At 33.4% G+C, this 126,230-nt stretch overlaps 3 protein-coding genes across 14 annotated transcripts; 2 read left to right on the plus strand and 1 right to left on the minus strand.

The window, feature by feature from the left end:
- Positions 1-43,219: 43,219 nt before the first annotated feature.
- On the plus strand, positions 43,220-47,679 carry LOC101897280 (zinc finger protein 271). Of its 2 annotated transcripts, none has more exons than XM_005180663.4 (2): positions 43,220-43,550; positions 45,712-47,679. In XM_005180663.4, exons 1-2 carry the CDS (start codon positions 43,308-43,310, stop codon positions 47,488-47,490), a joined length of 2,022 nt encoding a protein of 673 aa, XP_005180720.1. In that variant the 5' UTR covers positions 43,220-43,307; the 3' UTR covers positions 47,491-47,679. The 2 variants fall into 2 exon arrangements, with proteins under 2 accessions (XP_005180720.1, XP_011291335.1); XM_011293033.3 differs by having other exon boundaries at positions 43,355-43,497.
- LOC105261644 (gustatory receptor 8a-like) lies at positions 47,671-60,896 on the minus strand. Of its 8 annotated transcripts, none has more exons than XR_009343357.1 (6): positions 60,013-60,896; positions 49,231-49,313; positions 48,500-48,568; positions 48,038-48,094; positions 47,889-47,978; positions 47,671-47,825 (listed from the first exon to the last, which is right to left on the minus strand). XR_009343357.1 is itself a non-coding variant. In XM_020035756.2 (6 exons), exons 1-6 carry the CDS (start codon positions 55,498-55,500, stop codon positions 47,764-47,766), a joined length of 585 nt encoding a protein of 194 aa, XP_019891315.1. In that variant the 5' UTR covers positions 55,501-55,791; the 3' UTR covers positions 47,671-47,763. The 8 variants fall into 8 exon arrangements, 7 of the variants coding, with proteins under 7 accessions (XP_019891315.1, XP_058984082.1, XP_058984081.1 ...); XM_020035756.2 differs by lacking the exons at positions 48,038-48,094; positions 60,013-60,896 and adding exons at positions 55,148-55,418; positions 55,498-55,791 and having other exon boundaries at positions 47,671-47,832; XM_059128099.1 differs by lacking the exon at positions 48,038-48,094 and having other exon boundaries at positions 60,013-60,893.
- A 4,510-nt stretch (positions 60,897-65,406) lies between these two features.
- Positions 65,407-119,703, plus strand: LOC101896987 (1-acyl-sn-glycerol-3-phosphate acyltransferase alpha). Of its 4 annotated transcripts, none has more exons than XM_020035757.1 (4): positions 65,407-65,703; positions 118,367-118,558; positions 118,625-118,758; positions 118,820-119,703. In XM_020035757.1, exons 1-4 carry the CDS (start codon positions 65,642-65,644, stop codon positions 119,323-119,325), a joined length of 894 nt encoding a protein of 297 aa, XP_019891316.1. In that variant the 5' UTR covers positions 65,407-65,641; the 3' UTR covers positions 119,326-119,703. The 4 variants fall into 4 exon arrangements, with proteins under 4 accessions (XP_019891316.1, XP_011291334.1, XP_005180719.1 ...); XM_011293032.3 differs by lacking the exon at positions 65,407-65,703 and adding an exon at positions 65,710-66,179; XM_005180662.4 differs by lacking the exon at positions 65,407-65,703 and adding an exon at positions 84,311-84,468.
- Positions 119,704-126,230: the final 6,527 nt, after the last annotated feature.

Below are 126,230 nucleotides of genomic sequence, written 5' to 3' on the forward strand. Positions count from 1 at the left end.
CGAATATCGGGAGTACCGTTATATGCGGGCTATACGAAGACGTGGACCTGCACAGACAATTTTCAGTCATAGGCTGTGATATTCATTACGAACTTCAAATGCGAAATTTGAAACAATTCCGGTAAATAATGTCGCTAAAATCATGAAAATACCGAATATCGGGGGGTACCGTTATATGGGGGCTATACGAAGGCGTGGACCTGCACAGACAATTTTCTGTCATGGCTACCCCATAAGATTGGTTTGAACAGCTGTTTTATAGGGTTATGGTTATTGCATATCCAATTGAACCTTAAGCAAAGCAAATTATGTTGTTGGCCCTTGTAAGCCTTTGCGCATCTGTTTCGTGCACGAAGCTTTCTCTCACTCACCTACCGTCTTAGGCGTGAATTCCTATTTTCGCGTTTTCTTTTATTTTTCTCATTTTATACCCCCCGCCATATGGGGCTATATACCATCGACCAAAACGTGCTCATCGTGGATAAAATCCATTTAAAGGCATTTGGAGTCGATCTAGGGAAGTCCTTCCGTGTAAGCACGATAACTCTGGAAGGGACTATCCGATTTGGTTCAAACTTGGTACATCCGTATAATATTATCAATCTCTTGGTGAGTTCGACGATGAGCAATATTGGCCCACTCCTTCTAGTACCTCCAACACAAAAGGTCAAAATTATAACAGAATATAATAAACCTCATAGAAGAAGAATAAAGGATCATCCAACTTTCTGCAAACTTTGTAAATCCTAATATTTTTATCAGGCTAAGTCAGATAACCCCCACAAAGGGTCAAAACGTGCAACAAAATATCTTTAATTTCGGACATCTCAATATTTCTGCCAACTAGAGAGCTGGTAAGAATATAGAATCGAATATAAATAGAACACTCTTTCTGGTAAATCCCCATAACAAGACAAAATTTAAAATTGTCTCATAGAATGCAATGCATTCGATTCGTTTAAAACTCCGCAGATCGAAATATGACCCCTATAACTTCTAAAACATATCAGAAATTCTCTTTAAACATAGTTTATCTCAATGTTTCACTCTACCAGAGATCTGATGTGAATATGATCCTCTTCTTCTGGTACCACCCCCAGAACGAGTCAAAATGTTGAAAAGTCATAGATTTTGTGGCATGTGAAACAAGACATCGATCTCCTTCAAATTTAGAGTATCTCAATATTTTTATCAATCTATGAGCTATTATAAATATGGGTTATGGCGGTAAACTCCTTCTGGTACCTCCCCCTCAAAATATAAAAATTTTCATTTACAATTTATATCTATAAAAGAGGAAACTGTTTGTACGTTTGATTGTTTCTTTGTAATTTATGGACTCGAAAAGCGCTGAACAGATTTTCCTGAAAATTTTCAAGTATACTACAACATCGCCTGAAAGTGACATATGCAATATTAATCTTTGAAATTCCACTTGGAACTGGAGATATAGCATCAGAATCGGAGATACCTCCTAAAAATTTAAATTTTATATGCATACATCTATTGATAGATTACCGATACAGCCTCTAAATTTGGAATGTGTGACGGAATTTGCTACGAACATACATTTTCCAAATTATATTGATATCGGTTCAGATTTGGATACAGCCCTCATGTCTATTTTTGGCTGATTTCATGTATTTGATGCACCAAACACGCTATGTATCTCCAATTTCAATGACGTTTGGAATGTGTGATGGAATTTGTCTAAAAAATGTAGCTCCCATATATATGTTCGGCTGATTTACGCTCCTAAAGCAAAAAATATTGTATTTCCTAAAGAATTACAACAAATACGTTTTTTTTAATTCTGGAATTTGTTTTATTTTTATTTAAAAACCACAAAATATTTGTATATAACATTTTGAATGCATATAAAAGCAAAAGGGGTAGCGAGACACACGGGGTTCAGCTAGTAAATGATATAATAGTTGATAGTTGTTTGTTTGTAATTTATGGACTCAAAAACCGCTAAACAGATTTTCCTGCCCATTTCCAAATATAATACAGCATCGCCTGGAAGTGTAATAGGCCATATACATTTTTGAAACTCCACTTGGAACTGTATACAGAGTGAGATAAAAAAACTGCAACAAAGACAAACAACACAATTTTTACATGTTTTTTTTTTAATTTAATTGAATGAAAGCAAAAATGTCGGAAATAGCATCAAATTTTATAATAAGTTTGGTTTTGTGGGAATTTGTCAACTTTGGCACGAATGGCCTTCAAACGGCCAATGAAACCGTTACACGCTGCCCGAATGTTGCTCTGCGGTATTTTGGCCCATTCCCGGCGAAGCGCTTGCTTGAGATGATCGACACTTTGGTATTTTTTAGTGGCAACCTTGCTTTCCGAAATACTCCAGGCACAATAGTCCAACGGGTTGGTATCCGGTGATTTTGGTGGCCATTGTGCTGAATGGAATGGAATAATTTTAAAAGCTGTCGGACGAGTGGCTTAGAAATGACAGCAGTCAAAATTGGTTGCAGTTTTTTCAAATCATCCGTATATAGCTTCAGAATCGGAGGTACCTCCAAACAAATTATACACATATATATAGTATACACATATATATTGACCGGTTACAGATGCAATCTTCAAATTCGGAATGTGTAACGGAATTTGATATAAAATAAATTTGTTAAATTATATTGAAATCGGTTCAGATTTGGATACAGCTACTATATCCATTTTTGGACCGATTTCGTGTATTTGATGCAACAAACACGGATTTGTTTAAGCGCATTTCTATAGAGACGAACCCGTTTTAATTGACACATTGTAAGACAAAATTCAAGCATTTTTTCGAGAGATATCCGTCTAAATATTGGAAAGAGTATGCCAAAATTGGACTAGGGGAATAATCCAGTCGTGGTTAAAATTTGCAGGAAATAATCTTCCAACATTAAAGAGCTAATTAATTTTCTAAATTGTATGTGTTTTTTTAACTTTCCTATAATATTTATGACCCTTTATGTCATCCGCAAGAGCCAGAAGTAGATGCCCTTCGAGTGCATGTGGCACCGTCACTATTAAATATATTAAATAGGACGAGAGGCCCTTGTTGCGCCCTTTCTAACGAAAACTTTTACACCCTTTTACCAACAATACAATATTTCGGAATTCCGGGAATATTTTCTACAAATCGTATTTTTATCATTTTTATAGTTTTGATATTAAGATCTCATTTCTGATTTTTCTTTATTTATTTTTTATGCAATCATCATAGAATAGACTATTTGTTTACATTAACTTTATTGCTGTTGAAATATATAAAGGAAAGCAAAAACTAGATTTGTCACTGGAAAGAAGACATGATGCTGGCCTTACTTTGTTGTCTCCACCATGTCTGCAGCCGGGAACTAAATCCTCTTCCACGTAATATTAATAATAAAGCCTGACAATTGTCAATATACATAATGCATGAGTTGGTGAAGCAAAAACAAAAATATTTCTACACGTCCACGTGAATTTACTTTGTCTTGTAGAATGTTCATTGAAAGCTTCCTGCAACCTTGGATGAACGTTGCATGCTAGCAACGCCAAACGCATCAACATAACAATCTTGTCTGATATTTGGTTCATGTATTGAAATGGCTTGACACTTTATCGCTAACAATGACAAAACAGAAGTCACTGTTTATATTCCTTATACCCTACATCACAATGAGGAGAGGGGGTTTCATGCATGCATACATCCCCTGCACACCCTTGGATCCCTATTGCATCAGATAAGTCTTCTGCGATCCTTTGCAACGATCATTTGATATATTTGATTCGTACAAAAATCTAAGATTGTGGCTTTTTCATGAAAAATTACATTTGACGTTAATGACAAATTTCTTTGATAGCCGAAATTAAAAGCATATGATAGTATAGACATATAGACTATCGTCGGTTATTATATCTCTCGGATAAATCGGTAAAGAAAATGCATATAACAATCTTTCCGAAGTTTATTATTATGTAATAACACTGACAAAAAGTAGAAATAATAGGTAAATTTTAACATAACATAACATAATATATGTGTTCCATAACTGTAAGAATGCATAAGTTTTTACTACGATAACCGATTTTTATACCCTACACCACATAGTGGTAGGAATATTATAACTTTTTGCATTTGTTTGTAACAAGGAGATTTGAGATTGAGATGAAATTTTCCTCACAATATATATATACTAGCTGGCCCGGTCCGCGTTGCCGGCCCGTAGTTTTTGTTTATTATGCATATTTTTAAAAGCATAATTATTCACAGATATGACTGATATAAGTGTTCACGTACTGGTCGATTAAAAGTGTTTTAAAATATCTGTACCCATTTATAAGCCGTGGACTTCAATATTTAAACCGTGTGCTTCGAATGTGTGGATGTGCTATACAAATCTATTAAAAAGTGTATATGAATCTTATCCCCATGTAAGGGATCAAATTAATTTTTAGTATGGTAAAAATCGTAGCAAAATTTTACAGTCAAATGAGAAGCAATTTGGAATTTGCTGTATTTTGTACACCTCATAATTGAGGGCTGAATGATTTAAGAATAGGCAAAGTAAATTACTTTTTTAACCCCATTAGCACCTTGGATTGTGCATTAGAGTCCTCATAAGTCCCCCTAACCATGTCGGTCTGTTTGTCCGCCAAAAGGTGGACTTGAGGGGATACTATTGCATGGAGAAAATTATAATATTTGTGAATATGTTGACATTTTTGTGTAAGATTTTCACCCCCCGAATACACATTTTTAGCCAAATCCTTTGAAATATGGTAAAATCAGGAGGTACCTTTATATGGGCCATACTCCGAAACATCGACCTACATTGAAAACTTTCTTCTACCCGTTAAAATCCAATATGACAAATAGAGGCCAAATCAAAATTATAGGTATTTCACACCCATTACCGTAAGATGGGAATTTATTTTATTTTCCATTTAAATTGTAAATTGTAGACCCCATAAAGTCCATATTTTTCATCATAGTATAATTCAATGTCGATTCAACAAATATTCGGTCCCGTACTACTTTCTTATATTTGTAATTAGTTCATGTTCCCACAATTTATTTTATATAGATGTACATTCCAAATCTACGTTCCCAACCAATATTCTCTTGGGAGTTGCAAATTCAATAGAATACAAAATTTTCTTTTCTGACCACACATTAGGTGTGAAAGTGGACTTGGGGATACTCCAATGTGGAGACTTTACTTAAATAATTCCTATGTGGCAATTATCTGTATGATGGTTCCCTTCCCCAGGGTAGCATAACAAAATTTTTTAGCCAAATCAATTGATGAATGGGTTCAAGACCAATATGGGCCCTACTCTGAAAATTTCAAATTTTATGCGAAGAGGTTCTGCACCCTCTTAGACACAAAGATGCCTAATAAGGGCCAAAAAATAAAAAGGGACTAAGACCACAAAAATAGCTTGAATCATATGATGGTTATATAAATATAAAATCGGGTTGTACCCTTATCCGTGAGTTATGATCTATATCATGACCTGCAAAAGCGATTTAAGGTATCTTGAATGTTTGGGAAGAATTTCTGGGAGGATAGAAATCCTTTTCTTAATAAAAGTCCCATTCGCTCTACTATTTTGCACCTTTTATATTTGGTATTTGCCTGATTGTACTCCCAAAGAATTTAGCATTTTGAGCTCTCATTGGACGGATTATTGTCACATAAAAAAGGTATGTTCACGCTTTGAGATGAGGCCCATTAGGCTTTTCCGGTCATTTTTGATTATTTAAATGTGTTCGCATCTTCCAGCTGAATCACGATATAGGCCCTGGAGTTGAAAGGTAGATGTCAGTTTACATTCTATTTCGCACTTATTTTGGTGAAAAATTGTATAGTGAAAAATTATTCTTCATTTTGTTCACAAAAAATCAACTGAATTCAATATGATATTACAAATTGAAAAAAAAAATTGACAAAAAAAGAATAACAAATTGTAAAAATATTCAACTTGTTAGCCGATTTTTTACAGCAAATGTTTAAAGGTCCTTACAAAGTTTGTCAATAGAATGTACTATTATTTTAAAAATCGATTCCATTGAAAAAAAAAATGTTTTTCGATTTTTTCCCGATTTCAGAATTTGTGCAATGAGATCTCTTTTTCGTGAGTTTTAAGCGATTTTGAAAAAGTAATTATCTTTTAACTTTGGTGTGACCGCGTTTAATTATTTCGATATCCTCTATTCCGTTTCGCCACCGTATAATTCGGTACTACACTTCCATGTAACCCGCCATCAATTTCAGTTCTCAAGAAATCAAGTCAATTAAATAAATTGGTATTAATATTCGAATTCAAAAATAAAATATAAAAAACACTACAAATGTACTTTAGAAAAAAGTAATTCAAAATGGAAAAAAATCATGCAAAATAAAACATTACTATTGTACAATTCAAAAGTCAAAATGAAAATGTTAATATATCACATTTTTACGCGATTTTTTTGGATATTATCCTTTTCGGAAAAGAGACAATTCCGAATTTGTTTGAATCGTTAAAATCTGTCCAGCGGTTCTTAAGTTATAAGCGTAGTAACTAACACAACTTCCTTTTATATATATAGATATATATATATATATATATCTTCAACCGATTTCGGGTTAATTATGCTCCAAATGGCCAATATCAGCCCAAATTGCCTGAATTTTCCAACCATATTCAGTCTAGAAGCAAGTATATCAAATTTGTTGAACATCGATTCAGATATAGCTATAGCTTCCACATATATGTTTCACATTATTTGGGGTTTTAAGTCCCTGGTAAAAATCGGTTCAGATATAGCTAAAGCTCTCATATATATTTTTCATCCGATTTGGTTATAAAGTCGCTCACATGCGCAACAAGGATATTTGATACCAGACATCAGGTGCAGCTCGAAAATATCTCTGCTCAATTTTCGGATCGGTTCAGATTGTTATGTACCTTCGATATACATCTTCTACCGATTTTACGGTTATTGTTCACCATATCTGTAATATCAGCCCACAGTAGAAACGTTTTTTTCATATTCAACCGAATTTTTCAATATGGTGAAATCTATCTATTGCTCCAATAAATATTTTTTAATATAATTATGCACTATACAGCAATGTTATTTGGTACTAGAGGTACAAAAGCATCCATCAAATTTGTTGAAAATGGATTCAGAGTTGGACATAGTTCTAAAATTGTGACTACTCTAAAACCATGACACGTATTCAATGGATCTTCTTCACATAAATTCCCTATATAAACTTTTTTGTTAATGGAGCTCTGCAAAATATGCATAGTGTTGTAGGGTATCATATAGTCGGCCCTGTCCGACTTTTGACCTTTCCTTACTGGTTTATTTATGATACCGAAAATAATTGCAAAATTAATAGATTCTTGCAGGTTCTGGAACAGAACAATAATGGATATAGAAGTCTCTTGGAGAAGAACAAATCAAACATCCAGCAATGTTTATTTCCACTAGTAAAAGTGTTTTAAACGAGTAACAAGTAAAAAAGAAGCTAACGTAATACCCTCCAACATTTGGAAGGAACAGGAAAAAATCGAAGAAAAAAAGTCGTTAAAATCGTTTCGAATATGCATTGACCTAAGCATTTCATTGCAGAAATTTTAAGAAAAGAAATTATCATCGAAAAATGCGATTTTAAAGGATAAAATATGTTTTGGCCTATGTCTCAGAATCAAAAAAAGGATACGCGTATATGGAAGGTATCGTTAGAAAGGTTATTCCTTCTACTTTCCGAATATGCATTGGCCTAAGTATTTCATTGTAGAAATTTTGAGAAAAAAAATTATCGTAAAATACGATTCGATGAAAATTTTTTTCTTAAAATTTATACAACTGAAAACGTTTTTATCTACACGCACATAAAAATTGCGAAAGCCATCAGAATGCAGAATGTAGGGTGGTTCCGTTATATGAGAAATATACCTCATTATAATACATATATTAAATTTTTCGTTATACGTAGCTTGTTGGTTTCTTCGGAAGATATAGTGATTACAACAGAAGGACGACCAGGACTAAATCGGATTAGAATTTTACGTTGGTTATGAATATATTTCTTGTTGTTGCAAAATGGTCTGGCTTTATCCCTTTATTGTTGTTTTTATAAAAACAACGTTTGTTTATTAGTGGAGAACGATGGTAATGTTTACCAGGGGGTAAGGCTAAAATGATCACTTCGATGAGTTACAAACAGAATGACCAACTTAATATATATCTATATATAATGTAGATTTTATATACCAAGAGTCAAGTCAGACAGCATACTATTCGATCAAAGGATGGTAAGCAATATATGCTTTTCTAAGATATTATTTAAAATAATAAGTATTCTTTGTATAAAACCATTTGACCAACCAACTCCTGTTGTCGATGTACAATCGCTAAAATAACTTGTGGTTATAGAATTTTCGGGTTCCTATATAACAATACCAATTATTTCTAGGTTTTAGTTACACAATGGAACCAATTTGACTGTGATTGGTACATGGATTATCGTTCTACTCCTGCAAAAAAAAATTCGACATATGGTAAATGTTGTACCATTCTAATACAATATTACACTGAAGTATCTGAAAAGACTCAACATAATTTGTCATTTATCGACCGAAACTACAATTTTACACACATTGAGCTTTAAGAATGTTGAATCGTCTTTCGACATATCTTCACTATATTTCATGTCGGAGGGTGTTTAAAGTGCAGCATAGCCAAACTTATTATATTTTCATATTTTTGTCTCTCTTACGACATCTCCATACCCAGACCGTTCGGGTGTTTACATAGTATTTGGTTGGCTAATAACTGAAACGAACAATCATGTCACAATACCCAGTTGCATTTAAGTTGTGTAGAGACTGTGGGATGCCGACGTCCACATATTTGTTACTTAAATGTTGCATGTAGCCTAGATATCTTTATATTTGCCACAATATAAATGGCGTCTTTATCGACTAATTCCCAACAATAAAGGAAGATAGGTGGCGGGCATTTTGCGTTACAAGCAACTTGCTGGGTGAAATCTACAGTTGGACTTGGTTAAAGTGTCATCGTATCTTATCGTTTTTGTTTTACACAAATTTAGCAGGTGATTTAAAGTTAAGGCGAGAGGAATATTCGAAGTGAGTATTCAATTCGAACTTACGCCGTCGAATTGTAATATTACTATTAAATATAAATTAAATTTTAAGATAGGCAATATTAGCCCACTCCACAGCAACCGTCAAAATTTTGACAAAAATCACATTTCTCACAGAAGGTGAAGGGAGCATCGAATTTGGTGTATTAGCTTAGACTGCTTCGGCACCTCCGAACAAAGTATACAAATTTGGAATGATCAAAACCTTAATCAAATTTTAAATGAGTCCCAGATTTTATATACAATTTTTTAATATATCTGTCAAAGTTTAATAAATAGACAACTAAAAAAACTGTATGTTCGGCCTCGCCGAACTTTGAATACCCTCTACCATTTGGAACAAATTCGACAATTTTCAAAAAAATAAAATCCGTTAAAAATTATGTTAAAATCTTAAAAATGCCAACTGTAGCCGTCATATTATGGTCTAAACGACGAAGTGGGGTCATAAGCCATTACAATGTTCAAATGTGAAACTTGAAAAAAATCGGTGAATAATGTAGCTAAAATCATCAATATAGGGAGGTACTATTATAATTGGGCCATACCAAAATGTAGACCAGCACAGACCATTTTCTGTCATAAGCTGTAGTATCCATTACGAACTTCAAATACCAAATTTGAAACAATTCCGGTAAATAATGTCGCTAAAATCATCAAAATACCGAATATCGGGAGGTACCGTTATATGGGGGCTATACAAATACGTTGAAATGCACAGACAGTGTTCTGTCATAGGCTGTAGTATTTGTTACGAACTACCCAATACCCAATTTGAAACTATTCCGGTGAATGATGTCGCTAAAATCATCAATATACCGAATATCGGGAGATATCGTTATATGGGGGTTATACCAAAAAGTAGACCTACATGGCGGACATCGCCCTTTACGCTGATCAAGAATTTATACAAGAATATTCTTTAAGTTGTATTCTCAGGGAGTAATGAAGCGACTCATTAGATTTTAAATCATAGGAGCTTAAGAAATTTCATAAACCTAAATAAGCTCCCTCGAATTCAGCACTTCCTGGCCACTTTAAAAACTCTTCATATTACTGTAACAATATGTTCTGTGCACTGAATATTAGTACGTATTCAGTGCAGTGTTTCAGTGTTTATTACGTAAAAATTCTATTTCTCTTTGTTGAATAACAAATAAAGGAAAGGAAATACTAATAGATCAATGTCACAATGATCATGACGATATTGATGATTTGTTGACAACATAAAGAGACGAGATTTATTTTACGAGATATGTTTATTATTGCGAAGCAGATGAAGCCAACTGGAATACATATGTACACACGGATGTTCTTTGAGTTACTTATTATATTGAATTGTATGCCCTAAACACAGTGTCTAGCAGAGCATTATTACCAAGTCTGTCAATTTTTGGTGAAAATCCGACAGCTGTTAAAATTATTCCAATGACAGCTCATTATATTGTTTACAAGCATCTTGGTGAGAATTTAACAAAAAAAAGTTATTCGTGATGGTATTCAAGCGTGATAGTGTGATTTCTTTATATTTGGCTGTGGCTAGCGTTAGCAGCATTTAAATGTGAATAAATCTTTTGTGTCTCGTACCAATGCTCGTTACCGTGATACAGTAAGCGTAGCCCGATGTCGAAGAAGTGGATGGAAGAAAACAGCAACATCAGCAGAAATGGTTCGAAAAGTAAGGAACCCGCGTTGCAGTGGCCGAAAAATGGCTCGTGAGCTGAACATATCGCAGCATTCAATTCAGCAAATATTGTAAAATGAGCTCGGGGTAAAGCCATTGAAATTTCAAAAAGTGCAAAACCTTAAACCCTAACAGAAAGAACATAGACACAAATGAGCTAAAGATTTGCTTCGCTTGGCCGAAAGTGGTGAAATGACGAATTTTGTTTTCTCCGATGAAAAAAACATTCGTTGTCTAGCAGTTTGTAAACAAACAAAATGATCGTGTTTACATGCCAAAGAGGTCAGCTGAAAATGTCCACCTTCGGTTAGCCACCAGAACTCAAGCGCCGGCCATGGTGATGGTGTGAGCGTGGCATCAGAATAAATACAGAATATTATCGCGAAAATATTCTGGAGGGTGTATTAAAGCTTTGGGCACGCATACATTTTGGACGCAGACCTTGGACATTCCAACAGGACTCAGCACGCGCCACCCAAGAATGGTTACAAAATGGGGTTCCTCGCTTCATTTCCAGAGCACAATGACCACCAAAATCTCCGGATACCAATCCGTTGGACTATTGTGTTTGGAGTATTTTGGAAAACAAGAAATACCAAAGTGTTGATCACCTCAAGCAAGCGCTTCGCCAGAAATGGGCCAAAATACCGCAGAGCAACATTTGGTCAGCGTGAGACGGTTTCATATGGCGTTTGACTTTGTTGCAGTTTTTTTAATCTCACCCTGTAATAAATACTATTCCTGCAAATGTGTGTCTTAAAGAGATTTTAATGTTTCATATAATTATTATTGCATTCGAACGGGATCCGTTTAATATCGCAACCTCCAATGAAATCGCTATACAAAAATTGTGTCCCTACAGTTTCCAAATTGTCTGGCAAAAAAGGTTTGGTCGAAAAGCTTCAAAATACCGAATATCGGACAAAGTCTTTATGTGAGGGATGTACTAAGAACTAGATGTATGTACATCTGAAAATGTTTTTCAGAAGGTTTCCTTTTCGCAAAAAAAAAACCAAAAATGCCAAATTACAGCCAATTTGAAACAAACATGATCTGACAGAATTTCTTATATTGCATATCTTAAAATTTAACCTGCTCATTGTCCATTCTTACTATGGCGGAGGGTATGAAAATAAACAGTTTAATACAGCCAAGGGATACATCAACCATGAGAAAGGCATAAAACCACCAAAGCATACAAATTAGTGAACGGTCGGGCATCGCCCATAATTTAGAAACAAACATGCATGGTGCAATAAGGAGGTAGAACAGCTTCATAAAACTACAGAAGTACAGATCTGAGACTATGCCCGCTAAACAGTTAAAATGAATTAAATGCCTGGATTTTCTTTCAAACATATGATCTAAACTGTTCAATATTTCAATTCCATGGCAAAACTAGCGAATAATGCGCGTCTCGCAATTTACGCGTCTTCCAATCATTGATTTTAAAAATATTCTGTTTATAATTATAATTTCTAAAACAAAAAATACATAAACAAAATTGAAGAAGTGGGGCACTCTTAGAAAAAAATAGTTGTCAGCTAGTAGATCTACCTTACCTTTTTATTGTACCATGGTATGGCATGTGTTCCCTTCAAGATCTTTTTTTTTTTTTCAAAGTGTCAGCAGTTCTTGTGAAAAGTGACATTTCTTATCAAGATTTCACCAGGACAAGTCTTTGCTTCTGGCCCTTTAAGACACTTCGGTTTAGCATATCACAATACATACATTTCAGTCTCGGCAGGTATGCATTGAAGACACACAATTTAAGAATATTTATAACCATGCATGCGCACATACATGTTTGCATACAATATACAGATTTTAAATATGGTTGTTTAACTACTAAACATTTTTAATCAGTCAACAGATTGTTAACAATTGCATATAATAACCTAACTTTAATATAATATCCTAATCAATGCGACCTGAAATTTGTTTGCAAAAATACATGAAGAGACAAGCATAAATCGATTCAGATTGCGAATCTACAAAATCATTAAAATAGGCTATGGATCTATCTCGTCTACTTCTGTAGCAATTGCAAAGATACATAATACCCTGTAACACAGTGTGCAGAATGTAGGGTATAAAAATATAATTATGACAGGATCATCATAGAATTACCCTTACCAAATTTACCAAAAATCTTCCAAATGTAACTTTTTCCAATGTTAACGATTTTCTTTTTTTTTTACAAAAGCTACAGAAATTAGTACAATATGCACATATCTTGTTATTTGTAAAAAATTGAAAATAAAAATCATATGAAATAAGGTTTTAAAAGTAATGTTTTATAACATTTTACAGCCTTGAAAACACTTTTCCTTTTTTCAAATTTGCTGTCACTTATTGTAGTCCAAATTGTATCTTTGAATGAAAACTTCGGTATCCCAAATAATAAACTCCAACAATGCTCTACACCTTAATACACCAAAATACGTTTGAATGTCCATACACATGCATGTTCAAATAATAACCAGTAAAGAAAGTCCTAAAGTCGGGCGGGCCGATTTTATGATACCCTACACCACTTTATAATTTAGTTGAGCTCCACATAACAATTAAAAGTTTTTATGGGAGAATTCAATCATACACCCTATGATTATAATTATAATTTAAAATTCAAAGGACTAAATACGCCGAAGCATTTGTATCTTTTAAATTCGGACTTGTATTGCCCATTTGGTGCAAGATTAATTTGAAATCAGATAAAGATATATATAGGAGCTATAACCAAATCTGAACCGATTTCGATAAAATTTAAAACAGCTATTCCTGTGCTCCATCTAATACCTGGTACCAAATATCACGGTTGTGGAGTGAATAATGTAAGGGACTAAAACACTAAATCGGATGAAACATATATATGGTTGCTATATCTATATCTGAACCGATTTTCACTAAATTTGATATACTTGCTTCTAGGCCGAACTCGGTTGTGTGTGCCAAAATTCAGGTAATTTGGACTGATAGTGGACATTTGGTGCACATTTAACCCGAAATCGGATGAAGATATATATGGGAGCTATATCCAAATCTGAACCGATTTCGATAAAATTTAAAACAGCTATTTCTGTGCTCCATCTAATACCTGGTACCAAATATCACGGTTGTGGAGTGCATAGTAGGAATGTGAGGGACTTAAAGATCAAATCGGATGAAAGATATATATGGAAGCCATAGCTATATCTGAACCGATTTTCTCCAAATTTGATATACTTGCTTCTAGGCCGAACTCGGTTGTGTGTGCCAAAATTCAGGTAATTTGGACTGATAGTGGACATTTGGTGCACATTTAACCCGAAATCGGATGAAGATAGATATGGGAGCTATATCTAAATTTGATCCGATTCTCACAAATTTCAATAGGGTTCGTGCTTGGGCTAAAAAAATATTGTTTGGAAAATTTCATCTCAATCGGATAATAAATGCGACCTGCATTTTGTTCACAATAATACATGGACAGACGGACGGACAGACGGACTGACATGCATAAATCGACTCAGAAAGTGATTCTATGAAGGTTCTCAAAAGTAACTATGATTCTATCTCGTTTCCTTCTCCATGTTACAAACAAATGCACAAAGACATAATACCCTTACCACTATGTGGTGTAGGGTATAAAAACCAGGAATATCTGTTAATTCAATTTTTTATTCATTCGTTTCCTTCGTAAAATGTAAAGGGAAACTTCTCACGACTGAGCAATTTGTTCATGGGAGGATTTCATTGATTTGGCAACGTCTGTTGTTATTGATGTGACGGCAAACGTTGATGTAATTTTGTAACATTACGAAAATTACATGATTGCCCATTGAATGTTTAATATCTATCTTCAGGCATTTGCAAAAGCAAAACTAAAAAGAAAAGTAAAAGATTTAATCTTTCGATGGCCCCTCACACATTCGCCTCACTACGGCTATACAAATAATCACAATTCTCTACTGCAAATGATCTATGGGAATTTTGTACAAACATTCAATAAGTCTTATGCAATTTTTGATTTGGATGTGTTTAATACGTTCAAAGATTTTTTTAAACTTGAATGGCTAGACCGATCAGCCAATATTATCTATAAATATATCAATATATACTATGATCCCAACCATGTTGCAATATGTAAGATGTATTTGTAATGTAACCCATGTGAAATGACATAGAGAAACGTTGACATATATAGAATTTGTTTTGCGTCAGTTGTATAACCCTAACGAAATCAAAAACCGAATTTTAAAAAATTCCGTAAGAAAATATGTCCAAAATTATGGATCCATATGGACAATGCCCTACCACAGCAGTTAGAACCCATTATGAACTCTAAATACCGAAATTTAAACTATTACTAAAAACTTTCCAATGCAGAATATTGTATGGGGAAAACGTGGACCATCTTTATATATAATATTCTGTCACACAGGTGAATCCCAAACAGCGAATTTAAAGGTATTACTCACTGTTGTAAAATGTTTTATACGTCCGTACAAAAAAGGTCTATATCTTAAAATCTACCAACTAATTACGTTGTAAAAATTAATCATTTTCTCAGTATGAATTGCAATTGCGTCCCCAACCAATATTCCCTTGGGGGTTATAAATTCAATAAAATGCAAAAAAAAATTTTTTTCTGACCACACATTAGTTAGGAAGGTGGACTTTCGGGGGCTATACGATATCGTGGATCTATATAGATAATTTTCAGCCGAGGGATAAAGTACTCACAAAGATCTCCTTGTGTTGATTTCTTTACAATTCCATTGAAGAATGTGGCTAAAATCATCAAAATACCGGATATCGTGGGTACCCTTATATGGGGGCTGTACGATATCGTGGACCTATATAGCCCATCTTCGAACTTGACCTGCCTGCAGACAAAAGAGAGATTTGGGCAAAATTTTAGCTTTCTATCTTTATTCATTTAGCCTGTAGCGTGATTACAATAGACGGACGGACGGGGCTAAATCGTCTTAGAATTTTACGCTAATCAAGAATATATATACTTTGTTGGGTCTAAAATGATTATTTCGATTGAGTTGCAAACGGAATGACGAAGTTAATATACCCTCCATACTATGTATGGTGGAGGGTATAAAAATATGATTAAAATGTAAAATATACTTGAAACCGTGGTGTACCCTTATCTGGGGGTTATGACCCATATCATGACCTGCAAAAGCGATTAAAGGTATCTTGAAAAATTAGAAAGAATTTCTGGAAGGATAGAAATCCTTTTCTTACTAAATGTCCAATTCTCTCTACTATTTTGCGCCCTTTATTTTCGGTATTTCACTGATTGCAGTCCCAATGAATTTTGCATTTTGAGTTCCTTTTGGATTATTGTCATATGAATGAAGTAGGTTCAAGTTTTGTCCAAATGAGCCCCATAACGCTTTGTTGGTCATTTTTGATTGTTATGGTGTTCGCATCTTCAAGCTGAAGCACGATGTAATTCCTGGAGTTAAAAGCTAGATGCCAGTTTTATACAGGAAAGATCGCCATTTGAATTCGTATTGCGCACTCATTTTAATATTATTCATTCAAAAATTTTTAAACAATAAAACATGTACACTTTAATATAGTATTTTAAATTGAAAAGATTTTTTCATTCACTTTTATATTGGTATATTTTTACACTAATACTTTGCCAAGATACCATTCCGAAATTGTAAGAATTGTTAAAATCCTTCAAGTAGTTCTTGAGTTATAAGCGTAGTAACATACATAACTTTCTTTTATATGATGAAAATAATTCTTTATTTTGTTCACAAAAAGAAAAAAAAAAAAAACGATCGAATTCAATACGATAAGCGAAATTAAAAAAAAAGTACATAAAATTGACAAAAAAATAGAAAACAAATTGATAAAAGAAAAAAATCTTCATCTTGTTCGCTGATTTTTTACAGCAAATGTTTAAAGGTCCTTGCGAAGTTTGTCAATAGAATGTACTTTTATTTTAAAATTCCATTCCATTGAAAATGTTTTCTCGATTTTTCCCGATTTTGAAATTTTTGATTTTAAAAAAGTAATTATCCTTTAAGTTTGGTGTGACCGCGTTAAATTATTTCGACATCAATGTAACCCGCCTGCAATTTCAGTTTTCAAGAAATCGAGTTAAGTAAATTAAGTTAATCAAATTGAAAAACCGTAACTGTCAAATATTGTTTTTTTTTTTTTTTTTTTTTTTGTTCATAGCTTATGATCTTCTGAAATTATATTATTCGTATAGTTCCACTTACCCAATAAATACATTATATCTATAAATAACAGTTTTGTCCGTTGTAGCTTTATACTCCCCAAAAAAATTTGCACATCATATTAGCAAAAAAATTGATGAATAATGAAGCTAAAATCATCAAAATACCGAATATAGGGAGGTACCATTATATGGGGGATATACCAAAACGTAGACCTGCACAGACTATTTTCTGTCTTAGGCTGTAATATCCATTAAGAACTTCAAATACCAAATTTGAAACAATGTCTCTAAAATCATCAAAATACCGAATATTGGAAAGTACCTTTTTATGGGGCCTATACCAAAATGTAGACCTACATGGACCATTTTCAGTACCAAAAGTCCTGCAGACATAATATACATTTGAGTAAATATTTTTAACCAACTTCATTTCGTTCGGAAGCTAGAGTAATTTCCACAGACGGAGAGAGGCATAGATGGGCAGGCGAACGGACATCGCTAAATCGACATAGAATTTTACGCTGATCAGGAATATATGTAATTTGTGGGGTCTAAAATGTATGTTTCGAGGTGCGCCATACAAACAGAATGACAAGGTTAATATACCATCAATACTACGGTGAAGGGTATAAAAAATCACTACAAATGTGCATTCGAAAATATGAGATCAAAATGGAAAAAATCATGCAATATAAAACATTACTCTTGTACATTTCAAAAGTCAAAATTAAGAAAAAGGGATTTCATCCCTTTATGTTAAGAGACAATTCCGAATTTGTTAAAATCGGATCAGCGGTTCTTGAGTTATAAGCGTGGTAACTAACACAACTTTCCTTTATATATATAGATTACTAGCTGGCACGGTCCGCGTTGCTGACCGGCAGTTTTGAAATTTAAACTTAAATAACTAAGAATAGAATTGACAAAATAATGAAATAATTGCAAAAAAAACGTCAAAAGTGTTCTCTGCCCTCTTTCTGTAAAAAACAATGAGTTCCGATCATTTATTACGAGAGAATAACGGCTTTCGTCAGTGAGTGTCTTCCAACGCGTGTGATAGTGCTAGTTTATAAAGAAAAAATTAGTGGTGGCGGTAACTTAATAATCGATTTAAGTAAATTAAATTTAATACTTTTGGAATCAGAAATATCTTATAATAGTAAATAGCAGTCTAAAAACTGCTCAAATAAAAAAATAGTTTTGAGTCGGCAGTTGCTTTTATTTGTGCTTTTTGACCAACTTTTCTAAATTAAGTAGGGTTTTCAAACAGCTATTTGAAGTTTTAGATAGCGGTGGCATTAAAAAAAATTGTTGGCTATCTTAAGGAAAAAGATCAATTCACAAATTCCAAATATAAGACAGGTACTTTTTTTCTTTTTTTAATCTCATTTTTATTTTAATTGAAAATCCATACGTTACTGAAGGTAACCATACCATACGTTACTGAAGGTAACTTGATTTTCTACCTATATTTGGTTTAGATTGATAATTAAATAAAACACTATTTAAAAACGAAATTAATTTCAAATTCTGGATTAAACTGTGATTTAGTAAAGTTGTATTGTTTTATACTATATGAAATAAAAAAAATTGCAAACAAATTTTTTTACTGAAATACCATATGCCGACTACTGGCAAATAGACATGCCAAGCATTGGAAAATGGTGCCGACTACTGGCAAAACACTACTATTTTAGTAAAATTGCAAATTTTGCCAATTTAATAAAAACAAATTCAATTTTTGTTTATTATTTCGAAAAGTAAACAAAATTTGGAACCTGAACAACTTTATTTTTCTGTAATTGAAAGATTTCACTCAGAATGGTGAAAGATTGAAAAATCGAAAATCGTAAAAGTGCCGAATACTGGTACACTTACCCTATTTGTCAAAACATAATTATTCACAGATATGACTGACTGTGAACTGGTCTGGTCGATTAAAAGTGTTTTAAAATACCTGCACCCATATTTAAGCCGTGGGCTTCAAATGTGTGGATGTGCTATACAAATCTATTAAAAAGTATATATCAATCTTATCCCCATGTAAGGGATCAAATTAATTGTTAGTATGGTAAAAATCGTAGCAAAATTTTCCAGTCAAATGAGCAGAAATTTAAAATTTACTGTATTTTGCACACGAAATAATTGAGGGCTGAATGATTTAAGAATAGCCAAAGTTAATTACTATTTTAAAGCCATTAGCATCTCAGATTGTGCATTAGAGTCCTCATAAGTCCCCCTAACCATGTCGGTCTCTTTGTCCGCCAAACGGTGGACTTGAGGGGGTACTATTACATGGAGAAAATTCTAACATTAGTAGCCAAATCCTTTGAAATATGGTAAAATCAGGAGGTACCTTTATATAGGCACTACTCCGAAACATCGACCTACATTGAAAACTTTTTCTACCCCTTGTCATCTTGGATTATGACAAATAGTGGTCAAATCAAAAATATAGCAGAACAACAGCATATCAACTGAAAACAATTTCGCGTGATTTAAATAAGTAAAAATAGTTTTATCCACTTCATAGTTGTGGGTCCGTCGAATATGGGCAACCCTGTGCATCCCAAATCTACGTTCCCAACCAATATTCTCTTTGGGGTTACAAATTCAATAGAATATAAAATTTTATTTCCTCACCACACATTAGATGTGAAAGTGGACTTGGGGATACTCTAATGTGGGGAATTTACTTAAATAAATTCCTATGTGGAAATTATTTGTATGATGGTTCCCTACCCCAGGGTAGCATAAATACATTTTTTTAGCCAAATCAATTGATGAATGTGGTCAAGACCAATATGGGCCCTACTCCGAAAATTTCAAATTTTATGCGAAGAGGTTCTCAACCCCCTTAGAAACAAAGATGCCAAATAAGGGCCAAAAAATTAAAAAAATAGCTTAAATCATACGATGGTTATATAAATATGACCATGACCTGCAAAAGCAATTAAAGGTATCTTGAATGTTTGAGAACAATTTCTGGAAGGATAGAAATCCTTTTCTTACTAAGAGTCCCATTCGCTTTACTATTTTGCACCCTTTATATTTGGTATTTTACTGATTGTACTCCCAAAGAATTTTGCATTTTGAGCTCTCATTGGACGGATTATTGTCACATGAAAGAAGTAGGTCCAGGCTTTAAAATGAGCCCCATTAGGCTTTTTCGGTCATTTTTGTTTGTTTAAATGTGTTCGCATCTTCCAGCTGAACCACGATGTAGGCCCTTTAAAATTCGATTCGATTCGATTGCATTTTTTCGATTTTTTCCCGATTTGAGAATTTTTGCAATGAGATCTCTTTTTCCTGATTTTTTAAGCGACATTGAAAAAGTAATTATCTTTTAACTTTGGTGTGACCGCATTAAATTATTTCAATGTCATCTATCCCGTTTCGCCACCACATAATTCGGTACTACACTTCCATGTAACCCGCCACCAATTTAAGTTCTCAAGAAATCAAGTCAATTAATTTAATTGGTATTAATATTTGAATTCAAAAATAAAATATAAAAAAACACTACAAATGTACATTAGAAAAAAGAAAGTTAAAATGGAAACAAATCATCCAAAATAAAACATTACTATTGTACATTTCAAAAGTCAAAATGAAAATGTTAATATATCACATTCTTACGCGATTTTTTTTGGATATTGTCCTTTTCGGACAGGAGACAATTCCGAATTTGTATGAATCGTTAAAATCAGTCCAGCGGTTCTTAAGTTATAAGCGTAGTAACTAACACAACTTTATATACATAGATTTGGCTTTACGTTGTCCGATATAGCTTTGAAGTTGACCTGACAGCAGACAAAATACAACTCTACGCAAAATGTTAACTTCCTATCCTATGCCATTTGGACTCTAGCGTGATTATAAAAGACGGACAGTCGGACGGACATGGCTAAATCGACGTAGAAAATTGAGCTAATTCGAGGTGTTACAAACGGAATTACAAACCTAATATACCCCCCATATTATGGTGGAGGGTATAAAAATAATACTTAAATACATATTAGCCTCATAAGTTATGTAAGGTTTAAGCATAGAATTATTGAATTTTGTTTCAAACTATTATTTTGCGGCGTGTAGGACAAGTATGAAGATCAACAATAACGCGACTTGTTTTGCTATAATACTGGTAGAAGATTGATATCCCGCGTTTGGCCTTAATTTTATTAAAAAAATTTGTCTGGGAAAATGTCATTATATACAGAATCCATATTGCAGGTATTGTGAAGATTTTGCCAACATTTCCAGTCGGTTATTCTGTGGTTTTAATCCTTAAAGACTGACGTTAAATAAAATGTTATTCAAAAACTGCACAAGAACTAACAGCACCAGTAATGTTTCCTTAAAATGAAGGGTTTAGATCACAATATTTATTAGTTTAAGCTTAAAAAAGTCAAATTCGTCTTCCTAAGATATGGAACTCAAAACTGTTTTTATGTAGCTAGAAACGCCGAATTATTTATTATTTTTGTAAACTATCCCACTTGTCATAGGTAAATATTTCTGATATAAAAATAAATTATATTTAAGTAAGTTAAGGCATGTTTACGTTAGAGCTTTTTCCGGGGTTAACCTTCTTTATGAAGATTTATTTGAGGTATAGTCAATGGAATTGACAATTAAAACCGACTGGTTTTTCTAAATCCCTTACAACATAAACGTACTATTTAAACTTATAATACCCTCCAACATTGGGTAAAGAAAACATTTTATATAAAAGTGTCTGATTCAAATGTGTTCCACTTTAAACTACAAATACTAGTAATACCGTTTAAATAAAACTGTTAAACTATTCAAAAAACCATAAACCATAAAAACGGAAACCTCTATAGACAATTTTATACATCAAGGATTGTTATTTACCAAATCTTCTGAAATGCCAAATTTGAAACAATTTCGTCGGCAGATGTGACTAGGGTATCTGTGGGTATTTTTATGTGTGAGCAATAAATATTCAATATGCTCCCACCGGAGCTAGAACACAATATGAACTACAAATACCAATTTTTAGTTAAATCCGTGAAAAAATGTGACAAAATCATCAAAATACCGAATATTGGAGTATCGTTATATAGGGGCTATACAAAAACGTGGACCTATACATACAATGTTTCTCCACCCGAACTAGATCTTATTATGACCAACAAATACCAATTTTTTGACAAATCCGTGAAAAATGTGGCAAAAATTATCAAAATAACTAATATCGGGAGGTACCGTTATATGGCCGCTATACCAAAACGTGAACCGATATATCTCATTTTAAATACCATCCATCCTACCACAATACAAATTGTTCTGTCTTATTTTTTAAAATTTTGAAGCTATGTGTCAAATGATGTAGGCTGTATCGTGATTTCAACAGATAGATAGACGGACATCGTTAAATCGGCTTAGAATTTTATGCTGATCATGAATATATATACATTATTGGGTCTACGACGAATATTTAGGGATTTTACAAACGGAATGACAAAGTTAATACACCCTCCATTTCAAGATGTAGGGTATAAAAATGACATGGTCGAGTACTTCAGAAAAGGATTACCATATTCGGTTTATTGCTTTGCCATAATTGCAATATAAAACTGGCTTAAAATATATCTACCAAATATTAAGAAATTGTTATATTCGGTAACAAAGCCGACGATCGGATCATCTAATGGAAGCTGCGAATGACCACTCTACTTTTAAATTTGTTTCAAAAAGATTTTTTTTATTCGAAGAGCAATGTAGTCTTACGAAGAAAATGTCATGGTTGGGGCCATAGTAGAAGAATACAGGTAGATGCATCAAAGCTTAGGAACATTGATATGTAAAAAATTATTTTTTTGTAAAAACAAGAGGAGGATTTTAATATTGTTTTTTATACGAAGCCAATCAAAGGTTATTATATTATGTATTTCGACAATTTTAGCGAATTTTAATATTTTTCATTCATAATTTTCAATTTCAAAATTGTTTTGACAGTTCATTGTCCTAGCAGCTGTGTCGATGAGACAACCTGTATTCTTCTACCGTGGATTATACTAGTTAAAGCAAGCTAGTCGCATCAGGAATTGGCTATAACAAAAATTATCACCAATTAAATGTCTAAATTTTAACATTTTTTAAACAAGATTTAATACTCATACCATGGTAGAAGAATATAGGTAGGTGCATCAACGCTTGGGAACATTGATACAATGGTGGCCAAAACTAAAGCAACTGAAATTACAAGGAGAATGAATGCCATGTAACTTTTTTTTTAATTAAGAAAATGAGAAAGTTTTTCTAGTTTTAAATCAGACACTTTATTCACCTTTTAAAAACTTAAAACAAAAAAACAAAATTCATTTTTATAGAAAAAATAATGTATGGTAAAGTCAATTAACCCGATTTTGGCTTGGACAAAACAAAAGCAACTCTGTTGTACATTTATATGATCGCTGCAATATCTGTTGTTTTTACAGTTATATTTATCGCTTTTTGCTTCCTTCAATAATTTTGCTTGCAATAAACCAATTTTGAGAAGTATTCTTACAATAGCACGTGTTTGTTTTCGTTTTTTAAGTACTGCCCAAAAAAAGTTTAAAATGGCTAGAAGCAAAAACAGTACATGAATAAAACAGCAAATTATCAGTGACTATGAAAACAGCCTAACGCAGAAAATGATTTCCGAGAAATATTTCATAAATATTTCTGCGATTTCTCATATTCTAAGTTGGTTTTATTAAACTGGATCAGTAGTAACAGTCTATAACGGATGAAGGCCATGAAAAACTTCAGCTTGTAGTGATCAACAAATTGTGACAGAAATTACAAATAACCATTTAATAGTTCAATTGAATTGGTGAGAGAGCTATCATTGGATATAGGCTCGAGATCAGTACGTAGACGGGTAGTGGTGGCTGGTCTGAATACCTGTAAGCCATCAAAAAAGCCATTTATATCGGAAAATATCGGAAAGTCTTTTGAAAACGATAATATTAATTGGAATCCAGCTCAATTTAATATTAAAGGCTCAGACATGAACAATTTTACGGTGAGAAGACCACAAAATGAAAGACTCAAGCCGTAGTGTTGCAAAGTTACAGTAAAACATGAGGGAGGGTCAAAAATGGTGTGGCGCTGTTTTTCTTTCTATGGACTTGGGCCTATCCATAAAATAGAGGAAGTTATGGATCGGTTTGTTTAAAAAGATGTGTTGGACATCACGTTGTTCCTTTTCGCTGAGGAAAATATTCGGCTTATTTGAGTGTTTCAGCATTACAATTATCCAATACATGTATTAAAACGTGTCAAAGATTGGTTGCGGGAGTCAAAAATCGATGTTTTGTCATGGCCGGCACAATCACTGACCTAAACCTCATAGAGAACCTTTGGAGTATCGTAGACAGGAAGATCAAGCGAGATTCGGAAAGAAATAAACACAACATTTTCCAAAAAATTCAGGGTGCCTGGGAAAGCATACCCAAGGATCGAAATGAGCGTGTTATAGATTCAATGCCTCGTAGGTTATGCTATCACTAGCCCAAATTTAATTATTTTAAAATAAAAAATCAAAAAGTGGCTTTAGTTTTGACCAAGCAAAAATTGGGTCATTTTAGTTTTCCATATATTATTTTTCATTCAAAATTATTTTTGTAATTTCATTTTTAGTTTTTTAAAAGTGAATAACGTACCTCATTTAAAACTGGAAAAATAATTACGATTTACAAATTTTAATAATTTTTCATTCAACATTTTCAATTTGAAAGTTCATTGTCCCCAGCAGCTGTGTCGATACGCCTACCTGTATTCTTCTACCATGAGTCATACAAATCTTTTCATTCATAAGGTAGTGGTGTTGTTTCCTTGGCTACAGGGCACACTAATTTTAGAGTAAAATAAATGATTTCCAATTTAAAACGAATGTTGTTTGGCACAATAGTTGTAGCTATTATATGCTCAGTCCAAATCGATTGTTGACTTTTCTCTCCGCTTGAAGTAAGAACGTAATGTCACAATACAATGATACTGCGAAGTGCAATTGAAATGTTCCCATGCATTTTACCTCTAAACACTGCAAAGCAATGAGGAAAAGCTTCTACGCTATTGTTAGAGAAGAGGTAATATTATGCATTTCTTTTTTTTTCTGTTTGTTTGAAAGTCGAAAAAAACAGCTACATACAGCCATAGCTGCATTCCCGGTAGCACTTACATTTTGGAAGACTCATTCTCTCAGACGTTTTAATTAATTACCAGTACCGCAAACAAGCATGCATCGCTTTGTTTCAGCTCTATTAAATGGTATAAGATTTCCGGAAACAAAGGATAGATTATTCGTCACATGTGCCTGTGATGCCATTCATTCTATTTAAAGTCGCAATATACCAAACAACATTGTTACTTTGGTAAATGTTCATTCCCATTCGACATACGAACGTAAGATATAGATGTATACTTCTTATCTCGATGTAGATCATATTGATTAATGCCAAAATACGTCAACATATATCTCAAATTAATTTAAATACATTGTTTAAACGTGTTCTCAGTTATTTATGAAGAAAGTTCAATCGATGATATGGTCAATTTCGGCCTGTTTAAAATTTTTATTTGAGAGACCAATAACTTGTTGTAAAATGTTCCATTCAAAGTTTTTGCTGTTTAATAACTAAACCGTTATTACAAGTTAAGTAAAGGCTTTCTTGTAGTTCATAAATTATATTTTAAACATACAGCGTATTATGTACCTATTATCGATGATAATAGCCAGGGTATAACTATAAAGGCCAACTCAGAGTGAACGCGCAAAGCGTTGACTCAAGTCACGTGTTGCCAAATGGCACACAAAACGTATGATAGTCAAATTTACAAAGTTTGTAATGGTACAAGTTCAAACTTAACAAGTAAAAAAGCTGTAAGTTCGGCCAGGCCGAACTTTTTATACCCTCCACCATTTGGTACAAATTTGGGGATTCCCAAAAAAAATAAAAAAATAAATAAAATCCGTGAAAAATTCTTTTGAAATCTTAAAAATACCGAATGCCTATACGACGACGTGGACCTGCATAGACAACTTTTGTCATAAGTTATTACAATATTTACATGCGAAACTTGAAGAAAAATCTGTTTATGATGTAGCTAAAATCATCAAAATGCCGTATATAGGGGGTACTGTTATGTGGGGGCTATACGAAGACATGGACCTGCACAGACAATTTTCTGGCATGGGCTGAACTATCCATTACGAACTTTACATGCGAAATTTGAAACAATCCCCGTAAATAATTTCGCTCTAATCATCAAAATGCCGAATTTCGGGGGGTACGGTATATGGGGGCTATACGAAGACGTGGACCTACATGGCCCATTTTCTGTTTTATGTTGCAGTATCTATTACGAATTATTATTATCTATTACGAATTATTATTACTATTACAAAATTTCAAATACCAAATTTGGAACGATTCCGTTAAATAATGTCGCTAAAATCATCAAAATACCGAATATCGGGGGGTACCGTTATATGGGGGCTATATGAAGACGTGGACCTACATGACTCATTTTTGACTTAGGATGTAGTATCCATTACGAACTTCAAATACCAAATTTGAAATGATTCCGGTAAATAATGTCGCTAAAATCATCAAAATACCGAATATCGGGGGTACCGTTATATGGGGGCTATACGAAGACGTGTACCTACATGGCCCATTTACTAACTTAACCTGCCTACTGGAAAAATATACATGTGTGCAAAATTTTAGCGTTCTATCTCAATTTGTTCGAAAGATAGCGTGATTACAACAGACAGACAGACAGACAGACGGACATGACTAAATCGTCTTAGAATTTTACGCTGATCAAGAATATATATACTTTGTTGGGTCTGACATGAGTATTTCGAGGAGTTACAAACGGAATGACAAAATTAATATACCCTCCATAGTATGTGGAGGGTATAAAAATTCAACTTGCAGAAGCTTTGGATCTATGGGGTTACTGTTCCTTCTTTCTAAGATAGTAACCTGGCGTGTACACAAGACAAATTGTCTTGAATGAGAATTGAATCTAACTACCACCTACACACAAGTTTGATTCAATTTTCTAGGATAGTAAGAGCTAACAATATTTCATATTACGATCAAATAAAAAAGAAGGACAATTGAAATTGTTCAAAAACAAAACAGAAACAAGTAAAAAACAATTAAGTTCGGCCGGGCCGAACTTTTAATACCCTCCACCTTAGGGTAAAGGAAACATTAGAACCCATTATGACTCACAAATACCAATTTTTAGACATATTCGTGGGAAAATGTGGCAAAAATCATTAAAATACCAAAAATAGGGAGGTACCGTTATATGGATGCTATACCAAAGCGTGGACCCATACATACAATATTTCACCACACGAACTAGGACCCATTATGACCTACAAATACCAATTTTCAGACAAATCTTTGAAAAAATGTTGCAAAAATTATCGAAATACCGAATATCGGGAGGTACCGTTATATGGGAACTATACCAAAATGTGGACCGACATATCTCATTTTCAATACCAACCATCCTAGACCATTACAAATTGTTCTGCTAAATTTTGACGGTCTACGGCAAATAATGTGGGCTGTATCGTGATTTCAACAGACAGACAGGCAGACGGACATCGTTAAATCAACTAAGAATTTCATGCTGATTATGAATATATATACTTTATGGGATCTACGACGTATATTTAGGGATATTACAAACGGAATGACAAAGGTGGAGGGTATAATAAAACCTCATTGATGATTTTGCAATTCTCTGGTCGTCTACGCCACAAAGGCAAATTTTTGTATTTTGAATATTAATATTACATGGTCTCAGTTATCCGGTCTTTTGTAAATCATAATATTTTATTGACATCTACCATTCAAAATTAAAATTTCCTCTTACAGTTTGTGTTCTGTGGAAAAAAATATTATATTTATAACTAGCTGAACCCGGTGCGCTTCGCTACCCCTTTTGATGTGATATGCATTCAAAATTTTATATACAAATATATGCTGATTTTAAAAAAATTCGGCAAAATTTAAATTTTTGAAAAACCTAATTATTATAATACTTTTATACGTAAACAAACAAATAATTTGGTCTACCGACGCATAAACATGCCAGGAACAGCTGACCATGAGAAAAGTAGAAACATGCCAAATTTAGTTCGCATACACGAAGGGCTTGTCCTTCGGATTTATTAATTTCATAGCAAACGCCAAGCGTGCAGGAAAGTGCAATTTCTTTGTGTATTTTTTTACTTCTTAATAAAATCATTTCCCAATCTCAACCGATTTCAATATAATTTGACAAAATTTACATTTACACCAAATTCCGTCACACCTTCCACATTCGTTGAAATTTGAGGTACATGTTGAAATTGATTGATTTGAATATAATTTGACAAATTTATTTTTGTACCATATTTAGTTACTCATGCCGAATTTCATTGGATTCGGACATACATCTGCATCAAATATGCAAAATCGGACGAAAATATATTTGGGAGCTATATCCAAATCTGGACCGATTTTAATATAACTTGACTAATTTATTTTCCCGTCACACATTTCAAATTTCATTGGAATCGAACATCAAATAAACGAAATCGGTCAAAATATATATGGGAGCTATATCCAAATCTGAACCGATTTCAATATAATTTGCAAAATATATTTTCTGATAAAATTCCGAATTTGGAGACTGTATCTCTAATCGATCAATAGATATGTGCATATTAAATTTAAATTTTTGGGAAGTACCTCCGATTCTGATGATATATATCCAGTTCCAAGTGGAATTTCAAAAATTTATATAGCCTATGTTACATTCAGGCGATGTTCTAGTATACATAAATTACAAACAAACATTTTCCTCTTTTATAGATATAGATGCCTCGTCTTGATGCCGATTTTGTAAATGAGATAACCTTGTTAGTTCTGTTATGATGATACCCTAGTAGATCTAATTGTGTCTTATAAAGATTTATATTGGGAATTTATGTAAAGTAGATTATATCAGCTATAATCATTATTGATAACGTGTTACGACTTAAGACTTCAATACCAAACGGATAAGAACTATTTTAGGAACTACAAAAATATATGAACCGATTTTCTCCAAATTTAACGTATTTGCTTTCTGTATAAATTTGGTCGTATGTGCCGAAATAAATCTAATTTAGGCTGATATTACATATTTGATGGACAATAAACGTGAAATCGGATGAAGATATATGGGAGCTATATTTCAATCTACCGACCGATATCGAAAAAATTTGGTGAAGGTATTTCTGAGTTCTATCTAGGGTCTTGTAGCGGAGCGTTAGATTTCAACTAACTTTGGCGTATTTTCTTTGTGGCTCAATTCGGTCGTAAGTGCAGAAATCCATCCAACTTAGACTAATATTACACATTTGTTGCTCAATAAACTTCATATCTAAATTAGATCCAATTATCACCAACTTTAAAAGCATTTGTCCTTGGCTTAAACTTATGATGTGTGTATCTCAATCGAACAATAAATGTACTGAAAATAATGACCTGTACTTTATGTACAATTATAATACTCAAACGGACGGATGGACTTGCATAAATCGACTCATATAGGGATTCCACGAGTCTAAGAGTATACAGAATCTCAAATTAGAGCAACTAGAATTTTATATAATTGTTTATTTGCGCTCAAAACTGTGGAATTTTTAAGATAAAAAAATTTGAAATTGCTGACTACTTGGCCACTTACCCTAACCATATATAATGAAAAGAGAAACAGAGACTAGTTTTCGAAATATTTACCACTAAGTGATTTAAAAGTACTGCAACAATGCATACATAATATAATTGTTTAATGTTATAGAGCATTTATAATATTCTATTTGTATGTAATCTTTAAAAAAAATTAATTTTAAATCATTTCATTCAGTAAGAATATGCACAAATAAATGTAATTGTTGGAACATACTACACACTAAATGCGATGTGACGATGATGTTTAATTTTCGATAAAGATACAAAATTAATATCAGGCTCTTTAACGTAGAATTGGGCACATATAAATGTCACTTCAAAAACATATACAAAGATTGAGTTGAAACGACACTGAGACTTTTCAAATCTTTCAACCTAATTCAATTTTTATTAAATTAGAATAAAACATCAAACACTTTTTTTGAATTTTTATGATCTTTGTTACATTTTTATTAAGCTACATTTATGTACGATTTGTGTTAAATATTTTTGAATTTCGATTAGCTTTTTTCTCCGAATCATTAACTTCAATAGGCATACAAAAATTACATTTTAAATAATTTTCCACATTTAACAACAACATGCAACACTTTCACAGGAATAATTATTTACGCGAAATTAAATGCGAACAATGCAAATCTATGTGCACACCATACGTAACCGTACAAGGAGTTCTCGATGCAAAAGTCTTCTGAAATATGGTTTAGATTTGTAACATTACGCTACCCCATGGATGTGAAGAAGATTTGCTGCAAATGCACATAACACATGTTGCATTCAAAGAACATACTGCAACAAGAGAAGAATTTCTTACAACGCAACATGTTTGATAAACACAAATAAAGAATCAAACCTGGTAGCATCATACTGATCTCAAAGCCGGTGTTGTTAACTTTGTAGTACAAAACAGGAGCAGTGTTGCCAGTATTTTTCTGTCTCTCGTCCCCAAAATCGAAAAACGTTTTTCCCAAATCTCCTCAAATTTGATTCAATTTCCTTAAAAAAAATCCCAAAGCATTTAACAAAAAACGAACAGAGTAAATTTATTTGAAAAAATATTTGTACATAGAATTCAATTCATTGACCAGTTTATCATGCATATTATACATGTAAAAAAAACATAAAAATAGAAAATAAAAAATAAATAGAAAATTTTAATTTCGTTGACTAGAGTTTTAAAAGTTGCAATGCAAACACGTCAAAAACTTCAAATTCCACATCGTCAGCATTTTCAGCAATGTGTATGTCTTATAGGCAAACAAGCAAAATCAAAAGCAAATCCATTTCTTATAGGGTAAGTGTACCAGTAGTCGGCACTTTTAGGATTTTCGATTTTTCAATCTTTCAACATTCTGAGTAAAATCTTTCAATTTCAATTCCAATTTCATTTTCAATTCCAAATTTTGTTCAGTTTTCGAAATAATAACAAAAATTGAATTTGTTTTTATTAAATTGGAAAATTTGCAATCTTACTAAAATAGTAGTTTTTTGCCAGTAGTCGGCACCATTTTCCAATGCCCGGCATGTCTATTTTCCAGTAGTCGGCATATGGTATTTCAGTAAAAAAATATGTTTTTGTATATTTTTATACCCTCCACCTTGGAAAGGTGGGTATATTAACTTTGTCATTCCGTTAGTAACATCCATAAATATTCGTCGTAGACCCCATAAAGTATATATATTCATAATCAGCATAAAATTCTAAGTCGATTTAACGATGTCAGTCTGTCTGTCCGTTGAAATCACGATAGCTCCTTTGGCGAAACATTGCATGTATAGGTCCACGATTTGGTATTGCCTCCATATAACGGTACCTCCCGATATTCGGTATTTTAATGGTTTTTGCAACATTTCTTCGTGAATTTGTCTAGAAATTGGTATTTGTTGGTCTTAATGGGTTCAAGCTCTTTTGGCGAAACACTGTACGTTTAGGTCAACATTTTTGTATAGCCCCATATAGCCGTATTTCCCGATATTCGGTATTTTATTGGCACATTTTCCCACAAATATGTCTAAAAATAGGTATATGTGGGTCATAATGGGCTCTAATGTTTCCTTTACCCTAACGTGGAGGATATTAAAAGTTTGGCCCGGCCGAACTTAATGTTTTTTACTTGTTTTATTTCAAATAGTATAAAACAATGCTACATTACTAATTCACAGTTTAATTCAGAATTTGAAATTAATTTAGTTTTAAAATAGTGTTTTATTTCATTATCATTCTAAACCAAATATAGGTAGAAAATCAAGAATAGTATGGTTGCCTTCAGTAACTTATGGATTTTCAATTAAAATAAAAATGATATTAAATAAAAAAGGAAAAAAGTACATTTCTTATATTTGGAATTTGTAAATTGATCTTTTTCCTTTAGACAGCCAAAAAATTTTTTTTCAAAAATTCCACCGCTATCTAAAAAGTCAAATAGCTGATTTAAAAAAACGTACTTAATTTAGAAAAGTTGGTCAAAAAGCACAAATAAAAGCAACTAACGACTCAAAACTGTTTTTTATTTGAGTTGTTTTTGGGTTATTTTTTAATACTTTTCTCAAGTTTTGGTGAAATTGATCAAAAATGATATTTTTCTAGTAATCGTATTTGCCGACTACTGGCAAATCTCTTTTTTTTTTTTTTGTTCCTAATGCTGGCATTAAATAATATAACAGAAAAATGCTTGCTTTGTATGTTTTTAAGTTATAAAATGATCTTTAGACTGCTATTTACTATTATAAGATATTTCTGATTCCAAAAGTATTAAATTTAATTTACCTTAATCGATTATTAAGTTGACGCCACCACTATTTTTTTCTTTACAAACAAGCACTATCGCACGCGTTGGAAGACGCTCACTGACGAAAACCGTTATTCTCTCGTAATAAATGATCGGAGCTCATTGTTTTTTACAGAAAGAGGGCAGAGAACACTTTTGACGTTTTTTTGCAATTATTTCATTATTTTGTCAATTCTATTCTTAGTTATTTAAGTGTAAATTTCAAAACTGCCCACTACTGGGACATGCCGAAATTAGGCGCACTTACCCTATCTGGTATAAATTATAATAACTTTGTCTGGTTAGTGGGGAACGTATTTTATTGATGCGTTACGCATGTGTAACCTAAATTTAAATATCAAAATAAGAAAGGTTTTAGCCAATTTGAAAAAAATATCCCCTTTTTGGGGAAAATTCCTTAATACTCGCTGGTAAATATGTTCTATGAAAATTTGAAATGAAAAAATATTTTCTTTATACAGTTTTTCATTCGATATATATATAGTCGCATCAACACAGCTGCTGCGACAATGAATTGTCAAACCATTTTTAGAATTGAAATTTTTGAATGAAAAACCAGTAAAGAAAGTCCTAAAATCGGGCGGGCCGACTTTATGATACCCTACACCACTTTGGTAATTTTGTAGAGCTCCACATAACAATTAAAAGATTTTATGGGAGAATTTAATCACACACGCTATGATTATAATTGTAATTTAAAGCGAAGCATTTCTATCTTTTAAATTCGGACTTGTATTGCCCATTTGGTGCAAAATTAATTTGAAATCAGATAAATATATATATGGGAGCTATATCCAAATCTGAACCGATCTCGATAAAATTTGGCAAAGATATTTCTGAGCTGTATTTGATATATATCCCTGTATATCGTTGTTACGGAGTGCATATTACGGCTGTGGGTAACAAATACAACAAATCGAATGAACAATATATATGGGAGCTATAGCTATATCTGAACCGATCTTCACCAAATTTGCCATACTAGCTTCTAGACTTCCAACTGTGATGCCAAATTCCATCCCAGTTGGCAAATATTAGACGTTTGGTGTACAATAAAATGTAAATCGGACGAAGTTATATATGGGAGCTATATCCAAATCTGAACCGATCTCGATAAAATTTAGCAAAGGTATTGCTGAGCTAAATTTGATATATTTTCCCAAATATTGTTGTTACAGAGTGCATATTACGGCTGCGGAGGACGAAAATAACAAATCCGATGAACAATATGTATCGGAGCTATAGCTATATCTGAACCGATTTCGAATTTGGCATACTTATTTTAGGCCTAATTTGGTTGTATGTGCAAAATTCCATACTATTCGAGCTGATATTACACGTGTAGTGCACAATAAAAGGCAAATCGGCCGAAGATATATATGGGAGTTATATCTAAATTTTGACCAATTATCTCCAATTTAGTTAGGGTTCGTTCTTGGGCCAAACAAATGATTTGTGTAAAATTTCATCTGGATAGGGCCATAAATGCGAACTGTACTTTGTTTACAAAAAATACATGGACAGACGGACGGACATGCATAAATCGACTCAGAATGTGATTCTATGCAGATCATCAAAAGGAACAATGGGTCTATCTCGTTTCCTTTTGCCTGTTACAAACAAATGCACAAAGACATAATACCCTGACCACCTTGTGGTGTAGGGTATAATTATTCAAATTTGTAAAGGTTGTTGAAAAAGGCACATCATAACTTCCGATCGATGTGGTATAAGAAAACATATAAAAATCTACTTATATTTGAAAAAACATTTTAAAATTTTCATCTACTTGTATTCTTCCACTTCCTTAAAAATGTTTTCATTTAATATGTGCATAAAACGATAATTGATCCCCTGTAGTGGTATTCTCTAACTCATTTTCTTGTTACCGACAAATATCGGAAGACCAAAACGTAAAATGATGAATGAGAAATCTCCAGTTGACAGCAATGTGACATAGGTAGAACCATGGTAGAATAATATAGGTAGACGCGTCGACACAGCTGCTGGGACAATGAACTGTCAGACCAATTTTGGAATTGAAAATGTTGAATGAAAAATTATTAAAATTTGTAAAAATTGTTGAAAAACGCGAATTATAATAGCTCCCGAATGACGTAGTATAAGAAAACATATAAAAATCTACTTATATTGGAAAAAAACATTTAATTTGTTTTTGACATATCAATGCTCCCAAACGTTGATGCATCTACCTGTATTCTTCTGCCATGGGTAGAACTACTTTATTATACCCTGGAGGGTATATTAAGTTTGTCGTCCCGTTAGGAACACCTCGAAATATACATTTATACATTTTAGAGCCCACCGTATATATATATATATATATATATATATATATATATATATATATATATATATATATATATATATATATATATATATATATATATATATATATATATATATATATATATATATATATATATATATATATATATATATATGATTAAATTTTACTCTAATGTATATTATGTCTGCAGGACTTTTGGTATTGAAAATGGGCCATGCAGTTCCACGTTTTGTGAATGTGAATAAATCTTTTGTGTCTCGTAACATCGCTCGTTACAGTGATACTGGTAGCGTAGACCGACATCAAGGAAGTGGACGGAAGAAAACAGCAACATCAGCAGAAATTGTTCGAAAAGTGGCCGAAAATGGCTCGTGATTCCATTCGGCAAATATTGAAAAAAGAGCTAGGGGTAAAGCTATTGCAAGAACTTGCACCGCAACAGAAAGAAAATGGACTCAAAAGAGCTAAAAAGTTGCTTCGCTTGGCCGGAAGTGATGAACTACCGAATTTGGTTTTCTCCGATGAGAAAACATTCGTTGTCCAGCAGGCTGAAAACAAACTAAATTATCGGAGGTCTGCTAAAAATGTGCACCTTCGGTTGGCTACCAGAACTCAAACGCCAGCCATGGTGATGGTGTGGGCCCCCATAACAGCCGATGGTCGCTTTCCGACCATCAGAATAAATGCCGAATATTATCGCGAAAATACATAGTGGAGGGTGTGCAAACATTTTGACCGCAGAACGACATTCGGGCAGCAGAGCAACATTCATCGGTCATTTGATGGTCATAATTCGTGCCAAAGGTGACCAATTCGAACAAATCTAAACTTATTCTAAAATTTGATGCTATTTCCGACATTTTTTGCTTTCATTCAATAAAATGTAAAAATCTCACCCTGTATTTCCATAATAGATTTGCTTTAAAAATCAAACAAGCTGCGTAGCTGGAATTACTTAGTAAGATTAATAGTTGCACATAACTATTAAACATTATACTAAAGCATTTCTTATATCAGTTCTGTCCACAAAATTTTTAGTAATTAAAGCCAAAATTTATTTAAATGTATCTTAATTGCGTTAACTATCATGAATAAATATTATGAAAATATTTTATATCAAATTAATAAAGAACAATTTGTTATTATTATAGTTGAAAAATTGAAAAAAAAAAATAGATATAGACATTAAATATAAATTACTAAATATATATTTGTAATAATAAGATGATTTAATTTTAAATCTACAGAAAAGAAAAAAAATCATTTCGGTTGCAAAAGGTTTAATTTCCAAAAGGTTTAATTTAATATAAAAATGCTATATAACATTTTATGCTATATAGCATTTTCAAATTAAATGAAAACGTTTGCAACGGAAATGAAATCTTTCGCAACTGCGAATACGATAAGCGATATTTATACCCTCCACCATTCTATGGAGTGTATATTAACTTTGTCTTTATATTATCCACCGGCATCGTTTCAAATTTCGTACTGGAAGATACCAATGGGTACTACAGTATATGGCAAAAAATTTTGTATGCAGGTTCAGATCTTCGTATAGACCCCTATATAACGGTACCTCCCGATATTCGGTATTTTCATGATTTTAGCTACATTATTTACCGGAATTATTTCGAATTTCTTATTTGAAGTTCGAAACGGGTAGTTCAACAAATTTTATATGTAGGTTAACGTCTTCGTATAACCCCCATATAACGGTACCTCCCGATAGTCGATATTTCGACGATTTCAGCAACATAGTTCAAATTTCGTATTGAATGATCTTAATGGGTACTACAACTTATGACAAAAAAATTCGATCTTCGTATAGCCTCCATATGATGTTACCTCCCAATACTCCGTATTTTAATTATTTTTGCGCAATATTCACAAATTTCGAAGATCGTAATGGGCACTACAGCCTATGACAAAAAATTTCGTATGCAGGCCCACGTCTTCGTATAGTCCCCATATAACGGTTTTCATTTATGTGGCAGTTTTCGGATTTTTTATTTTAAAATTTCCTTCGAAATAGCGTAGGGTATTAAAAGTTCGGCCCGGCCGAACTTAGATCCTTTTTTACTTGTTGTTTATTATGATATCGAAAAAAATTGCAAAACTAGTGGATTCTTGCAGGTTTTGGAACAGGCTTATTTTATGAAACAATTTTTCATTTTGTACATACGAATATGTGTATTTAAATAAATAAATTAAAAATGTATCAATAGTGGGATTCTCTTAAGCTATGTTCGCATTGCACTTTTAATCACGTTGGTCTCTCTCAGAATTAGGTACACGAATTAACCCGTTCATACGGCACAATTCGTAATTCATAGTCAAATAATTCCTTTTCTCAAAAATTTTGTTTGTTGATTTTAATGGGAATTTATACGAAAATACATGAAATTCTCACTAATATGAATAGCAGAAATTATTGTTTTTCTACTAAAGATTTATTATATCATTAATTTTACAATTTTCATTTATGTTTTCTACCTATTTTTGTATTTTTTTTTTTATTTTTTAATTCTGGTGGAGAGACATTTGTCAAACTTTCTTTTGCCGATACAAACATTTTGAAAATATTGCCTCTTTTGTTTACAGTTTTCTGAGGAAATTTCAACTCGTGTTCAAAATGCGTACCTCGAATGAGAAAGAAAACAAAATTTACTTTCATTTGAATGTACATACGCCATTCAACATTGTAGTTTTCATTCATAATTTTCAGTCTTCCCAAAAAAAAAATTAAAATTTCATTAAATTTTTCTATTTTGAATTTTTAAATATCATAATTTATTTTTTTCGATAAATGCCTTCATTGGTTAGGCATGGCACACATTTCATCTTAGTTGTAAGAGTGATTTGAATGGAAGAAAGAACAAAAATCTTTGTTCGCTCAGCAAACGTTGTGTTTGGAATTAAGTAGATATTTCTTATGCGGCGTTTCCACTACATTTGATTCGCTCTCTATTCGTTGTTTGACCCTTATGCCATGTTTACGTTAGAACTTTTTGTAGGGTTAACCTACTTTGAGAGGATTTATTTGAAGTAAAAGTAATGGATATGACAATTTAAATCATAGATGCCCAATGTAATAGTATTGGTGAGAGCGACGAAATAACACTGGAAGAAAAGATTTTTCTATTCATTTTATTTAGTCGTCAACGAGATAGCGACGAAAGCACATGTGTGGCGGGTGTCGTCATTTTTTTCTTTTTCTGGGAAATGTAAAATTAATGAATGTACATATTTTAGTAATACTCTTGATAAATGCATTTATTTTAGTAAACTCTTGATGAATTTATATACATTTTAAATTGTTTTTCTTTTTCTTCCCCCTGCAAACAATTCATGTCTTTATGAACAGTTTCAAAATGTTTTTTTAAATTATATTTTTTATTTTTTTAAATGTCTTATAACATATAACACATTTCATATAATCAAAATACTTTTCAAATGACATCATTGACATATCGCAATAATTTTCAGTTTATGTGTTCACTAACAGCAGTCTCGATTACGATTAAATGTAAATGTTACACAGAACTTCTGCCTGTGTAGCTTGTCTCTCCCACTCATATTTCTGCTTTCCTATTGGTTGATTGGCGATCAAACAAAAGAGCGTAAGAATACGTGTGAGTTGAAATTGCTGAAATCAGCCACTACTGGGCATCTATGATTTAAATCCAAATCCAGTGGGTTAACCCTCATATATATAAACGCACTATTAACTAAGAAAAAACTACTTAATTCTTCACACAAAATTTCCTGAGCGAACACTCATGTTTGTACATTGTTCAAATCAAATCACTCTCAGAACAACGAAAAAATATGTCCCATCCCTAACAAATGAGAGCATTTATCGAAAAAATAAATTATGAAATTTTAAAAATTTTTGGGAAGACTGAAAATAATGAATGAAAACTTCAATGTTGAATGGTGTATGTACATTCAAACGAAAGTACATTTTGTTTTCTCTTTCATTCGAGGTACGCATTTTGTCCACTAGTTGAAATTTCCACAAAAACTGCAAACAAAAGAGGCAATATTTTCAAAATGTTTGTATCGGCAGGAAACATTTTTGACAAGTGTCTCTCCAGCAGAATTTAAAAATAGAAAAATACAAAAATATGTTCAAAATGTCAATATTTACACAAAAAGTTGAAAACATGAATGAAAATTGTAAAATTAATGATATAATTATTCTTTGGAAGAAAAAGAATAATTTCTTCTATTCATATTAGTGAGAATTTCATGTATTTTTTATAAATTCCCATTCAAATCAACAAACAAAATTTGTGAAAAAAGGAAGGAAAGGAATTATTTTACTGTGAATTACGAATCGTGCCGTATGAACGGGTTAATTCGTGTGCCTAATTCTGAGAGCGAACAACGTGATTGAAAGTGTAATGAGAACATAGCATTAATTAATCATGGTAGAAGAATACAGGTAGTCGCAACGACGCAGCTGCTGGGGCAATGAACTGTCAAACCGATTTTGGAATTGAAAATGTTGAATGAAAAAATATTGAAATTTGTAAAAATTGTTGAAAAATTTAGATTACAACAACCATCAATTTGGGTCATATAGGAAAATATTTGAAAATATACTTATTTTTGATAAAACATTTTAAAATTTTTGACATATCAATGTTCCCAAACGTTAATGCATCTACCTATATTCTTCTACCATGTTAAATAATGGTCGAACAAGGAATAGAGAGCGAATCACGTGCCAAGTGAACTTATGTGGCGTTTCCACTGCACTTGATTCGCTCTCTATTCGTTGTTTGGCCCTTAACTATGAAAAAACTATCTAATTCTTCACACAAAATTTCCTGAGCGAACACTCATATTTGTACGTTGTTCAAATCAAATCACTCTCAGAACAACGAAAAAATATGTCCCATCCCTAACAAATGAGAGCATTTATCGAAAAAATAAATTATGACATTTAAAAATTAAAAATAGGAAAATTTAATGAAATTTTAAAATTTTTTGGGAAGACTGAAAATTATGAATGAAAACTACAATGTTGAATGGCGTATGTACATTCAAACGAAAGTACATTTTGTTTTCCCTCTCATCCGAGGTGCGCATTTTGTCCACGAGTTGAAATTTCCACAGAAAACTCGAAACAAAAGATGCAATATTTTCAAAATGTTTGTGTCGGCAGAAAAAAAGTATAACAAGTGTCTCTCCAGCAGAATTTGAAAATAGAAAAATACTAAAATATGTCCAAAATGTCAACATTTACACAAAAAGTTAAAAATGAATGAAAATTGTAAAATTAATGATATAATAAATCTTTGGGAGGAAAACAATAATTCTTCTATTCATATTAGTGTGAATTTAATGTATTTTCGTATAAATTCCCCTTTTAAATTAAACAAACAATATTTTTGAAAAAAAGAATTATTTTACTATGAATTACGAATCGTGCCGCATGAACGGGTTAATTCGTGTACGTTATTCTGAGAGCAAACAACGTCATTCAATTTATCGTGTGAACATGCTATTAGCATTACTTCTTTGCTGTTAACCAAAAAATCTGTAACAATGGCAAAACAATAGGGGCGCATGGTAGAAGAATATAGGTAGACGCGTCGACACAGCTGCTGGGACAATGAACTGTCAAATCAATTTTGGAATTGAAAATGTTGAATGAAAAATTATTTAAATTTGTGAAAAATGTTGAAAAACGCGAATTATAATAGCCTCCGAATGACGTAGTATAAGAAAACATATAAAAATCTATTTATATTTGAAAAAAACATTAAATTTTTTTGACATATCAATGCTCCTAAGCGTTGATGCATCTACCTGTATCAGCGTTCGAAAATAAACAGTACACTAACATAGTGTACTGTACCGGAACACAACGATGATCGTAGTGTACCGCAGTCGGAGCGCTAAAAAGTCGTAGTGTACCGCAGTCGGAACACTAAAAATCGTAGTGTACCGGAGTCGGAGCACTAAAAAAACGTAGTGTTCCGCAATCGGTGCATTAAAAAATCGTAGTGTACCGGAGTCGGAGCACTAAAAAAACGTAGTGTTCCGCAATCGGTGCATTAAAAAATCGTAGTGTAGCACATGACCACATTAGAAAATCGAACTGATTTTAAACACTCAGCCATACACTGTAAAATATTTAGTTTTTTACACCAACACTCATTCATTTTTCGGTACCACAAAATAGCAGGTAAATTATTTGCATAATAACCCATTGCAATGCAACCACTAAAATACCCTTTTTCGTGGAAAATTTCAATTTTGAATGGTTAAATACAAATTATTATGACTTCAGATTTGGTCCTTTTTTATTCTTTCTACCTATTCCCATATTTTTCTACTTTCTTCAATCTTGCAACCAATCTAAACATACATGACAAATAAAATAAATCCAGCTTTTATTTTCATAATATTGAATTATGCTAGTAATTTTTGCATTATCAAAATCATAAAACATCTAATTTTTCTCACAAATCGTAATAATGTGGTACACTACCGATACATTATTTTTTTAATGTTCCGCCATGCGGTACACTACGATTTTGTAGTGCTCCGACTGCGGAACACTACGATTTCGTAGTGCTCCGACTGCGGAACACTACGTTTTTTAGTGCTCCGACTGCGGTACAGTACGATTCTTGTTGTGCTCCGGTACAGTATCACTAAAATATTTTTTAATGGTTGTGCTCCGGTACGGTACATTGTCTTAGTGTACCACTCCACCTCGGAACGGTACAGAACACTACGGTACAGTACCATACTGTTTATTTTCGAACGCTGACCTGTATTCTTTTCAAAGACATAGAAGTATAAAGATAGGACAAGACAGAGTAAAATATGACAACCCTGTGAAAAATACCTCTGTTGTTATAGTTACCAATGTTAAGCGATTTAAACCGCTAAGATAGTATGCAATCATTTGGGAAGGTATATGGAATAAAATTTTGAAACCAATATTTTGGATTATCCAAACTTTTATTTGTCATTCTTTCCTATAATTGTGTTCTTTATATTAACATGCCTTTGTCATATGCTGTAATTCAAAGTAGTACAGCCACAAACCATTTGCTCAGAATGCATTTTGTCTAGTCTTTACCATTTTAGGTCTTTGTTCTTTTCAAAGACCTAAAATGGTAAAGACTAGACAAAATGCATTCTGAGCAAATGGTTTGTGGCTATACTACCTTGAATGACAGCTCATGGCATAGGTATGTTAATATAAAAAAACACAATTATAGGAAAGAATGACAAATAAAAGTTTGGATAATCCAAAATATTGGTTTCAAAATTCTATTCCATATACCTTCCCAAATAATTGCATATGGCCTTAGCGGTTGAAATTGCTTAACATTTGTAACTATGTTTTTACGATATCATAACAACAGAGGTCTTTTTCACAGGGTTGCCATATTTTACTCTGTCTTGTCCTATCTTTATACTTCTATGTCTTTGTTCTTTTGCCATGTAGGGGAGGCTACATCAAATATTGGAACCCTTTTCTAAAGTACTCGATTTTGCATTTTTGAAATAAAATTTATTTTCATATTTAACATTTTTACGTGTTACGAGTGGCATATTTTACAAAAATAATAAAAATGTTTCTCTTAAATTGCAATTGGTATGTTGCAGAATTGCAAGAATGTAAAATTTTTTACTATGTTAACCGATTTTCACTTTATAATATAGAAAAAATTAAAAAAATAGTTGATTCTTGCAAGTTCTGGAACAGAAAATATTCTGAAAATGTGTCAAATAAACAAAACAACTTCTAGCATTTGTTTTTAATACATTTGGATTTGCGACTCAAGCTTCGGAGTTGTATTTTTCACATTAAATTAATCTGCCTGTAATTGTGCCATGAGTTCTATTATTTTATGTTAGAATTTGATTTTATATATACTCTGTTCTAGAACCCACTAATAGAATCAACTACCTTTATTTTATTGATATCCTAAAGGAAAAATGTGCTTATCGTAGTACCATTTTTACATTCTTGCAGGTTCTGGAAATGAGCATAGTATTCACAAAACTGGTAATTTCATTTTACAAGCAATATTTTTTTTGAACACAATTTGTGCGTACATTTTCAATTCACGAATAACGAATAGTGCCGTGTGGAAATGTTCGTACTCCTGACAGCGAACAACCTTGTTTGATTACGAGTAGAGACATGACATTATTTAATATCAACAATTTGGGGGTGACTTGGCAACACTGCAAATCGTCGATATCTGATTAACAGCATGTCGAAATCGAGATAAAATTATCGATAGTTTGTTAAAAATCGTTTTTCGATAATAAATAAATAGCTTGTCTTGTCGCCAACACGTCGCACAAAAGTTGTGAATTTTTTCTGGAAATTGTAAAATAATTAAGTAGCAATGGTGGATCTGGATTGTTTGGAATCAGCAAAACCACCTCCGCCTAACGACATGGAGAGTGAAGCTGTCGCAGAGCCATTACTGTCAAACTGCGAAGAGAAAAAACAATTATGTCGCCTTTGTTTACTTGAAAATGATAAAACTGAAAAAGTTATTAACATTTTTGAGGAAGTGCAAATAGATGAGCAAGGTAACAAAACAAAAGGATTGGAAGATGTTCTCTACGATTTATTTCGGATAAAGGTATATCCCATTAGATAATGTATCCTCAATTTTTACTATATATATATATATATATATATATATGTATATAATTGCGTCATCAAAAAGGGGACTCATTCTCTTTGTGGTAGTTTATAAGCAGCTGGGGGAAATGATGGAAGAATACGACAATACAGACTACGTGTATTAAATGTAAAGAAAACCACAGGAATGAAATGTGCGCGCGTAGTTAACAGTATTTATCTTATTAAGTCAAAGAACATGTACGGATTTCCGTACCGGAGTGAATAATCTTTCGAGTCTGCAAAACAGTTTTACTCCAAAAATACCAACAAGAGCTATAAACGATCTGACAAATAATTTTTGAAAATAGAGTGTAGCTTCGTCTGTGTGGCACGTGTTATCCTCCTGTTGAGAATAAATTTTAACAACATCCTCCTCTTCAGATTTTATAAACAAAAAATTACTTCGGCCACGTAACCTATCGTCCACTCCTTGTTTAAAAATTTCCCAATTTTGCCTCTGGATCAAAATCTGCACCAAACAGTGACTTGTTTTTTATGCATTAGCTTTTCAATGTATGCTCCTGTTCCCCAAATGCGGTATTTTGCTTGAATACACATGAAGCTGTGTCAATTTTGCTCGTTTACATACAGCCATTTTCGTTCAGTGGAGGGATAAAACTTCCAATCTTCCTATCTTCAAAATAAGAAATAAGTTAAGTGTTGTCAATCACCAAATAAGTACCAGTTTAAAATACGGAAGAAAATAGTCATCTCTTGTAAAAATGACTATGGCTTGGTACAGAACATTTTGTCTTTTGTGTAGCATGCATCTCTATAGAAGCACAGTCTGAGTTGATATATGCATGTCCGTCCATCTGCCCATAAAATGTTTGTTATAAAAGTACAGGTCGCATTTATTTTCGCATTGGGAAGAAATTTTGAAAAGCTCATTTGTAAAGGACCAACCCCATTTGAATATAGCTCGCATGTATCTTTTCGAGTCTATTTGGCACAAAATATCCGTTTATTGTGCAGCCTAGACGTGTTCCAAATTTGAGTAAAACTGGTTTATCACGATTTCATATATATATATATATATATATATATATATATATATATATATATATATATATATATATATATATATATATATATATATATATATATATATATATATATATATATATATATATATATATATATATATATATATATATATATATATATATATATATATATATGTATATATATATATATATATATATATATATATATATATATATATATATATATATATATATAATCTCTCTCAGCAAAAATGAACCTCCTTCAACATTATTCAGATTGAGATGTAGCACATATGTTATATATAAGTTCCATCCCATTTCAAATTATTAGATCTCTAAAGCCGAAATTCAGTAACGATCATTGTTGGTATTACTTACTCCACACAAAATCCCAATATAAACTTTAACTTGTTATTGATAGATAAGCTAATCCATAGTAGTGTAGTGTACCAAATTGTCCATCCAGTCCGACTTTTGACCTTTCCTTTCTGGGTTTTTCTACCAATGGTGAATTTTGAAATGTTATAACAGATGCAGGATCATCTTTTTTGGTTTTATTATAGCACACTTCTTCTGGAGGCATAAACCTTATGAAGTGCGTTGGTTAGATTTGGCTGGACGGTAAAAAATATAATGTGCAGTATGCGGGTCTGTACTGCATACTGAGCAGAGATTGACTTTTTAATCAAAACTCGCCAAAAAGAATTATAACCATGAAAATCAGGGCAGCCTTAAGCTGCAATAGATTGGTTACATTGTATTAACACTAAGATTTTCTTGATAAACTTCTGGATTAAAGGCTCGCTGATACATCCTCTCGACCATCCTCTCTACATTGCGTTGGCCCTCGCTGGCACTCGTGGTTGGGGTAGTTCTATCTGGCATATAATGATTGTATTAGTTCCACCGTAGCATAACGGCCGGAACAAAAGCAAATCATGACATTGTTCTTTCCGAATAGCTTACTTATGTTTCAGTGGTTTTAATTACACTTTCGTTAGTTTCATAAATATTTTCAATCAACCAATTCTGCCATAATCGGGGCATTGGTAGTGTAAATTAAAAAAAAAAATAACGATATTCCTTAATGAGTATTATCTTTCATTTCAGTATGATCGCTCCTGCAACATTTTGCCACATGTTATTTGCCACCGCTGTTGGGAGATGGTAAATGCCTTTAACAATTTTCGTAAAATTGTACACAAGACTGAAGAAGTTTTACAGAAGAGGCTCGAGCTTATGAAGTCAAATGCATTTCTAGAAGATTTTGAAGACAAAAGACCCGGATTGAATGGAAATCCTGGTTTATTTATTCCCGATGATGATTGTGAAATACAAGAGGTTAACCCTGATGAAGAATGTGAATCGTCAGATGATGATTTTTCTATGGAGTCTGACTCGGATACCGAAGAAATGAATATGCCAGCAAAAGAAATAGACACATTTAATGCGAAGCCTCAGCCAGCTACATTAAATAAAAATGCTGGTGTTCCTAAAACATCAATCGTTAATGAATCGAATCAACCGAAAGATGGATCATCCGTACTAACAGAACATAAGGGTTTAGAGTTTACCATTACCAACACATATCTATGTCAGTATTGTGATATGGCCTTTACAGCACACTCAGAGGCATTGGAGCATGAAACGTTACATGATAGAGCCATGCCTTACATTTGCAATTTCTGTCCCAAAGCTTACAGCAATCGTCAAGCTTTGATACTTCATATCAAAGAATTACATGATCCCGAAAAACCGTACATATGTGCCCTGTGCCGCAAAGGATTCTGTAGAAGATCTGATCTTAAGAAGCATACTATTGTACATACAGGCGTGAGGCCATTTGCTTGCCCTCTTTGCTCGAAAAGCTTTTCCCGCAATACCAATCTCCATAAACATATGCGTATACACAGCAGTATTAAACCGTACGTCTGTCAGCAATGTCCTCGTTCCTTTACTACAGGTACAGAACTTTTGAAACATGCTCGTACACATTCGGAAATCAAGACTTTTAAATGTACAAAATGTCCAGCTACTTACGCTCGCAAGGATAAACTTCAAATACATGAGCAATCTCATCAACGAAAAGAGTTGGAAGCTTTACATAACCAAAGTAAGTCCGCAGCATCTTTTCCAAATATGCAAGCTCAAGATAATTTTGAATTGGCACCTCCATCAAATCCTTACTTGAGTCAAGAGTTAAATCAATTAAATTCAGTCGATGAACAGCAACGTGTGATGATGCAAAATGTAAATTTTGCCCAAAGACCTGTTTTTCCGCAACTACCGGTAACAATACCATCAGTGATTTCTACTCCACAACCACCACCACCGAAGCCGCAAACAACGAAATCATCCCATCCCCGTGTACATCCATGCGATATTTGTGGGAAATCATTTACCCGAGAAAGAGATCTTCATCGACATCAAGCTTTACATTTAGATACTTTGTTTACTTGCAAACAATGCGGACTTGGTTTTAGCCGTCGTGAAAAGCTGGCTCGCCACGAGTTAGAACAACATGGGCCTCAATATCCATGCGATATATGTCGTATAACATTTCATAGAAAGGATGAATTGGATATGCATTTGAAAATGCATGAGCTGCAACAAAATGCTACCAAATCAGCCCAACAAGCAATACTCAATGCAGCTGGCGTTGTACATGCACAATCGATGGAAATGTCTCAAATGCACCATGTCGCTGCTCAACAACCAATGTCAAGTACTGCTGCTACTGTTCCCGTGCCGCCAATACCACCAGCAGTATCTCTACCAGCCCCTGTACGTCCTTCAGCCGCCGACATGTCTTTCTATAGTCAAATGGTGCCAACGATGAATCTCGGATTTTATAGTGAAACACGACCAGAAGATCGCAATGGCATTTAATTAAAGCTGAGTTCTCCCAAACTTAGCAAAATACTTTCGCATACAGAGAAGAAAGAAGCTACCTTACTTCGCTAATGTCAAACTTCAGGTTCAGAATCAAGTATTTAGTTTTATGATTTCTGTATTAATTTGGAATGTACTAATAAAGGCTCATATTGATTTTTGAAGTATTGTATTAAATGCTGTAAATACATGGATTTTATTTATTTCAGAAGCCATTTATTAATTTTGAACACACATAGATCTTTTAAAGAATATTTTGTAAAAAAACAATTACAAATAATTGAATTTCGGCATAAATTGGATATAGAACATCATATAGGTTGCAATAGAACCTAAAATCTTGAGAAAGTAAAAATTATTGTGCTGTTTCTATTTTTTTTTATATTTCTACTTACCCCACTAGCTATGTAACAGTCAATTGTAAAACATCCGAAAGCTTTGAAAATAATTTGCTGATGACATATTTGCAAGGAAAAATGCTGTATCTGTAAAGTTAATAGTTAAAAGAATTTTTGAATGAAGTTTATTGCAAACCATCCGCAACTTCATTTATGATTTTCAATGTACATCGATAGTCCAAAACTTTGTATAATAATTAGATCTGTGGAAATTTGAAATGAAAACTTTTACAAAAGATAGAAATGTCAAATGAAAAATATATTTATATATAAAGGAGATACTTTTCATTTTATATTTTCATAGAACAAGAATCCAATGGTATAATCGCCATATGAAAATAACTCCCGATGTTCAGTATGTCTATGGTTCTTGTAACATTTTTCAACCCAATAGTCCGCAATATTTTGACAAGTTTCACATTTTATATACCTTCCACCATATCATGGAGAAGTCCGCAGATGGACTATATCGGTTCATATTTATGTATAATGAGATTAAACGCCCTACAGACCAATCTCAAAATAAGCGCTTTTATAAATTTGTTATCTATTATAACCTAAATAACGTGTCATTCGATATTTTATGTGGTGTAATTAATATGCATTACCTTACGCGACAAACATAAATTTCCAACACTGTGACGGATACTGTGTAGGGATTGTGGTATCAATTTTGCCTGCAATTAAATAGGATAGTATTATTACAAGTAAAAGTATTAAGCGTTTTAAGTAAGGAACAAATCGATGCATTATCAAATTTATATATAGTTTTTTATAAAGATAGCTGTATACTATTCAGGACTGTAATTACAAACCACAGATTATACAGATTTCGGGGAAATATCATCCAATCAATCAAAAAGCCAAAAGATGCACTGCCAATGTTGAAAAAATGTAATTATTTTTCGTACACAATGCACGTTATGATGACATTTATTAAAATAAACATATTTAACAATTTTTTACAGCTTCTGCGCAGCCCATAGTCTTCATTGAAGCTTCAATTCAAATTTCCATATTAAAATGAATTTCGGAACAAATTCATTGTATAATAAAAACAACGGTTAAAGATGTTCGAAAATGTTAAGGGCTAAGTACATAAGAAGCTTGAAGTCATGGCACGGCCTATTTTGTGACATTTCACAAAGGAATTACAGAGCCGCACAAAAACCCTGCCATGCCCATGCCCTGCCTAGCCATGACTTTAAGCTTTTTATGTATTTGCAGCCTTAATTTGCAGCTATAGTTCCCAAATATACAAAATCTTTATCAATTAATAAAATGACAATAATGATGATTTAGGATTTTTAAAATCATATACACATATGCAGCATCTTACCGTTCGCATGCAGTTTTTTGAAACGACAAGCACTAGAAGTATATTCAATACTGAAGGTAAAAGCAGCGAGCATTCGAATATTTCTAAAAATAAAAATTAGAAAAGTTAATTTGTTTTTAATTATTTTGAGTAACTTGAAAAACATTCTAAATTTTCTTATAACAATTTCATGTCTTTACAAATAATGGAACAAATTAAATAAAGATGTTTTTTTATAACCTCCACCATAGTAGGGAGGGTATATTAAGTTTGTCATTCCTTTTGTAACACCTCGAATAAAATTCTATGTCAATTTAGCGATGTCCGTCCGTCTGTGGAAATCACTCTAGCTTCCGAACGAAATGAAGTAGGTTGATAAAATTGTACTCAAACGTGTTTATGTCTGCAGGACTTTTAGTATTGAAAATGGGTCATGTAGTTCCACGTTTTTGTATAGCTCCCATATAATGGTACCTCCCTTTTTTAAGGTATTTTGGTGAAATTTGGTATTTAAAGTTCGTAATGGATAGTACAGCCTAAGACAGAAAATTGTCTGCGCAGGTCCACGTCTTCGTATGGCCCTCATATAATAGTACCTCTCGATATTCAGTATTTTTATGACTTTAGCGACACTATTCACCGGAATTGTTTCAAATTTGGTGTTTTACGTTCGTAATGAATACTACAGACTGAGACAGAAAATTATCTGTGCAGGTCCACGTTTTGGTGTAGCCCCGACATAACTCCCCCTCCATACTCGGTATTTTGACGATTTTAGCCACCAGTATCATTTATATACCAGTACCGGTATTTTTAAGATTTTAACAGAAAATTCAACGGATTTTATTTTTTTGAAAATTACCAAATTCGTTCCCAATGATGGAGGGTATTCAAAGATCGGCCCGGCCGAACTTACAGCGTTTTTACTTGTTATATTTAACAACTGCCTTAACATTTAATCAGTGATTGCAAAACTTTTCCTCTTAATCAAATATTTTTGTTCTTACCATGTAATTCGAATTTAGCATAAATCACCCAATATGACCAATAACAATCGGATAAAATCTTGACGTAGGTTGCAACAAATATTGCGAGTATAGAAACGGGCATAGATCTTGACACCAAAACAGACGTTTCATATATGTCTTCGTACACTTTTGCCCACTGTGTCAAATCGTTATAAATGAAATTCTCGAAAAACTTAAGCTGGACTTTTTTGGTGCCATTAGCATATTGTTGTATCTTTTGATTTAATTGCAACAATTTCATTCTGATAAGCTCCAGGTACATGACAAGTTGCGGAATACGACAACGACAAACGAAAATGCTCGGCGTATATGAAGAGAAAAACACCAACCAATCGCGTTTTTTGCGAATCTGCACTAAATAATTGATCTCAATTGCAACCGTCAACACAAGAGAAAATCCCAAATAACAAAATAATTTCCAATAGGTTCGCCGTATGGTCTCTAATGGACGGGAAGATTTAAACCACGATTTATTTAGTTTATAGTATAAGTGAAAAAATTCGCAAACATGTTGCCCAGTTATTATGGTCTCCAACAATGTCAATAGATGAACAGCAAATAAGACCACAAACTTCAATATATCGTAAAACTTTCCAAAGTTATCGTGGTACGGTGGATCATATTTATATTGCAAAATCATAATTATTAAAAATGCTATAATCAACAAATGAATCACTAGTAATTTGACAGGCCTAAGTCTTTGCCATTTAGGCGAAACTTTATACGAAATATAAGTTGAAAGTCCCATATAATAGAAGACATGTAGCAGAATTCTCAAAGGATTACACAATATTTTATATTTCATTATTAAATAACAGCGTTTTAATGTGTGCACTTTTAAGGTATTATACGAAACTAAAAGCAGTAGAAGGAAATCATATGTATTTGTATTGCACTAACTTCACAAGAAGCCATCAATTAATCCAGACATGCACAGGGCAAATATTCTTTGTTAGCCAGCGCGTATGTATGAGAGAGAAATTTTACTCTCGCAATAATTATGAAATTAAAAATTAGTATTTCTGATAGTTTTTCTTTAATCATTGTTTTTCATTTAATCATTCAGTACGTTGTAAAACACCTTTAAAACCATAAAATCCCAGATATGAGGCAGTACGAACCAGGATTTTTTTCGATCATTGTATCTGATTTTAGGTATCAATTGCATACGATTAATATTAAGCGATAGCCTTAAAAGTATTTATAATCGAACAGTGCCTTAAAATACTGTTTTTATTGACTAAAAAAGGAATTCGGGCAGAGCCTTTGCTTTGAGGCTATACCAAAACCTGGATCAAACTTGGAAGTTGTATGAACTGAAAAACCCATTAAAATGTAATGAGAACGAACTATCTTCTGCTTGACCCATTTCAAAGTAATGATTAACTTAAGCATAGGGAGTGGGTGTTCGACTACAAGACCGAATTTTACAAATCGGAGACCTGGAGACGGGAAACTAAGAAGAACATTATGATAAAAGACGTAAAACTTGAAACAGCCCTTAATGTTCATAACCGCGGAGCAGTGTGTAGGGTGTTAGACTTAGATCAAAAGATTCAATACGGGCGGAGCAAAAAAGGGCTTTTGGGTAAAATGAGACATTAATTCTTAAAATAAAGCCGGACCGAACATTTAATACCCTCCATCATTAGAAACAAACTAGCAAAATGTTAAAAAAAATCCGTTGAAAAATATCGCTATAATTCTAAAAAATTCCGAATATCAGGTGTTACAGTTATATGTGGTTATACGAAAATGTGGACCTCTACAGCCAATTCTCTGCTGGGCGGCCCCTATTACGAACTTGAAATACCAAGTTTTGAGATGTTGAAAAATGTAGCTAAAATCATCAAAGTACCTAATATTTGAAGGTACAGTTACTTATTTACAGTTGGACCTATATTTACTGGGAAAACGAACTGCCAATTTACAGAACACTCCTTTGAAATTGCGACTAAAAAAACTTTAATCTGCCGCTGTAGTACAGCGCATTTTCAATACCAGAAGGCCTGCAAGCCTGCAAAACACATCTGGGCAAAATTATTGAAACATTTCGTCCGGAAGCTAGAGTGACCTTGTTAAGGGAAGTCCTTAATGGAAGTTTTTGTTGGGTCTATACAATTATATGAGGGCTAAATCCAAAATTCGGCCAGGTTTCAAAATGTATTTTTAAAGTCAACAATATGTGACCCCTTTGTTATGTTCATTCGTTGTGTTGTTAACAATGACTGAATAGAGGAAAGTAAAAATACATGTGAATTGACTTCAACTTTTAGGTAAAGGCGTGTGCAGGAATGCGGTAATCATCATTTAGTCATAAAGAAAGTATTATGAAAATTTTGTAGACAAAGTAAAATGAAATTAAAGGTGCTTTACTTTAATAGGTTAGCGTAAATTTACTTGCATCCACCATTCAGTCGAATATTTGATAAGTTTATATATATATACTTTGTAGGGTCTAAAATGGATGTTTTGAGGTTTTACAAATGAAATGACAAACTTTATATATACTCCTTACTATAATGGAGTGTATAAAAAAGGAAAATATTCGTGATTTCATGAGACAACAAAACAATATTTTTTAATAAAAGTATCACGAAAACGGGGCCATGTGGTACCTAATTCGTAATACAAAAATCGAATTCTAAACAAATCCTTTAGAGGTTGTGGTTAAAATTTCTAGATAGCAATTATCCGAATGCACGGCTATATGAGGAAATATAACAATGTGGACTTATTTAGGGTCTCTGGCGAATGTTTGGAGGTGTTACAAACGGAATAACAAATCTCATATACACTAACGTCCCGACTTGCGTCATTAATGGGTCGAAAAAAGGCGACGCAACTCGAGTCCCATTTTTCCATATTGTGACGTGCCTGGTATGGATTATATCGACCTTTTCCTTCACTTTATATGAAATAGGCGATAATTTTTAAAAAATATTAAAATGTGCCTGAGGTACCAGATATAATCTACCGAAGTATTCCATTTTTATACTTCATCTAATAGAAATAAAAAATATTGGGCAAAATTACAAGAAAAATCCAATTTTATGCGCAATCATAAATTCTGATAAATTTCATATTCATATCAGGCTTCTTGTTCATAGAAATATTTAGTCAAAGCAAATTGTAAAAATTTGAAAATTGTGAGCTTTTGTGGGTGAGGTACCAGAAGGGGTTCGCAGATATATATCAACTTCACAACAGATCTTGTGTTAACAAAAATGTTTGTTTGTATGAAATCTGAAGAGAGTTGGATACTTATTTCGCTTTCGCCCTTGGCGTTTTTCAAAATATTGAACCTCATGTGGGGGAGATATCAGAAGGAATGGGACGATCTCTACCTTCTTTATAACAGATCCGGTGTTGATAGAAATACTCAGACGTGCCAAGTCTAAGTGGAATCGGATGTTAATTTCGCGTCTTATGAGCTTAATGCATATTCGAAATTCCGATATTTTGTGGGGGAGGTATTTGAAGGAGTGGACCGATATACTATATTTTAACACCGGATCTTTGGTTTATAAAAATATTGGGTAGACAATCGGACTCTTACATCACATTTTATAAGAGTTGTAATTATTCAAAATTTTGACCCTTTGTGTGGGAGGTACTTGATGGAGTGGACCGATATTGTCCATTTTCGCACCTGACCTAGCACTAATGCAAATATTAGTATTTGCAAAGTTGAAGCAAAATCGGATTATCGTTTCTCTTTCTGTGCAGAAAATATATATTTTTGAAATTCCGAACTCGATCTAAGTTTGACAAAAATATTAATATGTACCAAGTTTGGACGAAATCGAATATTACCTTCGAAAGTTATCGTGACCTCATCTCACAGTATCTCACGATAAACGGTAGAAAATTGTCTATGCAGATTTACATTTTTAATGTTGTCGATTAATTTTAGCATTGGCCATTTATGTACACCCTTTGTGGTGGAATTACAAGGGAGAATAGAATTATATATATCGCATACTATTCGGAGTTTGATTAACATCGGTCATTGATTTCACATTTTTCGAGAGTTATTATTCAATCTTGACCTTTTGTGGGGAACGAACACTAATGAGTGGGTCAATGTTATTCATTGTCGTACCTGGACTAGGCTTGATTAATTATTAAATCGTGGAAAGTTTGTACTATTTCGGGTATTTTTATTTAGGAAAAATGTTAACCCTTGTGATAACAAACTCCATCAGAATTTAACAACAATATTGCAATGTTCCATATTGTATGCCGGACGGATATTTCTAGATCGACACCAAATATTCTGACATGGACGTTGCCAAAGAGATGTAGAATATAAGACCGCCCATACTATATAGACATTTTTAATGCATTTGAACTCTCGACAATTGCTTTAACATTTAGTATTTTCTACAAATGGTTGTCTGGTTGTTTTGTTATTTGTACGTTTATGTTATTCAAGTCAAAACTAATTGTCAACATAACTTTTTAGTTTCTATAACAACAATGTTGTTATTGTAAAATGTTAGTTGTTGTAGCTGATGCATTTTAAACGTATTTCCAAATTGAGAGAAAGAAGGGAATCGAGAACGACGATAATGGGATTTAACAATTTCACAAAGGCGACGCAACTCAAAAGTCAACGACGCAAGTCGAAACGAAACAAATCAGATCTACGCATGTCGGGCCCAGCATACCATCGTTTGTATGGTGGAGGGTATACAGTTGTGCGTAACTGGAAATATGCAAATATGTCTGCATCACATCCCACATCTGTATATAACAACATCTCATCAAGAAAACATCTGTTATTTGATATATTTATATTTTTACTCTCATCAATAGTTGCCGTTTGAAAGTAGAAATGATAATTTTGTAAATACGGAAAAGTAGAATCAAAATATATTCAAAAATTTTAGATAGCTTTATCTTACCATGTATTTCGAATTTAGCATATATCATCCAATATGACCAATAACAATCGGATAGTATCTTGATGTAGGTTGCAACAAATATTGCTAAAATAGAAAGTGGCATTGATTTTGCCACTAAATGAGTCAGTTCGTGGATATCATCGTATTGTTTCGCCCACTGTGTCAAATCACTACGGATGAACTCCTCGAAGAATACCATTTGAACTTTTTTTGTGCCTTTGGCAGATTGTAATATCTTCAGATTCAGTTGCGACAATTCCACCCGAATAAGCTCCATGTACATGACAAGTTGAAGAATACGACAACGACAAATAAAAATACTTGGCGTATATGAACAGAAAAATACCAACCATTCGGTTTTTTTGCGAATCTGTATTATATAATTCACCTCAATGGAAACGGTCAACACGACAGAAAAACCGAAATAGAAAAATAATTTCCAATACGTTCTTAATCCTGTTTTCCAAAGGACAGATTGCTTAGACCACTTCGTATAGAGTTTATTGTATAGACGAAAAAAATTGTAAACGTTTTCCCCAGTTACTATGGCCTCAAAAACTGTCATCAAATGGACCAGAAAGATAACCACAAACTTTAGAATATCGAAAAATTTGCCAAAGTTATTATGATACTGTGGTTCGAATTTATATCGGAAAATCGTTATCATTATAACACTAATAATTAGCAAGTGCACCAGATACAGTTTGACAAGTTTCAATTTTTGTCAGTTGGGCGGTATTTGATGTGAAACACAAGTTGACAGTCCCATATAATGGAAGATTCGCAAAAGAATCCATAATGGATTTTGGTTTATTCGAAGGTCATTTTTAAAGTTCATAATTAAATATCAGCGAGTTATTGTGTGTACTTCGAAATGCCTATGAGAAAACTAAACTATGGAACTCATGAGTGAGTAATGCATTAAAAAGAACGCATTAATCATGTCCTAAATTAAAAATGAGGTCGAAGTGTCACGAGTGAAATATTATAAAAATATAAAATAGAAATACATCAAACTTTATTAAACAATGTGCAACAAAGGGCAATGTGGAATGCGTCATTTCTTGCTGCACGGCGTATCTAAACAACAACCTCGTCTGATGTCCTATCGCGGAATCGTGACATGAAATAATGCGTTCATTCTGCCTCCATCATCGATTAACAACAAATAACGCTTGATATGAAATTAAGGATAGAGCAATAATTTTGTCATAGCTTTTAAAATATACAGTTTTAAGGTCAGCCTTAAGGTCATAGCTGAACAAACGTGCCACGCGTTATTTCATGTCATGAGTTATCAATAGCAACGCGGAGATGGCTTTACCAACACAAAACTTCTACTTGTTGCTCATTTTTTTATACCATCCACCATACATAGTATGGAGGGTATATTAAGTTCGTCATTCCGTTTGTAACTCATCAAAATAAACCTTTTAGACATAACAAAGTATATATATTCTTGATCAGCGTAAAATTCTAAGACGATTTAGCCCTTTCCCTCCGTCCTAGATTCAAAACGAATAAAGATAGAAATCCAAAATTTTGCACAGATCAGTCTTTTGTGTACAGGGAGGTAAAGTTCGAAGATGGGCTACATCGGTCCACGATATCGTATAGCCCCATATAATCCCCTGATATTCGGTATTTTAATGAATTTAGCCACGGTCTTCAATGCAATTGTCTGAAAATCCACAGAAGGAGTTTTTTCTGAGTACTTTATCCTCTGAAAGAGAATTGTTTATACAGGTCCACGATATCGTATAGCCCCAATACACAATATCGTATAGCCCCCATATTCTGTATTTTGATGATTTTAGCCACATTTCCCAATGGAATTATCTGAAAACCTATACAAGAAGTTACTTCTATGTATTTTACTCTCTGGAAGAGAATTGGATATCGTGGACCTATATACCACGATATCGTATAGCCTCCATACAACGGTAATCCCCCCCTTATATTCGGTATTTTCATGATTTTAGCCACATTTTTCAATGAAATAGTCTGAAAATAAACATTAGGAGTTCCTTTTGAGTACTTTACCCCCTGGGAGAGCATTGTCTATATAACTCCACGATATAGTATAGCCCACATACAACGGTACCCCCGATATACAATATTTTGAGATTTTAGGAACATTTTTCACCGGAGTTGGTTCAAATTTCGTACATAGAATTCGTAATGGGTACTATAGCCTATGATATAAAATTGCGTACGCAGGCCTCAATATAACGGTACATCCCAATATCCGTTATTTTGACGATTTTAGCGACATTTTTTACCGGAGTTGTTTCAAATTTCGTATTTAGAGTTCGTAATGGCAACTACAGTCTATGACAGAAAATTTTCTATGCAGGTTCTTCGTATAGGCCCCATATATCAGTACCGCCCTATATTCGGTACTAGCTAAACCCGGTGCGCTTCGCTACCCCTTTTGATTTTTTATGCATTGTAAATTTTATATACGAATATTTGTTGGTTAAAAAAAAAAACAAATTCAAAAATATATAAAAAACCTAATTATTGTAGTATATTTATGCGTACAAAAACAAATACCTCGGTCTACCAACGCGTGAATATGCTAGGAACAGCTGACCATGATAAAAAAAGAAAGGAACATGCCAAATTTAGTCCGCATACACGAAGGGGTTGTCCTTGGGATTGTTTAATATTATAGCAAATATGTCAAGCGCGCTGGAAACTGCAATCTTTTGAAGTTGAGTGGCATTTCTGTTGCAATTAGAGAATTCGAGGAAGCAACATACATCCCCGTAATAATCCGTTCCTCAATAAGATTGTTGTGTCCTTTTTTACTGTTAGCCTTATACCATTGCAAAGGCTTTGTGGGTCAATGCTTCTTAATAAAATAATATCCCTACTGCACCGATTTCAATACAATTTGAAAAAAATTACTTTTACACCAAATTCCGTCAAACCATCCATATTTCATTGAAATATGGATTTAGTGTTTAGTGCATCAAGCTATATCTAAATCTTAACAGATTTCAAATTAATTTGTCAAATTTATTATTGTAACCAAATTCCGCCACACATACTGAATTTCATTGGAATCGGACATACATATCGTGTTTGGTGCATAACATACATGAAATCATGAAACCTCAACCGATTTCAATATAATTTGGCAATTTTTGTTTGTATCAAATTTCGTCTCTCTGTCCGAATTTCATTGGAATCGGACATATGTATGGTGTTGGTGCATCAAATAGTTGAGATCGGCCGAAAATATATATGGGAGCTATATCCAAATCGGAACCGATTTCAATATAATTTGAAAAATTTATTTTCGGATCAAATCCCATTACGCATTCCAAATTTCATTGGAATCGAACATAAACATCGTGTTTGTTGCATCAAATATGTGAGATCGGCCGAAAATATATATGGGAACTATATCCAAATCTTTACCGATTTCAATATAATTTTGCAAATTTAATTTTGGACCAAATTTAATCACTCAAGTCGAATTTCATTGGAATCGGGCATACATATCGCGTTTGGTGCATCAAATATGTAAAATCGGCCGAAAATGTATATGGGGGATACATCCAAATCTGAACCGATTTCAATATAATTTTACAAATTTATTTTCAGATCAAATCCCGTCACACATTCCAAATTTCATTGGAATCGAACAGACATATCGTGTTTGGCGTATCAAATAAAAGAAATCGGTCGAAAATATATTTGGCAGCTATATCCAAATCTGAACCGATTTCAATATAATTTGGCAAATTTATTTTTGTTCCAAATTCCGTTACGTATTCCAAATTTGGAGACTGTATCTGCAATCGATCAATAGATATGTGCATATAAAATCTAAATTTTTGGGAGGTACCTCCGATTCTGATGCTATATCTACAGTTCCAAGTGGAATTTCAAAAATATATCAGTCTATCAATTACAAACAAACATACAAACATTTTCCTGTTTTATAGATATGGATGATTTTAGTAGCTACATCATTCACCGGATTTTTTTCAAGTTTCGTATTTGAATGTTGTAATGGCAATGGTTGCTTGTGCAGGTCCACGTCCTTGTATAGATTTATATTCGGTATTTTTAAGATTTTAAGGGAATTTATAGCGCACGTTTTATTTATTTATTTATTTATTTTTTTTTTTTTTTTTTGAAAATTTTCAAATTTGTTCCAAATGGTGGAGGGTATTCTAAGTTCGGCCCTGCCGTACTTACTGCTTTTTTACGTGTTTTTTTATCGCCTTTACACTTTTAAGGCAACAACACTTTGCCTTTTCAGATCTTCTCTTTGCCAGTGGCGTATGTACCACGCTAACCTTAGCAGAAACAAACGCACCACACGTTTCGAAACAACGACCACAAAGACAATTTAAAATTTCGCCCAATACCTAATCACCCAAAACCAAATTTAGTACTTTTCGTACAATTATAGTACACATTTCGAAACCACCTCTATATCTGAATTCAAGGTACCAAAAGAGACCTCAATATTAAGTTTGAGGATTCCAGTCCAATCACTTCTCCCAATACCAAATTTATAAGGACAATGGGAAAACGAGAAGTGGTTGGTATCTATTGCGAACATCAAATACCAAAGAGTTTCGTTGAAAAATGTGTCTAAAATCATATTTCACAAGAGGTGAAACCCCTCTAAACGTCGAATTTTAAAGTTTCGTTAGAAAATGACGAAAACGTTGGATCATTTCGATTACTAATCATAAAAGACACTATGAAAACTTTTATAACAAATTCCAAAAAAATATGGGCTGTATCCTTTTCTCAAACGACAGAGATTATTAAATCCACTAGGGCCGCAAACACAACATTTACAATTAAATTCTTTGAAATATTTAAACATATCTTACCATTTATTTTAAATTTTGCATAATTCACCCAATACGCCCAATAGCAGTCTGACAGAATTTTGATATAGGCTGCTATGAACACTACCAACGGAGAGATGGGCATTGATTTCGAGAGCGAATGACTCATTTCAAAAATGTCTTCGTATCGCTTCATCCACTGTGGTAAAACGTTGCAAATAAATTTCTCATAAAATTTCATTTGTACCTTGCCGGTGCCCTTGGCTGATTGTAGAAGTTCACGATTCAGTTGTTCCAGTTCCACCCTAATAAGCTCCAAAGACAATATAAATTGTAATAGACGGCAGCGACATATAAACACACATGGCGTATAAGAAGTAAAATAAACCAACCAATCATCCTTATCGAGAACCTGCATTAAATAGGTTATCTCCACCGATAGAATAAAGGCAATTGAACCTCCTAAATATGAAAATAATTTCCAATATAGCTTCATTTCAGACTTCCAATGATGGTCTGTGGACGATTTTAGATGGATTTTCGAATAAATTTGAAAAAAACCATTCGTATATCCACCGGCTATCACAGATTCACATAGTATCACTAGATGTGCAGCGATGACAACACCCAATTTGAGTTTATCATTAAATTTTCCAAAATTATCACCATACGGCGGATCGTAGTTATATATTGAAATTGCAATTATCACAAAAAATATTATAAATATATTTAAAATACAGAACTTTGCTCTTTTAACTTTTTCAAATGTAGTGCAACAGTGCTGACGTCCGTCAAATATTGATAGACCCATGACGTAAAACATTCGCAGAGGTATTCGTAGGGGAGTTTGTAAATCAAGCTTTTGGAATAACGTTTTGTTGGTTTCCATAATTGGTTTTCTAATTTCAATTTTAAATTAAATAATCGTTAAACACTTCTCGGAGAACACTAAGTAAAAAATTGAGACAGACATCGAAAATAGCTTTGGCCACTATTGTTGCAAATCCTCCCCCAAAGGACCTATAATTAATTGCAGTATATTTATTTTCTATGGGAAAAGATGGCATGTAACGATTACACAGCGAAAACAACACGCGCCACAGCCAATGTAAACTAAAAATTGGTTATTAAAGTTAATGTTTTCTGTTACATATAAATATTGTCAACGATTGGGTTGTTTCGCTATCTTGGGCTTCTAACTTGTGTCAATACTTAAAATAAATGTCTAGGATTATATAAATGCTGTGTTTACACGTACTTTTTCCATGATAACCGATAGGGAAAAGGACCAAATTCGGCCGAAGTCAATTATATGACAACCTACATCACTGCGCAACAAATTACTTAGACATTTTTGCAAAATAAATAATGCCAAATATAATTGTTATTGGATGCGGATTACATATTTAATTTGAAATCGGATGGAATGTGCATAGGAGCTACAGTTATATCTGGAAGAATTGTCACCAAACCTGACACTAATTCGATTCGGTGAGCTAAAATAAATTTTGTTCAGGACGATATTACGTACTTGATGCACAATAAACATAAAATCTGATAATATGTAATAATAACAGGTTCAACTGTGTAAAATTTTATCTCAACTGAAGATGGACGATAACAGGCTGACGGACTTGCTTGAACCGTTGCAGAATGTGATTCTATGTAGATCGCTAAAAACACATTTGAATACATTTTACCTCTTAGAAACAATTACAATGTACAACCAAATTGAATTATTTAAATTAAAAATCCAGCTGATTATGAAAATAGAGATAGAAATAAAACACACGAGTATCTGTGTTTTGAATGTTTGTATCTCAAATTAACCAAAATGGAGGGTGCAAGTTTCCTCTCTACCATATTTTTGGAATTTTCGGATAAAGATTCCTTAAATTTCCAATGTAATTTTCTTAAAAACTATTAAAATTAGATATATATTTTGTTTTGAGATTTATGGTGAAACTAGCTGAAACCGATGCGCTTCGCTACCCGTTTTGATTTTATATGCATTCTAAATTTTGTATACGAGTACTTTGTGGTTTAAAAAAAAAATAATAATAATAAAACAAATTGAAGAATTTAAAAAACATATTTATTTTAATACCTTAATGTGTAAACAAACAAATCGCTCGATCTAACAACACGTGAACATACCAGGAACAGCTGACCACGAGAAAAGCAGGAATATGCGAAATTTAGTCTGCATACACAAAGAGTTTGTCCTTTGGATATATTAATGTTATAGCAAAAGCCAAGCAAGCAGGAAACTGCAAATCTTTTGAAGTTGAGTGGCATTTCTGTTGCTATTACAGAATTCACGGTAGCAACATACTACCCGTAACTATCGTATCCTGAATTAAATTGCCGTGTAGTTTTTTACTGTTAGCCTAACACCGAACCGATTTGCATATCTTTTAACAAAACTTATTTTTTAGACCAAGTTCCGTCACAATGGAAGGTGATTTTATTGAAATTGGAATAGATAGCGTATTTAGTGCATGAAATATATGAAATTGGCGGGAAATATATATGGGAGGTGTAATCAAACCTCAATGTCAATAATTTGGAAAATGAATTTTAATACCACACATTTTGAATTTCATTGGAATCGGACAAACATATCGTGTTTGGTGCATAAAATACATGAAATCGGTATATATATATATATATATATATATATATATATATATATATATATATATATATATATATATATATATATATATATATATATATATATATATATATATATATATATATATATATATATATATATCCATATATATCCAAATCCATGTATATTCAAATCCATGTATATTCAAATCTGAACCGATTTTAATATAATTTTACAAATTTATTTTTGTATGATATTCCGTCACTCATTACAAATTTCATTGGAATCGGGCAAACATATCGTGTTTGTTGCATCAGATATGTGAAATCGGCCAAATCTGAAACGATTTGAATATAATTTGACAAACTTATTTTTGTACCAAATTTATCCACTCATGCCAAATTTCATTGGAATCGGATATACTTATCGTGTTTGATGCATCAAATAAACGAAATCGGTCGAATATATATATACTGTATTTGTAATGTGCATATAAAAAGATATGTGCATATAAAATCTAAATTTTTGGGAGGTACCACCGATTCTGATGCCAAAATCGCAAAATTTTGTAGCCTATCTTACTTTCAGGCTATGCTTTATGCTTTAGTTATTCGATGAAATTTGTTATTTCTTACTTTCTTACAAATAATGAAATTTAAAATATATTTTCTTTGAAGGAGAATAAAGACCGCTGTAACTCTCGGGCACAGCATCCAATTTTGCAACAAACAGATTTTAAAATAAGATTGTATTTCTTAGACCATGTACCAGAAATAGTTAATATGCTCCCGAAAATTTTTATACCCTCCACCATAGTATGGAGTTTGTCATTCCGTTTGTAACACATCGAAATATACATTTTAGACTCCACAAAGTATATATATTCTTGACCAGCATAAAATTCTATGTCGATTTAGCGATGTCCGTCCGTCTGTGAAATCACTCTAGCTTCCGAACGAATTGAAGTAGATTGATAAAATTTTACTCAAATGCATATTATGTCTGCAGAACTTTTGGCCATGTAGGTCCACGTCTTCGTATAGCCCCCATATAACGGTACCTCCCGATATTCGGTATATTGATGATTTTATCCACATTATTACCGATTTTTTTAAGTTTCGCATTTGAATATTGTAATGGCTTATGACAAAAGTTACCTATGCAGGTCCATATCGTGCTCTACACACCGACACCGACCTTAATAATGCGTTTTACGATTATTCGTCATTAATTAGACGATTAATCAAAGAAATTAAAAATCTAATAGTGTGTTTAAGAATAATATGTTCGGTGTAAATATGGTTTTTATATAATCTGCATACTTTGACAGAGTGTAAAAATAACCAGTAAAGAAAGTCCTAAATTCGGGCGAGGCCGACTTTTTGATACCCTACACCACTTTGCTAATTTAGTAGAGCTCCACATAGCAATTAAAAGTTTTTATGGGAAAATTCAATCATACACGCTATGATTATAATTATAATTTAAAGTTCAAAGGACTAAATATGCCGAAATTCGGACTTGTATTGCCCATTTGGTGCTAAATTAATTTAAAATCGGATAAAGATATATATAACCATATATATGGGAGCTATAGCTATATCTGAACCGATTTCGATCATATGTGTCATACTTATTTTCAGGCCTAATTTGATATATTTCCCTGAATATCGTTGTTACGGAGTGCATATTACGGCTGTGGGTAAAAACTACAACAAATCGGATGAACAATATATATAGGAGCTATAGCTATATCTGAACCGATCTTCATCAAATTTGACATACTAGCTTCTAGACTCAATTCGGTCGTAAGTACCAAATTTCATCCCATTTGGGCAAATATTAGACGTTTGGTGCACAATAAAATGTAAATCGGACGAAGTTATATATGGGAGCTATATCCAAATCTGAACCGATCTCGATAAAATTTAGCAAAGGTATTTCTGAGCTGTATTTGATATATTCCCTCAAATATTGTTGTTACAGAGTGCATATTACGGCTGCGGAGGACAAAAATAACTTATCGGATGAACAATATATATGGGAGCTATAGCTATATCTGAACCGATTTCGATCAAATTTGGCATACTTATTTTTAGGCCTAATCTGGTTGTATGTGCAAAATTCTATACTATTCGGACTGATATTACACGTTTGGTGCCCAATAAAAGGCAAATCGGACGAAGATATATATGGGAGCTATATCTAAATTTTGACCGATTATCTCCAATTTCAATAGGGTTCGTCCTTGGGCCAAACAAATGATATATGCAAAATTTCATCTCAATCGGATAATAAATGCGACCTACATTTTGTTCACAAGAATACATGGACAGACGGACGGACGGACAGACGGACTGACATGCATAAATCAACTCAGAAAGTGATTCTATGGAGATCCTCAAAAGTAACTATGGGTCTATCTCTCTTCCTTCTTCATGTTACAAACAAATGCACAATGACATAATACCCTTACCACTATGTGGTGTAGGGTATAAAAATCCTTGATGGCTCCTATGTTTTGAACTATGGCAACCCCATGTCGATTTGAGTTAAAAAGGAGCTTAATTGTAAGTAATTTCAATGGTGGTTGTTCGTTGACAGGGGAATGTCTGCATAGTTGGGGATGGGGGTGAACATATGGAACTTAACACATTGGTTTGTGTGTATACATATATACGTGTCGTCTCAAGTACTGAGACTCTGAGAGACACCACTGATTACAAATATACAATATCACTGTTCTAAATTGTGACACAGGGAGTATAACAGTATGTGCGCTCTTTGATTATGAGTTTAATTCAATTGAATTCAGTTTCACACTGACATTTGGTCCAAACACTACTCACTACTCTGTCGTTGACCGGTGGCGTTATTTTATTTCTAATATTATTATTTATTTACTAATTTTCCGGCATTGTTGTTATTAGAATTGTTGTTGATATTGTCATGCGGAAATAGAGGTCGAACGACAACGACGGTGATGATGAGAGCCCAATGGAAACAAAAGTTGAATAGCAAACTCGATAGGCAACACGCGATTTGTGCGCTCTAATGCAGTCGCTAACAAAATCCAACAAAAAATATGTAATGTGCCCTCCAATATTTTACGAAAGGTAAAAAAATGGAATAAAACAAATCCATTGCAACGTCGATGTGAAAAAAGTCGCTAGACGACAGCTAATCAATATGTGATTTTCAGAAGTGAAAAAGTGTTAGAATGGTTTTCGCGAAAAATACATCGATTTATAATTTAATGTTAATTAACTACAGACTGAGAGGAATGGGAAGAAATTAAATCTTCGTTTCTTCGAAAATTCGCACAAATCTTTTTTCTATCAATTTTATCTACGTTGTAACAAACATAAATATATATACAAATATTTTTAAACCAAAAAAAAAAAAAATAAAATATAAACATCAAACACAAAATTAAAAACGCGTCAGATTTGGAGTTATATAAAGAAGAAAAGATAAGAACCAGAAACGAGAACAAAAGGAGCAGAGGACAAAAAAAATCCGGAAGCACGTATCATCACATCATCTTAGGAAAATAAATATACATACTTTTATACATACATCCTAAATTAACGTAAGTTCTGACGAGACAAAGGAAAAGTATTGCATTTTTTATCCTTTTATTAAATCCTCCTTCGCATACAGTTTACCATGTACATTTTTACAAAATTTGTGTGGTTTTCAAACGTCAAGAAATGTGACGTTACACAAAAGTGTAGGTATTTTTTTTTTTAATTACTATTAAAAAGTATGGAAGTCATGAACCACATGAAGCAAACTAAACACTCTCTCCCGCCAACATGTTCCCCAAGATTAAATATTCCGTTTTAATAAACATTCACATTAATGTGGCAGACTGTTTGTATATACAACGCTTCATATATATTTCATTTGTCACGAAAAGTTAGTTTATTTTCTTTTCGCTTTCCTTCTTTATTGGAAAAAGTTCCTTTTAAATATTTGGATATGCAGACAATTGTGTAGAATTCGCAAAGGTACCTATGCCTTTTAAAAATGTCAATTATTTATTCGCGCACAGAAGTTTGCAAAAAAGAAGCGTGTTCTTTGTGGCAGTGAAAGAAGATGAAATAGCTAAATGTTACTTTTTGTTTTGCCATTTTTGTAAAAACTCTTCTTCACTTAAAATTTAGAAATATTTAAAACTGTTGTATTCGGAAATTCATTACCAATACAGTATGGCAAGTAGACTCCATTCGGATAAAAAATAGTTTAAACATCATATGGTGCTTATTCTAAAAATGTAGCTTGGGTAATTGCGCACTGTTTTTGTAACAATATTTTTTCCATCGGAAAACAACGATAGGAAAATAATTGTTTTACGACATCAACATTCGGTTAGAGCATATAACAAGATATTCTTCAAAGGTTTCTTGACATTTTTATACCCTATGGAGGGTATATTAAGTTTGTCATTCCGTTTGTAACACCTCGAAATATACATTTTAGACCCCACAAAGCATATATATTCTTGATCAGCATAAAATTCTATGTCGATTTATCAATGTCCGTCCGTCTGTCTGTCTATCTGTCTGTGGAAATCACTCTAGCTTCCGAACGAATTGAAGCAAGTTGATAAAAATTTACTCAAATGTGTATTACGTCTGCAGGACTATTGGTATTGAAAATGGGCTATGTAGGTCCACGTCTTCGAATAGCCCCCATATAACTGTACCCTCTGATATTCGATATTTTAATACTATTTGATACTACAGCCTAAGACAGAAAATGAGCCATGCGGGTCCACGTCTTCGTATAACCCGCAAATAACGGTACCCCGATATTTGGTATTTGGATGATTTTAGCGACATTATTTACCTGAATTGTTTCAAATTTTGTATTTGAAGTTCGTAATGGATACTACAGATTATGCCAGAAAATTGTCTGTGCAGGTCCACGTATTGTACCTCCCTATATTCGGTATTTTATTTATTTTAGCTACATTGTAAACAGATTTTTTAAGTTAAGCATTTGAATATTATAGTAGCTTATGACAAAAGTTGCCTATGCAGGTCCACGTCGTCGTATAGATTTTAACTTTTTTTTGTACCAAATGATGGAGGGTATTCAATGTTCGGCCCGGCCTAACTTACAACTTTTGTAGTTGTTCAAATTTATTTTGAATATTAATAACAGTAATTTTCTATGGGACTTATATAAAAATGTGGACTGGTTTTAAAAAAGTTACAACCAGGACTGCAAACCACTTGTCCATTTGGGCTGGCTCGATTCAATGGTTCGCACAAACTTTTGAACCGTTGTTCAGTTTTAGAAATTGGGGTTGGAATCTGGGTTTTGGTTCGGTTTAGTGTTAAGTGTAAATACATACAAGCTCCTTGATAAAAATAATTTAATGAATTTTTATAAAGGAGCTTGTGTGCTGTGGATAGCCTCCAAGCACTTTTCAACATATTTAAATTAAAAATATATCTAATTATATGATTTTAACTGTACCTTATAAGGAACTAATAAAAATAATGAAGCGTTGTTTATGTTTTGACACAAATTCATAATTTTGGAGGCACAACATGCTGAACCAAACCATTTTTATACCCTATACCACATAGTGGTAATGGTATTGGGTCTTTGTGCATTTGTTTAAAACATGGAGAAGGAAGCGAGATAGACTCAAAGTTACTTTTGAGAATCTTCAAAGAATCACTTTCTGAGTCGATGTATGCATGTCAGTACGTCCGTCCATGTATTCCTGTGAACAAAATGCGGGTCGCATTTATTATCTGATTGAGATAAAATTTTGCAAACGATATTTGTTTGGCCCAAGGACGAACCCTATTGAAATCGGTGATAATCGGACCAGATTTAAATATTGCTCCCATATATCTTCAACCGATTTCGGGATGATTATGCACCAAATGACCTGGCACATCCAAATCCGAATTCAGTCTAGAAGCGATTAGATTAAGTTTGGTAAAAATTGGTTCAGATATAGCTATACCACATAGCTCTCATATATATGTTTCATTCGATTTTGTGGTTAAGTCAATCACATGAAATACCTCTGCCAAATTTTATCAAGATCGGTTCAGATTTGGATATAGTTTCTACGTACATCTTCAACCGATTTCGGGTTAATTGTGCTTCAAATGGCCAATATCGGTCCAAAAGTCCTGAATTTTGGTCAATCCAACCGAATTCAGACTAGAACCAAGTACATCGCATTCGGAGAAAATATGTTATATATATTTTTTAATATAATCCTTCTCGAAATAATATCATGCACTTTATAGTAATTTTATTTGGTATACAAGATTCAGAATTGGATATGCCTCCCATATATTCATTTCTTCTGGAACCAAATTGTTACTGCTTTAAAGCCAAAGGTTGATAGGAGGTAACCTAAACCTACATATACAATATTCTGCCACCGGAGCAAATACCCATTTTTACACAAATCCGTGGATAATGTGGGCTCAACAGACAGACAGACGGACATCGTTAAATCGACATAGAATTTCATGCTGATCAGGAATTTATATATACTTTATGGGATATGGAATGACAAATTTAATGTACCCCCTTTAAAATGTGGATGGTATAAAATTAGTAAAGGAAAGACATTGCCTGACATCACTCTGTACTACAGGTACATAAATGAACCCTTTCTCCAAATGACAAAAAAAAATTATTAAATGTACCAGATTATAAAACATATAATTTATAGGAAAGAAAGTGCAGTAAAGTTTTCATGTATTGTAATGTCTCTATTAAACTTAAGCCTTAAGGTCCCATAATAGACAAAACCTTGCACATCGCAGTAATGCAAATAAAGATAAAGTATGTGACAGCAAAGTTACTGAAACTTTGAAACTGGTTTTACAGCAAGTACAATTATTAAAAATGTTAACGGTAGTTATTAGAGTATCTGATCGATTAATCGGAGCTTTTTTTTCGATTAAGAAAAATTAGTAAATTTGGAATAATGAATAATCGATAAATTTAAACCGATTAATCGAACTATGATTCTAATTCTTTAAACAAATGTAATACCGAGGCTGATTTTGATTTTATTTAAGAACCAATACCATCTGCTAAAGTCACAACTGGGTCTATAACAAAATATTTAAAAAATTGAATTGAAAAAATTGAAAATGGTATTTTAAAGATCTGACTAGAAACATTTTATATAAAAATTAATTATTTATTATAATTATTTTTATTAAACGTTGTTGAACTCATTTGAACTATTATTTTATGTTTGTTTTTAACGTAATTTAAATGTTTTTTTTTTTGTAAATAAATTTTCACTCCAATATTAAACTTATTTTTTTCACGTAAGGTACACAGAAACTATTCGAACAATTTAAGACTCTTAATCGAACAAGTTCAAAATCCCAAAATCGATTATTTTTTAATCGAACCTAGACCCGATTAATTAGATACTCTAGTAGTTATGTTTACACACCTGAACCTATATTCATACAAAAACAACTATATGCAAATTTTCCACTAAATTGTGGACTCAGTTCTCTTCTCAAAAACATTGAAAAATATTGAGGACTACGAATTTTACTCCCTATGCTTTATTCATGTAAAGTATATTATTTTTGCAAAGTATATTTTCGAACTCAGATAGAGTTAAAAAACTACGATTTGTAATGTTAGGACAAAATTGACTACTACTTTCGCATGTAATAGTGGACACCAGCCAGACGAATGGAAGAACATTGCTAGATCGACTTCACATGTTCTTAAACGGATTTCGTCTTAAACTGTTACTTCCATGAGGCACATTTTGGGACCAAATCAAAATATGTAGCCATATGGGTGAAGGTATTAAAAACTAAAACTACGTCTTTCTACAATTTGAAAGAAAAAATTATCCTACGCGACTACATTTATAACTGTGCTAAAAATGTCAAAGTAACCTCACGTATGTCGTGTACTGGTCATGCTCTTTGGCAATAATAATTTCTCTCATTCTCGGTCTCTTATATTTTTTTCGTCCTAGCTATTTGTGTCATGCGCAATAACAAAAAGCATAGCATGCAAAGGTATTTGCAAAGATGTATGAACGTGAGTTTGTATGTTACGAATTTTTGTTTATTTTAGCCGGCAAACACTTGCGATTTTCTTATATTTCCCCATTGCCACTTCTCCACTATTGTTTATTTCTCAAAGTATTGCAAGCAGATAGAAGGATTATATACTTTATGGCTGACAACGAAGGCATGCATGAAAAACAATAGTTTCTTAAGTCATGAGAAATAAGAATATATTCGGTTTTTAATGATTTTCGCTAATTTTTTCACGGATTTCTAGCTCCGATAGATAGATACTTAAATATAAAAAATGTTCCATCTCGAAGGTAATCTTTTTCTCCGCGCGGAAAAATTCCGTGAGAATATTCTTGAATATCCTAATTGAATACAGATTTGTAAGCATCAACGCTTCTGTTTCTTCAGCTTATATCCATCAATTTATGTTGTGCCTTCAAAGTTGTAGATTCATTTCATTTTTATTTCCAAATTCAGTTTTTACACAAATTTCTTAGGTCTAATTACATGCTTATTTCTAACGTAGTTTATTATTTTTCTAGAATTATTACATTTATATAATAAATTTGAACGTTATGGAAGGCCAGCCCGTTTCCATTTTTTAATTAAATATTTAAAGTCAATTTTTAATTGTATCTTGTGAAAATGGAAAAAACACAAGTTGTTACTTATGAGTTTACTTATGAGTTACTTATAACTTCTATATAATAACAAAACAAAAATATAAAAAATAACTATTTACATATTTACATTATTTTATTTTTGATAGACAATTTTTATTAATATGTATTGATCTGTTCTATAAACCAGATCGTTTAGGTTATATGACTTGAAACGTCTATGGTAAAATATTAGTTTTCCTGCTGAGTCATGAAGACCCCCACTATCTGCAAGATGTAACAGACTCATTATTGACGAATATTGTTTGTTTTCTTTAATTCTACTATATTCATCTCTGGATAAATTTAGATTTTTTATCATATTATTAGTATGTGTAGTGCCTTTTTTGAGGCAGTCGATGGCTGTGCGTATTGCCAATCTGTCAAATCTTTCAATTCTACTTAAGTTGTAAATCTTTTTCAAGGAAGGACCTTGTTCTGTTGAAGGCCGAGGCAATGTGATAGAATTTTCCTTTCGAAAATTCTAATTATCTCCATTTGGTGAGATGAAATAAATACCCATACTGTGAATACAAATGCCGTAGCTGGTCTAATTATTTGTTTGTAAATTAGCTTTTTTACTTTTTATTAAGTCCTCTTGTTTTATTTAATAGCCATTGATAATTATGATAAGCTACCCCACCCTTTTTTAAAGACATCATGCCTAATATACCTCATATTTTGCTCAAATTTTACACCTAAATATTTGAGTGTTTTAGTATTTGAGAGTATTTCAATTCCAATAGATATGTTTAGAAAATAATTCCTCGCATTTTTATATAGGGTTGCCCCCTTTCCTTTAAATATAATTGCTCCACTTTAATTAGCGTTGTCAGTCCCCATCTGTCAAAATAAGTTTTAAGAGTAGCAAGATATTAGCATAGCATTGTATTAGCTTGTCTTGCTCTCGAATGTGTAGCCGCCACAAATATATCATCAGCATATATTATTAGTAATAAATGATTAGGTGGTTGGGGTATATTCGGTAGGAACAGATTGTATGATATAGGGCCTAAAACGGATCCTTGGGGAACTCCAGCTTTTACCCCATAGGTTTCAGATTTACCTTCATCAAAATAGACATAGAATTTCCTCCCATGTAAGTGCTATGCTATCATGCTATGTATTACTCAAATTAGGGAGTTGTTAAAACCATATGTAGTTTCCATTTTGTCAACGATTCCTTCTTGGGAAACTGTATCGAATGCTTTATTGAAATTTAAGCTAACAGCTATGGTGTCACTTCTTTTTCTAAACATGTCATTACCGGGTTTTATATTTTCAAGTTTTTGTATTAAATACTCTCGTTCAAACAATGATATTCTTTGTTCTATTACTTTGTTCATATTGCGTATGATTGCTTTCAAAGTTACTACCATTTGCGGATCATTAGTTCTTCTTCTTGTAGTTTTTTTTTTTTTTTTTGAGATATGAGATGTAGAATATCATCTGGAAGCTTTTTCATTGTATTTCTAGAAGGTATAATTTTGCTCATGGCAGATTCCATTGCTATATGGAGAGCTGTGGTCAGCCCTTCAATAGCCGAATCTACTTCATGAGGTGTAATATTTCTATCTTCTGGAACATTATGCTGTTGTAATCCGCTTATTAGTGTATTATTTAGTACATTTATATTTAGGCTTTTATAATTAAATATTTCCATTAGCTATAGAGTACTTGAGTTGTCATAAAAATATCATTAAAGATTGTGTTGTTATGCAGCATCTTGATGGGCCAATTGTTGGTCTTATTGATATGTTAGGACTATTGTCAAGGCATGCCTTTAATGTCCTACCACTTGAATTTATAGAGTCACCTCCCCTTTCTGGGTGTTGGCATTTAAATCACCACCCATTATTGCTTTATTAGCACCAAATATCCCACTAATTGGCTCAAGGTCAAATATATTTAGTGTAATGTGAGGTTTCTGATATAGAGACATTACAATAATGTTTATTCCACCCAGGTCCCTAATTCTAATAACTGATCCTTCTAAATTCATAAAGTTAATTGAAAGTCTCTCATTTTTATATTGTTTTATGAGACAAATAGCGGTACCCCCCTCTTATCCTATTTAATCTATCTTGTCTGTGAATTGTATAAACTCTAAGCTCAAACTTGTGTTTTGCCGAGAGACCAGTTTTGGCCAGCATTAATATGTTCGGCTTATTTTATTCAATAAATATTTGTATGTAGTGCCTATGGCAGAAGAATACAGGTAGATGCATCAACGCTTGGGAGCATTGATATGTCAAAAAAATGTAAATGTTTTTTCAAATATAAGTAGATTTTTATATGTTTTCTTATACTACGTCATTCGGAGGCTAATATAATTCGCGTTTTTTTAAATTTTTTATAAATTTTAATAATTTTTCATTCAACATTTTCAATTCTAAGATTAGTTTGACAGTTCATTGTCCCAGCAGCTGTGTCGACGCGTCTACCTATATTCTTCTACCATGGTAGTTTTTTCAAATATAAGTAGATTTTTATATGTTTTCTTATACTACGTCATTCGGAGGCTAATATAATTCGCGTTTTTTTTTAAATTTTTTATAAATTTAAATAATTTTTCATTCAATATTTTCAATTCTAAGATTAGTTTGACAGTTCATTGTCCCAGCAGCTGTGTCGACGCGTCTACCTATATTCTTCTACCATGGTAGTGCCTTTTAACTTTAGACACTACACTATTTACATTTACAAATATAATTTTTAAATTAGTCATCTAATTTGAGACTAGCAAATAGCTGATAGAAGGAGCGTGTCCTCTCAGCATCTGTTTTTAATTGTCTATATGTTTCTACATGTTCTCCTATTTTCTTTAAATATGCAAAGAAATCTTTACCTAGCAAGCGTTTAGAGTCCGTGTCAAACATTTGCATAAAGTCTGCCGCTCGAGTTTTTGGAGGTGGTATCTCATTTGGGGTTTTAAGATTAGTTTTTAATACACTCGCATTTGGTTGACTGTATTTTTGCGTAATTTCCTAGTTTCTTTTTATTTTCCCAAAGCTGTATTTTATTTCATTTATTTTATTTTAAGATTCGTTTTTAATACACTCGCATTTGAGTCCACTATTTCGTGCTGTTAATGTTCTAAGGTTGACTGTATTTTTGCATAATTTCCTAGTTTCTTTTAATTTTCCCAAAGCTGTATTTTATACGGGAAAACTTTGGCACTGGCGACATGGCCAGGAGATTTCAGTTTACACAGTATACAGTTATGCCAATTGTTTTTATAATTTTAACCGTTTTTGGGTCGCAAGCTTGTAAAGTGTCAGTCGACTTAATTTATAGTACGCCTTATTATAGCCTATTCAGGTGGACTCTGTAATAATACTTCCAAAGTAGGGAGGCGTGGGAGGATATTGATCTCTATCAATACTGAAAAATAAAGACATTCTTTACATCAAGGTTATGAAATATCAACTTACTGGCACTTCGGGTTGTAATAAAGGTTGGGACCTTTAAAAAGTGATTGTTTGTAGAGTGAGTTTATATCCATTTGCCAAATTACATCGTATCTAATTAACAACTGTGGCCGAACTCTTTTAAATATTAAAAATCAGGTTGTTATGCTCGTGGAACATGACTCGCCAAATCACAAAAAACCGTTTTAGCCCAGAAAGTAATTCAAATTGTGTTACATCGTTATCAATATCTTCTGCAAATAAAACTCTTTAATTCTTTTTACCATTACCGGCAAATATCGGTAACTTTAAACCCCAAAGTTTGAGTTAAAAGTTAACAACATTCGTTCTGTTCTAGTACCTGCAACAATCTACTCGTTTTGCAGTTTTTTTTCGATATTATAAAGGAAAATCGGTTATCGCAGTTAAATCTTTTACATTCTTGCAGTTGCAGAACAGAACAATTGATTATGGAATCGCACTACAGTAGTGGTAATCATTCAAAACGATTATCGTACTCCTCTCACGAAGACACAAACTTTTAAAGTTTTTCCAATCGTTTTGTACTTAAAAAAAAAACAAAACCACAAACATTCAAATGCCAGAAGTACACAAACAAAACGATTGCAATAATGTACTTCGCCTTGATTTGCCGAGCTGTATCGTTTGCGGATGTTTGCTGTGCGAAATGATGACTTGTACATTAAGAGTAATTATTATGATGGCGAAATAAATAAATAAAAAGTAATACACTTATTTTAATATTACTTTGTACATTATTTGTAATAAGATAAAATACGGGAAAACATTTGCAAACGTTTACAATGAATATTGTACTGCTTCGGTTCCAACGTTGCACCATCCAGCAGAGTACATTTCACTTTTGTTTTTGTTTCCACTCATCTACACAAACAGTACAAAAAAAAAAGAAACAAGTCGAGAAAGTTCAGAACGAAACGATTGCAAACGCTTGATAAAGTTTATTTTCGTAGGCTGATTACAATGTGGAGTTACCGTTATATATTGGTTATACCTAAAGTGGCCAGAGTCAAATTCACTGTAATCCAGCGATGATCAGAATTACACATTTTTAAACACACAAAAATTGACGTTTTTCAGAAGTAACAGATGTTGTTGGTCGGCCCTGTTGTGAAGTAGTGAATGTTCTGTGAGGTTGCGACGGAAATACGAATTTAATCTGGATGGTGGCTTAAATATATGGATGGATATGGAGAACAGTTAAAGAGACTTTTCCTCCAACAATAACACAAAATGGAAAATTAGAGTCCAACCACTGGAAAATTGGTGTAAAAATGTTTAGGAACACCGAATATTGGGAATATTAGGACTAACTTGATAGATGGTCTTTGATAAATATATTTTGCAAAAGATAAGAGCCCTGATTATCAGTGTAAAGATTAGTTTTGTTCCAGAACAATATAGAACTAGATTTACATTTTTTCTGCAAACCCGTTTTCGTACATGAAACCCTGTTTCCTGGCGTTTTCTTTTATTACTTTTTACCAGGTGATTCGCTGAAATGTTCCCGCAGAGCGATTGTTTTATTTCCCTCTTTTACTAATTTGGCCATGAAAAAGTAAGGACAAAAGCGATTTACTACCAGTATCAATAAATACTGAAATTCAATATATACTAAGAATAGTTAAGTAATAAATTTCTGAAAGTTTATACCTCAATGTAATGTTTAATATGTTAACCACTCAAATCAACTCGATATCTCAGTTCAATATCTAAATACAAATATTAAAATTTGTCTTTCGCATACAACAACAAAATTAATTATAGATTTGGAAACATTTAATTGGTATTAATGACCTTATTGCGAATTGGCAATTCAGGTGATAATTTAATGCTTAAAATACCTATTATATTGTTATTCAATTAAAAGTGAAAACATGTTGCATTTATTAATTGAGCTTTAAAATGTGAGTTCAAGTTTTTGTGAATAGTTTAATAAGTTCAGTTTATTAAGAAATAAACAATAATACCCATATCCATCACATTTGTTTAAAAAATACATATATGTATATATATATATATATATATATATATATATATATATATATATATATATATATATATAATATATATATATAGGGTGCGATAAAAAAAACTGCAACGAGGTCAAATGCCACAATTTTTAATTTTATTGAATGTAAGCAAAAATGTCGGAAATAGCATCAAATTTTAGAATAAGTTTAGATTTGTTCGAATTGGTCACCTTTGGCACAAATTATGGCCTTTTAGTCCCAACCTTGCTTTCCAAAATACTTCAGACATAATAGTCCAACGGATTGCTATCCGGAGATTTTGGTGACCATTGTGCGCTAGAAATGAAGCGAGGAACCTCATTTTGTAACCATTCTTGGGTGGCGCGTGCTGAGTGTGATGGTACTGAGTCCTGTTAAAATGTCCAAGGTCTGCGGCCAAAATGTTTGTGTGCCCAAGGCTTTAATACACCCTCCAGAATATTTTCGCGATAATATCCGGCAATTATTCTGATGCCACAGTCGATTAATACGAGCGGAGAGCGACCATCGGCTGTTATGGCGGCCCACACCATCACCATGGTCGGCGCTTAAGTTCTGGTGACCAACCGAAGGAGCACATTTTCAGCTGATCTCTTTGACGAGTAAAAGCGATCATTTTGTTTGTTTACCAACTGCTGGACAAAGAATGTTTTCTCATCGGAGAAAACCAAATTCGGCAGTTCACCACTTTCGGCCAAGCGAAGCAACCCTTTAGCTCTTTTCAGTCTATTTTCTTTCTGTTCTTGCACTTTTTGGATTTTCAATGGCTTTACCCCGAGATCATTTTTCAATATTTGCCGAATGGAATATCGCGATATGTTCAGCGATCAAGTCGCATCTTTACTTTTCGAACCATTTCTGCTGATGTTGCTGTTTTCTTCCACCCACTTCCTTGACCTCGGGCTAAGCTACCAGCATCACGGTAACGAGCGATGGTACGAGACACAAAAGATTTATTCACATTTAAATGCTGGAGTGCTCTAACGATAGCCACTTGTGGTTTTCCAGCCAATTATAATGAAACCACACTATCACGCTTGAATTTCATCACGAATAACTTTTTTTCTGGAAAATTCTCACCAAAATGCTTTTGTACGCTAGTAAACAATATAATGAGCAGTCACTGGAATAATTTTAACAACTGTCGGACGAGTTGCTTAGGAATCAGATCTATCTATCTGGTATTTTGACGATATTAGCCACATTTTCACGTAATTGGTTCTTTGCCTTATATAGAAAAATTTACATATAAGTTAAATTATTCCATAGCACCTATCCTCCCGATTTTCGGTATTTTGATGATTGAAGCCAACTTTTTTACAGAATTGTTTGAAATTTGGATTGCATCTTTAAATGCGATAAAATGTCAAAATTCAAAATTCCAAAAGTAAACAGTCTAAATCGGACTGGTGAAACCTTACTGAAAAGGACGCCAATTAAATGTCAAATTTACAAAATGCACATTTCTGCTCGACCAAATTCATGTAGCTAAAACAAGCAGAAATGTGCACCACTGAGCCCCATTTTTTTCTCGAGAGAGCTGCAAGTTTTGGTAGTTTTTGGAGTACGGGAACGCGTTGTAGTAGAATTAGTACAAATTAGTACTAATTTGTAGGTTCTGGAACCCAACTCATTCGATAGCTACCGAAATGATAAGCTACTGAAAAATTGCTGTTATCGATAATTGGCGTTTATTCTGTCGCTATATAGGTTGAGAATACTACTACAGATATGAAGAAATTATTTAGTTTTTTACCCTCCACCATACATAGTATGGAGGGTATATTAAGTTCGTCATTCCGTTCGTAACTCATCGAAATAATCGCTTTAGACATAACAACGTGTATATATTCTTGATCAGGGTAAAATTCTAAGACGATTTAGCCCTGTCCGTCCCTACGTCTGCTGTAATCACGCTAGATTCAAATCGAAAAATTTTGCACAGATCAGTATTTTGTGTGCAGGCAGGTCAAGTTCCAAGATGGGCTATATTTGTCCACGATATCGTATAGCTCCCATGTAACGGTAACCCCTGATATGGGGTATTTTGATGATTTTAGCCACATTTTTTAACGGAAATGTCTGAAATTCTACACAAGAAATTTCTTGTGAGCAATTTACCCCCTGAACAAGAATTGTCCATATAGGTCCACGATATCGTATAGCCCCCATATAACTGTACCCCCGATATTCGGTATTTTGATGATTTTAGCACAGGTCCACCATATCGTGCCCATATAACGGTACCCCCTGTATTGGGTATTTTGATAATTTTAGCCACATTTTCCAATGGAATTGTCCTCCCATACATGAAATTCTTTTTGAATGCTTTACCTTCTGCAAGAGAATTATTCATAGAGCATTTTAGCAACATTATTCAATGGAATTGTCTAAAAATCCAAACTAGAAGTTCTTTCCAAGCAATTTACTCCCTGGTAGAGAAATATCTATATTGGTTCAAGATATCGTATAGCCCACATAATTTTATACCTTTGCCAGATTCCAATGAAGTGCGTAGTGTATTTTAAAAGACAATATGAACTAGCACTTTGATTCCAAATAGCCTCGAGAAACGTTAAACGACAATTATCGATAGCAGAAATGTTAATTGTTTCTATTTTCACAAAACGAAATTGGCCGGTAATTTAGCAACGAAATTTAAGTCGCCTATAAGACCTACCGATATGTAGCATATGGTGTATGCCAGAACTGCAAGAATTTAAAAGTTCTATCTACGATAATCGATTTTCCCTTTATGATATGGAAACAAGTTAAAAAGTATCGGTCGGTATTAACGAGATATGTATACCCTCCGTTTATTAAAATACATTTTTACCTGCGTAATGATTATTCCAACTGTTGACTCTTTATGGGGGTAGTTTCATTTAGTATTTAACATAAGTCTGATATAAACAAATATTACAACGTGCCAGATTTAAGGCATATCGACTACTTCCTTCAATTTATATAACATACGTGATAATTTTTGAAAAATAATGAAAAATGCGTGAGGTAGCAGATATAGTGGACAGAAGTATTCCATTTCATACTGTTAAAATAATGAGTTAGTAATTCGATTTGTAGTGAGTTTTCTATGATTGCAGACAAAAAAACATGGCACAATTACAGAAGGTAGAACAGAGCTACCTACTACATACACATTCTACAATAAGGAGGTAGAACAGCTTCGTAAAACTACAGAAATACAGCCGTGAGGCTATGCACACTTCCTGTCAAATTTGCATGCAACAAGTTGTTTTCATTTATTCAATATTTTTCTTCATTTTTAAAATCAGGTAAACTGCGGAAAAAATTAATAAAATGCCTGGATTTTATTTCAAAAATATGATCTAAATAGCTCTATCTTTCAATTCCATGGCAAAACTAGCGAATAGATTTAATGCGCGTCTCGCAATTTACGCGCCTTCCAATCAATGATTTTAAAAATATTATCTTTTTATTTTTCAAAACAATAAATACATACAACAAATTGGCACTTAGAAACAAATTGTAATCAGCTGGTAGCTCTACCTTACCTTTTTACTGTACCATGTACATACAATACTATGCTGTCAAAACATGTGTTGTATATGTTTGTGGATATTGTTTTGAATAAAAAACAAGTAAGCAAAGGCTATAGTCGTGTGGGGCCGACTATGTTATACCCTACAACACTACAATATGTTAGAAGCCCCCACTATGTCCAAATCCATATTGGAGGATTTCGCTTTTAAAATTAGGATTTTGACTAGGGACATTTGCCCAATATTTATACACTCCGTCGGGTTGTTAGTTGTTGTGGTCCATTTTACAGCTAAATATAATCCAATGGTCATCCGAAACTCTAGAATTCTTTCTTCACAAGCGTGTCGATTGGCTTCAATTGTGTGATCGAAAAAAACATTTCTGTTTTTGGTTAATTTGAACCCCTAAATATTTTGCAATCATCTCCAAAAGCAAGAAGCCCCTCCGTAACTCCAAATTTAGATTCATCTATGTGATTTGCTTGTCTATGATATTTGGCTATATTCGTCAACGAAATCAGAATAAAAAAGCCAGAAGTTCGCCTTTTGTGTATTTCGGATATCGCCTGCTGGTATTTTTTCACACAAAATTAGCGGTCTATTCTGACCTTTAGAACGACTGCAAAATCGGGAAAATTTTTAGTTGTTGGTCTATTTCAACCCCTATTATATTGCGGATATCTTGGAAAACAATAGGCCTAGCCCTTCTGAGCCCAACCCTACCCTTGCGAAAAATCGGACGATATTTGCAATACTTATATCATATCCCCAACCTGTTTTGTAATGTGAAAAAATATTACAAGGTATTATAAGTCAAATTAAATAAATCGCATGCGATAAAAAATATGAAAAAATAAAAAAATGTCACAAAATACTACAAAATCTATATTAACATCTTTTTCTGCGATTTATTTTAGATTTTACACTTCTATGTTAAGAGGGCATTCTGAATTGACAAAATTTGTCAAAATCGGTCTAGCCATTCTTGAGATATAAGCATTCTAACTAACATCCCCCTCCTTTGTACATTGTATATATTTCGCTATATATAACCGATACATTTACTATCGGCATCTACGAAACGGTCAGAATTGACCTGTTCGTCTATTTGTGATTTCACCAGGATTAAAAATATTCGCGGTTCAATGGAAAATTTGACTTTCATTTAACACAAATGCTATGGTCTATTTCACCCACTAAATATTTCCCGATGACCATCAAAATTGGATGGCTTTTGCCCAGCCCTAAGCTGTAGCCCCGCGCTAACTTCCGCTTTGATTGGTCTATAATTGCGACGTGTAGAGAAACTGCAAAATCAGGAATTTTTTCAGTTTTTGGTCCATTTCAACCCCTAAATATTGTGCGATCATCTCCAAAATAGGGTTCTATTCTGACCCTAGCCCCACCTCCATTCTAAATTTCGTGAAGATCGGGCCATAATTGCGACCTGTAGAGTGATTACAAATTAACATGAACACACCGGCAGACGGACGGACGGACATACATAGCTAGATCGGCTCAGCTCGGCGACATAGGAGGATCCATATATACTTTCCTATGTGGGAAACCAATTTTTCGTGGTGTTACATAATTTTTGGCTCAATCAAACTTACAATAACCCCCAACACATAGTGTTGTAGGGTATAACAAAATAATTTATATGCAACAGAAATGTGTATTTTCCATGTAAATGGCCAACAAAATGTATTCTTTTGTGATGTCCCTCTGTTTTGGATTCGATTTTGTGGAGAAAACCCAATATTTCATTCATGTTTGAGAACTCCAAATACCAAATTTCAAATGATTCCATAAAAATGATACCAAACAATTAAAAAAAGATGTAAGTTCGGCCGAGCCGAACTTTGAATACCCTACACCATAAATGTACTGCTAAAATCTAAAAAATACCAAATATAGCTGTTATATTAGGGTCTATACAACGGCATGGACCTGCATAGGTAACTTTTGTCAAAAGCCATTACAATATTCAAATGCGAAACTTAAAAAAAATTGGTGAATAAAGTAGCTATACGAAGACATGGACCTGCACAGACAATGTTCTGTCAAAGGCTGTGGTATCCATTTCGAACTTCAAATACCAAATTTGAAACAATTCCTGTGACTAATGTCGCTAAAAACGTCAAAATACCGAATATCGGGTGGTACCCTTATATGGGGGCTATACGAAGACGTGGACCTGCACAGACAAGTTTCTGTCTTAGGCTGTAGCATCCAATTCGAACATAAAATACCAAATTTGAAACAATTCAAGTGAATAATGGCGCTAAAATCATCAAAATACCGAATATCGGGAAGTTCACTTATATGGGGGATATACCAAAACCCATTTTCAATACCAAAAGTCCTGCGAACATAATATATATCTGAGTAAAATTTTATCAATCTACTACATTTCGTTTGGAAGTCAGAGTGATTTCCACAGACGGACAGATGGATGGACATCTCTAATCCGACATAGAATTTTATGCTGATCAAGAATAAATATACTTTGTGGGGTCTAAAATGTATATTTCAATGTATTACGAACGGAATGACAAACTTTATATACCCTCCGTACTATGATGGAGGGTATAAAAGCATCCAAATACTGAATATTGTGGGGTATCGTTTTATGAGGACTATACGAAAACGTGGACCTCCATAGTCATGCATCAAGATCAGGTAGGGTACCTTCATATGCGACCAACACCACAATTTATGTCTACATGGGCAGTTATTTGCAAGGACTGCCGATTTACTGCGAATCACTTGAAATATGTAACTAAGACCAACAAAGAATCCTAATTCGAGTTGTACCGTTATATAGGGGCTATTATTGAACGTGGACCTATATGTCCCATATGAAAATTCTGTAGAACGAACATGGATTAATCGACTTGGAGTCTAAAATGCTTAATTCGAGTATTGTAAGAGGGTATAAACATTTTCTATTGCACACCTAAATGAATGTATACTGCCATTTTTTGGATTTTATGGTATAATGAGTGAACTATATGAACACCTTTGTAATGCACCTCTTAATGACCTAAAATAACCATGTAATGCATGAATCTTTGTTACCACGGTTTTGATATTCACTTGGAATTGAGATTACACACTTACAACAAACATCCTTTTAAGATATCACCCAGATCAGGGGACCTATTCTCCAATTTTTTAACAACTTGATTCATTGTTTATTTTTCAGAAACTTTGATTTGTTCTTGTTAAAGAATCAATCGATAAAAGTTACAGAATAGGCCTGCAGGTTTATATTACTGGGACCCTAAACGATTATTTCCATATGTCCCAAATGGGCTATGATTCGCCGTTTCAACTGTCGTTAATATTCCTTATGTTTTAGGGCAATGAACTACGTCCCAAAGTGTGCTCACCGCTCAGCACTGTTTTTTGTAGTTCATGTTTTATTTGTTAGATTTCTTTTAACTCAATTACCATTCGTTGACATTTAGTAAATGAAGATAGGCGGTTATTCATTTAAAAAAATCGTACGATGCGGCAAAAATAACTACAGTCAAACTATACGATCTTTTAAGGCAAAGTTCAAGAACAGAAAAAAAAAAAACTGTAAATAATAATTCAGTTATGTGATACGTTCGAATCTAATATGCAAATGAAAATGATATGAGAATTGTTTTGGCAAATAAGTGCATTGTAAATATTAGAATTGTAAATGACTACCTTTGTGGTTGACAGGCAGCAACGTTTAGTTGTCGACAACGAATGAATCACTAAATAAATAATCGTACTAATGTGGTCTATGCGAATTTTGTTATGCAGACCAACTGTGTGTGGTTGTGTTCAGCTTATGTGGGAAGATTTTACATTAAATGTCCGTCTACTGTGTGCATGAGGTATTTTGCAAGAAATTAATATACTTACACCTTGGGATTGAAAAACTCTAAAATCCCCCAGTGAACATAAAATCAGAAAAAAAAAAGAAAACACGGCATATTGTGAATCGCAATCCCTAGGCCATCACTACCAATGCAATTCGGTATCAGCGATAAAGATTTTCAATTTCACACGTACACGATTGGATTTTGTCTACCCCATATTTAGGGCTAACACCAAAACAATCAACAACAGGTGAAATTCAGTGTTGTTTGGGCTGACAACCGATAAACAATCGTCACCACATTGAACGAAATTTTGACCATAGAGCGTAAGTCCAAACAAGTGAAATAAAAAATAAATAAAATTAAAACGATTAAGAAAATTAATTTGATATGCAATAAATTAAGCTACTTAAAAATCGACCAATTGCTATTGTGTCATATACACGAGTGCAACTGAGATTAAAATGTGTAAATCTAATGAGGAACTAGCATTGAAATCGAAAGTGATATATTTGCATAATATCCTGTGAAGACATTTGACATTGGTGGATAAATTATTTAACAAGGAGAAAAGTGTTTTAATCAAAATCTATACACGATGATGAACCAAAATAATGAACAAGTAAAACTGTGTAAATATGTAAAACTGCACCTTAAGGAACACCTAAACTATATCAAATTCGGTTAATGAATGTGACACATACTTCCACGTTCCTAAGAAAACTTGTTATCGTCTTAGAAGTCAGCGGCTTAACTTTGCACTTTTACGACTGTCCATATATTTTTTGAAAACAAAGTACAGGTCGCATTTATTGCACGATCGACAGAAACAGGTAATGTATTTCACCCAAGGACGGAAATTGCAATCGGATCATATTTGGATATAGCTACTGTATATATGTTCGTCCGATTTGTCTTTTATTGTGCGCCAATGTGCAATATTACTCTAAATATGATGAAATTTAGCACATACGACCAAATTGAGCCTAGAAGCAAATATGTCAAATACAGGGTGAGATAAAAAAATGCAACAAAGTCAAACGCCATAATTTTTAATTTTTATTTTTAATTTTATTGAATGAAAGCAAGAAATATCGGATATAGCATCAAATTTTAGAAAAACTTTAGATTTGTTCGAATTGGTCGCTTTTTGCACAAATTATGGCCTTCAAATGAAACCGTCACATGCTGCCCGAATGTTGCTTTGCGATATTTTGGCCCATTCCAGCCGAAGCGCATGCTTGAGGTGATCGACACTTTGGTATTTTTAGTACCAACCTTGCTTTACAAAATACTCTAGACACAATAGTCTAACGGATTGGTATTCGGAGATTTTGGTGGCCATTGTGCGCTGGAAAAGAAGCGAGGAACCTCATTTTGTAAACATTCTTGGGTGGTGCGTTCTGGGTGCGATGGTCCTGAGTCCTGTTGGAATGTCCAAGGTCTGCGGCCAGAATGTTTGCGTGCCCAAGGCTTTAATACACCCTCCAGAATATTTTCGCGGCAATATTCGGCATTTATTCTGATGTCACGGTCGATTAAAACGAGCGGAGAGCGACCATCGGCTGTTATGGCGGTCCACATCATCACCATGGTGTTGTGGCCAATCGAAGTTGCACATTTTCAACTGACCTCTTTGACAAGTAAACATGATCATTTTGTTTGGACAACGAATGTTTTCCCGTCGGAGAAAACCATATTCGGCAGTTCACCACTTTCTACCAAGCGAAGCAACTCTTTAGCTCTTTTGAGTCTATTTTATTTCTGTTGGTGCTGAGTCCTGTTGGAATGTCGAAGGTCTGCGGCCAAAATGTTTGCATGCCCAAGGCTTTAATACACCCACCAGAAAAATTTCGCGATAATATTCGGCATTTATTCTGATGTCACTGTCGATTAATACGAACGGAGAGCGACCATCGGCTGTGATGGCGGTCCACATCATCACCATGGCCGGAGCTTGAGTATTGGTGGCCAACCGAAGGTGCACATTTTCAACTGACATCTTTGGCAAGTAAACAATGTTTTCTCATCGGAGAAAACCAAATTCGGCAGTTCACCACTTTCTACCAAGCGAAGCAACTCTTTAGCTCTTTTGAGTCTATTTTATTTCTGTTGGTGCTTAGTCCTGTTGGAATGTCGAAGGCCTGCGGCCAAAATGTTTGCATGCCCAAGGCTTTAATACACCCACCAGAAAAATTTCGCGATAATATTCGGCATTTATTCTGATGTCACTGTCGATTAATACGAACGGAGAGCGACCATCGGCTGTGATGGCGGTCCACATCATCACCATGGCCGGAGCTTGAGTACTGGTGGCCAACCGAAGGTGCACATTTTCAACTGACATCTTTGGCAAGTAAACAATGTTTTCTCATCGGAGAAAACCAAATTCGGCAGTTCACCACTTTCGACCAAGCGAAGCAACTCTTTAGCTCTTTTGAGTCTATTTTGTTTCTTTTGCGGTGTAAGTTTTTGCACTTATTGAAATTTTAATGGCTTCGCCCGAGCTCATTTTCAGTATGTGCCGAATGGAAAATTGCGAGCCATTTTTCGGCCACTGCGACGCGGGTTTCGATCAAGTCGCTTCTTTACTTTTCGAACCATTTCTGCTGATGTTGCTGTTCCATCCATTTCCTTGACGTCGGGCTACTCTACCAGTATCACGTTAACGAGCGATGGTGCGAGACACAAAATATTTATTCACATTTAAATTCTGGAGTGCTCTAACGATAGCCACTTGTGGTTTTTCAGCCAAATATAAAGAAATAACACTATCACGCTTGAATTCCATCACGAATAACTTTTTTTCTGGAAAATTCTCATTAAAATGCTTTTGTGCGCTATAATGACCTGTCACTGGAATAATTTTAACAGCTGTCGGACGAGTGGCATAAAAATGACAGCAGTCTGAAGTTGGTTGTTTATTCATCTCACCTTGATATTGTTATAAAATGTTTCATATTGAAAATGGATCATCCAATAAGGATGATCAGCATCGTCCGATACAAATGGTTGTCAGAAGGGACAAGTTCTAGACCATAAAACAAGAGAAAGTAAATTTTTTATCCTGTGTCTTCTTAAGAGTTTGTAAAAGATCAAAAGACCGTTCTTCGGTCGAACGTTTTTACGACAGAAGACTATAATATGGAGCAGTATTCTGGTCATTGAATCTGTTTCCGATAGAGTTTCGATCTCTAAATGTAAGTCACGCTTCTGTTACCAAGAAATAAAATGAGTTTATTACAATTTCAAATATCGGCGAGGTTTTTCCTAGTCGTAAGAGGAAATTCAAGGTTAACCTTATTTTTTAAAGCTATGAAAATCCATTTTTCTACAGCTAAAAACCTAACAACATTTGAAAGAAGAGACGTTGAAATGTTAAATATTATTATTTTGTTCAGAGGAGATCTTATATGATGTAATTTAACCAGAGTTGGGATTTATTAAAATATATGCAACAGATTTGAAAAACACCCCCTTTAACAGTTACTCACCATGACAACGTATTTTATTTCCACGATACGTGGTGCAGCAGGTAGATATAACACATACTATTAGATTGAGTCATGCCATGTCTGAACTTTTTCATTGAACATTTTGTCTGAACATTTTCATAATGACTCTTTAACTTTTTATAATAACTCAATTTAGTTTCAGCAATTCCTATCTTTAACAATTCGATATTGAATATTTGCATTGTATGGCAGTGCTCATTTAACATTTTGACGATATTGTATAAGGGAGAATTCAATCTCAATCCAAAAGCCACTCATACCACATTTTTAGGGAAAACTGTACCCACTGAGTATTGTATTAAGCATTATTGAAATACTTATCCAGTCAACATTTATTTTGATTTTCGATGAACTGAAATAAAAGGACAAAAGTGCAACTGAATGAGAGTTTATGTAGGTAATTTGTGTAAAATTATAAATTCCCACAATGATCGCTATTGAATGATATTGAAATTTGAAATCGTTTCTATCCGAGTTGAACTGCGTGGAAACTATATCTTAATCTGAATCAATTCTCATCAAAGTTGATAGAGATACTTCTTGACACATGAATTATATCCAATATCATTTATTCTAGTCGAATTGGACAAACGACGCAACGATGGTTAGTGCATCATTAACATAAAATCGGAAGGAATTATATGAGAGCTATATCTAGAGTGTATATTACGGATTTGGAATGGATAAATGGGATGAAACATATACATACGGAAGTTATTGCTGGAGTGCTCTAACGATAGCCACTTGTGGTTTTTCAGCCAAATATAAAGAAATAACACTATCACGCTTGAATTCCATCACGAATAACTTTTTTTCTGGAAAATTCTCATTAAAATGCTTTTGTGCGCTATAATGAGCTGTCACTGGAATAATTTTAACAGCTGTCGGACGAGTGGCATAAAAATGACAGCAGTCTGAAGTTGGTTGTTTATTCATCTCACCTTGATATTGTTATAAAATGTTTCATATTGAAAATGGAATATATAGTTTTTGTAAAGTCCCATTTAATGGTAGTTTCTCATTTGTGGATGTATATACATACGGAAGTTATTGTTATATCTGAACAGACTTACAGACTTAGTTAGCCATGTTACAATAACGAGGTAAAACTAACTTATAAAACTACTGAGCCCTAAGGTAGGGTCCGTCAAAAACATAGAAGTATAAAGATGTTACAGGACAGGGTTAAAATATTGTCACCATATGAAAATAGCTCCGTTGTTATAATATCATAACAACACAATTACCAATGTTAATTGATTTAAACCCCTAAGAAAATATGCAGTCAATTGGGAGGGCCTATGGCCTGAAATTTTGAAACCAAATGTTCAGAATATACCAACTTTTATTTGGTATTCTTTTTTTTATAACTGTGTTTTTATACCCACCATCATAGTACGGAGGGTATTTTAAGATTGTCATACCGTTTGTAACACCTCGAAACATACATTTTAGAGCCCAACAAGTTAAAAAGCAGTAAGTTCGGCCGGGCCGACCTTGAATACACTCCACCATTTGAAACGAATTTGGAAATAAAAACCTTAAAAAATTCCATTCAAATTTTAAAAATACCGAATATAGCCGTTATTTTGGTGTCTATACGACGTGGACCTACATGGGCATTGTTTGTCATGAGTCATTACCATATTCAAATTCGAAACTTGAAATAAACGGTGAATAATGTAGCTAAAATCATCAAAATACCGTATATAGGGAGGTAGCGTTACATCGGAGCTGTGCGAAGACCTGAAATATCGTAGACAATTTTCTGCCATAGGCTGTAGCATCCATTACGAACTTCAAATACGCGTCTCAAACAATTTCGGTGGGTATTGTACCGAAACTCGTTAAAATACCGGTATGTGGGACCTATACGAAGACCTGGACCTGCATAGATAATTTTCTGTCACAGACTGTAGTTCCCATTACGAGCTCTAAATACGTAATTTTAAACAATTCCGGTTAATAATGTCGCTAAAATCATGAAAATACCGAATATAGGGAGATACCGTTATATGGGTGCTATACGAAGGCGTGTACCTACATGGCCCATTTACGAACTTAACCTGCTCACGAACTTAACAAACTTAACATGTGTGCAAAATTTCAGCCTTGTATCTCAATTCGTTCAAAAGATAGCGTGATTACAACAAACAGACAGACGAACAGACAAACAGGCAGGCGGACATGCCTAAATCGACTTAGAATTTTACGCTGTACCTAATGGGTACTACATTCTGTGACAGAGAATTGTTTATGCAGGTACACGTTTTTCTATAGCCCCCGTTTAACGGTACCTTCCTATATTTTGTATTTTGTTGAATTTTACGATATAATCCACCGGAATTGTTTCAAATTTCGTATTTGCAGTTCGTAACGGGTACTACAGCCTGTGACGGAAATTTTTCTATACAGGTCCAAAAGATCGTATAGTCAATACATATCGGTAACTCCCTTTATTGTTTCGTATTTGAATATTGTAATGGCCTATGACAAAACTTGCCTATGCAGGTCCACGTCTTTGTATAGACCCCAATATAACGGTAACACCCTATGTGCGGTATTTTTATGATTTTTAATAGTATTTTTCAACGTATTTTTTTTAATTTCTCAAAATGGATTCAAAGTTCGGTCCGGCCGAACTTACTGCTTTTTTACTTGTTTCTTTTAACATGCCTCTGGCATAAGCTGTTACTTTAGCTATAATAGGTACAAACCATTTTCTCAGAATGCATTTTGTCTAGTCTTTACCATTTTATTTCTTAGTGTCCTCTGCATGTCAGAATTAGTCAAATTTAGAATAACAAGTTGTTATCATTTATTTGATATTCCTACCCTTCTTCAGAATAGATGCTTATAATTTTTGGTAGTGAAACAAATTTTTTTTCGAACGATCAAAGTGGATTACAAATATTTTCTTCCTTATTGTGCAATGGATCTAATGGTAACAATTACGGAGAGTCGCTTTTATTATTCGATTAAGATGAAATTTTCCAAATAACATTTGTGCGTCTCAAATTGGTGAAAGTCGGTCCAAATTTAGATATAGCACCCATATATATCTACGTCTAATTTTGGGTTTATTGTGGCCCAAATGGCTAATATCAGTCCAAATGAAGTGAATTTTGGCACTTCCGACCGAATTTAGTATAGTAATAAGTACTTTAAATTTCAGATATAGCTATAGCTCCCATATATATGTTTTATCCGATTTGGTGTCTAAGTCCCTCACATTCGTAATATGCACCCAACGAGACTGATATTTAGCACCAGACATCAGATACAGCCTAGCAATTCATGATTCAAATCTCATCAATATCGGTTCAGATTTGGATATAGCTCCCATATATATATTCATCCAATTTTATGTTTCTTACTTTTAATTTGGTGCAAATCGGCTCAGATATGATTCATCTGATTTGGTGTTTAAGTCCCTCAAATTCATAAAATGCTCGATACAAGAATAATATTTGGTGCCAGATATCAGATATAGCCAAGAAATAGCTGTTTTCAATTTTATCAAGATCGGTTCAGATTTGGATATAGCTCCAATATATATTATTATCCGATTTGTGCACCAAATGGCTAATATTAGCCCAAATGGAGTGAATTTTCGCAATGCAACCGAGTTTAGCATAGAAGCAAGAATTTCAAACTTGCTCCCATATATGTATATGTTTCCTCCGATTTGGTGTTTAAATCTCCAACTTTCGAAATATGCATTCTGCCATAATGATATTTGGTACCAGATATCGCATAGAGTTCAGAAATTGCAACCTTTCTTTTATGAGAGCTCTACTATATATGCATACTGGTGTAGGGTATCATATAGTCGGCACCGCCCGATTTTTGAGCTTTCCTTACTGGTTTAATATTGTTATGGAATATTTTTCTTGAAATAAGTTCAAATTCATATAAGTGTATAGACAGACTTTCGCTCTGTCACAATCGATTCACTATATTGAGAAATACTGGTAAGCTTAGCAGTTAAAAGTTTGTCAGTAAGTTGATTCAAATTTGTCAATTCTAACACCAGATTGCATTTAATGATATCTCTGATATAGTTTGAGCTATGTTACCGTATTTTTCTCAATTTTTTTTTCTCAACTTCACCTTCGATAAAAATTTTTAATTTTGAAGGCGACTTGACGACATTATATTATAAGTTAAGAACTTTTGAGACACTCATGTTCGCAATTCGAAGTGTCTGACCCTTTTGGACACTTTCCAATTGTTGTTCAAACGTTTTATCTTATCGTAAGATTTATATACATTTGTTCATTGTATTAAATTCCAAATTTTTCACAGGAATTATAAGTGATTACAGTTCTTCGTTGGTATTGTTTCAAAAATCGATATTTTCTGATGACAACGCTAATCACTAACTCCCCAAAAAAAGCTGTTTATAAGCAACAGTGTGAATTCTTAATTAACGTAAAGAATGTCAAATTAATTCATATTAACTGTCTATCATAATTTGTTAGAAAAATCTGCTTTGAAAATTAAGTCAGTACCGAGATTTTTTTACACTTTCTAAGAAAATATAAATATTTAAATTTGTATAATTTTATTTTTTTTTTTTTCTAGTTTTCATAATGGAATATATATAAATATTAGCCTTGAATAAAATTTCCTCAGCCTTATTAATATACATCTTGTTCATTCATTTCTTCAACTCTTATTCCATTTGCGTTCCGGTTTCAATTGACTTTGAAGCGTTCTTTCAATTAAAATAGAAACATTTTTTCTCGAAAGTCTAGGCGCGGCACTATTAAAAAGTTCAACTAGTTGGCATCCCCCCTTTGAATATGCAAATCTAAGTACATACATATTAATATACTTCAGCATTCATGAGTTATCATCGCGTGGTTTTGCAGAGCTTAGTCATGTTTGTCTTTCGAATCGCGTGATTTTGGAATATTAAAACAATGTCGTCTATGTATATTATTTTGAATTGAGAGCAATTTGATACGTAATGTAGGATGATTTAAAATATCTAATGCCATACTTAATCAGATTGTCTCATATTAAAACAATAGCACAGTGCCCCTTACCCCGCTTTTGCTTATAGCTAGAAATTAGATTAACCACAAAAAAATTGTGTCATTTTAAAATTTCAACATTAATAGATTTGCACATTTGTGGCGTCATAACATTAAATTCCAACATTATGTTTTTTGTACCCTCCACATTGGAAAGGAGGGTATATTGACTTTGTCATTCCCTTTGTAACATCCTTAAATATTCGTCGTTGACCAAATAAAGTATATATATTCATAATCAGCATAAAATTCTAAGTCGATTTAACGATGTCCGTCTGTCTGTCTGTTGAAATCACGATACAGCCCACATTTTTTGACGTAGAGCGCCAAAATTTAGCAGAGCAATTTGTATTGTGTCTAGGATGGTTGGTATTGAAAATGAGATATATCGGTCCACTTTTTTCACGGATTTGTCTGAAATTTGTATTTTGATGATTTTTGACACATTTTTTCACGAATTTTTCTAAAAATTGGTAGTTGTAGGTCATAATGGATGTCAATTCATGTGGCGAATCATTGTAATTATAGGTCCACGGTTTGTATAGTCCCCATATAACGGTACCTCCCGATATTCGGTATTTTGACGATTTTTGCCACATTTTTTCACGGATTTGGCTGAAAATTGGTATTTGTAGGTCATAATGGGTTCTAGCTCCTTTGGCGAAACATTGCATGTATAGGTCCACGATTTGGTATAGTCCCCATACCTCCCGATATTCGGCATTTTAATGGTTTTTGCCACATTTCTTCCCGGTTTTGTCTAGAAATTGGTATTTGTTGGTCTGAATGGGCTCTAGCTCTTTTGGCGAAACACTGTATGTATAGGTCCATGATTTGGTATAGCCCCCATATAACCGTACCTACCGATGTTCGGCATTTTAATGGTTTTTGCCACATTTCTTTCTGGTTTGTTCTAGCAATTGGTATTTGATGATCTTAATGGGCTCTAACTCTTTTGGCGAAACACTGTATGTATAGGTCCACGTTTTTGTATTGCCCCATATAGCCGTATTTTCCGATATTCAGTATTTTGATGATTTTTGGTAAATTTTCCCATGAATATGTCTAAAATTTGGTATATGTGGGCCATAATGGGCTCTTATGTTTCCTTTATCCCAAGGTTGAGGGCATTAAAAATTTGGCCCGGCCGAACTCAATGTTTTTTTACTTGTTTTATATATAATTCATATAAATATTTGGGCATGGATTTGTAAGTGCATAAATTTAATCATAATCTTGCAAATGATAAAAATAAAATAAAAATGATAATAATAAATATCAAATTTCATTTTCACATAAATTGTTATAAACTTCTTAAATACATACGTATGTAAGCAACTAGTACTCCGCACAAGAGGTTTTAATTTGCATTTTTCATTCAATTAAAATCTTTCAAATCAATATGCCGAAAGCAATACTAGTTCTCAATTCTTTTCCCACTGTATATATTTGATGACGATAGTTGATTCAATTACATTGAATTGAATATTTAAGTATGTTTGAATGTGTTAAGTCACTAATGGTTGACATATAGTCATGTTTTATCAACGTCACAGCATTCGAAAAAACTAAATTTTTCAGTCATTTGACATTAGCATTGACAATTAAGTTTTAATGATTTCGATGACATTAGAATTACCGAAGAATTTTTGTAGTGTAAAGATTCTTTGTAAATTTATACCAAAAAGTACAATACTTGTTTTAAACCATTGACCAATTACTTAATCATACCAATTAAATCAGCTAAATGGAAGATAAAATGTTCTTTGCATTTATAGCCAGTAAAGAAAATTCCCTACAACCCTACACCATTATGCATATTTAGTAGAACTGCCGTAACAAAAGAATTTATTCTGAATGAATTTCACTAAATTTGATAGAGGCATTATTATCTTTTATACCAAATAACTTTGCTATAGGGTGCATGATATTACTTCGAGAAGGAGTATATTAAAAAGCACTAAGGAAAAGTCAAAAGTCGGACGGAGCCTACTATATGATACCGTACACCGCTATGCATATTTAGTAGAGCTCCAGTAACAAAAGAATTTATTTGAAGTAGATCATACCAACCCATTAACATTTGGCTTTAGAGCAGTTATAATTTGGTTTCAGAGGGAACTAATATATGGCAGGCATATTCAATTCTCATTCCATTTTCAGTAAATTTAATAGAGACATTTTTATCTTTATACCAAATACCATTGGTATAAAAGATAAAAATCTTATATTAAAACAAGTAAAAAAGCTGTAAGTTCGGCCGGGCCGAACTTTGAATACTCTCCAACATTTGGAACGAATTTGGCATTCTCAAAAACAATAGAATCCGTTAAAAATTCTGTTAAAATCTGAAAAATACCGAATGTAGATGTTAAATTAGGGTCTATACGACGATATGAATCTGCATAGGTAACATATGTCATAAGCCATTACAATATTCAAATGCGAAACTTAAAAACAAATCGGTTATAATGTCGATAAAATCAAAATACCGTATATCGAGGGTACCGTTATATGAGGCCTATACGAAGACGTGGACCTGCACAGACAATTTTCTGTCTTAGGCTGTAGTATCCATTACGAACTTCAAATATGGGGACAGACAATTTCCTGTCCCATATAACGGTACCTTCCGATATTCTACGAAGACGTGGAACTGCACAGATAATTGTATGCCTTAGTCTGTAGTATCCATTACGAACTTTAAATGCCAAATTTGAAATAATTCCGGTGAATGAATTCGCTAAAATCAACAAAATACCGAATACCGATAGGTACCGTTATATGCGGTCTATACGAAGACGTAGACAATTTTCTGTCTTAGGCCGTAGTATCCATTACGAACTTCAAATACCAAATTTGAAACAATCCTGGTGAAAAAAGGAATAGATATACTTTGTGGGATCTAAAATGTGTATTTCGAGGTGTTACAAGCGGAATGACAAACTTAATATACTCTCCATACTATGATGGAGGGTATAAGAATATATATCGAGTTCTACCAAATGGAAACGCACAGATTTAAGCCATTATTTGCACAATAATGCTGAAAACGGATTAAACGGATTATATATATTTATATATATACTAGCTGGACCGGTCCGCGTTGCCGGCCCGTACTTTTAGTCTTTAAAGCATAATAAATCACAGATCTGACTTATGTAGGCGGCACAATTTTGATTATAAGTAATGACGCCATTATAATTACTCCAATTTTGATTATAAGTAAAGACTTGATTATGAGTAATGACTCCATGACTAAATATAAATTAATATTCATGGCAAAAATTATAATTACCGTCGGTTTTAGATATTTTGAATAGCCTGATCTTATTTTTCAGCTATATGCTTTAATTTGAGTGTTAAATACCTATATGATAAAGAACATCTATAATAGTCCCATGTGAAAATTCAGCTCAATTTTTGTTATTGTAAAAAGCATTCAAATGAGCTATAATTTGAAATTTGTATTTCCAACGTTTAAAATCCCGTACTGCGTGGTATTCAGTTTTGTCCACCTCATACTTGAAGGCGGAATGTTGTCAGAATAGCCAAATAAATTACTCTTTTGTTCCGATTACCGTAAGATGGACATTAATTGTTTGTCATTTAAATTTTGCGGTGGAGATCCAATAAAGTTGCTTTATAATTTCATATTTTTTTTTCATGTTTCTGCCACAATTTCCGACTGAATGAGTCCCAGATGGACATTTCGGAGTTTATTTCATATAGACGTACATCCCAAATCTACGTTCCCAACCAATATTCTCTTTGGGGGTTACAAATTCAATAGAATACCAAATTTTCTTTTCTGACCACACATTGGTTGGGAAAGTGGACTTGGGGGTATACTAATGTGGGGACTATACTTAAATAAATTCCTATGAGGATAATTATCTGTAAGATGATTTTCCACCCCACGGTTTTTTACCCCAGGTAGCCTCAAGACTAAGATGCGCGCTTTTCCGAAAAATAAAAATTTATAAGAAGAGGTTTTCTTCCCCCTTAGAAACAAAGATGTCAAATAAGGGCCAAAAAAATGAAAAAAGTGACCAAGTCCCCGAAAATACCTTAAATCATATGATGGTGATACCAAAACGTGATAATTTTTTGCAAAGATGGTTTCTTCTTAAATTATCAACATAAGCTAAAATTAGTACGAAAAATATGGTTAAAATGTAGAATATACTTGAAATCGGGTTGTTCCGTTATCAGGGGTTATGACAAATATAATGACCTGGCAAAGCGATTAAAGGTATCTTGAATGTTTAGGTAGAATTTCTATTTTGCGTTCTTTATAGTCGGTATCTGACCACCGGTCTGATTTTAACGATTTAGAAAAATTCGGAATTGCCTCTTGGCAGAAAAGAATAAAATCCAAAAAAATCGCGTAAAAATGTGAAATTTGAACATTATCATTTTGACTTTTAAAATGTACAATAGTAATGTTTTATATTGCATATTTTTTCCATTTTGACTTACTATTTTCTAATGTACATTTGTAGTGTTTTTTTTTTTTTTTTTTTTTGAATTCTAATATGATGTGTAGGTTTTTTTGGGTAGTATAAAGCCACAACGGATAAAACTGTTATTTATAGATTTTATGTATTTATTCGTAATACGCAATAAATACATAAAATCTATAAATAACAATTTTATTCGTTGTCGCTTTATATGAAAATTCTAAAATCGAGAAAAATCGACAATTTTTCAATGGAATCGAATTTCAAAATAATAGTACAATCTACCGACAAATTTCGTAAGGACCTTTAAAAATTTGCCGCAAAAAAAAATCAGCGAACCAGTTGAAGATTATTTTTCTTTTTCTATATTGAAGTGTACATTTTTTTATTGGTTTGAATTCTGAATGAATAATATTAAAAATGAAATGAGGGCGCAATACGATGTTAAATGCTTTCTACTCCAGGACTTACATCGTGCTTCAGCTGGAAGATGCGAACACATTTAAACAAACAAAAATGACCAAAGAAGCGTTATAGGCCTAATTTCAAAAAGTGGATCTACTTCTTTCAATAAATTGTCAAATGAGAACACAAAATGCAAAATACATTGGGGCTGCAATCAGTCAAATACCGACTATAAAGAACGCAAAATAGAAATTCTACCTAAACATTCAAGATACCTATAATCGCTTTGCCAGGTCATGATATGGATCATAACCCCTGATAACGGAACAACCCGATTTCAAGTATATTCTACATTTTAACCATATTTTTCGTACTAATTTTAGCTTATGTTGATAATTTAAGAAGAAACCATCTTTGCAAAAAATTATCACGTTTTGGTATCACCATCATATGATTTAAGGTATTTTCGGGGACTTGGTCACTTTTTTCATTTTTTTGGCCCTTATTTGACATCTTTGTTTCTAAGGGGGAAGAAAACCTCTTCTTATAAATTTTTATTTTTCGGAAAAGCGCGCATCTTAGTCTTGAGGCTACCTGGGGTAAAAAACCCTGGGGTGGAAAATCATCTTACAGATAATTATCCTCATAGGAATTTATTTAAGTATAGTCCCCACATTAGTATACCCCCAAGTCCACTTTGCCAACCAATGTGTGGTCAGAAAAGACAATTTGGTATTCTATTGAATTTGTAACCCCCAAAGAGAATATTGGTTGGGAACGTAGATTTGGGATGTACGTCTATATGAAATAAACTCCGAAATGTCAATCTGGGACTCATTCAGTCGGAAATTGTGGCAGAAACATGAAAAAAAAAAACAAGTAAGCAAAGGCTACAGTCGAGCGGGGCCGACCGTTGAATACCCTACAACACTATAATAAACGATACAGTTTATATAGGCGAGATACTCGAAAGAATTCCACAAGATATTGTGACAAATAATAAAAGAAAACCATCAGGTTTCGTTCTCTAATTTTCGAATAATGGCAACTTAAACTAATTTGCTCATTTCCAATTTATTGGTAGATGTTGCACTTAAATGGTCTTCCTAGATCTAGAACCAATATTTCCCAAAGACCTATAATCTCTCAGAAGTGGCAAAAGATTAACATTTATTATGGGTTTTTTGACTGAAACGTAGAAATATTACCAAATGTTTAATTCAAAATGAAAATATGCCAAAAATATGACAAAATTAAAAAAATATGAGAAAATTTTACAAAATCAATATTTTCATCTTTAGAGAGATATTTTTATGCGATTATTTAGACGTTTTTTCTTTCCTGCCAAGAGGTTATTCTGAATTAATGAGAACTGTCGAAATCAGTTCAGCCGTTCTCGACATATAAGAGATTTTTCAAGCATATCTTCTTTGATAAAGATATATATCGCACATATTTTGTCATATATCCGTTTTGTTGGATGTTAACATCAATGTAAAGATCAGAAGTAACCTTGTCATGGCTTTGTGATTTCGCCGGGATTTAAAATATTCGCGGTTTAATGAAAAATTTTGAATTTTTTCAACAAAAAAGATATGGTTTATTTTACCCGCTAAATATTATCCGATGACCATCCAAATGGGTAGGCTTCTCGATTGGTCTATAATTGCGACCTGTAGAGCAAGTGCAAAATCAGGAATTTTTTCAGTTTTTGGTACATTTCAACCGCTAAATATTATGCGAAATAGGGTTCTATTCTGACCCTAGCCCCACCTCCATTTTAAATTTCGTGAAGATCGGACCATAATTGCGACCTGTAGAGTGATTACAAATTAACATGGACAGACGGACGGACGGACAGACGGACGGACGGACATACATAGCTAGATCGACTCAGCTCGGCGAGATAGGAAGATCCATATATACTTTCCTATGTGGGAAATCAATATTTCGTGGCGTTACATAATTTTTGGCCCAATCAAACTTATAATACCCCCAACACATAGTGTTGTAGGGTATAAATATGAAATTATAAAGCAACTTTATTGGATCTCCACCGCAAAATTTAAATGACAAACAATTAATGTCCATCTTACGGTAATCGGAACAAAAGAGTAATTTTTTTGGCTATTCTGACAACATTCCGCCTTCAAGTATGAGGTGGACAAAACTGAATACCACGCAGTACGGGATTTTAAACGTTGGAAATACAAATTTCAAATTATAGCTCATTTGAATGCTTTTTACAATATCAAAAATTGAGCTGAATTTTCACATGGGACTATTATAGATGTTCTTTATCATATAGGTATTTAACACTCAAATTAAAGCATATAGCTGAAAAATACGATCAGGCTATTCAAAATATCTAAAACCGACGGTAATTATAATTTTTGCCATGAATATTAATTTATATTTAGTCATGGAGTCATTACTCACAATCAAGTCTTTACTTATAATCAAAATTCGTTCCTCAGCCCCTAAATAAGTACTTAGGGTTGGATGGAAAGCCAACAGCATCTCGTGTAATAATTCTCAAACCGATAACTTCACTATTTTGGCAAACATAAAGATTTTAGTTAAATCGTAATAGTGGGCGTAAAAGGAGGCGTGGTCAATATTTTTTTCTTTAAAAACCTAACTCGGGGTATGACGAACGTTTGTACAAAAAATTATGCAAATCGGTCCAACCGTTTCCAACTGATTCCGTTACCAACAAACAACAATTAATTTATATATATATATATACTAGCTGAACCCGGTGCGCTTCGCTACCCCTTTTGATTTTATATGCATTCAAAATTTTATTTACGAATATATTTTGGTTAAAAAAAAAAACAAATTTAAAAATTAAAAAAAAAAAATTATTGCTCTACTTTAATGCTGGCCCGGTCCGCGTTGCCGGCCCGTAGTTTTAGTCTTTAATGCAAATTTTGCATAGCATAATATTTCACAAATCTAGCTCATAAAGGTGAACAAATTTTAATATAAATATTGATTCGACTAAATAGAAATAAATAACTATGGAAGGAGGGCAAAATAATTTCTGAATAGTCAAAGTTAATTACGCTTTTACACCCATTACCATAGCACCTTAAATTGCGCATTAGAGTCCCCAAAAAGTATATGTTCTTGTTCATAGAAAAATTCAATGACGATTAAACAATACCCGCGTTGTTGTCCATCAATCGGTAAACATCACTATAGATCGGCGGGCCTGGGGACTATATGGGGACTGTACCAAAATATTTACGTATGTTGACATTTTTCTGTAAGATGGTTCTCTACTCACAAAGTAGCCTAAATACAGCAAATAATAGCCAAAATAGTTGACAAAACAGGGATACATTTATATAAGGGTTATACCAAAACGTGGCCCAACCAATATTCTCTTGGGGTTACAAATTCAATAGAAAACAAAATTTTCTTTTCTGACCACCAATTAGATGTGAAAGTGGACTTGGAGATACTCCAATATGGGGACTTTACTTAAATAAATTCCTATGTGGCAATTATCTGTATGGTGGTTCCCTACCCCAGAGTAGCATAAATACAATTATTAACCAAATCAATTAATGAATGTGGTCAAGACCAAAATGGGCCCTACTCTGAAAATTTCAATCTTTATGCGAAAAGGTTCTCTACCTCCTTAGAAACAAAGATGCCAAATAATGGCCAAAATATTTAAAATGTGACCAAGACACCAAAAATAGCTTAAATCATACGATGGTTATATAAATATGAAATCGGGTTGTACCCTTATCCGTGAGTTATGATCGACATCATGACCTGCAAAAGCGATTTAAGGTATCTTGAATGTTTGGGAAGATTTTCTGGAAGGATAGAAATCCTTTTCTTACTAAGAGTCCCATTCGCTCTACTATTTCCCACCCTTTATATTTGGTATTTTTCTGATTGTACATTGGACGGATTATTGTGACAGGAGAGAAGTAGTTCCATGCTTTGAAATGAGCCCCATTGGGCTTTTTCGGTAATTTTTGTTTGTTCAAATGTGTTCACATCTTCCAGCTGAACCACGATGTCGGCCCTGGAGTTGAAAGGTAGATGTCAGTTAACATCTTATTTCCCACTTATTTAATTTTTTGGTGAAAATTTGTATATAGTGAAAAATTATTCTTTATTTTGTTCACAAAAAATTTACTGAATTCAATTAGATAATACAATGAAAAAATCTTCAACTTGTTCGTTGATTTTTTACAGCAAATGTTTAAAGATCCTTATATAGTTTGTCAATAGAATGTACTTCTATTTTAAAATTCGATTCCATTAAATTATTTCGACATCATCTATTCCGTTTCGCCACCACATAATTCGGTACAACACTTCCATGTAAGTCGCCATCAATTTCATTTCTCAAGAAATCAAGTCAATTAAATAAATTGGTATTAATATTTGAATTCAAAAATAAAATATAAAAAACACTACAAATGTACATTAGAAAAAAGTAAGTCAAAAGGGAAAAAAATCATGCAAAATAAAACATTACTATTGTACATTTCAAAAGTCAAAATGAAAATGTTAGTATATCACATTTTTATTTTGGATATTATCCTTTTCGGAGAGAAGACAATTCCGAATTTGTATGAATCGTTAAAATCAGTCCAGCGGTTCTTAAGTTATAAGCGTAGTAACTAACACAACTTTCTTTTATATAATAAGATAGATATAGATTAAAAAGTACTGACAACGACAGTTCCTCAGCCCCAAATAAATACTTAGAGGGGGATGAAAAGTCAACAGTATCTCGTGTAATAATTTTCAAACCGATATCTCCTCTATATTGGCAAATATAAGGATTTTAGATAAATCAAAATTGTGGGCGCAAAAGTGGGCGTGGTCTCTATTTTTTTTTTTAAACCTAACTCGGGGTATGACGAAAGTTTTTACAAAAAAATATGCAAATCGGTCCAGCCGTTTTCAACTGATTCCGTTACCAACAAACAACAATTGATTTTTATATATATAGATATATATATATGTATATATATATATATATATATATATATATATATATATATATATATATATATATATATATATATATATATATATATATATACCTTTTATCGAGATCGGCGAAGATTTGGATATAGCACCCATATATATATATGTATATATATATATATATATATATATATATATATATATATATATATATATATATATATATATATACATATATATATATGGGTGCTATATCCAAATCTTCGCCGATCTCGATAAAAGGTGGCAAAGGTGTTACCAAGGGACTTAAAAACCAAATGAAACATGTATATGGTAGCTAAAGCTATACTGAATCGATCTTCAACGGTAGGATGTTCCAAAATTCGCTCCATTTGGACTGATCCTGGTCATTTGGTGCACAATTAACTCTAATCTGAACCGATCTTTATACAATTTGAAAGAGGTATTTAAGGGTTGTATCTGATATCGGGTACCAAATATCATTCTTACGAATTTGAGGGAATAAAAGACCAAATAGGGTGAAACATATTTATGGGAACTATAGCTATATCTGAACCGATTTTCTCCAAACTTGACGTACTTGGGTTCGTGCTTGGGCCAAATAAATATTGTGAGGAAAATTTCATCTCAAACGACCTGCATTTTCATCACGAAAATACATGGACAGACGGACTGACATGCATAAATCGACTAAGATAGTGATTCTATGAAGACCCTCAGAATTAACTATGGGTCTATCTCACTTCCTTCTCCATGTAACAAACAAATAAATGCACATAGACATAATACCATTAACACTATGCGGTATGTACATTTTGAAAAAATAAAATTCGTTGAAAATTCTGTTAAATCTTAAAAATACCAAATATACCCGTTATATTGGGGTCTATACGACGTGGACCTACAAAGGAATTGTTTGTTGTAAGCCATTACCATATTCAAATTCGAAGCTTGAAATAAACGGTGAATAATGTAGCTAAAATCAACAAAACACCGTATATAGGGAGGGAACGTTAAATCGGAGTTCTACGGAGTTATAACTGCATAGACAATTTTCTGTCCCAGACTGGAGTATCCATCCAGCAAAACTTCGGTGAGTATTGTACCTATAATCATTAAAATATCGAATATTGGGAGATACCGTTATGTGGAGGCTATACGAAGACGTGGACGTGCACAGACAATCTTCTGTCATAGGCTGTAGCATCCATTACGAACATCAAATACCAAATTTGTAACAATTCCGGTGAGTAATGTCGCTAAAATCATCAAAATACCAAAAAAAGGAGTTACCATTATATGGGGGCTATACCAAAACGTGGATCTACATCACCCATTTTCCATACCAAAAGTCCTGCAGACATAATACACATTTGGGTAAAATTTTATCAACCTACTTCATATCGTTCGGAAGTTAGAATGATTTCCACAGACGGATAGGCGGATAGACGGACATCGCTAAATCGACATAGACATAGAATTTTATGCTGATCAAGAATATATATTCTTTGTGGGGTATTAAATGTATATTTCGAGGTGTTACAAACGGAATGGCTTAATATACTCTCCATACTATGGGGGAACGTATAAAAATAAGCAGTTACATAAAGCAATCCCTGAAAGAGGTATTGCGTTCTTCACATGTAGATAACATCCGATTTGTAGCCATACCATAGATCTATGTGTTTAACAAATTGCATTCTTAAACTTAAAAATACTAAAACTAATATTTTTTTTAGTTTATCGGTTTAATTTAACAGTTCCACACTTTTGAAAAAATCATATCTTCCTTTACTCAAAAATTTGTAGTCCGAAACCACTTGCACTCCTAATTGAACTGCATTTTTTGGCATTTGTGGACAAATTCTCAAGAAGATAGGAAAGAAGCTTTATATTCCATTAGAATTTGGATTTGCCCTTTTTTTGGAGGTGGATGTAGTATGTAGTATGGAGTAAAAGAATTGATTTCGTGCTTGAATTGTATTATATAATCATTTTATCAGCAATTTTTATTTTGGCCCACAACAGTACATTAGTCATAAAGGTTGAAAGATCAGTTTCTATAATACTTCAAATATTGTTATCTAATACGATGACGTGTATCGACAACTTTTTTCAAATTATTATCTATTAGCTTTGAACCAGAACTGAAATCTTGCAAGTATGTATATAAATAAATAACGTGACAGCTAAAATTCACTTTGAAAAGAACAACTTAAGGCTATGACGGCTGGCAGTATTTAAAGAGAGCGGTACCATAAATGCATATGTGTTGATCACCTTCCTATCAATTATTTGTAATGGAGGAATTAATTTTTGTAATGGAGGAATTCAATACAAATTTCAATAGTTTCGACCCAATAGTAACCCCAATTGTCACAAAACCTATACACAAACTTTTCTCTTCCCGAACACGGTGGTATTACATTTATGAAGATGGACTGATCAAATCTAAAAACTTCGTATGGTATTCGTCAAAACATTCCACAACAGGTCCACAGATTCCCCTAAGTTTTACGCCTACTCGTTTCCCAAGTTGAAACTCTTTTGTTGGAACAATATCCGAATAATATCAAAAACAACCACAATACGATTGCGTCTTTACGAGGAAAAGTCACAGAGTTATAAGTATTTTTTTAATAAACCCAAATGAAATGATTTAATTTTTTTCCTAGCAAGTGCTCGCTACTTCGCAAAGGAAAAGGCCACACTAATATAATAGAGAATATTTACCGATTTAAATAAAAACTTCGTTTCTAGTTCCGCCCTTTCATAGTAATAATTTGTTGTTAGACCGTTCCTATTTTTATACCCTCCACCTTGGAAAGGAGGGTATATTAACTTTGTCATTCCGTTTGTAACATCCTTAAATATTCGTCGTAGACCCCATAAAGTATATATATTCATAATCAACATAAAATTCTAAGTCGATTTAACGACGTCCGTCTGTCTGTCCGTCAGTCTGTCTGTTGAAATCACGATACAGCCCACATTATTTGACGTAGAGCGCCAAAATTTAGCAGAGCAATTTGTATTGTATCTAGGATGATTGGTATTGAAAATGAGTTATATCGGTCCATATAACGGTACCTCCCGATATTTGGTATTTTGATGATTTATGCCACATTTTTTAACGGATTTGTTTAAAAATTAGTATTTGTTGGTCATAAAGGGTTCCAGCTCCGGTAGCGAAACATTGCATGTATGAGTCCATGATTTGGTATATCCCCCATATAACGGTACCTCCCTATATTCGGTATTTTGCTGGTTTTTGCCACAATTTTGCACTGATTTGTCTAAAAATTGGTATTTCGTTCGTGTGGCGAAACATTGTATGTATAATTCGACGTTTTGGTATAGTCCCCATATAACGGTACCTCCCGATATTCGGTATTTTTATAATTTTTGCCACATATTTTCGCGGATTGCTCTAAAAATTGGTATTTGTAGGACATAATGGGTTCTAGCTCCGTTGGCGAAACATTGCATGTGTAGGTCCACGATTTGGTATAGCCCCCATATAACGATACCTCCCAATATTCGGCATTTTAATGGTTGTTGTCGCATTTCTTCTAATGTTTCCTTAACCCTAAGGTGGAGGGTATTAAAAGTTTGGCCCGGCCGAACTTCATCATCAGTTCTATTCTTGAAATAAAAATTTGTACGGCATGTTTTTCCAGATAACTCTATTATCTCACATCTTTCAAAGTCACCTTTATTCCAAACTTATATACCAAATTATTATTTTTGAGCTCTATATCCCAAATTACAAGATTTCAGTTCCATCTGTTCACCTAATATCAATGATACCGACTCAAGCACCCCCTTGTTATACCCTAAGCCATATGGCTACAGAGGGTATATACAGGGTGAAATAAAAACCAGTAAAGAAAGTTTTAAAGTCGGGCGGGGCCGAGTTTATGATACCCTACACCATTTTGCATATTTAGTAGAGCTTCACGTAACAATTAAAAGTTTTTGTGGGATAATTAAATCATAGAAGCTATGATTATAATTTAAGTTCAGAGGACTAAATTTTCCGAAGAATTTGTATCTTTTCAATTGGGGCTTGTATTACCGACTTGGTGCACAATTAATTTGAAATCGGATAAATATATATATGGGAGCTATATTCAAATCTGAACCGATCTCGATAAAATTTAGCAAAGGTATTTCTGAGCTGCATTTGATATATTTCCCTAAATATTGTTGTTACAGAGTGCATATTACGGCTGCGGAGGACAAAAATAACAAATCGGATGAACAATATATATGGGAGCTATAGCTATATCTGAACCGATTTCGATCAAATTTGGCACACTTATTTTCATGCCTAATTTGGTTGTATGTGCAAAATTCCATACTATTCGGGCTGATATTACACGTTTGGTGCACAATAAAAGCCAAATCGGACGAAGATATATATGGGAGCTATATCTAAATTTTTACCGATTATCTCCAATTTCAATAGGGTTCGTCCTTGGGCCAAACAAATGTTGTTTGGAAAATTTCATCTCAATCGGATAATAAATGCGACCTGCATTTTGTTCACAAGAATACATGGGCAGACGGACGGACTGACATGCATAAATCAACTCAGAAAGTGATTCTATGCAGATCATCAAAAGGAACTATGGGTCTATCTCGTTTCCCTTTGCCTGTTACAAACAAATGCACAAAGACATAATACCCTGACCACCTTGTGGTGTAGGATATAAAAACTGCAACAAAATCAAACGCTATAATTTTTTCATTTTTTTTTAAATTTTATTGAATGAAAGCAAAACAAGTCAGAAATAGCATCAAATTTTAGAATAAGTTTAGATTTGTTCGAAGTGGTTACCTTTGGCACGAATTATGGCTTTCAAACGGCCTTCAATGAAACCGTCACACGCTGCCCGAACGTTGCTTTGTAAATTAATTAATTAATTTTGGCCCATTTCCGGCGAAGCTTGCTTGCTTGAGTTGATCGAGACTTTGGTATTTTTAGTGCCAACCTTGCTTTCCAAAATACTCCAGACACAATAGTCCAACGGTTTAGTATCCGGAGATTTTCGTGGCCATTGTGCGCTGGAAATTAAGTTTTCAGTTGACATCTTTGGCCAGTAAACTCGATCATTTTGTTTGTTTACAAACTGCTGGACAACGAATATTTTCTCATCGGGGAAAATCAAATTCGGCAGTTGGCCACTTTCGACCAAGCGAAGCAACTCTTTAGCTCTTTTGAGTCTATTTTCTTTCTGATGCGGTGTAAGTTCTTGCACTTTTTGCAATTTCAATGGCTTTACTCCGTGCTCATTTTTCAATATTTGCCGAATGGAATATTTCGATATGTTCAGCTCACAAGCCATTTTTCGGTCACTGCGACGCGGGTTTCGATCAAGTCGCTTCTTTACTTTTCGCACCATTTCTGTTGATGTTGCTGTTTTCTTTCGTCCACTTCCTTGACGTTGGGCTACGCTACCAGTATCACGGTAACGAGCGATGGTACGAGACACAAAAAATTTATTCACATTTAAATGCTGCTAACAATAGCCACAGCCACATACTATCACGCTTGAATTCCATCACTGCTAAGTCGGCCAACTCTATTAAGTACCTCCTCCACCAAGGGGTCAACAGCATCTGTCTTCAAATTTCACACATATCATTTTTTTTATTAACATAAGATCTGGTGTTAAAATGGGATATATCGGTCCACTCCTTCTGCTACCTTCTACTAAGCTTGAATAATCATAACGCATGTAAATATATATGTAAACAAACTGACATTGGCTGAGAGTATACATCTGTTGGATACGTTTTAGATACTTTTCGTACAGCTGTACCATTTGATGTCTGTATAAAACACCCACAAAATAAGAAATTAAATTCCGTTTTAACGTCTGAGCTTGATATTTAAAGCGGTCCACGAAATTGAAACAGGCTATCTCTAATTTCTAAACATTTATATCCTTAATTTTTTTTTATTTTCCACCCTATGAGTCCGTTAATTCAAATTCGTCTAATAACAAAATATAACATTTAATAAATGCCCAGAAAATAATAACATTTATTTGTTTCTCTTTACCGTAAATAAATTAATTAAATTGTGTCTGTGTGTGAGTGTTTTTGGTAATCTTTTGTGGCCCCTTTATCCATTAGTGAAACACATCACTGATAAGACTTTTAACTTATGGCTTTGAACATTATTGGACAGTCGCAATTGTTCATAAATTTGTTTGATCAAATCAATAGATTGGAGTTCAATGAATAATTAGTTCGGCGTAATGGTGGCAATAATAAAACCTTAATGTGGCGGTTAACAACAATACAAACAATATACAAAAATAGTGCTTTCATAAAAAATCCTCCGAATATAAATTAATACACATAATAAGATTGTTCGTAAAGTGATGACCGCCACTATGTTACTAGGAATGTAACTAAATAAGGGCTGTTTGTTTTGATTGGAGATTCTAGCTCCGGTGGCGAAACATTGTATGTGTAGGTCCACGTTTTTTGTATAGCCCCCTTATATTTGTAGTTCGTAGTGAGTTCCAATTAATGTAGCGGAACATAGTATATACAGGGTGATATGAAAAAACTGCTACCAACTTATACTACCAAGACTACTGTCATTTCAAAGCCACTCGTCCGACAGCCGTTAAAATTATACCAGTGACAGCTAATGATATTGTTTACAAGCGTACAAAGGCATTCTGGTGAGAATTTTACAGAAAAAAAAAAAATATTCGTGATGGAATTCAAGCGTGATAGTGTGATTTCATTATATTTGGCTGGAAAACCACATGTGGCTATCGTTTATGTGAATAAATTTTTTGTGTCTCGTACCATCGCTCGTTAACGTGATACTAGTAATGTAACCCGGCGTTAAGGAAGTGGACGGAAGAAAACAGTTCGAAAAGTAAAGAAGCGACTTGATCGAAACCTGTGTCGCAGTGGCCGAAAAATGGCTCGTGTGCTGAACACATCGCAATATTCCACTCGGCAAATATTGAAAAATGAGCTCGGGGTAAAGCCATTGAAATTGCAAAAAGTGCAAGAACACCGCAACAGAAATAAAATAGACTCAAAAAAACTAAAGAGTTGCTTCGCTTGGTCGAAAGTGGTGAACTGCCGAATTTGATTTTCTCCGATGAGAAAACATTGTTTACTTGCCAAAAAGGTCAGCTGAAAATGTGCACCTTCGGTTGGCCACCAGTACTCAAGCGCCAGTCATGGTGGTGATGTGGGTCGTCATAACAGCCGATAGTCACTTTCCGCTCGTATTAATCGACCGTGGCATCACAGTAAATGCCGAATATTCTCGCGATATTATTCTGGAGGGTGTATTAAAGCCTTGGGCATGCAAACATTTTGGCCGCAGACCTTCGACATTCCAACAAGACACAGCACCAACAGAAAGAAAACAGACTCAAAAGAGATAAAGAGATGCTTCACATGGCCGAAAGTGGTGAACTGGCGAGTTTGGTTTTCTCTGATGAGAAAACATTATTTACTTGCCAAAGAGGTCAGCTGCAATTGTGCACCTTCGGTTGGCCACCAGAACTCAAGCGCCGCACATGGTGATAATATGGGCCCCCATAGCAAATCCACAGTGACATCAGAATAAATGCCATCCAGCGATCACCTCAAGCAAGGGCTTCGCCGGGAATGGGCCAAAATACCGAAAGGCAACATTTGGGCAGCAATTCGTGCCAAAGGTGGCCAATTCGAAGAAATCTAAAATTGTTTTAAAATCGGATGCTACATTTTTTGCTTTCATTCAATAAAACTTAAAAAAATGTAAAAATTATGACGTTTGACTTTGTTGCAGTTTCCACATTTTCGTTACCCCCACATAATGGTACCTCCGGGTATTGAGTATTTTGATGATTTTTGCCACATTTTTCCACGGATTTGTCTAAAAATTGATATTTGTAGCTCATAATGGGTTCTAGCTCCGGCGGAAGAATACGCACAATTTTTCGTATTTTGATAAATCTAGTCATATTTACCCACGAAATTGTTTCAAATTTGCTATTTAAGAAGATTTGGTAGATGACAATCCATGAAGTGTAAAATTGTCTTTGGTATGTATGGCCCCCATACAACGGCCTCACTCAATTTATGGTTTTTGAAAAATTCAACAGCAGTATCCAAACGGTCTTACTAATATTTGTAGTTTAAAGTGGAACACCTTTGAATTCAGAAACTTTTAAATAAACATATTTTCTTTACACAAAGGTAGAGGGTTTTAACAGCTCGGCCCAGCCGAACTTTATGTTTTTTTTTTGGTAATTAAAGTTCCAAAAATGACTTCTTAAAATTTGGCAAACCACTTCAAAGTCAATATGTTCAGTATTCGACTGTTTCTGGCCAAATTTCTACCGATTTCGCAGAAGCTTGGCGTTATGTGTTCCATTGCAATTTTCCCTTTTTTTCATGTTATTTCTCATTGTTGACATAAACTTCATATAGCATTGTCGACCGATTTATGGCTTGGCTATTTATGGTTCGGCAATGTTCTCCATCATAACACGATGGATATATTAATTTGCCGTTTTATTTGCAACACCTCGAAAAATGTGTCTATATATTCTTGATCAGGATAGAGTAACGTACAAATACAATTTTTTTCAATAACGTCGGGTTTACTTGATTATTGAGTAATAAAAAGTATGATTAGGTTTTATTAGTACCATGCGCAAGAACCATTTTTATTCTACTTTAATTTAGTGTTTGTTCTAGCGGTAAATTCAATTAATGTAGTAGCCGAAATATATTGATTTTTTACGATAACAGACATGAAAAAATAACACTGTGCAACAGACCATCGAATTTCCAGAAAGAAAATTCAACAACAACTTGATTCCTCGGCAGTAATCTGACAAAAATACATTGTATTGATAATTATGTGATATCTTAACATTTCCGCCACAATTTATAACCGAAACTGTAGAAACTTGGGATATCGTGCTCAATATGGGTCGAATATTTTATTGTTATATTACTTGTATTATTGAAGCGGTTCTAATGGGTAGAATACCATCTCGATCAAATATTCAAAATTGGTACAGGTTATACAGGACGGGTTGCCAGTTAATTTATGTTTTACTTCGTGGTAAAGGGTCAAAATTCCGTTTTCACTTATTTGAATCTGTTTATTGAATAGATATTAATAAAATAAAAATTTGTCTATAAACACAGGTGCAGTGTATCACATGCCTTTTCCTTCCCTCCATTTGCACATTCTTTTTATACTCTACACCACACTGTGGTCTGGGTATTATGTCTTTGTGCATTTGTTTGTAGGAAAGGGAGAGAAGGAAGAGCATGATGAAACTTTGAACCAAAAATTTGTTTGGTCCAAAGACGAACCCTATTAAAATTGGATATAATCGGTGAAAATTTAGATATAGCTTCCATATATCTCTTCTCCCTATTTGTCTTTAATTGTGCACCAAATGGTTAATACTAGCCCAAATTGCAGGAAATTTGGCACATATAACGAGCACATAATTGAGCCTATAAACAAGTGTGTCAAATTTGGTGGAAATCGGTTCAGATATAACTACCATCTATTTTCTTTCTCCGCCACAGCCGTAATATGCACTCCGTAACAACGATATTCAGAGAAATATATGAAATACAGCTCAGAAATACCTTTGCAAATTCAATCGAGGTCGGTTCTGATTTGGATATAGCTCCCATATATATCTTCACCCGATTTCAAGTTTATTGTGCACATCTGTAAAATACTCTCCATGATAACGATCAACTATCAAATATAGCATAGAAATAACTCTGCTAACTTTTATAGAGATCCGTTAAGATTTGGATATAGCTCCCATGTATATCTCCATCCGATTTAAAGTTTATTGAGCTTAAAAGTGTAATATAGGATGGATTTCGATGAATATCGGTTCAGACACAAATGCTTTGGTCTACTTTAAAAGCTTGCCATATAGTAGTTTCTTTCGGTTTTAAATTATATATATTTTAAAGATCATAGTTGGTATAATTATACCCTACACCACATGGTGGTCTTTGTGAATTTGTTTGTAACAGACAAAAAGAAACGAGACTATGGGTCTAGTTCCTTTTTGTGATGTGCATAAAATCACATTCTGAGTCGATTTATGCATGTCCGTCCGTGTGTCCATATATTTTTGTAAATAAAGTACAGGTTGCATTTATTGCCCGAACATGATGAAACTTTGCACAAGTCATCCCTTTGACCCAATGACGAACCCTTTTGAAATTAGAGATAATCGGTCAAAATTTACATATAACTATGTATTTTCGTCCGATTGGCCTTTTATTGTCCAAATGGTATGGAATTTGGCGCTTACGACCAAATTTGGTGAAAATTGGTTCAGATATTGGAACAGCTCCCATATATATTGTTCATCCGATCTGTTATATTTTTATTTTGTTATATGAAGCTCTACTAAATATGCTCCGTCCGACATCTAGACTTTCTTTACTGGTTTAATTCCTCAAATTGCCGATAAATAAGTTTATTTGTTATATATAGCTCTACTATATAGGCAAAGTGGTGTAGGGTATCATATAGTTGGTCCAGCCCAAGTTTGGCTGTTCTTTACTAGTTTTTTTTTTTTTTTTTGTGAATGTATTAAAGTGAATCTACTAAAAATGCCACGGGCACATGTTATCGCGCACTTCAAAGCGAATAATAATAAAAAGTAAATAACAGCTATTATGAGTTCAAAGTTCTAATTTGTCACATCCGCATTCGGTGCGGATATATAAAGAAGCCCAACTAGCAAAAATGTAACTATTCTTATTGTACCAACGATTTCCGAAGAGTAACCAGACTTCGGACAAATTCATGATAACAGCAAAATAGTATTGTACAACAACCGCATTGGAATTAGTTGGAAAAAAATGATACAAACATCACCTGGAAATCCAATCTAAACATAAGCAAACCGGAACATAGCGTATAAAACTCACGTTCGCCAAATATTTATAACATGCCAAACAACTTGCAGCATATACGTTTGACCGGCAATAGAAAAGTCCTTGCTTGTAAATCAATTTTCATGCGTTTTTTATTCTATTGCACCAATCCCTCACATAAAATCAATACAAATTAGTTTCTTCTTTCTTCAGGGATACATTTTGGTTAAGAATGTCTAATAGGAAAAAATAAAGGCAAGTACCTTTTTATAACCTCCACCATTCGCCATTCCGTTTGTAACAAATCGAATTAATAATTTTAGACCTAAAAAAGCATATATATTGTGGATCAGCGTAAAATTCTAAGACGATCCGTCCGTTTGTCTTTTGTAATAACGCTAGAGTCAAAACGAATTAAGATAAAAATCTGAAATTTTGCACAGATCAGTCTTTCAACAGCAGGCAGGTTATGATCGAAGATGGGCTATATCGGTTCACGATATCGTATAGCCCCATACTAAGGTACCCCCAATACTCGGCATATTGATGGTTATAGCCATATTTTTCAATAGAATTGTCTGAAAATCCACACAAGGAGTTCTTCTTGGGTACTTTACACCCTGTAAGAAAATTATCTATATATGTCCACGATATCGTATATCCCCCATATAACGGTTTCTCCTGATATTCGGTATTTTGATGATTGTAGCTAAATTTGTCAATGGAATTATCTGAAAATTCTCACAAGGGTTTTTTTCAGAGAATTTTGCCCCCCTTGAAGAGAAGTGTCTATATAGGCCTATATAGGTTACTTCTGAGTACTTCAGCCCGTGGAAGAGAATGTCTTTATAGGTCCACGATATCGTATATCCCCCATGTAACGGCACCCCTTGATATTCAGTATTTTCATGATTCTAGACACATTTTTCAATGAAATTGTCCGAAAATCCACACAAGCAGCTCCTTCCGAGTACTTTACTTCTGTAAGAGAATTGTTTATATAGGACCAACATATTCTATATCCCCCATATAACGGTACCTCCTTATATTCGGCATTTTGATGATTGTAGCCAAAATTTTCAATGGAATTGTCTGAGCACTTTACGCCCTGTAGAAGAATTGTCTATATAGGTCCACAATATCGTATATCTTAAATGGGTACTACAGCCCATGACAATAAATTATCTATGCAGGCACACGTCTTCGTATAGCCCCCCATATAACTGCTACATTCGGTATTTTTAAAAGTTTAACAGAATTTTTAACGGATTTAATTTTTTTTGAAAAATTCTAAATTCATTTCAAATGGTGGAGGTTATTCAAAGTTCGGCCGGCCGATTTTACTGCGTTTTTGCTTGTTATTTTTAATTTTGAAAGTCGGATGAAATAAAATATTATGAAAAAAAATTTATAAAATATATGAGCACTAGCTGGCCCGGTCCGCGTTGCCGGCCCGTAGTTCTTGTCTATTATGCATATTTGTCAAAGCATAATTATTCACAGATATGACTGATATAAGTGTTCACGTACTGGTCGATTAAAAGAGTTTTAAAATACCTGTACCCATATTTAAGCGGTGGGCTTCAATATTTAAACCGAGGGCTTCAAATGTGTGGATGTACAAATCTATTAAAAAGTATATATCAATCGTATCCCCAAGTAAGGGATCAAATTAATTTTTAATATGGTAAAAATCGTAGCAAAATTTCCCAGTCAAATGAGCAGTAATTTGGAATTTACTGTATTTTGTACACCTCATCATTGAGGGCGAAATGATTTAAGAATAGCCAAAGTTAACTACCATTAGCACCTTAGATTGTGCATTAGAGTCCTCATAAGACCCCCTAACCATGTCGGTCTGTTTGCCCGCCAAAAGGTGGACTTGAGGGGTACTATTACATGGAAAAAATTCTAAAATTTGTAGATATGTTGAAATTTTTGTGTAATATTTCAACACTTCACCACCCCCCCCCCCCCCCTCAAATTCACATTTTTAGCCAAATCCTTTGAAATATGTAAAATCAGGAGGTACCTTTATTTGGGCACTACTCCGAAACATCGACCTACATTGAAAACTTTCTTCTACTCCTTATAATCTAAGATGACAGATAGAGGCCAAATCAAAAATGTAGCAGAACAACATAACATGTCAAACTGAAAAAAAATTCGCGTGATTTAAATAAGTAAAAATAGTTTTATCCACCTCATAATTGAGGGCAGAATGATTTCAGAACAGTCAAATATAATTACTATTTTACACCCATTATCGTAAGATGGGAATTAATTTTATTTGTCATTTAACTTGTAAGTTGGAGACCCCATAAAGTCCATTTTTTTATCATAGCATAATTCAATGACGATTCAACAAATATTCGGTCCCGTGCTACTTTCTTATATTTGTAATTTGTTCAAGATTTCATAATTTATTAATTCTATATGAAGATGTACATCCCAAATCTACGTTCCCAACCAATATTCTCTTGGGGGTTACAAATTCAATAGAATTCAAAATTTTATCTTCTGACCACACATTAGATGTGAAAGTGGACTTGGGGATACTCCAATGTGGGGACTTTACTTAAATAAATTGCTATGTGGAAATTATTTGTATGATGGTTCCCCAGGGTAGCATAAACACAATTTTTTAGTCAAATCAATTGATGAATGTGGTCAAGACCAATATGGGCCCTATTCTGAAAATTTCAAATTTTATGCGAAGAGGTTCTCTACCCCCTTAGAAACAAAGATGCCAAATAAGGGCCAAAAAAAGTGGCCAAGACCCCAGAAATAGCTTAAATCATACGATGGTTATATAAATATGAAATCGGGTTGTTCCCTTATCCGTGAATTATGATCGATATCATGTCCTGCAAAGGCGATTTAAGGTATTTTGAATGTTTGGGAAGAATTTCAGGAAGGATAGCAATCCTTTTCTTACTAAAAGTCTCATTCGCTCTACTATTTTGCACCCTTTATATTTGGTATTTTACTGATTGTACTCCCAAAGAATTTAGCATTTTGAGCTCTCATTGGACGGATTATTGTCACATGAAAGAAGTAGCTCCAGGCTTTAAAATGAGCCCCATTAGGCTTTTTCGGTCATTTTTGTTTGTTTAAATGTGTTCGCATCTTCCAGCTGAACCACGATGTAGGCCATGGAGTTGAAAGGTAGAAAAAATTATATGTAGTGAAAAATTATTCTTTATTTTGTTCACAAAAATTCCACTGAATTCAATATGATAATACAAATTGAAAAAAACTGACAAAAGAAGAATAACAAATTGAAAAAATCTTCAACTTATTCGCTGATTTTTTACACAAATGCTTAAAGATCCTTGCAAAGTTTGTCAATAGAATGTACTATTATTTTAAAATTCGATTCCATTGCATTTTTTTTTCGATTTTTTCCCGATTTGAGAATTTTTGCAATGAGATCTCTATTTCGTGATTTTTTAAGCGACTTTGAAAAAGTAATTATCTTTTAACTTTGGTGCGACCGCGTTAAATTATTTCGATGTCATCTATCCCGTTTCGCCACCACATAATTCGGTACTACACTTCCATGTAACCCGCCATCAATTTCAGTTCTCAAGAAATCAAGTCAATTAATTTAATTGGTATTAATATTCAAATTCAAAAATAAAATATAAAAAACACTACAAATGTACATTAGAAAAAAGTAAGTTAAAATGGAAAAAAATCATGCAAAATAAAACATTACAATTGTACATTTCAAAAGTCAAAATGAAAATGTTATATATCAATAATATATTGTCCTTTTCGGAGAGGAGACAATTCCGAATTTGTATGAATCGTTAAAATCAGTCCAGCGGTTCTTAAGTTATAAGCGTAGTACCTAACACAACTTTCTTTTATATATATAGATGACATTACTTTGTATAATTTTGCCATATTCACAACCAAAAATTTTAAAAGTACTATAACAAACGGACAGATAAAATGTTGTTTTCAAAAAAAAAAAATAAATAAATAAATAAAAATAAAAAAACAGCTTAGTAGCGATAAATGAATATTTATAATTTTATGGCTTTTTAGTAAATATTACCTTTTGTTATTATACCGAATATTGAACAAATCCATTAGAAAATGTGGCTTACATTGTCGAATACAGGAAGGTTCTTCTACATGGGAGCTATACGAAAAAGGGCCAAGATTTACATTATTTACTTCTGACAACAGACGAAACTTCGGTATTTGTAGTTCGTAATGGGTTCTAGCTTTGGTGGCAGAACATTGTATATATTTATTTCCACTTAAAATTTAAGGCTGAAAGAGTATTGTACTCCCTAAGAAATCGATGTTAACATTCTTGCTAACATTTAAAATTCTTCCTGAGATGGATTTTGCTCCAAAAAACCTAGGAAGCACATGCTTTTCTGTTTTCATAAACTGTTGCTCTGTTCCAGAACCTTTAAGAATCTACTATTTTTTCGATTTCATAAAGGGAAAATCGGTCATCGTAGTAAAAACTTTTACATTCTTGCAGTTCTAGAACAGACTATGTAATTGCTAATGAGTTGTAATTTTCAAATTTAATTTTCCATCAATAATTTTATCCTTGTTATTGCAACTGCATCAAGGTGTAAGTACATAAGAAGCTTGAAGTCATGGCAAGGTATATTTTGTGACATTTCACAAAGGGATTACAGAGCCGCATTAAAATCCTGCCGTCGTTTTCCATTATAATTTGACATTAATATGCCTAGCCATGACGTCTATGTCACACAGCAAACTTTGCTTCTTTCAAAAAAAAAAAAATCAATAAAATTGGAATAGTCAAATTGTTTTTTCAAATCTTTTATTGCTAGTTGTATACCAATCACATAATAATATTTTAACGTATTTTTAATTAACATACATACTTATTTTATTACTCTATTTCAGACTACTGCACAAAAATATGGCCTGCGTTTGTGAAATGATAGGGCTTGCCTGCTTAGTGGCGCTCTTCATGAGTTTTTCAAATAAAGCACCATATCAATTAAAAATGGCCATATTTCTAATTGGTAATGGTATTATCGTACTTATTTGTATACCATTTATGATTTTGAGGCCCCGAGATTATAGAAATGCATTGTGAGTAAATCCAAAAATAATAATGTTTACAATATTGTTAATTTATTTTATCTATCTGTTGAACAGTGGACCAGCTTGGGGATGCAGGCAGCTATGCAAGGCTTTGGGTGTAACGATGGAAATAAGAGGTTTGGAAAATATTCGCAAAGAGCATGGCAGTGTAGTATTAATGAATCATCAAAGTGCTTTGGACTTGTGTGGTGGGTATACATTTGTTTTTATAAAAATATATACAGACTACAATCACAGTTTTACTTACAGTTCTTGCTTATCTTTGGCCTGTTATTGGCCGAGCCACAGTCGTTTCGAAAAAGGAGGTTTTGTATCTTCCATTCTTTGGGTTTGGATCCTGGTTGTGGGGTACTCTCTTTATAAACAGATCTCGCAAAACCGATTCCATCAATGCCTTACAAAAGGAATCGAAAGCCATCAACGAAAGAAACTGTAAACTTTTGCTATTCCCCGAGGGAACTCGTAATTCTAAGGAAACCTTGCTGCCTTTCAAAAAAGGATCATTTCATATTGCACTCCAAAGTCAATGTCCAATTCAGCCAGTAGTCATCTCCAAATACTGGTTCTTAAACGGCGAAAAGAAAATCTTCCGACCAGGCCATGCCATTATCCATATTCTGCCCGAAATTCCTACGGCTGGATCCAAGAAAGAAGACATGGATACAATAATAGAAAAAACGCACAACGTCATGCAAGCCGAGTACACAAAACTCAGTCAAGAGGCAAAAGCTCTCAACACAAAGAAACACGTTTAGCCTGTTTGTATTTCGGAACGCTTAAATGTGCTCTATAGTTGTATCTCAGGTATTGCACGATATGGTATATGGTATATGGTATGGTACATTTCGATATTTACAAAAACAGGCATTATGGCGGAAATTAGGTTTTTGAAAATAAATTTAGTATTCATTTGGACTTATTCCTACAGCTTGAAGATCAAAATGAGAAGACAACTGAAACCCAACATCTTGTGTGTAGAAACATTATTTTCTTATTAGATTATTACTTAGGTATTGTACTTTCTAAATGTATGAAATTTACATAAACAATATATAGTCAAATTAACAAATTGTATAAGAATGCAACAAAAAAATGAAATTAAAATAAAAAAATGTGTTAAAATACAACAACAAGCATCCAGGATTTCTTTCAGGTTCAACTATGGTAGAAGGATACATGTAGTCGCATCGACACAGCTGCTGGGACAATGAACTGTCAAACCGATTTTGGAATTGAAAATGTTGAAACGAAAAATTATTGAAATTTGTAAAAATTGTTGTAAAAGCGTCGTGTAAGAAAACATATAAAAACCGGTAAAGAAAGTCTTAAAGTCGGGCGGGGCCGACTTTATGATACCCTACACCACTTTGCTAATTTAGTAGAGCTCCACATAACAATTAAAAGTTTTTATGGGAGAATTCAATCATACACGCTATGATTATAATTATAATTTAAAGTTCAAAGGACTAAATATGCCGAAGCATTTGTATCTTTTAAATTCGGAATTGTATTGCCCATTTGGTGCACAATTAATTTGAAATCGGATAAAGATATATATGGGAGCTATATCCAAATCTGAACCGATCTCGATAAAATTTAGCAAAGATATTTTTGAGCTGTATTTGATATATTTCCCTGAATATCGTTGTTACGGAGTGCATATTACGGTTGAGGGTAACAAATATAACAAATCGGATGAATAATATATACGAAAGCTATAGCTATATCTGAACCGATCTTCACCAAATTTGACATACTAGCTTCTAGACTCAATTCGGTCGTAAGTGCAAATTCCATCCCATTTGGACAAATATTAGACGTTTGGTGCACAATAAATCGGACGAAGTTATATATGGGAGCTATATCCAAATCTGAACCGATCTCGATAAAATTTAGCAAATGTATTTCTGAGCTGTATTTGATATATTTCCCCAAATATTGTTGTTGCAGAGTGCATATTACGGCGGCGGTGGACAAAAATAACAAATCGGATGAACAATATATATGGGAGCTATAGCTATATCTGAACAGATTTCGTTCAAATTTTGCATACATATTTTCAGATTTGGGTGTATATGCAAAATTCCATACAATTTAGGCTAATATTACACGTTTGGTGCACAATAAAAGGCAAATCGGACGAAGATATATGTGGGAGCTATATCTAAATTTTGACCGATTATCTCCAATTTCAATAGGGTTCGTCCTTGGGCCAAACAAATGATCTGTGCAAAATTTCATCTGGATCGGGCAATAAATGCGACCTGTACTTTGATTACAAAAATACATGGACAGACGGACGGACGGACATGCATAAATCGACTCAGAATGTGATTCTATGCAGATCATCAGGAGGAACTATGGGTCTATCTTGTTTCCTTCTGCCTGTTACAAACAAATGCACAAAGACATAATACCCTGACCTCCTTGTGGTGTAGGGTATAATAACCTATTTTTTGACAAAACAATTAAAAATTTTTGACATATCAATGTTCGCAAGCGTTGATGGATCTACAGTATTCTTCTATCATGGGATCAACTAATTACTATCACTGCCCTTGGTACAATAAAAAGGTAAGGTAGAACGACTAAGTGATTACAATTTTTTCTAAATATGCCCGACTTCTGCCCGTTTTGTGAATTTATTGTTTTGAAAACAAAATATTTTCCTTATTAATGATTGGAAGGAACCATGGGCGAATTCGAATTACAACAATTTGTTTGACATATCAAGTTGCCTACAGGTGGTCTGATAGGGCTACTTTGTAATTCTACGATGGAAGAAATTCTAATGCTAATTCTACGACAAAAAATTTAGATTTTGTCGACGCATTCGTTGCAATAAGCATTTTGAAAACACCCGAATTTGAATATTTTCTGAACAATTTTTTATTATTGAAAAGAAGACACACACATAAGCAAATGAAGTTGACATATTAAGCCAGAAAAATAAAAAAATTTAAATCATATGGTAGTTCTGCCCTATGATATACCCATGGATATACCCACGGTACAATGAAGACAATGTTGGCTTAGTTGGAAGCATTTGCAAGTAAAGAGGCCTACGTGTATTGATTGTAATGGCAGAGTTACTATCAGAACAAATGCAACAATTGTTTTGTATCAATTTGTTGCATTGATTGTGAATAATTAAACAAAAAACTGCAAGTACCAGTGAGATCGGTTGGATAAAGCATTTAACGTTTTCATAACAGCAATATAGTGAGTCGAACCGTTATATGGCGGCTATAGCAAAAATATAGAATATTTTCTACTACAAAGATTGATATGTATGTGGTATAATAAAAAGGTAAGGTAGAGCTACCAGCTGTTTATACACACACACGTTTATTCTCCCTGAGAAGTTTTCCAGTCTTATTTTTTAAACAGAGTCTAAGTTTTCGAACAGAGATTTTCTGTTTAGGCACGGAGATATATATTATGTTGCGGAAGATCTGGACTATATACATACCTATCTACATCATCAATTGATGCATTTCTGTTAGATGGTACTTAACACTCAAATAACCCTTTTCTTATCCACCATCATAAGCGACCTACATTCTTGCGATTGAAGTCCAAAAATTACTGTCCTTCATGTTTTGCAAAACCCTCCAAATTTAAATGAATCATAATCGCATGCCCACCTTCGCACATTATTAGGAAAGTACGTTCCAAAGATCTGGACTATGTTGGCAGATTGAAAAATGATTACTTTTGAGAAGGTCATATACTACAACAATGGACGTTACTAGCTCGAAGATGAGGCTAAGATCGCTGGCAGAGATTCGTAACGAACGTGGCCTGTTCTTCGTCTGTATGTCGATCTTTGCTTTAGTCTTTCAGCCTAATGTTGCCACAGTTTACACAGAAACATGGTCGGTATATTCCGCTAGATTGTCCTCTCCCTTAGGAGGAACATGACACTCTTTAAGACCATGGTTTGTTACTGCACATATTGCATCGTGCGATTAATTGCCAGACGGACATCGCTAAGTCGACATAGAATTATACGCTGATCAAGAATATATATTCTTTGTTGGGTCTGATATGAGTATTTTGAGGAGTTAAAAACGGAATGACAAAGTTAATATACCCTCCATAGCATAGTATAGGGTATAAAATATTAGAAGTGTTTTTTTTTTCCTATCTATAAACAGAGGGAAATAATTTGTTACCTTTAATTTTTCATCTTTAAATTTTCTGTTTTCAATACAATTTCTCTGGTAAAAATGATTTTTTTAATTATTTGCAAAATTTTTAGAACTATGATACATTTTAAAAGAAACAAGTAAAAAAGCAGTAAGTTCGGCCAGGCCAAACTTTGAATGCCCTCCACCATTTGGAACGAATTTGGGAATTTTCAAAAAAAAAAACATTTGCCAAAATTCTGTTTAAATCTTATCTTGAATATAGCCGTTATATTGGGGTCTATACGAAGACGAGGGTCTGCACAAGCAATTTTTGTGTCATAGGCTATATAACACATAACGAATTCTAGATACGCAATTTGAAGCAACTCCGGTGAATAACGTCCCTAAAATCGCCAAATATCGGTAATGCAACTTTCTCGATTTTTCGGTTTTTCATTAAGCATTATCATGATAGAACAGTCAATTTTTTTAGTCCCGCGATTTTTCTCAAAATTGTCTTTCATGACAACGTTTCCACTGTGATTACAAATAACCAAAAGAAAATTTGAGTCAAATCGGCCCAGCCGTTCTCAACTGATGTGTTACTATACTATTTCAAATTTTTTACATATAAATTTAAAGAAGTAGGTGTAGCCAGTTCCTCTGACCCCAAAAAGATACCTAGGGTTGGAAGGAGAATCATGATTACGTCGTATACTAACTGTGGAATAGATATCTTCATGATTTTGACAAATATAAGGATTTTAGATAAATCGAAAAATCGGCGCAAAATTGGGCGAGGTCACTTTTTCTTTGCATAAAAACCTTAACCTTAATGTTCGTCCTAACATTTAAAAAATATATCCAAATGGTTCCAGCCGGTCTCAACTGATTCAATTACCAACGAACAACAATTGGTTTATATATAGATTAAAAAGTAGGCGTGGTCTGTTCCTCAGCCCCCATATAAATACTTAGGATTGGAGGGAAAGTCTACAGTATGTCGTGTAATAATTTTAAAACTGATATCTTCATTATTTGGCAAATATAAGGATTTTAGATAAATCGAAATAGTGAGCGTAAAAGTAGGCGTGGTCAATATTTTTTTTCTTTAAAACCTAACTCAGGATATGACGAACGTTTGTACAAAAAAATATGCAAATCGGTTCAGCCGTTGTCAACTGATTCCAATACCAACGTACAACAATTGATTTTTATGTATATAGATTTCTAAACATTGTTGCATTGCTTTTGAATAAATAACAAAACAAAAACGCAAAAATTGACTGAAAGGTCAAAATTTCCTTTCAAAATCATGTTCTATATTTCTCTACAGATTTATTCCGCTACAAAAAGTGCAAATTCTGTCCACACATAGGGTAAGTGTACCATTAGTCGGCACTTTTAGGATTTTCGATTTTTCAATCTTTCAATATTCTGAGCGGAATCTTTCAATTGCTAAAAAATAAAGTTGTTCACATTCCAAATTTTGTTTAGTTCTCGAAATAATAAACAAAAAATGAATTTGTTTTTATTAAATTGACAAAATTTGCAATTTTACTAAAATAGTAGTTTTTTGCCAGTAGTCGGCACCATTTTCCAATGCTCGGCATGTTTATTTGCCTGTAGTCGGCACATGGTATTTCAGTAAAAAAATATTATTTTGTATATTTTTTATTTCAAATGGTATAAAGCAATGTAACATTACTAATTCACAGTTTAATCCAGAATTTGAAATTAAACTCGTTTTTAAATAGTGTTTTATTTAATTAGCATTACATTCAGTAAGGTATGGATTTTCAATTAAAATAAAAATGTGGCTAAATAAAAAAATGTACCTTTCTTATATTTAGAATTTGTAAATTGATCTTTTTCCTTTGGATAGCCAACATTTTATTTTTTCAAAAATGCCACCGCTATCTAAAACGCCAAATAGCTAATTTAAAAACCCTACTTAATTTAGAAAAGTAGGGTCAAAAATCACAAATAAAAGCAACTGCCGACTCAAAACTATTTTATTTGAATAGTTTTTGGATTATTTTTTAATACTTTTCTCAAGTTTTTTTGAAATTGGTCATAAATAGTATTTTTTTCTAGTAATCGGCACCCGCTGCCGACTACTGGCAAATCTCTTTTTTCTGTTCCTAATGTCGGAAATAAATAATATAACATAAAAATGCTTGTTTTGTATATTTTTCAGTTATAGAATGATCTTTAGATTGTTATTTACTATTATAAAATATTTTTGATTCCAAACGTACTAAATTTAATTTACTTAAATCGATTATTAAGTTGACACCACCACTAATTTTTTCTTTACAAACAGGCACTATCACACGCGTTGGAAGTCACTCACTGACGAGGATTTTTCCCAGAGGATTTTTTGCACATACATCTTCCATCTGAGACCACAGACAATGTAGATGCGACCCATCCAAAGTCTGTATACAATTTCTACTTACATTTACAATGACAAATGACAATGTAAGGGAATGTTGGATGGGTCCGAAATCGACCGACAACGTAAGCGAATGTTGGATGGGTCCGAAATCTGTCAACATTGTAAGCGAAGGTTGGATGGGTCCGATTCCACCAACATTTTAGATTGTGGAACTTAAGTTTCAGCTGTTTTTTATTAAAATATTCGTATTTTTATTAAAATATTCGTATTGTTTTTTATTAAAATATTCGTGTTTTCAACAATAAAATATTCTTATTATAATTAGAAATAATGCATATAAACGAAATTCATAAAACTTATTCAGAAGACGTGGAAAGAAACAAAGCTTAAACTAAAGGAAAAAAATTAAAATTTTCCAGTTTTTTTATTGTAGGACATTGTCCGGAAGTGTCTGGCCTTAGGGAATTTGAAACAATATCTATTTTTTTGGCGTAATCCTGTTCATTGAATCCTTCACATATGACGGCTTCTGAAATAAGGATAGAAAATATAGAACATTTTTATACCCTCCACCTTGGAAAGGAGGGTATATTAACTTTGTCATTCCGTTTGTAACATCCTTAAATATTCGTCTTAGACCCCATAAAGTATAGTTATATTCATATCACATAAAATTCTAAGATCGATTTAACGATGTCCGTCTGTCTGTCTGTTGAAATCACGATACAGCCCACATTATCTGACTAGACAGACAGAGCTATTTGCATTGTGTCTAGGATGGTTGGTAGTGAAAATGAGATATATCGTTCTGGTATATCCCCATAAACGGTACCATCCAATATGTCGGTATTTGATGATTTATGCCACATTTTTTTCCACGGATTTGTCTGGAAATTGGTATTTGTAGGTCAGAACGGTCCCTGAGCGTGTGGCAAAACATTGCATGTATAGGTCCACGTTGTGGTAGTGCCCCATATAAGGTACCTCCCTATATTCGGTATTTTAGTTTTTTTGCCACATTTAGTGCACGGGTGTTGTCTAAAAAATTGGTAGTTTGTGGGTAATAATGGTGCGAAACATTGCATGTATGGGTCATGATTTGGTATAGCCCCCATATAACGGTACC

The sequence above is a fragment of the Musca domestica genome, unplaced genomic scaffold (assembly GCF_030504385.1).
Source record: "Musca domestica strain aabys unplaced genomic scaffold, Musca_domestica.polishedcontigs.V.1.1 5, whole genome shotgun sequence".
NCBI classification, from domain to species: Eukaryota; Metazoa; Arthropoda; class Insecta; order Diptera; family Muscidae; genus Musca; species Musca domestica.

Coding starts and splice junctions, on each gene's coding strand:
- LOC101897280 (XM_005180663.4), top strand. CDS start 43,308: ATGGTGGATCTGGATTGTTTGGAATCAGCAAAACCACCTCCGCCTAAC. Junction 43,551..45,711: donor ACGATTTATTTCGGATAAAG/GTATATCCCATT, acceptor CTTTCATTTCAG/TATGATCGCTCCTGCAACAT.
- LOC105261644 (XM_059128098.1), bottom strand. CDS start 60,859: ATGGAAACCAACAAAACGTTATTCCAAAAGCTTGATTTACAAACTCCC. Junction 48,569..49,230: donor CAAAAAACTGCATGCGAACG/GTAAGATGCTGC, acceptor ATTTAATTGCAG/GCAAAATTGATACCACAATC. Junction 47,833..47,888: donor ACTGTTACATAGCTAGTGGG/GTAAGTAGAAAT, acceptor TACTTTCTCAAG/ATTTTAGGTTCTATTGCAAC.
- LOC101896987 (XM_020035757.1), top strand. CDS start 65,642: ATGCAGTCGCTAACAAAATCCAACAAAAAATATGTAATGTGCCCTCCA. Junction 65,704..118,366: donor CCTCCAATATTTTACGAAAG/GTAAAAAAATGG, acceptor ACTCTATTTCAG/ACTACTGCACAAAAATATGG. Junction 118,759..118,819: donor AAGTGCTTTGGACTTGTGTG/GTGGGTATACAT, acceptor TTTTACTTACAG/TTCTTGCTTATCTTTGGCCT.